General features: G+C 44.5%; 2 protein-coding genes across 3 annotated transcripts; both read left to right on the top strand.

Moving 5' to 3' along the window:
* Positions 1-16251: 16251 nt before the first annotated feature.
* Positions 16252-45130, top strand: RAP2C (RAP2C, member of RAS oncogene family). 2 transcript variants are annotated; one of them, XM_073543493.1, is made up of 4 exons: positions 16252-16409; positions 21688-22192; positions 24177-24494; positions 43978-45130. In XM_073543493.1, exons 2-3 carry the CDS (start codon positions 21920-21922, stop codon positions 24453-24455), a joined length of 552 nt encoding a protein of 183 aa, XP_073399594.1. In that variant the 5' UTR covers positions 16252-16409; positions 21688-21919; the 3' UTR covers positions 24456-24494; positions 43978-45130. The 2 variants fall into 2 exon arrangements, with proteins under 2 accessions (XP_073399594.1, XP_073399595.1); XM_073543494.1 differs by lacking the exon at positions 16252-16409 and adding an exon at positions 16477-16497.
* A 34449-nt stretch (positions 45131-79579) lies between these two features.
* Positions 79580-129494, top strand: FRMD7 (FERM domain containing 7). Its single transcript, XM_073543492.1, has 12 exons — positions 79580-79937; positions 95445-95549; positions 98253-98295; positions 101206-101284; positions 108371-108468; positions 108615-108729; positions 109353-109500; positions 124191-124286; positions 124857-125020; positions 126075-126143; positions 126226-126301; positions 126463-129494. The coding sequence occupies exons 1-12, from the start codon at positions 79881-79883 to the stop codon at positions 127555-127557; spliced, it is 2145 nt and encodes a 714-aa protein (XP_073399593.1). The 5' UTR covers positions 79580-79880; the 3' UTR covers positions 127558-129494.
* The last annotated feature ends 14685 nt before the right edge of the window (positions 129495-144179 follow it).

Raw genomic sequence — 144179 nt, 5'->3', positions numbered from 1 at the left:
GCCATTAGTGTCCATACTACCTCGGGGACTGGGCCCCGGCCTTGCGCTTAGAACTTCTAGGCAGGGTTCTTCCTCTAACCCACGTCCTCTGTTCCCTTTTACTCCTACGTTCCGTACTAGTCTTTCCTTCTTATGGAAGATCAGGTTTCTGTTCAACGTCTTTCTCCTTCTTTCCTTTCCTGTGCCAGCTGGCTCAGATCACTGAGGCAGCTGCAGCACTCCTTCCTCCATCCCTCTCTCAGGGATCTTCCTTCCTCACTCCTCTCTCAGTGACTCCTCGACTGACTGACTGACTGACTGACTAACTGACCGACCGACTGACTGACTTGAAATCCTAAACCTTCCCACTCTTTTATGTATTCTAAACTCCACCTGCCTCCCAGCACATTTCGTGTTCCAAGCAGGGAGCCACCAAAGGTGCTCTGCTACACTCCAAGCAGGGAGCCGCAATGTGGCTTTGCTGAACTACCATGTTGTGTGGGATGCGAGTGTTGGAGCGTGGTTAGGAGCCTCCAACTCACCTGGATGGTGGGGTACCACACCTCAGGAGGAGGTGCAGTACCTCTGTGGCAATTGAATCCTCAGGGGCGCCACATTCCCCCCGTTAAACACAACACATCTGCGGGCTGCAAGGTAAACAAAGTTGACAATACAGGAACAAACAAAATTTTGTAATGCTTAATAAACATGTCTTATACTAAACTTCCTAATATAGGAGGCATGGTTTCTTGAACGCTACAAACAAATTAATTGTCTAAATTTTAAATTATGCTACCTAATTTAAGGTACTATATAAGCAAACTCAATATCAATTCACATTTGCTAGCAACACATCTCCTTTCCACTATCTTTCACATTTTCCTCTTTCTATTGTCTCTTCTAGATGTAGGATGACAACCGTGGATACCTGGTTCGTCACCTGTACTTTTCAATTCTATATTCACATCCTCAACATCTTTATTCAAAGTTCGGTAAACATTCACTATGTCTTTTTCTCAAGATACTTCCATAAAATCTGTCATCATATACTAATACTTTCTAGTTTCTATTCAGGAAATAACATTAAGCATTATCATTAAGTGCAAAAGTAGACACTGGTCCGGCCATCGTGTCTGGAAATGTCCCTATAACGAGGTAGGTCTTCTTTTACGAAGAGAGTCCTATGTAAAACCAAGAGAGAGCACCTAAAGAGGTGCAAACTATGTACAATGACAGTTCTGGACCATTCAACGTTCATGATCTCCACAGTTCAAATGTGAAGGCTGCCAATACAACTGGGCAACACTGGAAAAAACAGAACTACAGCATGATAGCCAAAAAAAATAGAAAACTGGTACAAAAATAGGAAACAAAGCACAACTGTGCAAATACCCTCCTGGGTAATGAGAGTTAAAGTGAAGAGTGTTTTAACTAGTGATTGTCCCTTCCTGGGGTTTCTGGACTGGAACTGCTACAGGATGTGAAGCTTTGGGGGTCTTCATCTTGTTGCTGGTTGCTTGCCAAACGCATGTATTCTGCTTCCCAAAGGGAGAGATAAGGGCTGGTCGGGCTAATTGAAAGGGCCATGGAAATGTCAACTGCCTGCGGGGATGGCATATCCACTACCACAGGTGGCACTTCTGCTGCTGTTGATGACTCAGCCGGCGCTGTCGCTGGTTCCTCGGAATCCGATTCTTCAGTGTCCATCGGGACCTTGGCTGGCAGCACTGCAGTCGGGGGTCGCTGGCGGAGGTCAATTGGGCAATTCCTGTTCGTGGGTTCCGCTCCTAAAACTAGGGCCAGACCTGGAGTGGTAATCATGCCTGGCGCTCCCTGCTGCGGTCCCGGTACCTGGTAGTGGACGGCGGCAGCCGCAACTCCTGGAGTTGCCGATGGGGTGGATCGCAGCTGGATTCGGGCAGGGGCAAGGTCGGTTTCTGCCGGGGCCGTCGGTGGAGGTCAGTGCAACCGCGCCCGGTCCAGACGGGGACGCGGTCCCGGCGCCCCATTCTGCTCCAGAACCCTCATATACCTCCTCCGGACGGGGCTCATCCAATGGCAATATCTGCTCTGAGGTGGTGGCGGGCGCTGCAGGGGATGTATCAGCGGTCGTAGCCTCCGCAGGGGCGGCCTGGGGGCGAGTGACTTCTCCTCCCCCGTTCTTCCGACTTCTTTTCTCTTTCCATCATGGCGTTCTTCTTCCTGTCTCCGCTCTTTTCCCGCCACTGGCTTCCGCTCCTCCTTCTTGGGGCGGCGTCTTCTTCCAACTCCTCCATACCAAGCCAGTATACGAACCCCTCGGGGGGTGGGCCATGTAGCTATTGCATAGTAATTCAGGCAGGGGAGGCTCAGGACAGTTCACGGTCTTTTCTTAGGACCACCCATATGATCACACCCTTCTTCTCCAGGCTGTCGGCCATTTTTAGTATTCATTTCAGTCTATAAAATTGGGTCTTCTGCACATTCTCAAAAGTTTTAAGTCCAACAAATCTTAGGCACACAGAACCCGATGGCATCGGGTCTTGTCATCCTGTTCGTGATGGCAGAATGGGGCGCCCCGGCCAGGGTTATCGGGGTACTCGGCACCGGGCCCATTGATCTCAATGGGAGTTGTCACGGAAGCTGTGACCCGGTCCGTGGCCCTGGGGCTCCATGGCAAAAGGGGTGGAAGAACAATGAAGTAGAATTGATGAATAGTTTGTGACGCCACCTGTGGTGCTCGGCAAGGGAGATGTTAAGCCGACGCTGCATTCAGATCCTCTGGGACTGGTGGTGTGCTGCAGCCAAGATGGTGAAGCTCCCCACAGGTGGAGCTGTAGTCCCAGGGCAGTGTGGATGTAGGGGTAGCTGAGAGCTGCGGGAAGTGTAGAAGCTGGTACCCAGATGTAGCGGTACCAGGTGTGTTGGCGCAGGAATGAATGGAGGACACCGGCGCTTGTAGTTCCAAAGCTTTTCTCACAGTCTGTAGTACACACCGGTGCCTGCCTCCGTACTGTGTCCTCCGGGTCAGAGGCTCAATCAACCTCCAGGCCAGATGGAATGCTCCCTTCCAACGCTCCGCCAGCATGTACCTTTCTGAACGTCTCCTCTTATAGCGCCATTAAGTGTGAAGATCTCCTAGTACTGAGTTACACTGGAGTTCCTCCTGACAGATGTTCCCAAGAACTCTACTTGTACGACAGACAGCTGTAGCCTGCTTCGGGGACTCCTTACTCCTGAATCCCGGCTCACTATCAATGTTGCTGTTGTGCCCCCAAGTCTTAGATGGGAGTAGTGCATTTACAGCCCACTACTCCACCAGTGTCTGCTGCAGAACCATTAGTGTCCATACAACCTCGGGGACCGGGCCGCGGCCTTGCGCTTAGAACTTCTAGGCAGGGTTCTTCCTCTAACCCATGTCCTCTGTTCCCTTTTACTCCTACGTTCCGTACTAGTCTTTCCTTCTTATGGAAGATCAGGTTTCTGTTCAACGTCTTTTTCCTTCTTTCCTTTCCTGTGCCAGCTGGCTCAGATCACTGAGGCAGCTGAAGCACTCCTTCCTCCATCCCTCTCTCAGGGATCTTCCTTCCTCACTCCTCTCTGAGTGACTCCCCGACTGACTGACTGACTGACTTGAAATCCTAAACCTTCCCACTCTTTTATGTATTCTAAACTCCACCCGCCTCCCATCACGTTTCGTGTTCCAAGCAGGGAGCCACCAAAGGTGCTCTGCTACACTCCAAGCAGGGAGCTGCAATGTGGCTTTGCTGAACTACCGTGTTGTGTGGGATGCGAGTGTTGGAGCGTGGTTAGGAGCCTCCAACTCACCTGGATGGGGGGGTACCACACCTCAGGAGAAGGTTCAGTACCTCTGTAGCAACTGAACCCTCACTGGCGCCACAATTACATATTTTTTAAAACTTTTTTTTTTACTTTATTTTTTAGTCCCCTTAGGGGACTTGAGCCTCTAATGATCCGGATGCTTAGACTATATACTGAGATACCGTGGTATATTGCGCAACTTGCGGTCTCCTTTGAAACTCAGCAGGCAGCGGAACTAAAAAGGAGTACTAAGATTGTGGTGAAATGGGCCTTCAGCAGACCCCCAGTTGTCATATTAACCCATTGGCACCCTTTAATCACATCATGGGGTGGGTAGGTGAAGGGGAACAGAACATGATCGCTGGGATCCCCACAATTATTATGACAAGGATTCCAAGTTTACTAGTGGTAGAGCCAGCAATCATCCCTCTCTCCAATAGAGATGAATGTGATGGAAACAGTAAGACTCTGCACTTTGTTGTCTCTGTCATTCCTTCATACTTGGCACATCCATTCTTCACTGCCCACAACAATGTAATGAATGCTTTTTAATCACAGTTTGAATGAAACTTCAGGGATCTCAGTCTGTCCAGTCAGGAATGTGAATCAATTTCTCTGCTTTGATGCAAATGAAAAAGACAACAGCAAGGCAATCCCCAAAGATGGAATTGTTTAACAGTGATGGCTGCAGACCAGGGCTGAACTGGCCATCTGGAAAATGCCAGAAAGGCCTTTCTGATAGTGGGTCACCTTGTCTGTAACGTTGTTAGCAGAATCTGAGTTCTCAAGACACCCATACTGTTAAGAGTTGTGACCTAGCACAAAGTTGCTGACTCCGTCACTTACCCCAGCAGGCCACAGGTATCATTAGAAATATTGGTTTTGTAGTAAATCTTGCTTTCCTCCATCCAGGGTAATATTAGTAATATATCCCCATCTGGTGCTTGGGGATGGGGACAACATGTAACATAGTAAGATAGTTAGCAAGGCCGAAAAAAAGACATTTGTCCATCCAGTTCAGCTTATGTTCTGTCAGAATAAATCCCCAGATCTACGTCCTTCTAAAGAACCTAATAACTGTAAGATACTATATTGTTATGCTCCTGTGTGATTTCAAATGCCTGGGCTGAATTTAGCCCCAGTCCATACCTGCTGCAGACAATCACTCACTCTCCTTATTCTTCCAGTTCTTTTCTAGTTTTTTCTTTTGCACACATCTTTGTCACTACTGGTACCATGTGGCTATACCTGCAGCCATTAAAGGGAACCTGTCACCCCCCCAGGCGCTTTTAAGTAAAAGAGCCACCTTGTGCAGCACTAAAGCTGCATTCTGTCAAGGTGGCTCTTTTATTTGGCGTCCCTTCCACCGCAGAAATAAGCGTTTTTAAAATTTGTCTGACATACCAGAAGTTTGACCGGGGGGCAGGTCTTTCCCCCTCGGACACAGACGCCTCGCATCCATCAGTCATGTCCTCCTTTTGAATTTGGCGCCGCCTCCTCGACGTTCATTTCAATTCCTTGGGCCTGCGCTGTAATATCTTTTCTTGGGCATGCGCCGTTAGCGCTGCCCGTCCTCTGACATCACATGATGTCTGAGCTATCGCGTCAGGGTGGACGCGCGGCAAGAGATTCCGACCCGCAGTCTCTTCTGATTTATTCACACTGCGGTGCTGGGAATCTTGGGCATGCGCAGTAGTTCTCTGCGGCTCTCCCTCAAATCCCTCCGCCTCTTTCCTACTGTGCAGCGTCATAGAATGAATCGTCAGCTCATCCCTAATTGACGATTCCTCCTATGACGCTGCATAGTAGGAAAGAGGCGGAGGGATTTGAGGGAGAGTCGCAGAGAACTACTGCGCATGCCCAAGATTCCCAGCCCCGCAGTGTGAATAAATCAGAAGAGACTGTGGGGCGGGATCTCTAGCCACGCATCCACGCTGGCGCGATAGCTCAGACATCATGTGATGTCGGGACGGGCAGCGCTAACTGCGCATGTCCAAGAAAAGATCCGAGGGGGAAATACATGCCCCCGATCAAACTTCTGGTATGTCAGATAAATTTTAAAAACGCTTATTTCTGCAGCGGAAGGGACGCCAAATAAAAGAGCCACCTTGACAGAATGCAGCATTAGTGCTGCACAAGGTGGCTCTTTTACTTATAAACGCCTGGGGGGGGTGACAGGTTCCCTTTAACATTGTACAAATCGTCCCGCTTCTCCAGGATGGCTCATTACAAGGTAAATCTGTATCTCCTACCACAGTCTCAAGAACATAGAGCAGTTACCAGAACATAGACCATTACACAAGTAGAGCCGAACAGGGCCCTAGAAGGTCATCAATCCGACAGGGCAGGATCTGTGACAGGAGGAACAGGAGCAGCCAGAGCCCTACTAACTGACCTTCCCTGGGCTCCTGATGTGTCATACACAGGCTCCAAGGCTCGACATCCTTTATTGGGACCTTTGCTCACAGCCCAGCACTCGATTTACATTGCCCAGAAAATACCAAAATTGGCAAGTCTGAGCGGTGACTGAAAATCCACATTTCTGAGGTTTTTGTATGTGTCAGGAAAACCGCATTGCACTTGCTCACTGAGCCAGTGCGCATGTCCTAAGTACAAAAACAGTGCTCAAAGATACCTGTGGAGTGGGGCAGCAGCGGTAACGATGCGTGCTTCAGACTAACAGGACCTGAAGCATTGGACTGCTGGGGGCGTGGTCTAAGCTCCACAGAGCTAGGAGCTGAGGAAAACTCCTAGAAAGGTAACTACGGGACAAGTTACCGAGGGGCGTAGACAGGGACGTAAACCAGATCAAGCCGGGGTCAAAGCAAGAGATAGCACGACAGTACCAAAGGGTTAGACAGAGCGGATAGTCAGGACGTAGCAATAGATCAGAAAACCAGAACGGACAATAGACGGTACAATAGGAGCAAACGGTAACGGCGTAACGATAGCCAAGCCTGAAGGTCAGAATCGGAGAAGACAATAGTACCAAAACGTGAGACAGAGAACAGATTGAGGGGACAGACCGGGTCATACATGGCAATCAAACAAGCAATGCAGTATACAAGCACACCAGGGGTCAGACACACAGCCAGAATAACAGTATAGCTGACAGGGAATCCTAGTCTGGAGTGAGTATAAATACCCCTCCCAGATCCAAAGGGAGGCCAGCAAAACTAACCCTGAGAAAACAGGACATTAACCATGCCCTAACCATGACAGTACACCCCTCTTAATGGGGGGCCACTGGACCCCAAAGTTTCTCAGGGTATCTGGCATGAAAAGCCCGCACCAGTCGATCAGCGTGCACCGAACTGGCCGGAACACATGACCAATCCTCAACGGAATATCCCTTCCAATGAATAAGGTACTGAAGTCTCCGGCGCACCCACCGTGAATCAATGATGCGCCCTACCTCGTACTCCAGTTGACCCTCTACCAATACTGGTGGAGCCACGGATGAGGGATCTTCTCTAACTGTCCCCACAGGTTTTAATAGGGACCTGTGGAAGACGTTAGATATTTTGAAGGAGGTGGGCAACTGTAATCTGTATGCCACCGGGTTGATCACCTCTACAATCTTGTATGGGACAATAAATTTGGGGCCCAACTTCATAGAGGGTATCTTAAGTTTGATGTTACGGGTGGACAACCAGACTTTTTCCCCCACTGTTAACGCCGGACCCAACCCCCTCCTCCTGTCTGCAAAATGTTTGATCTTCTTCTGGGCTTTGGAGATGTTCCCCTGCACCTCCCTCCAGAGGGTTTTTAACTGTTGTACCATCCCCTCGGCACCAGGGCAATCTGAATCCATATGGGAAAACTCCCCAAACTGTGGAACAAACCCATAATTGACCTTAAAGGGAGACTTTCCAGTAGACTGATTAATACGACAGTTGAATGCAAATTCTGCCATGGGTAATACCTCACACCAGTCTTCCTGTCTGGAGGAGGCCAGGCATCTCAGAATCTGCTCCAACGACTGGTTCGTGCGTTCAGTCTGTCCGTTGGATTCCGGGTGATAGGCAGAGGAGAATGATAACGTGACCCCCAACTTCATACAAAACGCTCTCCAAAACCTGGCCACAAACTGCACACCCCTGTCCGACACCACGTTCACAGGCACTCCATGCAACCGAACTATGTGCTGTATAAACAAGTGGGCCAAGGTTTCAGCAGATGGTAACGCAGGTAATGGCACAAAGTGGGCTTGCTTAGAAAATCTATCAACCACTACCCATGCCACTGAGTTGCCCTTGGAAGATGGAAGATTAGTGATAAAGTCCATGGACAGGTATGTCCATGGTTTATCCGGAATTGGCAAAGGCACCAATTCCCCGGCCGGCCGGACCTGAGAGCTTTTAGAGCGAGCGCACACCCCACAAGTATTTACAAACCTTTTTATATCAGTACCCATAGAGGGCCACCAAAAACCCCTAGCTACTGCCCCCCAGGTAGCTGCAATACCAGGGTGTGCACTTAACACAGAATCATGAAATTCTTGAAGGAGTGTGAGACGGAATTGTTCGGGTACAAACCATTTACCCGGGGGTTTGATCCTGGGAGCCTGTGCTTGTGCTTTCAGAATCTCTTTCTGTAACTCAGAGGAGATTTTGGCTACAACCACTCCAAGTTGAAGAATGGAGGAAGGAGGTTCTGGAGGGGACACAGAATCTAAACTTCGGGATAAGGCATCCGCCTTTACGCTTTTAGACCCTGGTCGGAACGTGATGGTAAAATGAAATCGAGAAAAAAAAAGTGCCCACTGAGCCTGTCTGGGGGTCAATCTCTTAGCAGACTCGATATAGGTTTTTATGATCAGTGATGACCGTAATGGGATGAGAGGCCCCCTCCAAAAAATGCCTCCATTCTTCAAAGGCCAATTTAACCGCTAACAATTCCCTGTTACCGACATCATAGTTCCTCTCGGCCAAAGAGAACTTTTTAGAGAAAAAGGCACAGGGTTTGAGGTTAGTCAGGGTAGAGGGGCCCTCGAACAACACTGCCCCCACCCCCACCTCCGAAGCGTCGACCTCGACGATAAAAGGTCTTGACGAATCGGGTTGTACCAACACAGGGGCTGTGGTAAAACACTTCTTTAATTTAAGGAAGGAATTTTTTGCGGCCACGGACCAATTTTATACATCTGCTCCTTTAAGAGTGAGGTCCGTAAGGGTTTCACCACCTGCGAGAACCCTTTAATGAACTTCCTATAATAGTTAACGAAGCCCAGAAATCGCTGCAACCCCTTTAGGTCATGAGGCTGCACCCAATCGGTAATGGCCTGAACCTTACCTGGATCCATGCGGAATCCCTCTCCAGATACAATTACAACCAGAAAAGATAGTTCTTGCATAAAAAATGAGCACTTCTCCAGCTTAGCATACAAATGGTTCTCCCGGAGCCTCATAAGAACCGTACGTAGATGGTGTAAGTGTGACTGACTGTCCTCAGAGTATATCAAGATGTCATCCAGGTAAATGACTACATAACGCCCAATCAAGTCAGAGAAAACAACATTAATGAAGTTCTGAAACACAACAGGAGCGTTAGTGAGGCCGAAGGGCATAACCAGGTTTTCAAACAGCGCCTCAGTTGTCAGAAATGCTGTTTTCCATTCGTCCCCCTCCCGGATCCTTATAAGGTTATAAGCTCCTCGTAGATCAAGCTTAGAAAACTATTTAACTATTTGGCCCCCGTGAGTTGGTTGCATAGATCAGGAATCAATGGGAGAGGGTACGTGTTCTTAACAGTAATTTTGTTCAGTTCCCGAAAGTCGAGGCACTGTCGCAACCCACCATCTTTTTTCTTTACAAAGAAAAACCCCGCTGCCATGGGTGAGACCAAGGGCCGAATATGCCCTGTTGTGAGTTCATTAAGTTCTCCTTCCAGGCTCCCTCTGGTGGTAACAGGAGGTAGTGAGGCTGATTTAATCAGTAGAGATCTGCCACCTGATAATGAGGATGACGATTGGACCTCAGGAATCTCAGATTGGATTTAAGACAGCCGACACCCTACTCTGGTGCTGGTGATTCCTTCTGCTTGTCAGGACTTGGTTCTCAGCTCTGTTCCAGTCAGCTCAAGCTAAGTTTCTCTGCTAATGTTCACACTTGATTTTGTTGTTCTTTTCAGTTTTTTGTGTGATCAGCCAGCCCCAGCTGGGCTGTGCTGAATTTCCACTCTTATTTATTTGTATTTGCCAATTTGATTTTTGTCCCTTATTAGATTGGCCTCTTTTTGCTCTGTCTCAGAATATTTCAGAGTGCTGATATAGTGGGAGAAGTCTAGTGACTTCAGGGTTAATTTTGTTATCAGAAGTGTTGGACATTATTTTGCAGGGTTTTAGGCAGATTGCAGACAGTGTCTTTCCTTTCCTCTCCTTTCTAGTTAGTTTGGGCCCCATCGTTTGCTGAGCCTATTTTCCTGCCTGTGTTTGTGTTTTCATCTTGTTTCACCGTCAATACATGTGTGGGGGCTGTCTATTCCTTTGGGGTCTGCTGTGGGGCAGTTAGTTTTCCCCTTTTCTTGCTTTAGGCTTATTTAGTCCTCCGACCGTGACAAGGCGTCTAGGTTCATCGTAGGTACGCTCCACGGCTGCTGCTAGTTGTGTGGTTAGGATCAGGGATCTGCAATCTGCATAGTTACCAACCTCTCTGGTTTTTCTGGGCTTAGCATGTTTAGGTTTTTTCCTCCTCGGTGACCCATTCATAACAGAATCACAGCCTTACCGCAGATTCTTTGGTACTCAAAAGCAGGAAAAAGTTGTTAAAAAAAAAAAAAAGAAAAAAGAAAAGTGTCAGAATTTTTTTTTATATATATTTTTTCCTCTTTTTCTCTGGGGCCGTAGGAGGATTTTTTTTCCCTAATGGAGACTAAGCAATTGTCTGATCGTGTGGAGCAACTTGCTGCTGAAGTGCAGGGAATTTCCACCTACCTCATTCAGTCACATGCTGCTGAACTTAAAATCCCTACTCCTGATGTGTTTTCTGGGGATCGGTCTAAATTTCTGAATTTTAAGAATAATTGTAAATTATTTCTTGCCTTGAAGCCTAACCCATCGGGGAGCTCTGCGCAGCAGGTTAAAATTGTCATCTCCTTGCTGCGCGGCGATCCCCAGGATTGGGCTTTTCCTCTGACACCTGAAAATCCTATTCTGACTAATGTGGATGCATTTTTTCAAGCCTTGGGTTTGTTGTATCATGAACCTAATGCTGTTGATCAAGCTGAGAGAACCCTGTTGGCATTAAACCAAGGTCAGGATTCTGCAGAGTTATACTGTCAAAAATTCCGAAAGTGGGCGGTCCTTACTTCATGGAATGATAGTGCTTTGGCAGCTCTCTTTCGGAAGGGTTTATCAGAGACCGTAAAAGATGTTATGGTGGGATTTCCTGTTCCCTCTGGTCTGGATGATTCCATGTCATTAGCCATTCAAGTTGATCGGCGTTTACGTGAACGTAAAACTACACGGGAGGCGCTGCCACCTTTTGAACAAACGTCTGAACCTATGCAATGTGATGGGGTTTTGTCTAGGGCGCAACGTCAGGATCCAAAGGGAGGCCAGCAAAATTAACCCTGAGAAAACAGGACATTAACCATGTCCTAACCATGACCGTATCGGTTCATTTTTATATTTTGATAGATAAGACTTTTATTGTTGCTGCAATACCAAATATTTCTATTTTTTTTATATTTTTCGATCACTGCAAAGTGCCTTGGATGAAGCTGCACCTCCTACACATAGAACAACTTGCCACAGACGGCTGTAACCCTGGCACAGGCTGCAAACACGTCTTCTACAGTGGTGCTCCGAACGTCCAGGAGAAAATCCAATCTGGCCAAAGATTTCAATCATTGCAAGTTCATGCTTAAAGCATACAGCTCCACCCTATACTTCTACAAACAAGCCTACTTCAACACCTTTATCACCAACCTATCCAACAATCCCAAACGACTCTTTGTCTCTTTTCAATCCCTCCTCAGTCCAAGAGTGCAAGCCCCAACCACTAACTTCAGCGCTGATGATCTAGCCAATTATTTGAAAGAAAAAATGTACTAACATCATGCACTCTCTTCCCCACTGAACTGCTTCTAGCTCACTTTCTGTCTTTGAACGGGTCACAGAAGTTACCAGGCTCCTCGCATCTTCTCCCCCTACTACCTGAACCACTGACTCTATTCCCTCACATCTCCTTCAGCCCCTATTCCTGGATGTCACCACTCACCTAACTAAAATATTTATTCTCTATTTGTCATCTGATACCTTTCCATCCTCCTTCAAACAGCACACACCCATTAATAAAAAAAACATCCCTCTACCAGAACTGTGCTGCTAACTACAGACCGGTCTCTAATCTCCCTTTCATTCCTAAAGTCCTGAAAGGCTTAGTCCACTCCCGTCTAATACGCTATCTCTCAGATCACTCTCTTCTTGACCCTCTACAATCCGGTTTTCGCTCTTTACTGAAGGTGCCCTCATTAAAGTCTCTAATGATCTACCAGCAGCTAAAGCTAATGGTCACTACTCCATGGTGATTGTCATGGATCTCTCTGCAGCATTCGACACTGTGGATCATCAGCTCCTCCTCGCTAAGCTCTGCTCTATCAAACTCAAGTACACAGCCCTCTCCTGGTTCTCCTCCTACTTCTCTGACCGCTCTTTCACTGTATTTTTGCTGGCTCCTCCTCCTCTCATCCTCCCCTTACTGTCGGGGCTCCTCAAGGATCAGTCATAGGGCCCCTCCTCTTTTCCGTTTATAATGTCCCTATTGGACAAACATTCAGTAGATTCGGTTTTCAGTACCATCTCTATGCTGATGACAGCCAACTATGCACATTATCTCCTCACATCAGACCTGCATTATTACAAAATACGAGTGACGGTCTGTCCGCTGTCTCTACCATCATATCATCACTCTATCTAAAACTAAACCTGTCAAAAAGTGATTTTCCATTTCAACGTGTGGATCTACCATTACTCCTGCACATCTGTTATCTTGGCATTATATTTGACTCAGATCTTTCCTTCACTCCCTATATCCGATCACTCCCTCCCTCATGTCATCTACACCTCAAAAACATCTCTAGAATCTGACGTTTTCTTACTTTTAACTCTGCAAAATCTCTTACTGTTTCTCTTATTCATTCTTGTCTGGACTATTGTAACTTTCTACTAATCGGTCTCCCTCTCACTAAACTCTCCTTTCTTTTCGATCCATCCTGAAATGCTGCAGTCAGGATCATATTCCTCGTCAACCGTTACACTGATGCCTCTACCCTGCGCCAGTCATTGCACTGGTTCATCATATTCTACAGAATGCAATATAAGCTTATCACTCTCATCCACAAAGCGCTCCATGCTTTGTGAGCCTCACTACATATCCTCCATCGTCTCAGTCCACCCTTCCCGTGCCGTCTGTTCTGCTAATGACCTAAGACTATCATCCTCAATAACCCGAACCTTCCACTCTTGTCTGCTAGACTTCTCACATGCTGTGCCAATTCCCTGGAACGCACTACCCAGGACAAGTTGATTCATTCACAATATCCACAGTTTTAAGCATGGCCTAAAATCACATTTCTTTAGACTGGCCTACTGCCTCACCTCACTTATCTATCTCAGCTTTATCCTTAGAAAATTCTTCAAGTAGAACACCAGGAACTTAAGATGGCTGCCTTTGCCGACGACCTTCTATTTCTGACTTCAAACCCCAAAACAGCTTTCCCCAAACTCTTGTCTATGCTTGAAGATTTTGGGATTGTATCTAACTTTAAAATAAATATGGGCAAGTCGGAAGCTATGAATGTCTCGGCTTCTGACACAGAAGTCTTATCAATTAAATGCGAGACCCCCTTTAAGTGGCCCCGTGATAAACTTAAATACCTAGGGATCTTTTTAACCACAGACCCCTCTTCCCTATATAAACATAACTTCTTATCTCTGTTGGAGAAAATAAAAACTTTACTCAACAAATATAACCTCCCGTACTTATCTTGGTTAGGTAGAATAAAAGTGATAAAGTCTTACATATTCCCCATAATTTTCTATGTTATGAACATGGTCCCTATTCCTCTCCCCCAATTTGTTTTTTCTTACCGCGAATCAAGTAATCACAAACTTTGTATGGATGAATAGAAGGGGTAGACTTCCATTAAAAATTTTACTACTGCCAAAGAGAGTCAAAGGTCTGGGACTCCCTGACCTCAAAATGTGTTACAACGCCATACACCTTGCTCGTTGGATAAAACTGTTCAAAAGCAATTCAGAAAATTCAAGTTTTAACCTAGAATACATCTTATTAGGGAAAAAAGCAGAAATCTATTTATGGTCATCTGCAGCTCCCCCTCCTCAAATGTCGGATATAATTACTTTAAATACATTAGCCATCAGGCGCCCCCTTATCCCGAACTTAATTCCCAATTGTTTATTCTTAAACGATATACCACTAAAAATTATACCGTGGTTATTAGACCCTAATTATGTAGATGCTTATGGTCTCTGGGATGCTTTGCCCAACCTCTCAATCTCTCTCCTCATCGCAAATCAAGTGTCCTGTATTGATTCATGGCCAAGTGAGGCTAAAAAACGCCCCTCTGATTTTCTTCAAAAACATCATGTCAGTCATATTATGAAGAAGTTCAGGGCTGAATTAAAATCAAACTCGGAATGGCTCTGGTTGGAGTTCCTGGCTGGGCTTAAGTCATCAATTCCCAAACTTATCTAAAAAATATATGCAAATCTAATTAGGTCCCCCACCCTTTTCAAACTGCTCTACTTATCTTCTTGGGAAAAGGAACTAAAGGGCCCGTTACAGATAGCGATATTGCTAGCAATATTGCTATAACGTCACTGGTTTTGTGACGTAGCAGGGATATTGCTAGCGATATCGCTATGTGTGATACTTACCTCCGACCGGCTCCCCCGCTGGTTATCGCTGATCGCGCAAGAACGTCCTGGACTATTTCTTGTCGGGCACTTCCTGCTGGGCTTCCTGCTGTGGCGACGAGCGATGCATGGATGCTTGCGGGAGGACATCAGGATCGCCGCGTCTGACAGGTAAGTAGTGACCCCCGTCCCCAGCGATGTCGCTGGTGAGATCTGCCTGTGTGGCAGCTCACTAACGACCACTTAGCGATGCACCAGGGATCCATATTGTTGTCGGGATCGCTGGTGCATCACTTAGTGTATCGGTACCCTAAAGCTTTCATTTTTCTCTAAAGAAATTAAGTAAATATTGAGTAATTCTCATGGTGTATCCTGCTGCAGGAAAATGCTTTTAAAATTCTGGTATAGAACACCAGAGAGACTTTTTCACCTGGGTCTGACTCCCTGACTCCCCACTTTGTTGGAGATGTTCAAAATCAGTAGGATCCCTATTTCATATCTTTTGGCAGTGCCCAATCATCTCAAATTATTGGGCCGATTTAAACAATTATCTTCGTCGCTTACATTTAATAAAAAGAGACTTAACTCCTCAAGAAATTTTGCTCTCACTCCCCTGGAAAACATATCTTCCCAAAAAGCATGATCTGCTTCCCCTCCTGTTGGCTGTAGCCAAGTACTTGATCTCGACGCATTGGAGACAGAGGTCCCCACCTACACTGATTGAATGGGTATCTAAAGTGCAATACGTACGCCGCCCAGAGGAATTGACCAGTACGCACGAAAAATTTATAAAAATGTGGCTTCCCTGGATAAATAACGCTCATCCCCTCCCTTAGATCCATTATATAACAACTCAAAAAAACCCCTGTGCTTCCCAGATGGTCATTCTAACAATTCTTGCCTGCCTTGTTCTTGGCGCCGCAGTGGCGGAGCCCACCACCTCATTTAGAAGTTCAAGTCCATTTCTAGTTCTGACTTTTCATAATGAATCATATAGTTTTCCTTTTTTTATGCGGTATGTGGTGTCCCTTGGGGTCCGACCGTCTCAGGCTGTTCGGGAATCAGCTTTATCCTTTGGACCCTAGGGAAAGTGTTTGCTTGTACCTGAAAATGTTTGTGTTTGTATTACTATTGTTTCGTTACTTATAACACAGGATTCTCTTAACAGATATTCATTCCGTCTAAATTTACAAAAACAAAATTTGATTTCAGAGGCGCTTATAACAGATCTTACAGTATATTTGATATTTACTCTACCAGTTAGGCAATGTTTTAACCGTGATACGAGAATTCATACAAGTGTTGTCTTATTTTTCTCTTTAAAAATTAAATAAAGAATTACAAATAAAAAAATAGCATCAGTTGACATATCTCCGTGCACTTGCTAGCCCTCTGTACTGTGCAGATACTGGCTGGTGACCGGGCGCCCTGTGCATCAGTTACAGCACTGTTTCCCAAGCTGTGGCTCTCCAGTTGTAGCAAAACTACAGCTACCATCATGCCCCACCAGTCTGCTGTGAGGGAAGGCATGTTGGGAGTTGTAGTTTTGGAGCCCTCCTTCGCTGTTTGAATCTCCCTCTCCGCGCTCGCCGTCCCAGAACTGTGCTGACGTCATGATCATGTGATCCGTGACGTCAGCGCCTTCTGGAGGATAGGAACTAGCCGCTACCCTTCCACATCCGCTGGAGCAACACTTTGTACTTCCGGAGCTCCGGAGGATCCGGGACCCACCCTGAGCGGAGGAGAGGTGAGATGTGCAGGGTAGAGCTCCCTATACCTGGCGGTGCTGGGGACGTGTGGCCGAACCACTGCAGTGTGCATTAGAGGGGTGCACCGTGAGTGTTGTTAGCATCCCCCAACTGTTTGCTGCCATGTCCTGTGTATTACACCCCGAAGTAGCACTGTGCTGGTGGGGGGTGCAGCTCTGTTACACTACCCCCCATGTGTCCGAGCCCCTTGTAGGCATGACATGGGCCACCAGAGCTGCAGTGGTTTGGGGGGGGAGAGAGACCCACCAGTTAAGTGCTATTATCGTCCCTCATGCACGCCATGTTTTTTTTGTATAGGGGAACATGCACAGACTTTCAGCAAGGAGGTAGTGTATAATGGGCAGGGTGAGGCGGTATGGAGACCCCCTAGTGTAATGATGACCCCACATGTAGTTAACACCACTAATACCACCCTGGTTGTACTTTATTCTAGTGCTGACCCTCACGGGAGTGCACGGGGGGGGGATCCCACAAACCTACAGCAAAAATCAGTGCAGATTTTGCCCCACCCCCGGTGATCCATCGTGTCGCGTCTAAGAGCAAAATTTCTAGTGAATATCCGCGACGGCTGTGGGATATCAAATCCTGCAAGTTTCTATGCCAAAAAAAAAAAAAAAAGTCCAGCAGCGTCAGTGTCCAGATCACATGTACATGGCGAGCAGTGTGCGTGCTCACAGGAATTCTGCAGCGTTGGTGCTTAGCGGGCGCATCCCACAAAAGGGTTAAAACAGTCATGTCATGTGCGGAGGACTCGGACACTTCTGCAGTTTACGTATCTTAATGTTCCCATAATTTCAACTTTTGTGTGAACATGACCCAACAAGGCAGAATGGCCTCTGGGGGGGAGGCGGGAACCCTTGTGGCCTCTGGGGGGGAGGCGGGAACCCTTGTGGCCTCTGAAGGGGGGAGGCGGGAACCCTTGTGGCCTCTGAAGGGGGGAGGCGGGAACCCTTGTGGCCTCTGAAGGGGGGAGGCGGGAACCCTTGTGGCCTCTGAAGGGGGGAGGCGGGAACCCTTGTGGCCTCTGAAGGGGGGAGGCGGGAACCCTTGTGGCCTCTGAAGGGGGGAGGCGGGAACCCTTGTGGCCTCTGAAGGGGGGAGGCGGGAACCCTTGTGGCCTCTGAAGGGGGGAGGCGGGAACCCTTGTGGCCTCTGAAGGGGGGAGGCGGGAACCCTTGTGGCCTCTGAAGGGGGGAGGCGGGAACCCTCGTGGCCTCTGAAGGGGGGAGGCGGGAACCCTCGTGGCCTCTGAAGGGGGGAGGCGGGAACCCTCGTGGCCTCTGAAGGGGGGAGGCGGGAACCCTCGTGGCCTCTGAAGGGGGGAGGCGGGAACCCTCGTGGCCTCTGGGGGGGGGAGGCGGGAACCCTCGTGGCCTCTGGGGGGGGGGGGGGAGGCGGGAACCCTCGTGGCCTCTGAAGGGGGGAGGCGGGAACCCTCGTGGCCTCTGGGGGGGGGGGAGGCGGGAACCCTCGTGGCCTCTGGGGGGGGGGGGGAGGCGGGAACCCTCGTGGCCTCTGGGGGGGGGGGGGGGAGGCGGGAACCCTCGTGGCCTCTGGGGGGGGGGGGGGGAGGCGGGAACCCTCGTGGCCTCTGGGGGGGGGGGGAGGCGGGAACCCTCGTGGCCTCTGGGGGGGGGGGAAAGGCGGGAACCCTCGTGGCCTCTGGGGGGGGGGAAAGGCGGGAACCCTCGTGGCCTCTGGGGGGGGGGGGGAAAGGCGGGAACCCTCGTGGCCTCTGGGGGGGGGGGGAAAGGCGGGAACCCTCGTGGCCTCTGGGGGGGGGGAGGCGGGAACCCTCGTGGCCTCTGGGGGGGGGGAAAGGCGGGAACCCTCGTGGCCTCTGGGGGGGGGGAAAGGCGGGAACCCTCGTGGCCTCTGGAGGGGGGGGGAAGGCGGGAACCCTCGTGGCCTCTGGGGGGGGGGGGGGAAAGGCGGGAACCCTCGTGGCCTCTGGGGGGGGGGGGAAAGGCGGGAACCCTCGTGGCCTCTGGGGGGGGGGGGAAAGGCGGGAACCCTCGTGGCCTCTGGGGGGGGGGGGAAAGGCGGGAACCCTCGTGGCCTCTGGGGGGGGGGGGAAAGGCGGGAACCCTCGTGGCCTCTGGGGGGGGGGGGGAAGGCGGGAACCCTCGTGGCCTCTGGGGGGGGAGGCTGCGAGGTGGGAACCCTCGTGGTACCTGATTCTTGGCCAGGTGCATTCGTTGCTGATTGCAAATCTGCATCCATTTGCAGTATAATACAAATCCCATTCACACATTGCAGGAAAAAAATCTGCACAATGTAGGCACGGTACAGAGACCTTGTGCGGATTTTTATTGTGGATTTCACCCTGTTCAATGCTTAATGGAGTAGGGTCAAATGTGCAATGAAATCTGCAAGTAACACCTGCAGATCCGGCCTGTGGATTGGTGACCAAATCCACAGTGTGAGAACACGACCAAAGGATCTGACAGGTTTATAGGAAACCAATCCAGTGAGCTGCTTGTACGTTGCACATTGGGAGGTGAGGTCCCATTATACGATGCGTTGATTATGATGATTCCCTGCCGGTTGCATCCTGGCAGGGATCAGTAGATATGATGTTCCCTGACCCTGCTTATCTCTCCATCAGAGGTGAGCAGGACTACCCCTTTAGCAGGGGCCTCTATATGGGGGTGAAGATCTGACTCTTTACATAGTGATGAACGTTTCTCACATCTAGGATGAGCCTGTCGCACACCTGGACACCCGCTTCTGGAAAGACACAACTGACAAGGTGTCAATCTGCACGTTTTCCTGCATTTTGGGGTTCATTTTTCATGTCTCGCTATGTCTATCTTTTTTTCTGTGTCGCTTTTTTCTGCTGCAGCATTATAATCTACACTGAAAAATTTCAACCGTTGTTTTACATTCAGTTCTCCAGTGGTTTTTTTTTCCTCAGAAGTGTTACCGTGACCACTAATGTAGCATCTGGACACAGATATAGGTTAAAGGGAATACATCAGCAGGTTTTTGCTATGTAATTTGACAGCAGCATGATGTAGGGGCAGAGACCTTGATTGCAGCGATGAGTCACTTGCTGGGCTGCTTGCGGTCATTTTATTCCAAACACAGTTTTCTCTGTTGCAGATATAGCAGTGGTCAAATGCTCAGCCCTGTGTAAATCCATCCACACCACTGATTATTATCTTTGTGTACACTGTGCATAATAATAATCTTTATTTTTATATAGCACTAACATATTTCACAGGGCTTTACAGTTTGCACACACATTATCATCACTGTTCCCGATGGGGTTCACAATCTAAATTCCCTATCAGTATGTCTTTGAAATGTGGGAGGAAACCGGAGTGCCCGGAGGAAACCCACGCAAACACGGGGAGAACATACAAACTCCTTGCAGATGTCATAGGCAATAAGCTGCCAATCACTAGTGAGGGCGGAGTTATGCAGCAGTTGACTAGGAGGCACCAGACACCTAGTCCAGTAGTGACAACCTCTGGCTGATAAAACACTCGTTTTAATGAAAGAACAACACACAGCCTAGTAAGTGACACATCACTGGAATCAAGGTCTCCGTCCCTACATCATGTTGCTCTCAGATTACATGGCAAAAATCTGCTGGCAGGATTCTCTTCAAGATACAACATGTCCTGCACTCCTATAGTATTAGATTAATTTTCAGGAGCATGTATGCGGTGGCCGACATATATTATTTATCGCAATAGCACTCTACAATTAATGAATACATGAACGCCGCAATTGCTGCACACACAAATGACCTGGCGGCCTCCTGGGCCACGCATCCTTCTACATCAGGATTTGATTAACGCTAAGCCTGGATCCTCATTCTTGCTCAGCTCATTTGAGGCCTCTTAGGCACAATAGGTAAATTAAACAATGTAGGGTCCAATCCATGGAGTCATCTTGTCAGTGCTGGATGGCTTGTATCCTTTTAGGATTAAACATATTAGTAATCGGGAGCCCTGAGAACCACCTCTTGCCTGTGGGCACCCGCGGCTTTTCTTTAATGGCACCACATCCTGGTTGCAGAATTACGCACTTGTGACGTGTCGCCAGGTCAGATAATCAAAAGGAGGGCTTTGGATGTCGTCGGGTAAGAGGTGATTTTCATGGCTCCTGTCTAGCGGCCACAGATTGCAGACAGGGACCTAGGATCGGGTCCTGAGTGCTCCTTCCGAAATGCAGAGAGGGAGTTGTATGCACAGATCTTTTCCTTAATTCCTGTGAGTGTTCCAAAACGTACTAATAATGGTGAGCTCTGCCTGCGCGTGCACCCCTCTGCTCCTGACAACGCACCCCGGGGCCACAGATTTTGGCCTCCAGTTGTTTGATGACCACTGACTTATCTGCTGTTTTTGGTGCAGCTCACGGGTTCCTCTTTTTCTTTGCTGACTGTGCTCTGAAAATTTTATCTGTAGAGCTGTAATTGTTTTGCAACTTTCCCCTGGTCTGTTTGTCAGAGCTTTGGCTAAAGGTCACTCAGGTTAGGAGCCCTGCAGGCCCAGAATCTTTCCACAAGCCAAATCTGGCATTACAGAATACTTGTTATTGTCCAGTGTGCCTTGTCTGTGAGAGTACAAATATGTCCCGTTAATATTGGGATTTCTAGTACTGTGTCATGTACGTCCTCGCCGTGACCATCACTGCTATAAGACTAGCCTGAAAACGGCACCGTCATGACCAACACAAAGGAAACTTGGGGCCGGATACTTTCTCCTTTTTCCATTGTTATTTCACATCTGAACCAACCCTTTGTTTTGGAGGGTTTTTTTTCTTGTTTAATGAAGCAATTTATTGAGACTTTATGAAATTTGCTGACAATATGTTAACATAATAAAATAACTCGCATTGTAAATCCTCTTTGCTGGTCACCACTGATCATGCATCACTCACCAGTGATTGGCTGGTCCTGGCAGTTATCAGATCATTGGGGGATCTAGCACCTCTGCCGATCAGCTATGCTCAGCTCTAGAAGCAGCCCCACGTAAGCCAAAAATGGAACCAGAACATCCCAACTCCCTATGCTGAGTTAGTGGTCTTTGTTGAGAACTGAAAATCTGCTCCCATGCAAATATATAAAGAGAGGTCCTCAATATTACAGGGGTGGGCGATTCCGTTAGGTATTGATGCGCCCATAGAGTTCCACAGGTACCACATGAAGCCATTAAACGGGACTACAATGAGCCACCACAAATGTTGGTCGTGATCTGCATTGGTTTTCTAACTTTTTTTTTTTCTTTTTTTCTTTGCTTGAAGTGAGTACTGGAATCCAGAGGGACCCGGCGCTGTGCCTCTCCTGGTGCTACTTGACTGAACTTGGTACACGTGGGCAACGTCATCTCTTCTCTGGCCTAACATCCACCTCCGCAGGACACTTTATGGTACAGGAGGATATGACCACCTTTAATCTCGGTCCAGCACACTAGCGCCCTGGGCCCTCCTATTCCCGTTGTGACGTAGTGCATGAGTGGTTTGCTTCTCTGGGTCCATGAGGGAATATAAAGTGGTGGTGTTGGGCAGTGGAGGGGTCGGGAAATCGGCCCTGACTGTACAGTTTGTTACTGGCACCTTCATTGAAAAATATGACCCCACCATTGAGGATTTCTACCGCAAAGAGATTGAGGTGGACTCTTCTCCGTCTGTGCTGGAGATCCTGGACACGGCTGGCACAGAGCAGTTTGCCTCCATGAGGGATTTATACATTAAGAACGGGCAGGGTTTCATCTTGGTGTACAGCTTGGTGAATCAGCAGTCATTCCAGGTAAGTGCACCCTCCATACCAGACACATGCACATATATTACGAGTAAATCGTTAGGACTAGTTCAGACTCTGCAGAACCAGTACTGCAAAGAAACTGCACAAAAATCGCCTGCGCTGCCTAACCTCAATTTTATTTGGGATTTTTTCGACAGATTTCTGTACAGAAAATTTGTTGAAAAATTCAGCTACTAAATATGGCACAGATCTTGCAAAGTCCTCTAAGGGGTAAACTCGTATGCCCACCGCACAGGGACTTGATATTTTTAGCTGACTTGCAGCCATATAGGACTCCACACACCTGAGATATTGATCCGGTCACGATCCCTCTTGACTCCCCATCCACATGAACACTCTGTGAGAAAGTTGCTTCCAGAATCGGCAGTGACTTATGTACCTGCATAATAGAAAAGGGTTAGGTGGGAAAATGAATACCGCCCCATATACATTAGCTGGATATCCATCTTACAGAAGGTTTTCTTCTAGCAATCCATCATGAAATGTGATTACAGGAGCATGTCTCTGTGATCAGCGGCCGGACTCAAGTGGTGCTTTAATAATTAAAATGCTTTTCCGCATCCTCATGAAACCATGGACGTGACGTTCTCTTTAACACTGGGATCTGTGTTATGGATTTCTATGAATCATTATGTTGTGCAAACTCAATTCAAGGCAGAAAGTCAGTCATATGAGGAAAGCGGCTAAAGTTCAGTTTTGTTTTCAAAATCGAGAAGTTAAGGATAAAAAAAGCCTTAAACTGATGAAAAATGAGTTATCGTACAGTGAGTGTTCACTAGCGTTTTCATACCTCCGTTCTTTCTGCCGTCTCACTTGTTTTGCCAGAGTCGCACACTCAAGTTTCTACCTTTCACTATTACAGGTGACAAAAAAATGGTGATAAAATCCTGAGCGTCTCTGAGGTAAATTGTCCTGCTAGGCTGGTCCCAATAACCGGGGGTTGTGTAGCAGATTGTGTTTTGATGCGGCGTCGTAACCCTTTCATTTTTCTAATTTGCTGGGTTTGGTTGTGACACTCCTACAACCCTCAATAGATCAAATGCACATGGAGGCCTGAATAATGAGGCGTCTTTATGGAGTTAAAAGGAAAACCTCTCGGGAAATTCAGGAGATTCCGTACACTTTGTGTTCATGGCATCTTTGGGGTATGTTAACACAATGTTTTTTCTGTTGGAAAAGCCAACGGGTTGTTTTTTGTCATCCTGAAGTGTTATAGTTTCCTGAAAATTTTGGTCAACATTTTTCTATAAAAAAAAAAAATTAATTTTATGTTTTTAATTTATTTATTCAACATTCAGAACACTGAAATATGAGCAACAAAGTGGTTTTTCAGATGTCTTTTTGGGAGAGGACCGACTCCAAAAATGCCTGGGGAGTGAAAAAAAAAAACCCTGTGAACATAGTCTTATAGTTGGAGGGGTTCAATTTGTCCAAGTCATTTAGAAGACCCAGTTTCCTTTATGTCTTAAAAAAAAATAAATAAAGGGGAAAGTTTTTCTAAACCTTGCAAATGCCAAATGCTGGTTTCACCTAGAGCTTCTGACCCCACGCATGCAGACTTGGTGGAGCATTAGTGCGTTCTCAATCGGAGAACTTAGTAAGCCGTTGCCGGGAATCTCCAGTGGTGGCTTATCTCCCATGAAAACGATATCACAGGAGACTGCACACCCCATGTACATGGGACGGCTGATCGCCATGTTGTTGGTGGGTTCAGTTGATATTTGTCCACTGAGTATGGAAAAGTTGCATGCAAATAATGAGACACCATTCTGGCACTTGGTGGTCACCATGGTTCTTGAAATACTGTAAAATATTCCGTAGGGTCCATTTCATGGCTACCATACCTAGATGTCTGGTATTGTACTGACCCAAACTTGGATCATTATAGGAACTTCGATATTTTGCTTGTATATATCTTTATATACTGGTAATCCGTGTAACTTTTTTTATCTATTTTTCTTTTATCCAGGATATCAAACCGATGAGGGACCAAATAGTCAGAGTCAAGAGATATGAAAAAGTCCCTCTTATTTTAGTTGGGAACAAGGTCGATCTGGAATCCGAGCGAGAAGTTATGTCTACAGAAGGCCGCTCTCTGGCCCAGGAATGGGGCTGTCCATTCATGGAGACATCTGCCAAGAGCAAGACAATGGTGGACGAACTGTTTGCAGAGATCGTCAGGCAAATGAACTATGCCTCATTGCCTGAGAAACAGGATCAGTGTTGTACAACGTGCACAGTTCAATGAGAAACTCAGAGGGACCTCACACATGGCCATAAAGAGCAGGTTGGTCTGGAGAGCATTTCTTCTCATGGAATACTATAGGTAATCTTGGCAGTCAGTATGTGGCGGCTGAGAACCCTCCAGCGGGTGGCCACATATGTTTGTAACTTGCCCATCAATAGCCAAACGTGTGTAAAGGCCGCTCTTGCAGTATGTTCTGCTGTTGAAGCCATGTCTACTGAACTCAACCTAAGGTCTCGTTCACACATCCAATGTGGCTTTTTTTTTTTTTCCTGCATGTGAAAAAATCTAATTATTTTATCCCAGTTTTCACTCACTTCTGGAGTGTGTGGCATCATCCCCTGCTTCTCACTTCCTTCGGACCAATCTGACACGTGGAAGAAATAAGAGCTGCTTTTGCTTTCGGACTTTCTTTGAATGTCTGTTACATCTGAAGGAAGTGAGAGTGAAGCAGGCGCTGATTGACTGCAGTGCTCCCATGGCATAATGTCATGCGAGCCTTGGAAGACTGGGCACCGATGCTACTGGTAAGGCATTGGCACCGGAGGTGAGTATAGGCTATTTTTAGTTAATTTGGGGGACTGTAACTATTGAGAAGGGGATCTCTGAGTAGTGGGCAACCCCTTTAAGAATCTGAGTGGTCAACTGCACTTTGGTGTCTGCCTTAAATAGTCGGATACTCCTGAAAATTATGTCGGACTGAGCACAAAGTGACTCCGTCTGCACCACGGAGGTCAATGGCACCATCCACAAACTTCCGATTCCCGTTTTACAGGGTTTCAGACATGGGGGTAAAACGTGATGTGAACATAGCCTATATAGAAGCCAAGTGCTCTGTTACCGTCCACACACCCAAAACATGCAGACATTTTATTTGGCTTCTGTTGTCTTTCGTGTGTTTGTGGTTATTGTAAGGAAATTCAGCTGTGAGCACCAATGGGGACACAGGGACTGATGAGCGTGCGGGATATGTTGGCGATCCATGATCGGTGGTAGTAAAGATATTACTTGCTTAGTTTAGTTGTCAAAAATGAGTTGAGGAATACCATCAGATTTCCTTAATTGTGCCCAGTCTGCCACTTTCCCTACACCTCTGAATGAATAGAACTTTTATTATCGTCGCTTTTTTATCTGCCGTTCCTTCGCCCAATATGTCGTGTTAATATTGTTATCCTGTAATTAAAATCTTAATTTGGCTCAGACTCCTGAAACAATCGGATACTGTAATTAGTTGATCTGGCACAGAGTAGAAAAGATTTCATACCACTTCTACTTGTGAAGTTACCTGAAGAGTGGTCGCTGTGTGTGCTGAACCTTCTATTAAATATAGGGGATACGGTAATACTTTGTTCATGTCGCCCAACGAGACCCCCTCTGACTTTACCTTTATGGTTTATTACGGAGTCATTAACAATCCCTTGAGATTATCCACTCTTTAGGCCATTTATTTTTGTTAGAAGAGTCTCCCGACGGCAAGCTAACCGTAAGGTCCTGCCAAGACCTCCAGATCATGAAACGATCACTTTGGACCATGTGGTACAGTTGTTGTGAGTTGTGCTATCTCCAATGCTGCAAGCAAGAGGCAACTTTACCTCCTGCAACATTGGAGAAGCACAGGGATGTTGAAGCTGGGTGGATCCAGCAGTACAGACCAACTTCTGAGCAGCTCTTACAAACTATAGGAAAGGAATACTGTTGGAGAGATCAGCGCAAATGAGGTCTTATCCAACACAAAGTGTGTTGATATATTCAAATTCTACTCACCAGCATAAAAAGCATATTAAGTTATCCGCTGCGGCAGATCCACAGGTCAGCAAGTGACCATGGTGTAGATAAATGAATGAGTTAATATGATTAATCAGCAGCGCAGATTATATCCACATGTCCAAACGTATTTCACATAAAGCAAGGTGGTTTATTCAACGCGTTTCAAAGTCTAGGTGACTTCTTCATTAGGAAATACACTAAAGTCGTGTGGTATTTCCTGATGAAGTCACCTAAGCTTTGAAACGCGTTGAATAAACCACCTTGCTTTATGTTAATTACGTGTCGACATATGATTAATCAGCAGCGTAGATTATATCCACATTAAACTGTAGGAAAGGGCATGTAAGCGCTGCACTCCTTACTTACTATGACTAGCCACCACTGATGGGCTACAGAGGTGGCCAGTGAACTTGGCAATGAGCAATAAAGCATAGGATTAGAATTTGGTAACGGAGAGCATTTTTGATAAGGGGCAAATGGCAGATTTGTTTTTACAAGTTCTTAAACATTTTACTCATTTGAGGGGATTAGACAACGTTTTTATGTTTCCAAAAGTTAGTGTAATGTAAGGAAGTCATAATAAAAATATGATTTTGAAGAAGTGCGCAATCAACAGGAAACTGAAAGCCATTATTCTGAGTCCAGTAATTAGCAAGTGTTCATTCCCTCCCAATTTCATGAGGTATGCAGCCTAATAATCACTGTCAACTGCAAACTTTCCTGCGTAAATGGGATGTGCTGCCGAAAGTACGTGCACCAAACGTTGGTTAATGGTTGTTCCCATCGATTTTCCCCCCCCATCGGCTCTTGTATCTATAAATTTTACACAGATTGGTTTAAAAGGGAATTCTCTCCAAGATCCTATCCCAATGTGTAGTAGGTATAATAATATTAGCAAATAACTAAATAACTCTTCTTCTCTTGCTAGGGTGGAGCTGGTTCTGCATGGTTGTTGTGAAATATCTTGTCAGTAAAAAGATACTAAATGGTCCTTCATTTCAGGCTTGTTTCTTAATCTTGTCTGTAGTGAGATGAACCTGGATAAAGCCTGTTTTCAGTTGTTAGGAAGCTTGGGTCTTTCAGCCTTGGTGAGGGAGCCAACCCAGCGGTCAGATTCGTTCTTAAAGAACGAAAGTTCTTTAGTTTGATAAACTTTTGTCTACTATGGATAATGTCATTTTGTAATCTTGCGTTATGCAACAGAAACACTGTTCTGCTTAAGGAATCACTATAGGGAGTAGGAATGGTGTTGGGCTCTGGGATGAGGTTGGAGAACCTTTCTTTCACTTCGTAGTGATGCGACAATTTTGGAGCATATGGAGCATCATCTGGGCCATTGCATTGTTGATGCACCTTGTGCATTTTCAGAATGTTAGGTGCCTCAAGTGTTGATGATGAAGTGAGTCTAACAGAATGGGAATTTCTTCCGTTATCTGTCACATTGAAATAAGTTGGCAAGGGTATGTGCATGTCCCCTTGAGTGAAGAGACTATGTTGCCAGAAGTCTCAATCTGACCAGACCAGGTGTTGAGGGTGTATGGAGACACTTGTCCCTTTTGTATATTGATGATCTCAAAGAGTTTGGGCTTTGCAAGAGACCTGTTGGTTTGATCATCAGTTATGGCATGCATTTTGTAGGCCCTGTCGGATTGTCCTTCTGGATAGACCTTGACCAGACATACCTTGGCACAGCATTAAGGACCAGTCGTTTTTACACATACTTCAATACATGTGGAGGAAACAGCGGTTGCAGTTGGATCAGGAGTTTGTAGCTCCCCCGCCATACTTTTGCGCAGGGTTGGATACTACAGAAGGTTGTGAATTGTGTGGAGCTACTGTGGGATGCATAGACGTAACATGTACCGTATACCTTGCATAAGATGAAGTTGGTGGAGTAGGTGCAGTGAAGTCATTCTTCTGAGCTTGATCACTGATGAACCTGGAAAAGGGAGGAAGGACACATGCTGTTTTTTGTACCTTTAGGCAGAGTCTGCCCATTTTTCCTGCATCTGCTGTAAGGCAACTTGAACACTACTGGATTCACCCCCATGAACAGTGTCAAGGTAACTCAGTCCTGAAAAACGTGGGTCTAATTTTGCCAATTCTGTTTTCTTCTAGCAGGTCAATTTAGATCTTTTAAGTTTCTGGTTGTCTTTGTTAGTTCTCTTTGGGAAGGTTTGCAGCCTCTTAAATAAGGCACATTTTATGGCTTTTGACCTGCCATAGGTTCGTTCTAGTCTCTCTCATGCTGCAATAAAACCTGCATCTGAATGGTGCACATGAACTGTTCTTCTTGTCTTGACGTACTCTTCAGGGCCTAACCAGTTAATGAGCGAATCCATTTCCTTGGCGGTGAGGTTATTGTCTTGATTACCGCTTGAACGGTCGACTTCCAGGCTCTCTAGTTCTCGGCACGATCATCAAATTTTGAGACCGATGTTCATTAACATCCTGCAAATCATGTATCTGTAAAGGTCTGACATTTTTGATCCCCTGGTTATAGTTTCAGAATAAACTTGTGATATCACTGGGGAATGTAAGTTCTCTGGCTTATGACTGCGACGTATTCAGACAAAATGATGTGGGATGAGGTTTAATCTGTGGTGTAGTCCATCGAGGGTCTGTTGGCTGTGGCCTAAATTGTGAATTAGTGCTGGAAGTTACCTTGTCAGTAGTAGGTGGTAACATCTCCTGCCTTGTGAGTGCATCAATGTGGTATATTGAAGGTGTCACTGGTACAGATGGTAAATGTCTTAACACGTAGTCACTAGTATGATCAGCTGGATTTTCCACATCTCCTGGAATGAAGCAGTCCATGTCAGCATTTTGACCTAGTATTGATTCAACGACTTTCAATTTAGCGAGGGCTGTTGCTTCTTCCCTTTCTGCTTGGAGTATCATTAATTGGGTTTCCATCTCTGCTTCTAAGGCTAGCTTCCTCTGCAGTCACACGGATTTCCAGTAGCTTGTCAAACGTTGTTGGCTTCTTAGAGTGAGACAATCAGAATAATAGAGATGTGATTTAGGTCATTGTCATACGATGTGACCTAACCTCCTGATGGTGTGTGATGCGGAGTTCTGGCTTTTCCTCAGCATCTGGCACTAATGTAGTCTTTTCTTTCAGCTAGCTCTGCGGTGGCATCCTCCCCGTCACAGTTACATAGGAATGTGATGTATGTTGCAGACAGTCTCTGGTAGCGATCATAGGCGACAGATAAACGATTCGATATGGCGATGCTAAATAGTGATCAACTCTGCCCCATAAATCATCTAGGTTGTCACTTATCTCGTCTCTAGTTGTCTCAAAGTTCTCTCTGACCTTTGGTGTCTGATTGGTTACACGTTTGGGACGTACACCATGTTCTGCAGTAAGCATGCACTTGCCTCACAGAGGGATCCACAGAGCTTTTTGTTGGCATTCTTTACCTAAGATGGCAGACGATCATAGACTTGGTAGCAGACAATGCATTTGCACACAGACACTGTAGGCTTAGGCTTCCTGTTACTATTCTGCCACCGATGTACGTGAGTGAGATTTGTCTGGGGGATGTGAGCATGAGTCTCTGTACAAGCAATGGCAGATAATGTTACTCGCTACCCTTTCCTCCTATGCTTGATAAACTGCATGTTGTTGATCTGGGAAGGATTATACAGTGATGTAACCACTCTTATTCACAGTACCTTGGTGAGATGCGGTAGAATGTCAGGGAAGATGAAGATGAGGTAGAATATGGAGGATAGAGGTAACAGGAGAATCATCTCTTCGGTCCTGATGTACATTCTACCAAGATGGCACTGACCAGCAGTAAGAATGTGAGGAAGAAGATAGGAGGTGTTACAGAGAGAGATGCATTGTGGGACTTACAGCTTCAGAACTTGAAAACGTATAACAATGGCTAGTAGATGGCAGCAAAGTACAATAAACACAATAACCATAGTATCTTTATACAATAATGAATGAAGTAAACCATATAACATTAGGCTAATTTCCCTAAAATGGCTGAAAGCATTTCCAGTAGATTAGCTGAGCAGCACAACCTCCAGTTTGGAATGCAATAGAATTCTCCTGATTTACTGTGTATCTTACCCCATGTGCAGGGCGTTGCAGTAGCTTAGGTATCCATGGAAACCATCACTCACATAGTGACAGCTGCTTGTGATCTTAACCATGGAAACCTAAGCTATGGCAATGCCCTGCACATGGGGTAAGCGACATAGCGAACCAGGAGAATTATACTACATTTCTAATTGGAGGTGTTTGCTATTATTATTTATTATTATTAATATTCTTACTACATATATTGAGATGGGAATACCCCTTTAACTCTTCCATTGGTGTTCGTTGTCAGAAATCTGACGGTATATCTGTCTCTTCATGGGCCATAACCTCTGCTTTTACAAATACGCTTAGGCTACGTACCCACAAAGATCTTTTTGATGAATTTTTCATGTTGGAGATTTTCTGCACCCATTGTGTATCATCGATTACTTGTATTTTTGACAAATACGCAGCCTCAAAATCTCATTTTGGGAACGAAACCTTACTTATACTTCTCTCCTAATCTCTGTCCGTAAAGCTTAGAAATCCTTGGACAGCAAGTCATTCATCCACCAGTTTGCAACCTCGATCCCTATGTCAACACTCCTGGTCAGCCTGGTTTTATAAATGCATGTCACTATGGAGCGGGAAAAGTAGCTGCCAGAAATGGAACTGGCCAAGAAGATCCAGTGCTTCCAAGTCATGGTCACTTAGGGCAATAGAATCTCGGTGTCTGTGTTCAGTCTCGTTTTTAGCTTTGGGAATGTCTCTCTTGATCAGATTGGGAGGCTCTGATTTTGTGAGCTGCTGGTAAATTGCACATGACAGATATGTAAATATCACACAGAGAATGGAAGGTGTGGTTCTGATATATGTGGAGACGGTGTTCGCCCAGCTCTGAATTGCATAATGACTGTGGTATAACCAGTTTGTCTATGCCGTGCCCCGGGCTGCTGTTACTTGTGGCGTTCTTATATGCAAATTCAATATTGTAAGGTGATTATTGCTTTAAATGTATTAGACTTTTTCTTTTCTTGATTTTGTAAAGCATGGATAATAAAACTTTGAAAATCACGCTATTGGGGGGATGCAAAAAAAACATACGGTATGTGGCTTCCTATATTCCTGCTTTCCAGGACGTCCACCTGACAGCACTATGGAGGACGTCCTCCTCCTCCTTACAGGGACAGGAAAGCACACGAGAGGTTAAAAGGCCATGTCCCACCCCCTTTCCCTCAGTGTTTTTCCTGTCCCTGCACGGAGGGACACGCGAGAGCTTACCGGAGGGACCCAGGGGATCGTGCGGCCGGTCCAATCCTTCCCCTGTCAAGAGGTCCCGGGGCCGAAACTTCCCGGTGGGGAGTCCCTCGGCTCCAAAGGCCAGGAGCAGGACGGCGCTCCTGGAGGGAGCCGTTCCTCCCGGTGGGGGGGCTCTCGGCTCCAGGACGGGTCGGCTCCCCGCAGGCGGCTGGCCATGCGGGCACCGATAGAAGTGGGGCGGCGGGTCGAGTACCCGCAGGACGCTCTGACGCTGGGCAGTGGAGGCCGGAGCGTCATAGCAGGAAAGGCTCCCTGCTCGCGCCGAGCGCGGTCGCGCGCAGATGCCCAGCAGGAAGTGGAGGCGCGGCTTACCAGCGTCACATCCGGTGACGTCAGACGCCGGTTTCAAATCCAGGGCGCGCGCGCTCCTGGACCAGAGCGTTCTCCAGCGTCACAGGTGGTTCCAGACTGTGTGACTGCATCGGACGACAGGGGATGGAAGGCAACACTGCATCTGGTGGAGGGGTAAGTGCGCATAGCGCAGACCACCCTCCCCACCCGTCCCCACAGCCCAGATCTGATGAGGTGCCCCTTATATTATCAGGAAAAGGGAACCCCGGCTGAGTCCCCCTCGGGGAAGGACCCGGCGAAAGCCACCGCCAAATCAGTCAGATGTCCGGTGTGCAGAGTAAAGCTGCCAGACACCTATAGCAAGACCCTATGCGGTCCCTGTACCTCCAGGGTCATAGGCGAGGAACAGCCATCTCTGCTTTCCGAAATGAGGTCGCTGATAAGGGAAGAGATTCAGGCCTCTACGTCCCGGCGTCGATCCCCCAGCCCTGGGCCAGGTCGCAAGCGTCCAAGGTGGGAACCAGTCCCAGTATCAGAGGCGAGCCCTAGCGAGGAATCCGATTTCCGGAACTCAGATCAGGAGGAAGAAGGCGAGATCCTGGGGGACAGTCAGGAACAGAACAGAAAGTATCTCTTCAGACTGGAGGATACGAACGAGCTGGTACACGCGGTCAGAAATACCATGCAGATGGAAGAAGTCCCTAAGCCACAGTCCAGACAGGACTTAATGTTTGGAGGACTGGTGTCCCGCAAACAGGTGGTGTTCCCTGTGAGCGAGCACATCAAAGCAATGATCCAGGAGGAGTGGAAGGAAGCAGAGCGTCGGTTGACACTCTCCCGAATCTTTAAAAATAGACTGCCCTTCGATCCCGAGGAAACTCGGGCGTGGGAAGAAGTCCCTAAGATCGACGTCCCGGTGGCCAAGGTTACGAAGAAATCGGCTATCCCAGCCGAGGACTCATCCGGTCTTCGAGACCCAATGGATAGGAAGGCGGACGTCTTGTTAAAAAGAACATGGGAGACGTCGGCGGCCCTGATTAGAGCCAACATAGCAGCCACCTCGGTGGCCAGGTCTATGTTCCTGTGGTTGGGGCAGTTGGAGGAAAACCTAACCAACAAGACCCCGAGGTCAGAGATACTAGCATCTCTTCCTCTTTTGAAATCAGCCACGGCGTTCCTGTCGGATACGTCGGCGGAATCTGTTAGGTTTGCGGCCAGAAACAGCTCCCTCTCTAATGCGGCCCGGAGAGCAGTCTGGCTTAGATCCTGGTCGGGGGATAACCCTTCTAAGGCCAAGTTATGTGCCATCCCTTTCTCGGGTCTGAGGGTGTTTGGTCCAGCCCTGGATAATATCCTTGAGCTGGTGTCTGATAAAAATAAGGGATTCCCGGAAGAAAAACCCAGGCGGTCCCAGTCCTTTCGGAGAGGCTCCCTCTTCAGAGGACAGTCAGAGTTTAGGGGCCGGGCGAGTTCTAATAGAGGCTCCTACAGAGGCTCCTTCAGCCAAAGTGGGAAGAACAGAGGTCCCCCATTTGCATCGACATCTAGGTCGAGGAGACAATGACGCCATAGGCATTGGGGGGAGACTTCGCCACTTTGCAGCAAACTGGTCGCGAGTCACCAACAGTCAGTGGGTCCTCAGAACCATCAGAGAAGGTTACAGGATAGAGCTCTATTCTCCTCCCCCCGACAGATATATTGCCCCCACTGTCGTCCTGGAGGACTCCGCAATGTGGTCGGATCTTCAGGACATGTTAGACTCGGGGGTCATAATACCAGTTCCAGCATCAGAAAGAGGGAAAGGTCACTACTCTTCCCTGTTTGCAATTACAAAGAAATCCGGCGAGACCCGCACCATCATAAACCTGAAGCCACTAAATGCTTGGGTCAGATACAGGAGGTTCCGGATGGAATCTATCCGATCCGCGATTCCTCTGATAGACAGGGACGCAGTTATGTGCACCCTAGACCTAAAAAAGGCATATTATCAGGTTCCTATTCATCCCTCATCCCAAAGCCTACTAAGGTTCGCGATCAGTTCACCAGCCCGGACCTGCCATTTCCAGTTCCAAGGTCTTCCATTCGGGCTGGCCTCAGCTCCCAGAATCTTTACGAAACTGGTGGTAGAGGTGGTGGCCTACCTGAGAGATCAGGGTATTGTGATTGTGCCGTACCTGGACGACTTCTTACTGGTGGCAAGATCCAAAGAAGCGCTCATCCGAGACAGGATCCGAACAACTACTGTGATGGAGTTCCTGGGCTGGGTGATCAACTGGGAGAAGTCGGACCTCACACCAAACACCAGAAAGGTATTCCTGGGAGTCCTCCTAGACTCAGCCGACAGAATATCCTGGCTACCCGAGCAGAAGCAGAAGTCCATTCAGGCCAGAACCAGAGGTCTGTTGAAGCGTCAATGCTCCATAAGGGAAGCAATGGAGGTCCTGGGCCTCATGACGGCATGCATCCAGTGTGTCCGTTGGGCCCAATTCCACTCGCGGTTGTTACAAAGAGAAATTCTCGCGAGGTGGGACAGGAGTCAGGCGTCGCTAGACAAACCCCTAAGACTCTCAGGACGAGCAAATGAGTCCCTTCGCTGGTGGTTACAGGCCAGGAACCTTCAGGTGGGCGTGCATTGGACAACCTCTCCATACGTGGTAGTCACCACAGACGCAGGTGCGTGGGGATGGGGAGCCCACATAGAAGGGAAGATCTTCCAGGGGAAGTGGCCAGCAAGCATCAAGGCCAGATCCTCCAATTTCAAGGAACTCTTCGCGGTCTGGGAAGCGTTGCGGAGAAACCGGTCGGTACTAAAGAGTCGTCATGTTCGCATTCTATCCGACAATACAACGACAGTGGCATTCCTGAAACACCAAGGAGGAACCAGACATCAACCACTACAGGCACTGGCGGAAAAGATATTCACGTGGGCAGAACGGACAGTTCGATCCGTGACCGCGGTACATCTAGAGGGTTCCCAAAACGAAGTGGCGGACTACCTGAGCAGACAACAGATCCACCCGACAGAGTGGGAATTGAACATAGAGGTCTTCAACCAGCTTTGTCAGCGCTGGGGGAACCCCAGTATAGATCTCTTCGCAAGCCGCAAGAACTCGAAGGTTCCCAGATTCTACTCCCTAAATCCAATGGACCATCCAGAGGGCGTAGACGCCCTGAGTCAGACTTGGGGAGAATCCCTCTCTTATGCGTTCCCACCACTGGCCCTCATACCGGCAGTGCTCAGAAAGATACGCGAGGACCACGCAAGAGTGATATTGATAGTGCCATACTGGCCGAGGAGAAGCTGGTTTTCCCTTCTGGGAGCCATGGCAGTAGAAGATCCAGTCGAGCTGCCCTTGTGGGAGAACATCATCCACCAGGGCCCGATCCACCACCCGGACCCAGCAAGACTGCATCTATCGGCCTGGATCCTGAGAGGGACATCCTGAAGGCAAAAGGATTGTCGGAGCAGGTCATATCCACCCTACAGGCCAGCAGGAAGCCGGTGACGTCGGCAATTTATCGGAAGATATGGAGGAGATTTTGTCTGGAGGGTGGCAGGTCCGAGCTCGTGGCAGGTACCCCGGACCTCCCTAACATACTAGGGTTCCTGCAGGCAGGTTTTAATAAAGGCCTCAAGCCCAGCACTCTAAAAGTCCAGGTTTCAGCTTTGAGCGCCTTCTTTGATTATCAGTTAGCTGCACATCCCTGGGTGATAAGGTTTATAAAAGCCACACAGCGCCTGCGTCCCACGATTAGGCAGCTCACCCCGCCATGGGACCTGGGCCTGGTACTTCGGTTCCTCTGCTCGGACACTTTCGCCCTTAGTGAGAAGATAACCATCCCTGCTCTCACTTGTAAAACGGCCTTTCTAGTAGCCATTACCACGGCCAAAAGAATAGGGGAGATCCAGGCCCTATCCACTAAGGATCCATACCTCCAGATAAGAGAGGATAGTATAATCCTAAGGTTAGACCCGGCATTTACCCCGAAGGTAGCCTCTACAAGAAATCTGAATCAGGAGGTAGTGTTACCCTCTTTCTGTGATAATCCCCGAAATGAGAAGGAGCGGCGGCTCCACTCGCTAGACGTGAGGCGCGCAGTTATAGAGTACCTAGAGGCCACCAATAGTTGGCGTATCGACCCGAACCTGTTCGTTCTCTTTGGGGGTAGGAATAAAGGGAAGAGGGCCTCTAAGGCGTCCATAGCGCGTTGGATTACCTCAGTAATCTCGGACGCCTACCAGGCTGAAGGCGCCAGCCCGCCTGATTCCTTAAAAGCCCACTCTACAAGGGCGGTATCGGCCTCATGGGCCGAGCGGGCGGGGGCGTCAGTTGATCAAATTTGTCGAGCGGCAACCTGGGCTAGTCTTAATACATTCTGCAAACACTACAAACTAGATGTGTTAGCTGGCCAACAAACCGCATTCGGGAGAAAAGTTCTCCAAGCAGTAATCCCACCCTGAGGAGGTGCTTTGGTACTCTCCATAGTGCTGTCAGGTGGACGTCCTGGAAAATAGGTATTAGACCTACCGGTAATGATGTTTCCAGGAGTCCATCCTGACAGCACGGGTAGTTCCCTCCCTCTTATGTTATACTATGTTGTATTATGTTATGTCATATGCTGTAATATGATTGTTTCATTAAACCGTTACTAGCATCATCCACCTTGTGGTACTTGTCAAATCACTGAGGGAAAGGGGGTGGGACATGGCCTTTTAACCTCTCGTGTGCTTTCCTGTCCCTGTAAGGAGGAGGAGGACGTCCTCCATAGTGCTGTCAGGATGGACTCCTGGAAACATCATTACCGGTAGGTCTAATACCTATTTTTAGCTGCGTTGATATCACAGTACTGATTTGGAGTACAGATGATGGCAGTGATGGGTCAGCTACCTTGTGTGCCACTAACTCTGGGGATAATCTGCTGCAGCAGATTGGTCTTATAAGCAGACTACTCACTGCCATCATTTGTACTCCAAATGAGTACCTTCTAGTATCGCTGCGGCTGAAAGCAGGGAAATTGGGGAAACACAGAGGTTTGGAAGCCACTTGCATGCAATGTTTTTTTTTAGTTTACAGTGATGAAAACGGATCTGACTAAAAAAAGGTCAATATGACAGAAAATATCCAAAAGTGACACCATTCTAAAAACTGCACCCCTCAAGGTGCGCAAAACCACATTCAGGAAGTTTATTAACCCTTCAGGTGCTTCCTGAGAACTAAAGCAATGTGGAAGGAAAAAATGAACATTTCTCTAGTCACCTTCCACAACAGCCATATCGGAGGATGGCTCCCCGCCCTAATGGGGGACAGGAAAAGGTTAAATAACCCTCCCCTTCCTGCTATCTCCAGTGTTTTTCCTGTCCCCTATGGGGCATGAAGAGGTCCTGATAGTGCTGCCGTGGCCAGCGATCGGAGGCACTACAACATCAGATACCTGTAACGCCGAGCAGTCAACGGTCGGGGGCTCTGCTCTCTTCCGTAGGAAGGCTGCTCCCATCTCCACTTTGGTGGTACTCGGGACTCTTGCCTGCCCCTCCTGCGCCCCCTCAGCGGGGTAATGCGGGGCGATGCTGTGCGGCCGGGGACCTCCTGGAGCTCCCCGGCGTCCTCCTCCCCATGCGGCATGCGATCCGGGCGCGCACGTGCACACCAGAGGTGGCGTCGGGACTGGCGCCGAACTTCCGGTTTGCCTTCCACCTGCGTGCCAGGCGGGAACGCACGCGCGGCCTGCAGTTATCGGACTGCGGGCGTGGTCCGGGGCCCCAGCCACCAGCCCTTCTGGGCTGAGCGTGGCTGCTCTCGTCAGGCAACCAGGATGGAGCACCGCCGAGTGTGCAGGGGCAGCCGCTGAGTAGCTGGGGAATTCATCTGTGGGGAGGGGTGATTGAAATGACCCTCACCCGTGGACCGAGGGGAGGCGGAGCACACAACACGCTGAATGGACCTCGGTTATTCTAATCCTGGTCTGGGTGCGTCCAAGTAAGGCCATTATCTGTACAGTGACTGTGGCAGACTGACCATGGACTGCGGCAAACCCTTACTGCCTGCTACTGCGGAGCACAGCGTCACCCTCCTACTGTAAGTAGCGAGGTGGGTACCCCCTTTTCTGTCCAGAGTAGTCTCGGAGGTGGCTTAGTATGCCTTCTCTCTCTCGTAGGGAGACGAGGCCTCTGACCCTAAAAATTATAAGCCATGTGTGGTTCCAGGCCTCCCCCTTCATATAGGGGTAGCTTTGTCAGCCTTGCACGTATTACGTACAGAGCAGCCCTCCCTACTGGACAGTATAAAAACTCATCGGACAAGAAGTCCAATCTTCTATGACGACATTTTCCCAGCCACAGCCCCCTCCTGCTAGGAGGAAATCGGCACCTGTGGAATCTGATTGACTCGGGGGAATTTGATACCTCTAACTCGGAGGATGCTTGGGAAAATGTGGGTTTCACTTCCACCCTCAGATCTGGGAATACTATCTCTCTTGCGAAGGTGCCTCCGCCCATTCTAGGCTGAGCGTGACTACATTTGTCACGGCCGCTAAGCAGCTTGAGGCTGGGCTGGGACGGGAATGAGAGACCAGATTAGTACGTGAGGAGGAAGTGGAATTTTCTATATAAGATGAGATGTTTGGAGGGGCTGAAGCCTTCACGGCTGGTAATGGGCCCCCTCCCGAGAGGGACTTGGTGTCACCTCAGAATTGAGGAATCTGTTTTTCCCTTGGACGGAGGTGGCTCCTTATGGGAAGTCCCTAAAGTGGACTGCAGGAGAGCGGCTCTTCCATTTAAGGGCAACTCTCAATGGCAAACTTGCTCAGGAAATCCTGGGACGCCTGCACAACCCTGCTTAAGGCCAATATAGCCTCTATGTGTGTAGCCGGGTCCCTGTCTGCTGGTGGCGTACGCCGGAGGATCACCTCGCTCAGGGGACCTCCAGGGAAGAAACCCTTGGCTCTCTTTCCCTATTACAAAAGCGACAGGGTTCCTAGCGGATGCTTCCGCCAAGTCCGTCCGGGTAGCAACAAAATCTGCTGTGTCAACCGGCCCTTTTAGGTTCGGCAGGTGGCAGCTGCTTGAGCCTGGGCCGGGACCCGAATGGGAGACAAGCCTGCAATCGCAGGTCACGGGTCATGCATTTACCTCTCCAACTCAGCCAGGGGAACTCTGTGGCTGAAAGCTGGGGGAGGAGACTTTGTCAAACGTCTATACGTTTCCCTTTCGGGGAAATTATGTGGCCCAGCTCTGGATGATATCCTAGATTGTTGCAATCCATAACCTCAAACCAATGGGTTATTTGCACCTTTCACGATGGACTGAGATTGAGGTTTGAGAGTTTTCCCCCCAATGCCTAAGAGTGACGTCCTTGCAGGCTTACCTCCAAAAATCCTTGCTGTCAGACATAAAGACACTTCTGCAAGGTGATCTCCCCAGTTGCACGCTGTGCGTGACTGCTCCCGTCGGGTGTCAATTGCTAGGCGGCTTGGAGCAGGTCCAAGAATGGGAGACCAGTGGGCAAATTGACATGAGATAGGCAGAGGCCACTACTCTCGCCTCTTCATAATTGTAAAACCCTCAGGAAAGCAGGGTTATAATAAACTTAAAACCCTTGAACCAAGTGGTAAAGTACATATGATTCAGGATGGCGTTGGTTAAGTTGGCAATCCCCCTCATAGGACAAATTGTGTGTTGGCCACAATAGACCTGAGGGACGCTTACTATCATGTCCCGATTCATCCAGACCACAGGGAATTCCTCAGGTTTGCAGTTTTCCAGGGTCCCCGGGTCAACCACTACCAGTTCAATGTCCTGCCGTTTGGGGTGTTATCAGCCCCTCGAGTGTTTACCAAGATAATGGCAGAGGCAATGATCTTCATTTGCCAGCAGGGGATTTGCATTGTCCCATACCTAGACCTTCTAATAAGGGCTCCATCCATGTCTCACCTGAGCCAGGACGTAGGAAAGTCCCTGGAGATTTTACAGTCCTTGGGTTGGATCCCCAACCTGGAGAAATCAGACCACCTTCCTTCGTCAGGGAAGAAGTTCTTAGGGATACTCCTGGACTCAGGAAGGCGAACATCTTTCTTACCCAGGGAACGACAACTCGACCTTCTTCAGAGGTCCTCCAGGTTTGGAGACCAGAGAGCACCAACCCTGACACTCAATGTCCATCCTAGGTTCGCTTACAGCGTGCGTCCAAACTGTCTCCTGGGCTCAAGCCCATACTCGGTTCCTTTGGTCCTATGTACTCCGGTGTTCGAAGAAGTATCGGAATACTCTGACCAAGAGAACCCATCTTCCTAGTCATGTGAAGGCGTCTCTCCTATGGTGGCTGGACTACCAGAACCTCCAGAGGGGCGTCAGCTGGGATCAGCTCTCCCTGGAAATTGTCAACACAGACGCCAGTCGGGGAGTCTGGGGTGCTATAGTGGAGAAATCACACTTCCAGGGGGTATGGCCCCCAGACGTCAGCCAGCTCCTCAAATGTGAGAGAACTGAAAACTCTGGAGGAAGCGTTGAAAGCAGCATCAACCCTTGTCCAAATCATCATGTACGTGTCTGCCCAGACAATGCGACTACAGTGTCCTACATCCGACACCAAGGAGGCATGAAATTCTTCAAAAAAAATTCTAAAAAATTGGTAGCTGCAATAAATTTTTCTTGGGCGGAGAAACGTCTGTTGTCCATATCAGCAGGCGAACTTCCTCAGCAGGAAGGACGTTCATTCCGGGGAATGGAGCCTAGACCAAACAGTATTTTTGCCTCCGGTGTCAAGGTGGAGAAATCTTGATGTGGACCCTTTTTTCCAGCGGTCAAAACGCGAAGGTGGAAACTTTTTTCCCTCAGTCCCACCGACGGAGCGTGGGGAGTAGATGTCTTCTCCCATCCGTGGCAGTTCAATCTGGCTTACACCTTCCCTCCGATTCCCACGGTAGCGACATCCCTGCAGAAGATACGGGCAGAACAAGTCGCTACAATCCTAGTGGCTCCCTTGTGGCCAGGGAAAAGCTGGTACGGAGCCCTACGGAACATGGCTCAGGAAGGCCCAATACTTCTGCCCCTAGAGGGCCAGTCTCCTTTTCTAAGACCCTCTACTGCACCCAGACCCGCACAGACTGAACCTTGCGGCCTGGCTACTGAAGCCGTAATTCTAATGGCTTAAGGCTTTTTCGAGGAAGTGATCCAAACTCTACAGGGCCACTGGCCATTCTAGGCCGAGCATGACTAACGCCATTTACAGGAAGATTTGGAAGATGTTCTCATCTTGGTGTTCCCTAAGTGCCCTGGACCCCTTCCATCCTAATATCACACAGATCTTAGAATTTCTTCAAGACGGCTTAGTTCTAGGGCTCACTCCTAGTACACTAAAGGTACAGGTATCAGCTCTTAGTTCATTTTACAATCAAGATCTTGCAAGCCATCGCTGGATCAAGTGATTCATAACCTCAGCAACTAGCATCTGTCCCAGACTCCGTAGTCAGTTTCTCCATGGGACTTGAACCTAGTTCTCAAAGGCTTGACCAGGGAACCGTTGAGCCACTGTCTTCCACGGCTCTGGAAAACTTAACACTAAAAACTGTGTTTTTGGTAGCAATTACTACAGCAAGGAGCATAGAATTACAGGCTCTTTCAATACAGGAGCCATACTTGACCATCACGGAAGATGGCATCTTCCTAAGGTTAAATCCCTCCTTTATGCCTAAGGTAGTCTCAAACTTTCATAGGTTCCAGGACATTGTATTACCTTCCTTCTGTACAAACCCCTCCAACACGAAAGAAGCCTTTCACACCCTCGACGTCTGTAGAGTAGTTCTCTTCTACCTCCAGTAGACGGAGAGTTGGAGGATTGACCAGATTTTATTTATTCAAATCTCCGGTCGGAATAAAGGCAAAAAGGCGGCAAAAATTACAATCACGAATTGGATCAGGCAAGCTATCAGCCTCACCTACTCGTCACAGAACGTTCTTCCTCCTACATCTCTGAAAGCCCACTCTACTTGTCAGTATTAACATCATGGGCAGGAAGATTTATTAACATCATGGGCAGGAAGAGGGAACGCATCTTCTCAGCAGATATGCAGAGCCGTCACCTGGTTGTCTGTACATACATTCACCAGACACTATACACTAAATTTCAACAGGGATTTAACATTTGGCAGATATGTTCTGCAGGCTGTTGTCCCTCCCTAAGAAATTAGTTGTTGGTATTTCTCCGATATGGCTGTCGTGGAAGGTGACTAGAGAAAATAGAATTAGTCTTACCGGTAATTCGGTTTCTAGGAACCTTACACGACAGCACTAATTTCCCTCCCTATCTGATACTCTAATTGGATGACTCCTACACCTTGGTGGTAACTATACATGCTAGTGTGTCCAGAAAAAACACTGGAGATAGCAGGAAGGGGAGGGTTATTTAACCTCTTGTGCATTTCCTGTCCCCCATTAGGGCGGGGAGACATCCTCTGATATGGCTGTCGTGGAAGGTTCCTAGAAACCGAATTACCGCTAAGACTAATTCTATTTTTACTTTTTTTCACAAAAAATGTACTTTGGAGCCAATTTTTTTTAATTTTCACAAGGGTGTCAGGAGAAAGTGGACCACAAAATTTGTTGTACAATTTCTTCTGAATACGCCAATCCGCAATATGTGGGGGAAAGCCACTGTGTGGGCGCATGGCAGGGCTCAGAAGGGAGGGAGCACCGTTTGACTTTTTGAACGCAAAATTGGCTTGAATCAATGGCGACGCCATGTCACGTTTGGAGCCCCCTGATGTACCTAAACAGTGGAAACCCCCCAATTCTAACGCCAATCCCAACCCTAACCACAAACCTAACCCTAACTTTAGCCGAACCCTAACCCTAATGGAAATATATTTTTCTTATGTTATTACTTTTACCTAAGTAAGGGGGAGATAAAGGGGGGGTTTGATTCTTTTTTTTTTTTTTTTTTTTTTTTTATATTTATTTTGATCACTGTGTCTATCACAGTGATCAAAATGAACCAATAGGAAAACTTTCCTGTTGTTGCCTGGTGCCGGCCAGCAGATCTCGGCGGGCGCACTGCACATGTGCCCGCCATTTTCTTCCCGGAAGAAGATGCCGGCGGCAGGGGGACTTCACGGGTGGATGCAGGGACACCGGGTGAGGATCGGGAGACCCCATTTCTCTCCTGATGAGCGATCACATCAGAGGAGAAAAATTAAATGGGAAATCACTTTTTTTTTTTTTTTAGATCACCATTATTCCGTTAATAGCGGCGATTGCAACACTGTGGTCAGTAAAAACTAACCCAAATCATGTTCTCTGGTGTCTCAGCTATGGTACGTTGTACATCAAATGGCTTTCAGACACCGTTTTGGGCACCAATTCTTTTGTTTGAAACTTTCTTCTTCTGAAGAAGAATAAAATGAGCCGATACCGGAACCTCATGGGGAGGCCTATCTTCCCTAGCTATCGGCATCTGAATTCTTTTTGCCCACCCCCCTCATATTATTCAGGTTGATGTGGATTTGATGCCGATCAGCTGGCGTAAGCAAAGCTGGAAAACCATTGCTTTCTTCACCATGTACTTGGTTGTGCCTCGGTACTGCAGCTCAACTCCTCTTGAAGTGAATAAGAACTGAGCTGTATGACTATTTGGCACTCTTGTTTTCACCATTTTACAAAAATACCTGTACAATACAGCAAACAAAATTAAAGTAAGGGCCTATAGCTGTTGAGTACCATGTTACCGACATGTCCGGCGCTTTCATAATATGGCTACGTGTGTGTGAAGCCTTGCAGTTGGTTGGACAGCTGTAGCAGGAGGGAGGAAATTTAGTGAAATGTATTAATTGAAAATCGAGCTCTTCCAATACGTCTTTGCATTGGGAGTTTTTGGCTGAGATTGCATATTTGCATGTACCCATATAGTAAATAACTTATTTATATAGCGCCAACATATTCTGCAGCGCTTTACGGTTTGCAAACATTATCATCGCTGTCCCAGATTTGGGGCTTACAATCTAAATTGGTGAAATTACCAAAATCCAGTGATGGAGGTGACCACGATTGTGTATATTTAATTTTTCATCCAGTAACTGCTGGTTTTTTTTTTTTTTTTTTTTCCTGTTTCTCTACAGATAACTCAGAGGAAATTTGCACAGCTTCGGCTTTGAAGACTTTACAGCCCAGTTTGCAGTTCTGAGCCTTGATAAACCTGTCTGCACAACAGCACATTTGCCATACTTGTCACCGACCGCTCAGAGGCGGCGTGCAACCCGCACGCTCACTCACCATCAGCAGCAGTGCTTGCCACTTTTCCCATAAGTCTAAAGAAAAAAAACTTCTGTTCAGTCTCCTTTTCTATTCTCCTAAGTTCCCATTAACAGCTAATATGCAACAGTTCAGTCTTGTTTTTATTTTAATTTTTTTTAGCAGTATAGTTTAATCATTTTCTGACACTTGTATTTATTGAATACTTTAAACTCAGTATTACCTACTTAATGCCTTTAGGACGGTTTTAACAGAGGATAACTTTGAGCCTTAATCGAACGATTAATTTTTGTATGTTACCTCGACTCTGCTCCTAACCCCTTCAATGCCAGCCAGCCGGCAATAACATTGCTTAAGCTATCGTTGCCAGCCCCTCTTGCATTGAAGGTGCTCGTACACTTGATTTATTTTTTTTCTTGATTTATGGGTTGTATATTGTTTTGAGATTGTTTACGATTTTTTGGGGTATCAAGTGAAGCTGCTGAAAACTACATTGGACCTGATTCAATTTTTTAAATTTTTTTTTTGTTATTAAAAAATGCCTATAGGGTCCAGACCTTGTTAAAGCCGAGCTGGTAGGTGAACAAAGTCATTGTTCTAACATCATATATTACTGGAGTTTTTTTATTATTTAAAAAAATAAATTTTGAATTCTCCTGATGAAAAAAAAGTTCCAATTTGAACTGACAAAATTGGTGACCCTAGGGACAGATGGGCTTTTACGGCAGAACGTGGAAATCCAGTGGTTAGGACTCAAATGTATCCTATGTATTAATTTTTGCTGTTTTTTTCCTAAATGCCCCTTTTTTAAAATTCATTGATCACAGTTTTTTGTTTGTTTTTTTTTTTTTCACTTTTTTAATATATATTTACTATTACGTAGTTATGGGTTGTTACCTCTTGTGTGTCTATAATATCCAGCTTCAGATAACTTTTTTTTTTTTTTTGTTTCACCCCGTCTTCCCACATGTGCACATAAAAATCTAATACGAATAAACTGATTTTATGTTTTCTAGTTTATTATAGTTGTGTTTTTTAATGTACTCATTGAAACTATATTTTGTTTTTGTTGCTTTCTGCTGTCATTCACGCTTTCCTGCCCCAAGTTACAATGTGACTTGACCACTTTTCACTCCAGAGATTATTCGCCTTTTGTCCTTTTTATTTATTTATTTTTTTATATATATATATATATATATATATATATATATATATATATATATATTCTCCAAAGAAAGCCTTTCATGGTGTTTTAACTGAATTATTTTTTTTTTACATGTCGGATTACTTGAACATTAAAACTTACAATTCGATTTTGCAGAAATGTTTTTAATTTGGAAATAGCAGTTACAATTTATGCCTCTACCATGCGATTATATCTAGCTATTACTTTACAATGTTTTTGTTTCCCTCTTATGTCTAAAGCAAACCTTCCCCTGAAACAAAGGTCTTTCTAAATGTATCGTATTTTTCAGATTAGAAGATGCACTTTTTTTCCCAAAAAAAAATTTGTGAGAGAATGGGGGTGCATCTTATAATCCGATTTGTAGCTGTGGTGGAGCGAGATTCCATTGTTGCTGCTTCTGGTAGAGGCAGGAGTCGGGCGATGGCTGGGGGCCCCAGGCTGGTAAGACAAGGTGTTCAGTGGTGCGGGGGCTCCTGACATTTTGTGACAGCCCGGAGCCTTGCTTTTCTATGCAGTGGATCAGAGAAAATGGCCGCTGTAGTCGGCTCATGGAGATCTCGGCACAGAGATCTCCTCTCCGGAGATCTCGGCACAGAGATCTCCTCTCCAGAGATCTCAATTGCGCACGTGTGCCGCCTGCGGCAGCCATTTTCCCAGAGTCCACCACATTAGAAAGTATGGAAGGTGCAGGGTTCCAGGCTGTCACAAAATGTCAAAGGAGCCCCCGCACCACTGAACTCCTTGTCGTTCCAGCGTGGGGCCCGCAGATATGGCCTGACTTCTACTGCCACCGAACACCCCGTCCTACCAGCCTGGAGCTTGCAGCATCTCCTGCCTCCACTGCTGCCTGCCAGGTAAGCTACCACAAAAGTGGATTGTAACACGCACCATTTTATTAATAAAACATTTTTTCCTATTTTGCTCCCTAAAATTTGGTGTGCATCTTATAAACCACAAAATACGGTATTGTAAATTAAAAATCATCATGCTGACCTGCTTAATCTCTGTTCACACTAGTGTCATGGATTGTGCAAGAATACCAGCTATCCTAGGTTTATTTTTCATCGATATCAATTTTGTTTTTATTTGAGTTTTTTTGGGTTGTTGTATTTGATGACATGAAAACTGCTACAGACAACCAGATCTGTGCACTATATGCTGGAAATTGCCAGTGGGAACAGTCTTACCCTGCGCCGTCAATTGTTGCGCACGCATATGATAGTTACAAATTTGTGTCAATCTTTACTGGTATTGGTGGGAGATAAGATGCCGGTAATGAACCCGCTGGACATCTGATGTGTATGGGCGGACCTCCTGACTCTCCCTCGAAATGAGAATTATCATGTAGCAGCAATGCCTACACCTGATCCTATTGTTTTCAAGGGAGATGGACTCCTCTATTGTTCATTCCCACATTGAAAACGCATAATTGCTCATCCAGCCAAGCATTCGTGTATAGAAAAGTCTAGAATGGTGACAGGCATTTCTTTTTCCCATATAGAAGACTGCCCAGTATGGTGGGTTTTCCCTCCCTCCAGCATGGTCTTGAGGTGCTGGAGGAAAATGGCTATAGGGTCTGATCCCATAGGATTTTATAGGGCATCAGCTATTCTGCAGGATTGCTTGCTGGATCGGATCAGCGTTTTTTCATCCGACTTTGAACGCTGACCCGTTTCTCTGCTTTGCTATCAGTTTTATCCCAATCAGGCATAAGACAACTGACCGGAGATAACTGATTGTAAAGAAGCCCAGCCTAAGAGCTCGTCCAGACAAGCAAATTATACGTAGACTAGCTGCTGGCCCGATTCTAAAGCATCGGGTACTCTACAATAAGGCCAGCGGGAGATTAAAATAAAAAGTGATATACTCACCATCCGACGGCCCCCGGACTGTGTCCCTCCTCTCCACGCTCCCGGCATCTTCCGTTCCCAGTAATGCTTTGCGCCAAAGACCTCTGCTGACTTCACTCTCACGAGAGCGCGACGTCATCAGCGGTCTTTGGCGCAAAGCCTTACTGGGAACGGAAGATGCCGGGAGCGTGGAGAGGAGAGAAAAAGTCCGGAGGCCGTCGGAAGGTGAGTATATCACTTTTTATTATAATTCTATTTTTTTTTTTTACACGTTTATGGTACCCAGGGTCTGGAGGAGTCTCCTCTCTGGATCCTGGGTACCGCTAGCCGGTCATCTCCCGGCTGCGTCACCGCTGACGCCCGTGCGCCCGGAAATGACCTGCGTCAACCGTCGGGAGATCAGCGGCTAGCGCCACTGATCTCCCGATTGTAGCGGTGGCGTGCGTCCTCCTAATTGAGGACTGTGCACTGTGCTTGTCGCTGATTGGTGGCGGCCGCGACCAATCAGCAACACAGTATTTCGGTTACAGTCAGACACCATAAGACATATATAGATGTGCGGTCAGTATTACAGTGAGACAGACCAATATCATTGCATAGGGCTGTTCAGTTGACTATCATCTCATATGGACCAAGCGTTCAGGTGAAGAAAATTTGCTGGACCTGGACTAACTGATTTGCCCTCTTTTTGAATGAGTTCATTTTGCTAGAAAATATTAGCTGCCAGAAACGCTGATCTAGGGTGTCGTGCTGAATGAAATGACCTAAGTGACAGGCTGTGACCAAACGAGGATCGTCTATAGGATGACGTGTATTCATTCGCTAGTTGAATGCAAATGGTACGTATCTGAAAGAAGAAACCCGGACTTGGTAATGCATTAAAGGGGTTCTCTGCTTAGGAAAATAGATTTCTTTTATTGGGATTGTTTAGTGAAAAATGATTGCCGGGTGTTCTGCTGCCTGGAACCCAGTGATCAACTGTGAGAAAACCAGGGTTAAAATCCCCAGCACATGAAAAAAGAATCATTACACCATTCCTTTTATAACAGTGGGGTCTTATAATGCACGGGACTCTGTTGTCCTTCAAGAAAGTGATGGTCTTTGCACTATTCTCTGGTCTAGATAATAGAGAGTTTTTAATGGGGTACCTAATCTTGAAACCAAAATTATCTAATGGCGTATTTAAAAAAAAATACTTTTCCAAGCAAGAAACCTTTTATTAGTAGATTTTAAAATTAGTCGGCTAGCAAGACCCCTTTTTTTTTTTTTTTTTTTTTTTTTTTTTTTTTTTTTCTTCCATCCTTTACAATCCTATATAAAGTGAGATTAAAGGTGTTTTACACTTTAAGAAAAAGGAACATGATTTTTTTCTCTGGAAAATAATAAACGTTCCTGGGTCTAATTCCAGATCTCTTCTGCTTCTCCATTTCCAGTGTTTCGTTGATGTGCACAGCCCATACCTCTGAGCTCAGAGATTGGCTGCAGTGGTGATTTAGCCAAAACACTGAGATCAAGATGAGGGACGGGGTGGAGAAAAAAGCATAAATCCTGAAGTCTTGCCCAACTTTTTTTTTTCTTCTTGACTGCCACCTACCTCTAACAATCATGTAAATCTACTGGGTATAGGTTATAAATATATCAGTATTTTTCAATTGACTATATTCCTACTACATTGTAAGCTACAAAGTGGACTTTGCAAATCAATTTTGTTTGTAAAAATGGAAAAGGATCCCAAAAGAATTTACTTAAATTTTTTCCCCCCAGTTTTTATAGATGAGGAACAAAAAGCAGAAGGGCTCATTCTCTTGGGAGATCGATCCTCATTGTGCTTGATGGAGTAGCCTTAATATATATATATATTTTACTCTTCGCCACGACAGCACCCACTTGGAGAGAGGGATCCGCCTATAGGAACAGGAAACCTACAGAGATAAGAGGGCGGTCTGCCTCTCCTCAGTTGGTTTCCTGTTCTTATGGGAACCGCAGGATTTTCTACAGAAGACATTCTTGGGCCAAGGAACCGCCTGTGCAGTGTCTGCGCGAGCGGCAGGGGTTCCAGTCCAGAAGCAGCGACGGGGGAATGCTGGAGTCCGGCTCCCTCCTCGACTGAGACAGCAGCAGCGCGATGAGAAACACCGGTTCTGGGTGGGGCTGACCGGGGGTTTTCTAATAAAATACACGCCACCAGGATCTTGGAGGACAGCCATCCCGGTCCGTGTGGGAGTGCGGAGCCGAGAGAAAGCTGTAATCTCTGGCGTTCCCGGGACTTCAGCGTCCAGTAGGACGCATATGCAGCGCTGCCAGGAGGTAAGGGGGAACTTCTGGGTTACCGGAGGTTCCTCAGTGTACAGCGCATGTGCGGTCTGACAGCCGCGCGAGATTAGAGCTTGGAGCAACACTCCCCACCCCCTCCAGGAAGGAAAAAAAAAAGATTAATATGGCGGCGCCGGCGGCTGTATTTCCAGGCCGGTCGCATGCCAATTAGCCACACCGCAGGCAGGCGCACCTGGGGAGGGAGGTACCAGGTAATGAAAGGGGCTATAAAAAACCTGTGGGGATATGGATAGAGCGTGCAAGCATGTCTTCCCCAAGACAGGACACGCATCCCCAGGCAGGTGATACAACGGCAGCCAAAGATCACTCACGTCGAGGCTCCTCGGATAGAAGCCATGCCAACAGAACCCCTTCTCAGCCTTAGCCAGTACTTACAGCTTATCAAGCTGTTAAATATATTGTGTCTCTCTCTCTCCTCCACTATGTCCACTCTAGGCTGAGGAAGGAAAAATCAAAAAATAAGGAATGTGTCCTCTGTACAAGTCCTTTACCGGCTGTGCAAAAAATGTATTAATGAAACCGCAAAACAGGCTTCAACACCAGCCACAGATATAAGGGCTATAATAAGGGAGGAATTACAGGCCCTAACCCAGTCTAGCGGCTTACCTAAGAAAACTAAGACTAACAAGCCAGCTACAGTTAGCTTAGATACGGATGAGGATGAAGCAATAGTCTCTTGACAGTTCCGATACGTTGACATCATCATCTTCCTCTGATATGGAGGGGCGTTCATGTTTTCCGTTAGATAACCTGGACAACTTGGTGAAATCTGTTAGAAACACCCTGGGATGCACGGAGACTAAAGAACCGCAAACGACACAAGAGATTGTTTGCGGGATTAACAGATAGGAGGAGGAGAGCTTTTCCCGTTATACCAGCTATAAAATCCTTAGTGAAAAAGGAATGGGAGAAGCAGGAGGTTATCTTCCCTCGGCGTCAAAAAGAAGGTACCCCTTCAGCGACGAGGAGTTGTCAACGTGGTCGAAGGTCGATGTGGCAGTCGCCTCAGCCTCAAAACAGTCGGCCTTACCAGTGGAAGACGCAGGGATTCTAAAAGACCCACTGGACCGGAAAGCAGATGCCTCACTAAAGAGGGCATGGGAGGCAGCTACGGGCACATTTAAACCAGCAATAGCCAGTACATGCACAGCTCGCTCTGGATTGATCAACTAGACCAGCAAATAGAACAAAAAGTCTCCAGAGACAAGCTACGAGCTGCTATACCACTGATTCGTGGGGCAGCGGCATATAAAGCGGATGCTTCGGCCGATTCCCTACGCATGGCAGCCAGAACAGCAGGCTTGCTTAATAACGCCAGACGTAGCCTGTGGCTTAAGAGCTGGAAAAGTGACACCCAATCCAAGGCAAAGCTATGTGCCATACCTTGTGAGGGTGAGTTTTTGTTTGGGAAAACCTTAGATGAAATCCTTACAAAGGCAAAGAGAGGAAAAAAGGGTTCCCTAACCCCTCTCTGCCATTTTATAGGAGGGCGTTTAGGAGACGACCATTTGGCAGGGGAAGACCAGCAGAGAATCAAAATTGCTGGGCCACGAAGGAAGAAAAAGGCAAAGGTGCGGTTTAGAGGATCCTCCTTCCGCAGAGATCGGAACTAAGGAGCCAGTCCCTCCAGTAGGGGGAGACTAAAATTTTTTCTTCAGGAATGGGAGAAAATCACAGCCAGCCCTTGGGTCCTAGGCATTATTAGGGAAGGATTAAAATTAGAGTTTCATCACGTACCCCGCAATTCAGTCATTGTAACATCCCTCAGCTCACCAGTCCAACAGCGGGCCTTAGAGACTGAAATTGTCAGTCTGCTGGACAAAAAAGTTTTGGTCCAGGTGCCTAAAGGACAGGAAGGGAGAGGATTTTACTCCCCTCTTTTTCTGATACCTAAACCAGATGGCTCATTCAGGACGATAATTAACCTGAGGATAACCTATCGGGAGGAGTACCCATGGGTGATAACACCCTCCAGTATAATTACTACTGACGCCAGCCCCACAGGATGGGGAGCTCATATGGGAAGTACCTTCGCCCAAGGCCTATGGGATATAAGTGAGGATCAGGATTCATCAAACTTAAAAGAGCTAAAGGCAGTTAGTCATGCATTATATCATTTTCTTCCGCAGTTACAAGGAGAAAACGTGAGGATCCTGTTAGACAACTCCACAGTGGTCGCATATCTGAACAGGCAAGGCGGTACTCGATCAGTCGCAGTAATGTCTTCCGGAAGAAAGATCTTGTCTTTAGCCGAAAAACATTTTTTGTCTCTCTCAGCCCTCCACATAAGAGGGAGAGACAATTCGGAAGCAGACATTCTAAGCCGCCATACACTTCGGCAAGGAGAGTGGTGCCTGAGCCAACAAATATTCACACACATTGTGTCATTATGGGGTCTTCCCCAGATAGATTTCTTCGCCACCTGGGAGAACAGGCAGGTGCGAAGATTCACCTCTTTAAAAATGGCAGACAATCCGGAAATTCTGGATGCCCTCCAAGTCCCATGGCGGTTCAAACTGGCATATGCATTTACCCCAATCATACTACTACCACAGGTGATCAGGACAGAGGAAGCACGAATAATCTTAATAGTGCCATTCTGGAACAGGAGGCCATGGTTTTCATGCCTGCAAGCAATGTCAGTGACAGACCCTTGGGTGCTTCCTTCAACCCCCAAGCTCCTCTCTCAGGGGCCATTCTTCCATCCTCAAGTGGACAATCTCCACTTGACAGCTTGGAACTTGAAAGGGAAATTTTGAGAGCAAGAGGAATCTCGGAGGGGTTAGTCAATACTCTCTTGCAAAGTAGAAAATTGGCTACGACAAAAATTTACACCATGGTATGGAGAAAATTCCTGGAGTTTCACACAGCTCCTGATTCCAGAGAAATTCCTATAACAGCAATCCTAGAGTTTCTACAGAAAGGGAAAGATTTAGGACTATCTGTTAACACACTAAAAGTCCAGGTGTCTGCTCTAGGGGCCCTCTATAGTTATAACGTGGCAGGCAATAGATGGATAGCTAGATTCATCTCGGCCTGTGAGCGGAGCGAACCGGTACACATGCCCAGAGTTCCTCCTTGGGACTTGAATCTGGTGCTGGAGGCCCTAACACGTCCGCCTTTTGAACCGTTAGGTGCTTAAGGGATATTGAGTCTATCTCTTAAAACAGTACTGCTAGTTGCACTAACCTCGGCCAGAAGAGTTAGCGACATACAAGCACTTTCAATAGAACTCCCTTTTCTGTTGACATTCCAGGATCAGCTAATATTAAAACCAGACCCCTCATACTTACCAAAGGTAGCAGGGAAGTTTCATAGATCACAAGAGATCCACCTCCCTTCTTTTTTTAGTAACCCTTCTACTCCAGAGGAAGAAAAGTTCCATACACTAGACGTTAGAAGAGCAGTATTACAATACATTGAGAGGTCTAGCAGCTGGAGGAAGAGTAGGGCTCTAATTGTTTCCAGGGCCAAAAGAAGGGATGTGAGGTCACAAGGGGTACTCTGTCTTGGTGGATCAGAGACGTGATTGGTCTAGCATACTCCGAGAGCAATGAAGATCCTCCGGAGGGTATCGGGGCACATTCCGCCAGAGCTATGGCTTCCTCTTGGGCAGAGAGGGGAGACGTCGCAATCGAGTCTATATGTAAGGCTGCAACTTGGTCTACACCCTCTACTTTTATAACCACTATAGGCTTAATTTATCATGCTCATCTGACCTAGCCTTTGGTAGAGCGGTCCTCGGCACGGTGGTCCCTCCCAGGTGAAGGTCTCTAAAAGTCTCTCCAAGTGGGTGCTGTTGTGGCGAAGAGTAAAAAGCCGGATTACTTACCAGTAATGCTCTTTTAATGAGTCCACGACAGCACCCGTTCACTAACCCTCCCTAGAAGTTAACATAATGTATATACACCTTCTTAGTTGTAAAATTAATAAATTTAGAATATTGAATAATATAATGGCCTAATAATTGGCGGTCCTCTGGGTACTCTGAAATCCAACTGAGGAGGAGAGGCGGACCGCCCTCTTTTATTTCTGTAGGTTTCCTGTTCCTATGGGCGGATCCCTCTCTCCAAGTGGGTGCTGTCATGGACTCATTAAGAGCATTACCGGTAAGTAATCCGGCTTATCTCTAATATATAAAGCTCAAGTGTGTGTATGTATGTATGTGTGTGTGTATGTCCGGGATTGGCATCCGCACCGCCGCAGCTACAGCCACAAAATTTGGCACAGTCACACGTCTGGACCCCGAGAGTGTCCTAAGCTATGTTGTGAGGTGAAATTTTAACCCCGTGCATTCCAATTCACCAAACAATTTTGCCCATATCTACATAATGGGGAAAAAGTGTGTATAAAGCCCCGACCCTCATTATGATGTCATAATGGTTGCCATGGTGATGCTGATGTCATAGGTTGCAAGCCCCGCCGCTCATTATGATGTCATAATGGTTGACTATGGGATGGCGGATGTGTGAAGGGTATATGGGCACTGGACTATGGGATGGAGGATATCTATGATGGGTATATGGGCACGGGACTATGAGATGAAGGATGTGTGATGGGTATATGGGCACTCGACTATGGGGTGTCGAATATGTATGATGGGTATATGGGCATGGGATGGTGGATGGGTATATGGGCATGGGACTATGGGATGGAGGATGTGTGATGGGTATATGGGCACTCGACTATGGGATGGAGGATGTGTGATGGGTATATGGGCACTCGACTATGGGATGGAGGATATGTATGATGGGTATATGGGCATGGGACTATGGGATGGAGGATAATTAATTTGTTATAACTAACCACAGTTAGTTACTATGCCTGGGCAGAGCCGGGCTCTTCAGCTAGTGTGTGTGTGTGTATATATATATATATATATATATATATATATATATATATATATATATATATATATATATATATATATATATATATATATATATACATACACACACACACACACACACACACACACACACACACACACACACACACACACACACACTACAGACCAAAAGTTTGGACACACCTCATTCAAAGAGTTTTCTTTATTTTCATGACCTACGAAAATTGTAGATTCACTCTGAAGGCATCAAAACTATGAATTAACACGTGGAATTATATAATTAACAAAAAAGTGTGAAACAACTGAAAATGTTTTATATTATAGCTTCAAAGTAGCCACCTTTTGCTTTGATTGCTGCTTTGCACACTCTTGGCGAGCTTCAAGAGGTAGTCACCGGAAATGGTCTTCCAACAGTGTTGAAGGAGTTCCCAGAGATGCTTAGCACTTGTTGGCCCTTTTGCCTTTACTCTGCGGTCCAGCTCACCCAAAACCATCTTGATTGGGGTCTGGTGACTGTGGAGGCCAGGTCATCTGGCTTAGCACCACATCACTCTCCTTCTTGGTCAAATAACCCTTACGCAGCCTGGAGGTGTGTTTGTGGTCGTCCTGTTGAAAAATAAATGATGGTCCAACTAATCGCAAACCGGATGGAATAGCATGCCGCTGCAAGATGCTGTGGTAGCCATGCTGGTCCAGTATGCCTTCAATTTTGACTAAATCCCCAACAGTGTCACCAGTAAAGCACCTTCACACCTCCTCCATGCTTCACGGTGGGAACCAGGCATGTAGGGTCCATCCGTTCACCTTTTCTGCGTCGCACAAAGACGATGGTTGGAACCAAAGATCTCAAATTTGGACTCATCAGACCAAAGCACAGATTTCCACTGGTCTAATGTCCATTCCTTGTGTTCTTTAGCCCAAACAAGTCTCTTCTGCTTGCTGCCTGTCCTTAGCAGTGGTTTCCTAGCAGCTATTTTACCATGAAGGCCTGCTGCACAAAATCTCCTCTTAACAGTTGTAGAGATGTCTGCTGCTAGAACTCTGTGTGGCATTGACCTGGTCTCTAAACTGAGCTGCTGTTAACCTGCAATTTCTGAGGCTGGTGACTAGGATGAACTTATCCTCCTCAGTAGAGGTGACTCTTGGTCTTCCTTTCCTGGGGCGGTCCTCATGTGAGCCAGTTTCTTTGTAGCGCTTGATGGTTTTTGTCAATGCACTTGGGGACACTTTCAAAGTTTTCCCAATTTTTCGGACTGACTGACCTTCATTTCTTAAAGTAATGATGGCCACTCGTTTTTCTTTACTTAGCTGCTTTTTTCTTGCCATAAGACAAATTCTAACAGTCTATTCAGTAGGACTATCAGCTGTGTATCCACCAGACTTCTGCACAACACAACTGATGGTCCCAACCCCATTTATAAGGCAAGAAATCCCACTTATTAAACCTGACAGGGCACACCTGTGAAGAGAAAACCATTTCCGGTGACTACCTCTTGAAGCTCATCAAGAGAATGCCAAGAGTGTGCAAAGCAGTAATCAAAGCAAAAGGTGGCTACATTGAAGAACCTAGAATATAAGACATATTTTCAGTTGTTTCACACATTTTTGTTAATGATATTTCTCCACATGTGTTAATTCATAGTTTTGATGCCTTCAGAGTGGATCTACACTTTTCATAGTCATGAAAATAAAGAAAACTCTTTGAATGAGAAGGTGTGTCCAAGCTTTTGGTCTGTACTAATATATATATATATATATATATATATATATATATATATATATATATATATATATATAATTTGGGGAGGCGGGAAACATTTCACTTTTTAGCAATTTTTTTTTTTTTTTACTTACAAATTGAAATCCTTTAAGTAAAGATTTGTTTGTCTATGGCGGATTGATTACAAGCTCTGAAATATGTGATACAACTTGTATTTTTATACCCCAGAGAATCTATTTACATCCAAAATATAATTTAGAATATTTACCTTAAAAAAATATCTATAGCCACAGTGTTGGTTGTCTCTTAGGGATCCTACAGTGATCACATGCCATACTTGCATGTGGCCATCGATGGCCTCAAGTTACATGTTGTACATATAGGCTCCCTGCTGGGACTTGTGATTGACAGCATTCGCATATACTGTACAACATGTCATCACTGCAGAGAACTAGGCCCTGTGCACATGGTTTTAACTTTTTAGCAATTTTTTTTTAACTTAAAAATTGAAATCCCCTGAGTAAAGATTTGTTGGTCTATGGTGGATTATTGATTGGAAGCTTTGAAACACGGGATACGACCCATTTTTGGTTTTCATTGCAGACAGGAAATAACAGTTTATTCAGCACATTGAATGGGAGATTTGGACCAAATCTTCATGTTTCCAATCAGCTTGCATGTTAACATTAATATTACAAAGTCTTTTCTGCAGCAAATGTGTTGTCGTAACTGTGACACTGCGTTACTAATGAAAATTACTTGACTAAGGCCGGGGTCACATTTGCAAGAAACTCGCACAAGTCTCGCATCTCAATACTTGGCATTGCCGCCAGCACTTGGACCGGAGCGCTCCGCTGCATAGAAATACATTTAGCCGCACGATCCGGTCCCGAGTGCCGGGTATTGAGACGCGAGACTCTTGCGAGTTTCTCGCAAGTGTGACCCCGGCCTAAGGCTCAGACTCTGACATTGTATTGTGTTTCTTGTTGATCAGGTAGTCGGTGTAATGCAGATTAAGGTATTCGGAACATCTAGATAGTTTTAGAACATCAGAGAGATGCTCAGTTTTGTCATTTGGTAAGGCAACCGAACCATTCACCCGTTTGTAAATTGTATTTTTTTATATATATGAAATAAATACGTATTAATGACATTGAGTATATGATTGTGGTTTATTTATATTTTACTTTAAAAAAAAAAAAAAGATAATTACGGTCAATTGAAAAACAGCTACATGACTGACTACCCAGTCAGTCTATGGTTTGAAGGGGACCAGTCAACTTACTGAAGATATGAAAAGGGTAGAGATAGATGGAAACCAAGTAGATGGTAATGTGCACTTAAAGGGAACCTGTCACCAGGTTTGGCCGATATGAGATATAGCCATCCCCTTTCAGGGCTGAAATACAGCATTCTATAATGGTGTATATCTGCCCCCAATCCGACCAGGAAGAATTGAAAAATAACATACTCACCTGTGGAGCGGTCTGGTCCTAGTTGTGTCGTTCTTCTTGGTTCGGCGCCTCCCAACTTCTTGCAATGACATCCTCCTTCTTGGTTCGTGTGGATGACGTGTCCCTGCATCAATCCACACAGTCTCCTCAGAACCACGCTCCTGCACAGACGTACTTTATCTGCCCTGTTGAGGGCACAGCAAAGTACTGCAGTGCGCAGGTGCCAGGAAAGGTCAGAGGGGTCCAGCTCCTGCACACTGCAGGACTTTGCCCTCAACAAGGCAGGGAAGTACACCTGCGCAGGAGCGCGATGCCAGGAAGACTGTGTGGATGATGCAGGGACGCGTCATCCACATTAACCAAGAAGGAGGACTGCATCGCAAGAAGATGGGAGGTGCAGAACCAAGAAGAGCGACACCCCTCGGACCGGACCGAGTCGCAGGTGAGTATAAAAAAAAAAAAAAGTTATTTTTCCTCTCTAACAAGTCATGTGGGGGGCAGATATGAGTATTATAGAATTCTGTATATCAGCCCTGAAAGGTGGTGGCCAGAACTCGCATCGGCCAAACCTGGTGACAGGTTCTCTTTAAAGGTTTGGACCCGTCATGATGCACCGAGCACCTGTACTTAGATTGAACAGTCATCCTGTGATGACAGAGTCCCTTTATGTCAATGACACTGCTCTGGTTGCATGAAATTTTGGTTGCAAAGGAGGTCATCTCTTCTGGACCTATTACAGTAAGAGGAAGCTTGATCCACTTGAAAATTGAGACATCTTGGTCATGAGGGCAGCTAGTCGTCACCTGACATAAGATAAGTAGGTACTGATTACCAAAGGATTCTATACTTTGGAGATGTGCAGTAATCTAACTTTATAGATGTTAACTTTTTCTGTGTTTTTTATAACATATTGTACTTCATGATGGTGGTAAAATTTGTTCGATATGATTATTTCTGAAAATATTGGCAATTTTGGAAAAATTTAAAATTTCACAATTTTCCAACTTCATTTTTATGCCCTTAAACCAGAGAGTTATGGCATACAAAATAGTTAATAACGTTTACCACTTGTCTACTTTACATGAGCACAATGTTTGAGGGGGGCATTTGCTGAATTTCTTTTGAGGGGCGAGGAGCCATTTCACTTTTCCAGAGCCTTTGTACTACCAGTAATGTGGAAGCCCCCTATATCTCTGCTAAAAGATGATAAACCTGAGTGAGGTTTTGCTTTTCTTTTGTGGATTGAACTGAAGCTTTTATTGGGAACATTTTACATAACGTTTGGGATCACATTTACCTGGCGCTCTACGCTAAGCACTTTGGGGTTCCCATCTAAATTTCCAAGTGACGTGATTCAAATGAAACCCCTAAGGGATCCATTCACTATAAGGCTGTGTGCACCCGCTGTGGATTCTGCTGCGGATCCGCAGCGGATTTTGTCCTGCGGATCCGCAGCAGTTTCTGCTGTGGTGTACAGTACCATTATTCCCTATGGGAAATGGAAACTGCTGTGCAGATGCTGCGGAATTTTCCGCACAGTTTTTGATGTGGTTTCTAATCCGCAGAAAGAATTGCATGTCAATTCTTTCTGCGGATTCCACAGCGGTATACCAGCTCCTCCATTGTGGAGATGATAAACCACAGGGCAAAACCGCAGGCTAATCCGCAGATAAGCCGCAGGTCTTTTGACCTGCGGATTTTGCAAAATCCGAGCGGATCAATCCGCAGCAGATTCCGCAGCGTGTGCACACAGCCTAATGAGGCAGCAGAGTTAATCCATCTGGACTCTGTTCAATGTTGTCCTTATCAGAAGTGCACAAAACCATGGCCGATCACGCTTTTATGAACGCCTAAAAAGATGGAAACTGCCAGATTATAGGCCATACAGTGTGCCCAGTGCCTCCATATGCCTCATTATAGGGAATCTTCCTCCAGAGGTTCCATCTGAATCACGTATTTCAGAAATTTACACGGAAATACTGGTGTAAGCACTCAGCGCAGAGCACAGGATAAATGTGAGCTGAGCCTTACTGTGATCTTTGAGAGGCAGAATGAGCAATTCAACAGCAGGTGTATTGGTTTTATTTATTTTTTACACTGTTCCTCATGCGGTATAAGTGATTAGATGACTTTATTCTTTAGGTCAGTGCGATTACAGGGATACCAGATTTATATCTGGTTTTTATGTTTAGCTGCTGTCACATACTAAAAGATTCTTTGTTTTCGAAAGAAAACATTTTTTTGCATCACCATATTTTGAGAGCTATAATTTTTTCCAGATTTTGGTCGACAGTTATGTGAGGGCTTGTTTTTTTGCTGGACGAGTTGACTGTTTTATTGGTACCATTTTTGGGCACATGACAGTTTTTGATCGTTTTCTATTCCGATTTTTGGGAGGCAGAGTTAACAAACACCAGCAAATCAGGAATCATTTTTGTTTTTTGTTTTTTTAATGCTTTTCACCGTGTGGTAAAACTGATAATGCAGCTTTATTCTTCATGTTAGTACGATTACAGCAATACCACATTTATATAATTTTTATGTTTTGGCGCTTTTATAGAATAAAAACTAATTTTTAGAAAAAAGAATGGTGTTTTGCATTACTTTGAGAGCTATAACTTTTTTTTATTTCTCCGCTGACGGAGCTGTATTTCAGCAGTACTAGTTTTATTTCCATTTGTTTTGGGGTTTTTTCATGTTTTATATCACTTTTTCCAGTCGTATGATGAAAAGGCAGTTTTTTGCTTTTTTGCTAAATTTTATTTTTACTGTATTCACTGAAAGGGTTAACTAGTGTGACAGTTTCATGGATCAGGTCATTCTGGATGCAGCGATACCAAATGTGTGTTTTGTTGTTTTTTTTACATATACAAATTTATTGGTCTAATATTTTTTTTATTGTGATGTTTTTAAAACTATTTAAAAAAAAATAAAAATTTGTAACTTTTTTCCTCTTTACAAAGTTTATTGGAATCCCTAGAGGGGTCAAGGTAGAGGGTCTTCTAATAGACAGTGTTTTCATGTTGCATGCATCTGTGGCATGCATCGGGGGTGCGCACTAGGGTGACCGAATCTCATATGGGGGGGAAAAAATGTCAGAATCTTGTTTGTCTGGACCCAACAAAACGATTCCCCTGTCCAGATATTGAGAGAGCCAAAATTTGAGCACGATCAAACGACGTTAACCCGTGCCGCTCGTCGCTCAAAGTTTTAAAAAATCCAAATTGAGGTATTTTAAGATTTACAGTGGGGCAAAAAAGTATTTAGTCAGTCAGCAATAGTGCAAGTTCCACCACTTAAAAAGATGAGAGGCATCTGTAATTTACATCATAGGTAGACCTCAACTATGGGAGACAAACTGAGGAAAAAAAAACCCCAGAAAATCACATTGTCTGTTTTTTTTTTCATTTTATTTGCATATTATGGTGGAAAATAAGTATTTGGTCAGAAACAAGCAATCAAGATTTCTGGCTCTCACAGACCTGTAACTTCTTCTTTAAGAGTCTCCTCTTTCCTCCACTCATTACCTGTAGTAATGGCACCTGTTTAAACTTGTTATCAGTATAAAAAGACACCTGTGCACACCCTCAAACAGTCTGACTCCAAACTCCACTATGGTGAAGACCAAAGAGCTGTCAAAGGACACCAGAAACAAAATTGTAGCCCTGCACCAGGCTGGGAAGACTGAATCTGCAATAGCCAACCAGCTTGGAGTGAAGAAATCAACTGTGGGAGCAATAATTAGAAAATGGAAGACATACAAGACCACTGATAATCTCCCTCGATCTGGTGCTCCACGCAAAATCCCACCCCGTGGGGTCGGAATGATCACAAGAACGGTGAGCAAAAATCCCAGAACCACGCGGGAGGACCTAGTGAATGAACTGCAGAGAGCTGGGACCAATGTAACAAGGCCTACCATAAGTAACACACTACGCCACCATGGACTCAGATCCTGCAGTGCCAGACGTGTCCCACTGCTTAAGCCTGTACATGTCCGGGCCCGTCTGAAGTTTGCTAGAGAGCATTTGGATGATCCAGAGGAGTTTTCGGAGAAAGTCCTATGGTCTGATGAAACCAAACTGGAACTGTTTGGTAGAAACACAACTTGTCGTGTTTGGAGGAAAAAGAATACTGAGTTGCATCCATCAAACACCATACCTACTGTAAAGCATGGCGGTGGAAACATCATGCTTTGGGGCTGTTTCTCTGCAAAGGGGCCAGGACGACTGATCCGGGTACATGAAAGAATGAATGGGGCCATGTATCGTGAGATTTTGAGTGCAAACCTCCTTCCATCAGCAAGGGCATTGAAGATGAAACGTGGCTGGGTCTTTCTACATGACAATGATCCAAAGCACACCGCCAGGGCAACGAAGGAGTGGCTTCGTAAGAAGCATTTCAAGGTCCTGGAGTGGCCTAGCCAGTCTCCAGATCTCAACCCTATAGAAAACCTTTGGAGGGAGTCGAAAGTCCGTGTTGCCAAGCGAAAAGCCAAAAACATCACTGCTCTAGAGGAGATCTGCATGGAGGAATGGGCCAACATACCAACAACAGTGTGTGGCAACCTTGTGAAGACTTACAGAAAACGTTTGACCTCTGTCATTGCCAACAAAGGATATATCACAAAGTATTGAGATGAAATTTTGTTTCTGACCAAATACTTATTTTCCACCATAATATGCAAATAAAATGAAAAAAAAAAAAAACGGACAATGTGATTTTCTGGATTTTTTTTTTCTCAGTTTGTCTCCCATAGTTCAGGTCTACCTATGATGTAAATTACAGACGCCTCTCATCTTTTCAAGTGGTGGAACTTGCACTATTGCTGACTGACTAAATACTTTTTTGCCCCACTGTAGGTATTTCGCATAGTCTGTTAGACTATAAAGAATGTGACAACATTGCAGAAATAGCCCTGACCAAACTTTCGAACCATTTGTGGTATGTGAATGCAGAGTTGGTGGGATTATTGTTTTTTGATCCCACCATTACAGACAATGAAAAGTTGTTAATGGCTAATAAATTGCTCAGTAGCACAGATGAACCATCAGAGCACGCTAGGGTTGTAAATCCAAAAGTTAGGAAAGAAATATTAAAAGAGGTAGGAAGTAACCAACTTTAACGACCTTCTGACAAAAGATGAAGAACAAAAGCAATATGTCCTGCAAGTTGTAAGCAAATGCCGAGTATTATATTCTGACGTTTCAAAAACTACTTTAACAAAAGCTCTAGAATAGATAAGATAACTATGTAAAATTATCAACTCATGTAGGTTAGCGTGCTCTGATGGTTCATCTGTGCTACTGAGCAATTTATTAGCCATTAACAACTTTTCATTGTCTGTAATGGTGGGATCAAAAAACGATAATCCCACCAACTCTGCATTCAAATACCACAAATGGTTCGAAAATTTGGTCAGGGCTATTTCTGCAATGTTGTTGTCACATTCTTTATAGTCTAACAGACTATGCAAAATACCTAAATCTTAAAATACCTCAATTTGGATTTTTTCAAACTTTGAGCGACGAGCGACACGGGTTAACGTCGTTTGATCGAGCTCAAATTTTTTCTATCTCAATATCTGGAAAGGGGAATCGTTTTGTGGGGTCCAGACGGACAAAATTCCGACATCGATTTTTTTCGGTCACCCTAGTGCGCACAGCATGAAAACACTATCCAGGAGAGCCCCTCTACTTATACCCCTCCAGGGACTCCCAGCAATTTTGGACAAGCTCAGCACATTAAGAGCGACTCTGTGAACAAGACTCGGGAACAGGTCGAAAGGTCTAGGTCGCATTCACAACCTACCCTGCATGCCTAATCTGTACTTACCTTTTTTTTCGGACTATAAGACACAATTTTTTCCTCCAAAAGTGGAGGAAACTGAATATTCATTTAGCTTCAATGGCATCCTGGTATGATTGGTCCCACCCCCATTATGGTATGCATGGCCCCATCAGAAAACATTAAAAAAAAAAAAAAAAAACATTACACTTCCCTGTGTGCCCTCGCAGTGTCCTGCTTAGATGCCAGCAGCTGCTTAATGCTTGTAAGCAGCGCATGGTAGAGACTTGGGTATCAGCACACATGACCGCCGGCAGCAGCAGGAAGGCTCGGGCTGACACTCTGCTCGCTAGGGAGCAATGAATGCTCTCTGCGCACGCACTCCCGCAGCTGCCCTTCTTGTTGAGGGTGCCAACAATTTTGTCCGTCCCATTTTTTGGGGTTTTGTGTGGAATTGTCCAATTTGCCTTTTTTCCCTCTGCTTTTTTGGGCTGTTGCAATAAACACAAAGGAAATAAAAATGTGTATAACAAAATATGTAATTGCAATAACTTTCTAGGAGAAATACTTCGTTTTTTAGAATAATTTCACGGGTGCAACCCTTTTGCCATGACTGTATATATGTGTCATGGCAAAAGTCTTACGGCTGTAAAATACGAGGGATATAAGGTGATCTGGATTTTCCTGTTTTATGGACCTTGGGGAAAGAAAGAAGAGTGCAGGATCAGGATCATGCCAAGGTCAAGGAGCAATCTGGTCTTTTGCTACATAAAGAAATGTTTCACTGTTTAAGAAAAGCTTTAGATATCACTGAAGGTGCACTTATACCCGATATTCGTGGAGAATGAGTGTTTCTGGAAACGGTCATGTTCTGATAATCATGCAGTGGATTCGACTTTGTAATGCTCAATCATCTGGTCTGATTATTATATTTGCAGTTCCCCAAACCGTCGTTTTTTGGTAGAAGTTTGACCATTACAATGCTGAACATGCATGCTTATTATTAAAAAAATAAAATAAAAAAAGGGGGGAGCTTTCTGTCAAAATATAACAAGTAGACCAAGTTTATGCCCATCACTTTATACCCAAAAGTGATCAATTTATTAATGCCTAAAAATTAAAATAGTCTAACATATAGACACACAATACATGCACATATTCACATTCACTGGGATTTTTAATCTCAATTTATTAAAAAATTAACAAGAAAACATTATTGTAAAGGTGTGGACTCTATTGCCCTGTTCCTGAAGACAATAGAGTAATGTGAATAATGTCATGTCTCTATATACGTCTAGTATGTAATATGGTTTGGTGTAATGTAAGTATTGTTAATATGGTAATGTAATGCAGAATATGCATGAGGTGTAACAATGTATAATGTTGGTACGGTACAGCATAGGGTAAAACAAACTGCTCAAAAAAAATAACGGGAACACTTAAACAAGGATGTGATATTTAAGTGTTCCCTTTATTTTTTGAGCAGTATAGTTTAGGACCTAGGGCAGCATTAGATAAGGAAAATATGTTTATGATGTACTGATATAGCATAAGATATAGTTAATGTTTTGGGCTAGCCCACAGTGGGAGGGGTTAGTGAGGTTAGAAAAGGGATTCACTTCCTGGTAGTTGGGAGATAGGGAAGTACAGTAACAAGATCAAGTTCAAGTAGCAGTGGGCTGCTAAGGGCCAACATGTAATAGTTGTTCAATGCAATGGGAGGCCGTACTGATATCCCATTCAAACATTCCGGCTATGTCAGGAGCCCCAAAGCTCAGTGTGGAGGCTGATCGGCACATCAGGTCCTCTGGTGTACAGGGGAAAGACGGACCGTGTGAAGGGCAGATGGCTGATCCCAGGTGCACTGCAGAACTGGACAGAAAATCCCTGGGGCTGTTGGAATCAATGGGATTAGGGATAGTCTAGGACAGGGTTCCCCAACTCCAGTCCTCAAAGCACACCAACAGATCACGTTTTCAGGATTTTCTTTGTATTGCACAGGTGAAGCAATTATCACCTGAGCACTACTAAGGAAATCCTGAAAATGTGATCTGTTGGTGGGCCTTGAGGACTGGAGTTGGGGAACCCTGGTCTAGGAGGAATAAATGGTAGGGTTGAAGAGGTGTCTTTTTTAGGAAGTAAGAAATATGAAGTGTTGTGCCCTATTCCACATGTTACCACTTGATGAACTTGAACTGACGAGTAAACCTTTGCTTGTTGCAATGAACTTGGTGTCCCCTGAATTTTGCGTGGTGCCTCCTGAAGATGGAGGGCTGGAGAACAGTGGAGGCTTGCTGTATACAAGTGAGTGTGATGCACCCAGTGTCTGACTGGGGCACCTTGGGCCCACCAGAATAAATCATTCTGGGGGCCCACTATGTAGCTACATAGAAATAAATGCAAGACACCAATTGTGTGGTAACACACTCGAATATCAGGGTATAATATAAGGTAGTACACGTCTTAATTATGTAGCAGGAGTTGGGGTAGCCGCCTCATAGAATATAGTGCAGCCGTGGGGGGCGTGTCTGAAAGCTGGAGAGAGTGGAAGCATGGTGTGGAGCTCCTCACAATATCTTAGGCCTGTTTCACACTTCCGTTGCTGGTGGACAGTTGACATCTGCCAAAAATGAAAATTAACGGATCCGCCTCTGTTGTGACATATGGATGTCAGCGGACGCTAAAATGGACGGATCCGCCGAAGATGAAAAATTTAAAGCGACCGCGGTCTGGAAGGAGAGAGAGAGAGATTTTTCGCCGCTCCTGGAACCGCATTTCAGGGTTAAAATGCTTTCCGGAGTAAAGCTTACGGGCATGCGCACTTAAAATTGACGGACCGTCAAGGAATAAAAACGTTGCAGGGTCCGTCTCATCCGCCCGGGAGACGCTAAAATCTTGGCGGATCCGTCAAAAAACGGGTGGGACGGACGACCGTCAGTCAAGATCCGCCACTAATGTAAGTCTATGGGGAAAAAACGGATCCGCCCCTTTTTTGGCGGATCCGTTTTTTTCTAAAACTGGCAGATTTTGACTGACGTCAAAAAACGGAAGTGTGAAACTGGCCTTAGCCATTCGGCCATAAATTGCAGACCTGCCGATACAGATTGCTGGAGAGGGTGCCCTGAGCCCTACAGATCATCTTGGGCTCAGTCCCGGTGACCCAGGTACCGGGGAGAAGCTAGAGTGCAGACCTGAAGCTGTGGCCTTGCCAAATGTAGAATCCTTGCCCATTTATCCATCCCATTCCTCCTGTGCAGCTGTGACTCTTACTATTTGGAGCTGCTGCCACAGTGAGACCAGCGGATGTGGGCGGATTACGACCCTGACCTGGTGCGGGAGCTCCTGGAACAGCTGGCTGTAAGTGGAGGAGGGATGTGGGTGCAACAGGAGAGTGCAGCATCCATCTTCCCTGGGCTCATCCTCCCTGCATTCAGGAAAGGAGACATTGACTTACCTCTGGAATGGAGAGCTCCTGTGCCCCCCCTGGTCAGTTGCTATTTCAGGCAGCCTCTGCAGAGACACTATGGAGGGGGGCCCACGTTGTTAAGGGAGCCCCCAGTGAATACACAGGGCCAGATGAGAGAGAGGGATTGGACAAGTGTGTGATTCTCCCTCATCCCTTATAAAGACTATCATTTTGGGTGCTTGAGAGTGTGCCATTTTTCCACAAGAAAGACCTGATGAGCCACAAGGGAACACTTGACTTAAAGGGAACCTGTCACCCCCTCAGGGCGTTTTTAAGTAAAAGAGCCACCTTCAGCAGCACTAAGGCTGCGCTCTTATGTCTCCCTAGTAATGCTGAAATATTGACTTTTATAAATTGCTCCACATACCTGTATTGAGTCCCATAGGTATAGTGTGTCCCCCTGTATCAGCCAACTCCCAGCCATCCATCATCCCCTTGTGGCGTCTGTGCGCCGCCTCCTCCCGTGTTGCTGTTACATGCCGACACCTGCGCTGTGCCAACAGCACTGCGCATGCCCGGGAACTGACATCAGACTATCACGCCTGCGTGTTGCGGAGGCCCCAGATCCCACCCCGCAGTGTGTTATGATGTATTCACACTGAGGGGCTGGGAATTGGCACCTGCGCAGTGAGAATCTATAGCTGCGCCTGCCCCCTGCTATTGTGAACTGTGGGTGGGGAGCTCAGCTGGCAGGTCAGCTCATCAGACGCTACCGAGGGAAGAAATAATAATAATCTTTATATAGCGCCAATATATTCCGCAGCGCTTTATAGTTTAACAGTTTCAAAACACAAGTCATAAGTAACAACGTTAACAATACAACAATTAAAGCAAAATAAGACGACCCTGCTCATGAGAGCTTACAATGTACAATGAGGTGGGGGACATACAAAGTACAGGTGTGTATTTACAATGATGGTCCAGCCATCTTGAGGGAATGAGGGATGAATGGAGATAGTGAATGGGCTACACATGCACACTTACACATACTGTAGAATGACTTTGATTAGTGAATGTGATAGGCCGCTCTGAACAAATGTGTTTTGAGGGAGCGCCTGAAACTATGCAAATTGTGGATAGTCCTAATTTCTTGGGGGAGAGCATTCCAGAGGGTTGGCGCAGTGCGGGAGAAGTCTTGGAGTCGGGAGTGGGAGGTACGGATTAGTGCAGAGGTTAGTTGAAAGTCGTTTGCAGAGCGCAGAGGTCGGTTAGGCCGATAGACAGAAATGAGGGAGGTGATGTAGGGGGTTACTACACTGTGGAGAGCTTTGTGGGTGAGAACAAGTACTTTGAATTGGATCCTATAATGAATGGGCAGCCAATGTAAGGACTGGCAAAGAGCGGACGTGTCCAAGTACCGATTAGCCCAATAGAAGACCCTGGCTGCTGCATTAAGTATGGACTGGAGAGGGGATAGTCGAGTAATGGGGAGGCCAATTAATAGAGCGTTGCAGTAATCCAGGCGGGAATGGATCAATGCTACAGTGACGGTTTTTGTTGTTTCCATGGTGAGAAAAGGGCGGATTTTAGAGATGTTCTTTAGGTGTAAGTGGCAAGAGCGGGCAAGAGATTGTATATGGGATGTGAAGGAGAGATTGGTGTCAAACATAACACCCAGACAGAGCGCCTGCTGCCGGGGTGTTATTGTGGTGCCACCCATGGAGAGGGAAATGTCAAATTTAGGGAGGTTAGTAGACGGCAGGAGCAGAAGAAGTTCAGTTTTGGAGAGGTTGTGTTTCAGATAGAGAGCGGACATGATGTTGGAGACTGCGAACAGACAGTCACTGGTGTTCTGTAGTACAGTGGGGGTAAGATCGGGGAATGATGTACATAGTTGTGTGTAATCAGCATAAAGATGATACTGAAAGCCAAATCTGCTGATGGTCTGTCCAATTGGGGCTGTGTAGAGAGAGAAGAGAAGGGGTCAAGGACTGAGCCCTGAGGTACCCCAACAGCGAGAGGAAGAGGAGATGACGTGGAGCCAGAGGACAAAACACTGAAGGAGCGGTCAGAAAGATAGGAAGAGAACCAGGAGAGAGCAGTGCCCTTACTGCCTAGTGACTGGAGCCTAGAGAGTAGGAGATGGTGGTCAATAGTGTTGAAAGCTGCAGATAGGTCGAGAAGAATGAGCAGAGAGTGGAGATCATTACGTTTTGCTGTCAGAAGGTCATTGGTCACTTTGAGTGCAGTTTCAGTTGAATGTAGGAGGCGGAAGCCGAACTGTGAAGGGTCTAGAAGGGAGTGAGTGGAGGGGTAAGGCGGAAGTAAACTAGACACTCCAAAAGTTTAGAGATGAAGGGGACATTGGAGACTGCTCTGTAGTAATTTGTGCAGGATGGGTCGAGAGCGGGTTTCTTTAGTAATGGAGTAACGATGGCGTGTTTGAAGGAGGATGGGAAAATTCCCGAGGAGAGGGAGAGATTAAAGATTGCAGTTAGGTGAGTTGTGACGACTGGAGAGAGAGACTGGAGGAGATGTGAGGGAATGGGTCGGTAGTGCATGTGGTCGGAAGAGAGGAGTCTGGAGACTTCTTCTGTGATGGGATCAAATGTGGAAAGTGAGCCAGGGGAGATGCAGGCAGGGATGGGAGTCATAGCACTTGGTGGTTGGGAGCAGATTTCCTGACGGATATTATCTATTTTTTCTGTAAAGTGGGAGCCCAGGTCATCAGCACAAATGTCTGTGATAGGGGCTTGTGATTTCGGCCTGAGGAGGGAGTGAAGGTGTCAAAAAGTTTCTTGGGGTTGTTGGCTAGTGAGATCAGGGTGGTGAAGTAGGTCTGTTTGGTGAGGTGAAGGGCAGCGTTATAGGTTCTTAACATAAATTTGAAGTGGATGAAATCTTCTTGTGTGTGGATTTTTCTCCATAGGTGTTCAGCACTCCTAGAGCATCACTGGAAAAGTTGAGTTTGCGATGTGAGTCAGGGCTGTTTTACTTTGTGCTTGGAAGTTCTGAGGGTGAGTGGAGCTACTTGGTCAAGGGTGCTTCTAAGAGTGTTGTTGTAGTGATGAACAGCCAGATCAGGACAGGAAAAATAGGAGATTGGGGTCAGTGATGAGTGTAAGGAGTCTGAAAGTGTCTGAGGGTTAATGGCTTGCAGATTTCTGACTGTGTGGTAGGTAGGAGTGAGCTGGGGTTGGTGAGGATTTGTGAGCGTGAAGGAGAGAATGTTGTGGTCAGAGAGTGAAAGCGGTGAGTTATTTAGGTGGGAGATTGAACAGAGCCGGACAAAGACCAGATCAAGGGTGTTACCGTCCTTGTGTGTCTCAGAGGTTGAAAGCTGTGAGAGGCCTAGAGAGGTGGTTAGTGATAGAAGCTGTGATGCAGATGTTGAAGTAGGACTGTTAATGGGGATGTTGAAGTCTCCCAGGGTAAGGGTTGGTAGTTCTGAGGACATGAAGTGCGGTAGCCAGACCGAGAAATGGTCAAGGAAGTGGGTGGGTGAGCCTGGGGGCCGGTATATGACCGCTACTCTAAGGGAGAGGGGACGGAAGAGCCTGATGGTGTGGACCTCAAAAGAAGGGAATATGAGTGATGGAACTGGGGGGATGACCTGGATAGTGCATTGTGGGGAAAGGAGTATGCATACTCCACCACTATGTCTGTTTGTGGGTCTCGGGGAATGAAAGAATTGTAAGCCACCGTAGGAAATGGCAGGAGAGACAGTGGCAGAATCCTGAATCCAGGTTTCAGTGAGGCCAACAGATTAAGAGAGTTGTTCAGAAAGTAGTTGTGCAGGAAAGGAAGCTTGTTACAAACATACTGTGGATTCCAGATGGCACAATTAAAAGATGGAGATGAGGCAGTGCAAATAATATTAATAAGATTATTATGGTTTCGATATGAGGTAGGGTAGGGGTTGAGTTTGGGGGATGGTGGACCAGGGTTGGGGGAGATGTCCCTTGAAATCAGTATTAGTAGGAAGATAAAGAGCAAGTAGTTGTTGGAATTGTAAGTAGTTTTTTTTCTGCGATGTGTTTGGGCAAGATGGGCTGAGGTTTCTCAGGAAGGTGAGGAGTGCATGGGAGCTGTACATGGGAAAGGGAAGTATAGAGAAAAAAAGAGGAGGGAGATGGGGCAGGCGCGGCTATAGTTGTTAACTGCGCAGGCGCCAGATTCCCGACCCCGCAGTGTGAATACATCATAACGTAGGCAAATCAGCTACGTTGAGATGCCATGGCGATCTAACTGCGTTCTGCAAGACATGGGTCATCTCCGCCCCAGACGTCACAGACTGGGAACTTGAATTTCTGATACCTTCTCTGCCACCAGTTTGGCAGACAGCCACCAGGAAGAGAACGAACTGGAATTCTCCTCGGGCCACTACCCCTCCTCCATGAAGCTCCCAGTTACTTATACCACTATGTTCATTGAGTACACTATTTTGTTAGTGTGAGGGAGGGCCAGGGCAGTAGTCATGGCCTAGGACACCGGAGCATCTGTGCCCTGGCCTCCCATCATATGAAAACAATGTCAGCATACCTGTGACTTCAGGTCCAGCATCATTCTGATCCCTTCTGCGCCACTGAAGGCTGTCTGCAAATGTTTTTGCATGAATTGAGTCAGTCTATTTCAACTTTCAATAGGACAACTTTGCTGTATTCATTTCTCAGGACATCCAAGTATTTCACAGCATTAATCACATGTTCCCCATTACACATCTCTTCCTCTTTCCCTGTACTTCTCTCAATGTCACACAGCACGTTTCCGGGTCGGACCGCCTCATACGGTTCCTCAGCGTCCTCTCTTTTTTTTTTTTTTTTTAGCTCTGCCATGGTTAGACCCTCTTCTGCCTGTTTCGCCCCAGACATAAGATCATCTGTTCCCGAAGTCAGTTGCCACATGGCGAGTGACCTGTGCTTCTGTACTGTCTCCTGTGGTGACACAGAATTCTCCCTCTCCAAACTTACTGCATTTGGAAGTTCCCTCAGCTATTTTGCCCTGGATCTGAGGGCATCAGCCCATGCTATAAGCTGCCACATAATGGAGCCACCTGTGTCCCCATGTTGCCACGGTTTCTGCCTTAAGCTTCTGTTCTAAGCCTGCTGTGATCCACCACTGTTCTGGCTTATAGCAATGAATAGCTGGGCTTCTCTCTTAAATGTTGCGTGGTCACTGCTATGATTCTGGACACTTAAATCCATGCTATAATTCTGGCACTTAAGCCCGTGCAGGCAGTATGGGCACCGTGGCCCATCTGACTCCTATGAGGACGTTCTCCCTCTCATAGCTGCAGCTGACCCCTCATATGTTTAACTGCTCCTAACTGGATTCACAATCCTATAACACCCCCTAAAAATGGGTACTACGCTTTCCCTAATAAAACTGTACAAATATTCGCATTGGATACAATACACAGTATTAAGCAACACTATTTACATAGCAGCCATATAGATTAATTACAACAGTATCTACACAAATGAAGGGAGTGGAGTTTTACATGGTCCCAGTACACCCCCTTACATCAGTGCAGCCAGGGGTTATGATTCCTTGTAATATGTTTACTGCACGGCTAGTTCACATTTAAGGTCCCGTTACATTTAGCGATGCACCAGCGATGCCGACAACGATACGACCCGGTCAGGATCGCTGGTGCATCGCTAAATGGTCGCTAGTGAGCTGCTAAACAGGCAGATCTCACTCACGATGCAGCAGCATACTTACCTGTCACATGCAGCGAGGGTGACGTCTTCCGTCCACGTCCATGGAGTCGCTCGTTGGCGCCAGCAGGAAGCAGACGACAAGAAATGGACCATCCCATTCTCGCACGATCAGCGATATCCAGCGGGGAGCCGTGTCGGAAGTAAGTGTCACATGTAGCGAGATCGCTATTGATATCGCTGTTGCGTCACAAAATCGGTGACGCTTTAGCGATCTCGCTATGTGTGAAGGGGGCTTTAGTAGGGTCTGAAATATATGGTGGGATGCCTGAACCCGACCTTTGGACTATCTCCTGACCAATTTATAAGTTATCTTAAACTTTTTCTTCCCTTTTTCTACTTTGTAGGGGTGTTTTTCTCTTGACCCCAATAATCCTACGGAGGACCTGGGCCGGAGTTTTTTTTTCTCTTCTGCCCCGGGATCTTCTCAGGAGTCATGTGTCCTATAATTTTTGAGGACTCACAACAGGCAAAGATTGTTAAAACGCCTGTTAATCTTCATGTTTTTGTTCTATTTTATGTGGTGTCTCCCCCTCCCTTTTGTGTCATCCCTCCCTATCCCCAACTCCAGATCCAGCCACTTGGAAGGCTCTACAACACTTTCACAACCTCCAAGATATCAAATCTTCAAGCAGAATTGGGTGAGTGAACATCAGCAGTCGTTCTCTTTCACACGACTATCATGGGTTAAATGTGTATCTTTAAATGTCAAAGATCTTAATTCAAACACTAAAAGATGCCTAGCCCTGACCGAAATGAAGTCCGTAGGGGCAGACATAGTATTCTTCCTGGAGACTCACTTTAACAAATCAAGCTCCTTTAATTTTGCCCTTGGCCAGTTCCCTACAATTTCTCTGCTACACAGGATAGAAAAAAAGCGGGTGTAGCGATTCCTCTAGCTAAAAACTGTCCTATTCAGATAACTTCTACTAATCTAGATCCTGATGGTAGATATATAGTTTTACAAGGTAACCTTAGAGGCAATCCAATCACCCTCTGTAATATCTACGTCCCCAACCCAGCACAAATCAAATTTCTTAAAAAGGTATTACTCAAGATTTCACGCCTGCCACCCTCAGCTGTGATTCTGGGAGGTGACTTTAATATGATATTCTCAGAAAATATGGATAGGCTCTCACTTAACAACAGACCCCCAAATCTAGCTCATTCATACCTAGCGAAAGAATTCCGTAGACACTCTTTATACGACCTGTGGAGAATTACCCACCCAAGAGACAGATCTTTTTCCTTTTTCCCCACCTCATGGAACCCACACACATATAGACTATTTATTTGGAAACACCCCTCTTCTGCGTATTATGACAGGCGCCGAAATGAACCCCATAACATGGTCTGATCACGCTCCTCTAGAACTCACTATTAAAGACTCCCAACTGTTCACCCCTTCTTGTCATTAGAGACTCAATGAGACCTTCTTACACAAGCCAGTCCTTAGAGAGGAACTGTGCCCCACCTAAAACCCTATTTTTAACTGAATAAAAGATCAGTTTCCTCAGAGTCGATCCTCTGGGAGGCCCATAAGGCGGTCTTTCGGGGACACTGTATTGCTATGGGGTCTAGACTGAAAAAAGACAATAAATTAAAACTTGACATTCTACAAACCAAACTAAGCTCTTTAGAATCACATATGCTTTCTAACCCTACTAAAAATACTCTGAAAAAATTATAACGATTAGCGCCCAATTAAAAAGTATAGCCCTCACTCTGGTAGACAAGCTGCTCCTCTACACACGTCAACTCTACAGCGAAAAAGCTAATAAAACACACACTCTATTGGCCAAACAACTTAGGGATCATAGAGCGCAATTCATTGCTCATGCTTTGTGAAATCAACATAATCAGATAACGTATGACCCAAAAGAAATTGCTAATACCTTCCAACAATACTTTTCACAATTGTATTCTCTTCCTACTCCTGTGGCGCCCCTGAGGCTCAGTCGCCACAGGGGTACTGCACCTTCTACTAAGGTGTAGTGCCCCACCATCCAGGTAAGGTGGGAACTCCTCTCCACGCTCCAACACTCGCACCCCACACAACAGGGTATTTCTGCACAACCACATTGTGGCTCAGTGCTTAGAGAGTAGCAGAGCACCTCTGGTGGTTCCCTGCATGGAACACTGGATGTGCTGGGAGGTGGGTGGAGTTGAGATATATATAAAAGAGTGGGAAAGTGTAGGATTATGGGTTCAGTCTGGCAGAAGGTCAGGCGGGTAAGAAGTCACTCAGACAGGAGTGAGGATCCCTGGAAGAAGGGATGGAGGAAGGAGTGCTGCAGCTGCCTCAGTGATCTGAGCCAGCTGGCATGGGAAAGGAACAGAAGGAGAAAGACGTAGAACTGCAACCTAAGCTTCCATAAGAGAGAGAAGGATCAGTACGGAATGAAGGAGTAGGAGAACAGAGAGGAGACATGGGTTGGAAGAGGAACCCTGCCTATAGGTTCTCAGCACAAGGCCGGGGCCCGGTCCCTGAGGTTGTATGGACACTTATGGTTCTACAGCAGACACCGGTGGAGTAGTTGGCTGTAAATGCACTACTCCCAACTAAGACTTGGGGCACAACAGCAATTGAATAGAGAGCCAGGACTCCGGAGAAAGGGGTCCCCAAGAGAGGCTACAGCTGTCTGCCATACGAGTAGAATTGTTAGGAACATCTGACAGGAGGAACTCCAGAGTACTACAGTACTGGAGATCTTCACACCTTAAGGCGCAATATAGGAGTCGTTCAGGAAAGGTACATGTTGGCGGAGTGTTGGAGAGGAGCTTTCCATCTGGCCTGGAGGTTGGCTGAGTCTCTGACCCGGAGGACACGGCCCAGAGGCAGGCACCCTTGTGTACCGCAGACTGTGAGTAAAGCTTTGGAACTGCAAGCCTCGGTGTCCTCCATTCATTCTCGCGCCAACCCATTCAGCACCGCTACATCTGGGTACCATCTTTTACACTGCCTGCGCCTTTCCACAACCATTACAACTACACTTCCCTGGGACATCAGCCCTGCCTGTGGAGGGCTATACCATCATCGCTGCATCCTACCATCTGTCCCAGAGGATCTGTCTGCAGCGTCGGCTTAACACCTCCCTTGCCGAGCACCACAGGTGGCATCACAAACTATTCCATTCCACTTAATCTACATTACATTCCCTCCCATTACTTGGGCGTCCAGGGCCACGGACCGGGTCACCACTGCTGTGACACATCCCACTGACACCGGCCCGGAACCGAGTACCCCACAGCCCTGGGAGGGCGACCCACTCCACCCTCCCTTGGCCCTTCCTCAAGAGAAGATCTCATGGCTTCCTTCCTGGCTTCTTGCCGTTTGCCCTCTCTCACAGCCGAGGAAAGTGCATCCTTAAATTCTCCTATTTCACAAGAAGAGATTGCAGACATAATACAGTAACTGCTCCATATGAAATCCTCAGGACCAGATGGCCTATCCTATATATACTACAAAACTTTCCAAGATGAACTTCTCCCTACCCTTTCCACCCTCTTTAGCTCTTTCCTAAAAGGGGCTCCAATCCCTGACTCTATGCTGCATTCATACATAACTTTAATCCCCAAACCGGGTAGGGATGCACTAGACTGCAAGAACTACAGGCCAATTGCCCTGCTTAACTCAGATGTTAACATTTTTACCTGCCCTCTTTGGTCCATAAAGATCAGGTGAGCTTTGTTCCATGTAGACAGGGGGCAATAATACCAGGAGGGCTATTGACCTTGTGGACATAGTGAAGAAGTCGAAGGAACCCACCATTCTTTTAAGTTTAGACACCGAGAAGGTGCTTGATTACTTAGACTGGACCTTTATGCTTAAGACTTTAGAGACTTATGGTATAAGGGGCCCTTCTTAAACGCTATCAGAGGCCTATGCTCTAAACCGTCAGCAACAATTAGGTTACCTCATAACTCCCCTACAAAATTCAAAATAAAAAATGGTACCAGACAGGGATGTCCTCTATCCCCGTTGATCTTTGTCCTATGTAAAGAGCCTCTAGCCACGAGTATTAGAATGAATCCAGATATTTCTGGAATCCAGGTCAATAGTAAGGAAATTAAACTTTCCCTTTTCAGAGACGATATTTTATTAACCCTCACTAGCCCACACATATCGCTCCTTTTTGCAACCCTGTCTCAGTTTGGTACTCTGTCAGGATGCAAAACAAATATGAATAAAACAGAAGCCCTATCTATTAACATCCCAGACTCGCAATTGAGCCTACTTCGAACTAATTATAAATACCACTGGAAAGATCCCTTCCTTTTCAAACTTATATGACAAAAATTTCCTAGTGTTATATCGTGAAATCAGATCTATGCTAAAAAAGTTGATGTCTCTACCTCTGTCCCTCCTAGGTCACATTGCTGCAATTAAAATGTCTATCCTCCCAAAACTGAAATATCTATTTGAAACCCTCCCCATTCCAGTTCCTCTCGGAGATCATCGATCTATACAGGCAAGCATTGTGAGCTTTGTTTGGGCGGGAAAGCGTCACAGGATCCCAAAGTTAATTTTGTTAAACAGTAGGAATACTGGGGGACTTGGAGTCCCACACACTCGTTTTTCTTCTCTTTCAGGTTACATCGGGGGCTTATCTACAGCATTACAGAATGCTGTAGATAAGCCCCTGATGGCGGTGGCCGCAGCTTATAGTCGAAAAAATAGGTGACAGATTCCGTTTAATGTCCTGTCTTGTGTCTGTTTGGTGGGTCCTCCACTTTTGAGTATACCTATTCAAGTATACAATGGGTGAACATTCTGCTGGTATATCATTTGTTATAATGCCACCTAATATAATAATGGTAACATGCTACTAGCTCATTGATTTGGCACTTATCAATAAGAGACTGTCGATATTCATGTTATATAAGATAATCCTTTAATCGTCCCACAATGGGGGAATTCAGAGCATTACAGCAGCAAGGCAGGAACAAGTACAGATACAGATGCATAAAGGCATTACATTGACAGTAGGTAGGTACATATACGAAAAAAAAGATATAACCGGACTATCACAACTTTGGATCTATCAGTTCACTGTTTGGGTCGTTCTCCGTTTTGGACAGTGCTGGTTATACAGCCTAACTGCAGCAGGAAGGAAGGACTTTCGATAGCGCTCCCTCTCACATTTAGGATGAAGTAGCCGGTCACTGACAGTACTGCACATCTTTGTCACAGTCTCATGCATGGGATGGGAATCATTCTGCACCATGTAGCTCACCTTGGCCAGTATCCTCCTGTCGCCTACTTCCTGAACTGGATCAAGGGGGCATCCCAGGACAGAGCTGGCCCTTCTAATAAGTTTGTCCAGCCTATTCCTGTCCCTGGTTGATATGCCACTACCCCAGCACACCACACCAAAGAAGATGACTGATGCCACAACAGAGTTGAAGAAGGATGCAAGGAGTGCTCCCCTAACTCTGAAGGCTCTCAGCCTTCTGAGCAGATAAAGCCTACTGTGGCCCTTCCTGTACACTGCATCCAAGTGATGGGCCCAGTCAAGCTTATTATTGAGGATCACACCAAGGTACTTATAGGTGTCGACTATCTCAATGTCATTTCCCTGAATGTTCACCACTACTGGTGGATTTTTTCCCTTGCGAAAGTCCACCACCAATTCCTTGGTCTTCCCGGAATTAATCCTAAGGTGGTTCCTCTGACACCACTCCACAAAAGCTTGGTTAGTATCTCTGTACTCTCTTTCATCTCCTCCTGTGATGAGGCCTACTATTGCAGAGTCATCAGAATACTTCTGCAAGTAGCAGCTAGATGAGTTGCACTTAAAATCCGCAGTGTACAGTGTGAAGAGAAAAGGGGCAAGAACTGTACCTTGAGGTGCCCCTGTATTGCAGATCACCGTGTCTGACACACTGTCCCGAACTTTTACAAACTGAGGTCGGTTCGTGAGGTAGTTAAGGATCCAGGTGGAGAGTTGGAGGTCCATGCCAACAAGGCTAATCACTTTGGAAATAAAAATTAACAATTTAAAAAAAAAAAAGAATATAGTGCAGCCCCCCTCATAAGGTATAATGCAGCAACCCACAAAATGTAATGCAAACCCCTCATAAGGTATAATGCAGCCCCCCCATAGAATATAATGTAGCACCCTCATAGGGTATAATGCAGCCCCTCCACAGAATATAATGTAGCCCCCTTAGAGTGTAATGCAACCCCCTCATAAGGTATAATGCGGCCCCCATAGAATATGATGTAGCCCCCAGAATATAATGCAGCCCCCTGAGAGTATAATTCAGCCCCCACAGAATATAATGTAGCCCCCTCAAAGTATAACAGCCCCCTCAAAGGGTATAATGCAGCCCCCTCCACCTTCATCATTGCCTTCTCACCACCACCCCATCATTGCCCTGTCACCACCTCCATCATTGTCTCCTCCCCCACTACCACCATTGTCCTTTCCACCACAACCATCATTTCTTTCTCCCCCACCACCCCCATTATTGCACATTCCACCACCTCCATCACAAAATCCCCTTACAATATTTCACTTTTATTTGTTAAAGAAGCACTGCTATCAATTATCCTCTTAATATATTGCAGTCATCATATTATACAGCACTATCTACTTACAATTGATCATTTTGTCTTTCTAAACAGCTAATTCTTCTCTTTTCCATTGGGTCTATGACATCACATGATTAAAAACTGACTAGCTGAACCATTCAAAGCTCTATGTAGAAACAGGAGGTCTCTTTTGCCTGCATGAGTCATCACTGCAAAAGTCCCAGGCAGTGGGAGGAGCAGAGCAGCTGGGTCAGGAGTTGAAGAGGGGGATGATTCATGCTGGGAAAAAAGACTTCCTTTTTCTACATAAAGGAAAAAGAGGAATTAGCTGGTTAGAAAGGCAAAATGAGCAATTGTAAGTGCACAGTGCTGTATAATATGATGAATGCAATACATTATAATGATAAAAACTGATAGGAGGAGGGCTTCTTTAATAAACAAAATAATCCTTGTCTGGGATTAACACTTTCTATAGATGACCACCATAAGGTCGGTGGTAGTCCGGCACCCAACAGCCAACACCCCCCCCCCCCCCCCCCACAAGAATCAGTTCAATTTTGGTCCAGCAGTGGGGCCAATATGACCCCCAGGCCATTTACAGAACTACAAATCATGCCCTCAACATATAAAAAAAAGAAAAACACATAATGCCAGATCCAACAACAGCATCTCCTTAGTGGTTTCCGATTACAGATTACTTTCCTATACTGTATACAAAGATAATAATTGAAAAAATAAAAGGAAAAGTCTACATACAGTTCAGTGAAGTCATGTGTTACTTGCAAATGCTTTTCTATATGCAGGGAATGTGAAGCCCAAGCTATCAGCTTCAGTGGGAGCTGGGCTAGAAAAGCCTGAGACATTACAGATCCTTCCAGCTAGCTGCACTTCTTGGAAGCAGGTCACACTCTGTCTTACATCCGAGGATGCTGCACTTGAAAGTCCAATTTCTAGATGACTCTCAGAAGACCTTTGTTGTGGATGTAAGTACATTATTATATTGCATAGCTTATAGACTCAGATGAGGGGTGAGATTGGAGAACTCTGCGCTGCTCTGGGATCTGACATGTAGCATATAGACTATTGCTCTTATTACAGCAGAGATTCTAGGAACATTGCATCCAACGGAAACGCTTGTATTAATTAGTGAATTGTCTTTATAGTTCCAGTTTCTTTAACCTCTGACAGCTGGCTTATGAAGTGGAATATGCTGAAAATCCCAAACTGACCGAACCCAAATATCACCGGTCTCTACATAGAGATTTAGGTACTTCTTCAAGGAGACATGGGGTGTTCTGGATAAAGTAGAACATCATATATATTTGTGTGTGTAATATATAAATCCATAAATGTGTATGTAAATATATTTGTGTGTAACATATACTCGTGTGTGTATACATGTTTGTAATATATTCATGTGTGTATAAATATATATTTCTTTGAGTAAAATGTGTGTGTATGTATGTGTGTGTGTGTGTGTGTGTGTGTGTGTGTGTGTGTGTGTGTGTGTATATATGTGTATATATATATATATATATATATATATATATTATGTGTGTGTGTGTATATCTCTAAAATATATTTGTGTGTAATTTATATTTGTGTATTTATGCGTATATAAATATGTATTTGTGCGTTTAATATGTATATCCATGTATGTGTGTGTGTGTGTGTAAAATACAAATTTATGTGTATAAAGACCTGTATATACACACACTCAAAATCTATCACACATTCACTCCTATTTCTCTATGATACAGACCTATATTCAATTGTTTTGAAATCAAGTCCCACTAGCCATTGGTGAATGATGTTATTGCAGCTAATAGCTCCATTCGGGCTTTGTGCGTGCTGGTTATTCTTCCACACCGTGAACACATCTGACCCTTCACTTGCAGGCATTTGATCCATTTGGTGGAGGATACCGGACAGCATGAATGGAGCAAATGAGTTCATGGAAGATAAAAGGGAGACTAGCTCAGGGCACCATCAGCATGGGGAAGTCGCACCTGTGCACTCACTGTCTGATAGTACAAATGGAGGGATTCGGGGTATGATCAGTGGACCTAAGGAGTTAATGAGTGACATCAAGGTTTTTACATCTGACTCCTAGAGAATAAGTAGCACACCAGCTTTGCAGGATGCAGAGGAGCTTTCCTGCTATTTACACCTGTTCTCTTTTTGTTACTTTTTTGCTCATCACTGTATGATCATCCAATTGACTCTTAATAAATCAAGGATGGAAAATAGATCCTCATGGATCATAAAGACTTTCAATATCCATGATCTACCGAAAATCAGAACTGTGACTTACATTCAGTATGTAGGTGCAGATTTCTGGGGTATGCAATCACTTATTCATCTCTTTGTGTCTGACATATGTGAACCCTGCCTATGCGGAGTATGGCCTCTGGCCTCCTTGATGTGCAGGGAGCTGCTTTGGGCCCCATTCACCTTTAAGAGTCACATTGCAGCTTGTGATATTTGTCATATAGTTTGTAACTTTTATTACCTTCTATTATTTTTCAATAGTAGGGGTCAAGCCCTCTTGCTGACCAACAGATTTACAGTCATGTAGGCCAAAATGGGCATCTAATTAAAGGGAATCTATCACCAGGTTTTTGCATCTAACTTGAGAATATCATAATGTAGACGTAGAGACCCTGATTCCAGCGATGTGTCAATAACTGGGCTCCTTGTTGTAGTTTTGATAAGATCACAGTTATATCAGCAGTCGATTTTCACTAGAAGACTAGTAAACCTGCTGGTGTGTAGTCTTCCATATGCATGAGATGTGCTTCACATAAAACTGTGATTGCTGCAAGTAGCCAAGGAAGTGACACATTGCTGGAATCAGGGTCTCTGACCCTACTGCCCTCAGATGGGTTAGCAAAAACCTTGTGACAGATTTTCTGGGAGTATACAACTGCTTCAGGTTTAAACTGGGGAGGCTATCTTGAGAAAGCAGCTGATTATGGTGCTTTGTGAACTGTTAGTGCAGGTGCAGACAACCGGATTTTTGGTCCGAGTGTGATCCGATAAAACATGGGATTACACATGGACCAATGTTAGTTTATGGGGCCATGCACATGTCAGAATTTTTCCTTGGACAGAGTCTAAGAGGAAAAAAAATCGCAGTATGCATAATTTGCATCCGTAAGTTGGATCGCACTTGGCCATGCAAGTTAGTCGGTGTTTCAAAAGTATCGGATAACATCTGAGTGCAGTCCGATTTCCATGAAGTGACAGAATGGAGAGGATAGAAAAAAAAAGTTATCCATCTTCTCCATGTCCAAGAAAATTGGATCACACACTGATCAAATACCAACCTTACAGTTTGATAAGTTTCTACTTTTTGAACTCTCTTTTTTTTATTTGGTAATTTTTTTTTCTGTATCGCTCATATTGCTAATAACGAAGGTAATGATTCCTGTGTCTCATTCATTCCCCTGTGTTATGTAAGTGCTGCTGATGATTCTGCTGAAAGCTAAAACCTACAACAGAAAGGTGGCATTTATGTACACATTTCAGATTACTTCTAATTTTGTATAAAAAAATAAAATAAAATTAATAATTATAACATTCCTCTAATGGAACAGTGTAAATACATGACTGAGACCAAAGAGGATATATTGCAGATGAAAATTTCAAAAACCTAGGGCATTACAGATAATATATCACCAAGACGTTAGGCTGTAAACAAAGAAATATATTTTTGATGCAGTAGTATGCAGCAACATTGATTAAAGAGAAGCTGACAGCCTGATTTTGTAATGTAATGTAAAGACATGGCTGTAATGGCGCGGTAATACTGATTCCATTGATACCTTTGATGAAAGAAATCTGCTTTGTGGTTCTTCCATAATTACCATTTGAAGTTTCCTGCTGATTAGGTTTCGGTGCACAGGGGCCGGACTGTGCACTGGGTCTTCTCCTCCCTGTCTGTGATTTCCTATCCCTCCGCTTGCCTCCAGTTATTGATTCCAGAGCCCCTCTACTGTCTCTGGTCTGTGAATGACAGGTCACTGCTGAGATTTCAAACAAAGGAGGCAGGACAATCACAGACTATAGGCAGGCGGAGGGGCCAGTGCACAGTCCGACCCTGTGGCATTTAGTCAGATAAGACTGTTCCTTTCAAAAATTTTGGAGAACTTGATGATGTTTGCTTGCAGCAGGTAGATAAAATGTAATTTTCCGTGCTTCATAGTAGAAGAGGTAAACTAATCTCCTATAGAGGTAGAAAAAAACCCCAGCAAAGAACAAAGCAAAATGGGTCATGGGTCAAAATGACAGCGGTTTTTTGACCCACGACGATCCTATAGAGATACGTGCTTGTGGAATCATTGTACGGTGACTTCATTATTTTTTTGCAGCTCTTGGCAATGTTTTAGTTTTGCCGACATCTTCACAGAACGAAGCACATGAAATGTTTAATCGGAGAGCGTTTTAATTGCTTTAATTACACGAGTCCTCCTTAACTTAGACAGGAACCAGCAGGACTGCTCACTGCAAGCTACCATTAGACTGTCACCGAGAGAGGCTGTGAACACAGAGCATAGCAATTTTATCCAACAGCTCTTGATTTTTGGATACTTGCTATGCTCATTATTCCAACAAACAGCTCTGCTCCCCACCCCGATGTATCCCACCCTTTTTAGGAGACAATGGAATTAAAGCTTCATTCATCACATGTTCATTCCAGAATCATTCCAGATTAGCATTATACCAACTCTAATCCTTCTACCTCTTAATTTGACTATTAATGCTACCAAAAGGGTTCTGTGATATACTAAATATTGGAGTATATGAAATCAGATTTGTATGAGCCTCCAACATGTCAGGATAAAATGTAAATATTGGATAAATTCTATGTGTATAATATTGCAAGGTGCGAAGGGTAGTAATAATGGGCGAGGGGCTGCTGTTTCCTGCACCGTACCACCCTACAATTAGACAGTGTCCTGATTACCTTGTGGTGTGCATGTGGTGCAGTACACTCACGTTTCAACCGCAGATCTCCTGTCTTCACAATTCCTTTTCTAGGGACATCCGCACACAAATCAGGGGACACTCCCTTCTTTACAAACAGTACAACTTTACTAACATCTTAAGTACAATTGCAGTCACGGCACAATAAATTTCCACATTCTCTGTGTGCTCCTCCTGAGTTATCCCTTCGACTAATGGATCCCTCAGCACCTGAGATACTCCGTTTAGCTTCATTGTTTCCATGAGACCTGTCTTGTCTCCCTCATACATTTCCCCATCTGACTTTCACTATTGGAAGGGAATAAGGCAGGCTCCCCAGTGCCTAATTCTGGCCATAGGCTCAAAATGTTACAGGAATGTCCACTGAAGACTTGAACTCCTGCGAACACTTTATCTCAGATCTAATATCTAACTCTCATCTGTCTGAGTAAAATCAGGAAGTGCCAACACACAACTTCGTCCACACTTGAAGAGCTCACCGGGGGGATGCGGACTGATGGTGCTGGTGCAGCAATTTGCAAGTAAAATTCTGGTTACTGCTTAAAAATAAATCTAGTTTACTTATTTAAGCAATTTATGGACATTAAGTTGGCTGGCATAGAATATAGAGGGCTCCAAAACCAAAATAATTTTTTTTATCTCTTATGATTCAGGACAGAAAGTTCTGGTGTTTTCCCATCTATGCCACCACCTCATTGATAACAATGCAATATGTTTGCATAGTGCAGTCCTGTCCAGGTTCTCTCCACCAAATGGCACATATGATGTGGGCAGCGAGGACTGCTCCTCCACCTCTCCTGTGGTTCATGCAGCTGCATGTTTTGTCTGTATAGTGTTTACTTTTTCACACTTGGAGTCCAATTCATCATTTTTCATCAAAGTCACTTTTCGTTTATCTTCTTGTGGTATTCGCTGACATTTTTGTTTACCCAATTCTCCAAAATTACACATGGTGTTCATGAATTTGGCGGTAAATAAAAAATGTTTCTTATTTTAGTCTTTGACCAGTTTTTTCAACTTTTTAGTTAAAAAAAATCACATGTATAAAAAAAACAAAAAACACAAAAATACCTAAATTGAAAACTCCACCTCAAACCTTATTCCAGGTGGGGATTGGAATAAGATGCACCAAACAAAATGAGATCTTTAATAAAAGTCACAATTCATGAATCTGTCTAAAACATCTGGATGAGCAACATTGTCTAGGAAAAAAAACAAAAATGATTTTAAGAAAGAAAAACAACTTTAAAAGAGGTGCAAAATGACATAAAAATGAGCAAATTATTCCAGAAAAGTGGAGAAACAGCAATAATGGATAAGATATTTGGTATTTAAAGAAGCACTCCCATCAAAATGTGTATCCTCTTAATATATTGCAACAATCATATTATACAGTGGGTACGGAAAGTATTCAGACCCCTTTAAATTTTGGCAAATTCAAAAAAGTTATTTTTTTTCTCATTAATGTACACTCTGCACCCTTTCTTGACTGAAAAAAAGCAGAAATGTAGAAATATTTTCAGATTTATTAAAAAAGAAAAACTGAAATATCACATGGTCATAAGTATTCAGACCCTTTGCTCAGACACTCATATTTAAGGCACATGCTGTCCATTTCCTTGTGATCCTCCTTGAAATGGTTCTACTCCATTGGAGTCCAGCTGTGTTTAATTAAACTGATAGGACTTGATATGTAAAGGCACACACCTGTCTATATTAGAGTTGAGCGACTTTGGTCGGATCGGGTTTCGTGAAACCCGAATGAAACAAAATAAGTTTCAGATGAAACTCGTCCGACTAGAGCAAAACAAAGTCGGAGTTTCGTCCGAAACCCGACCCCAATGCAAGTCAATGGGAAATAAAAGTCGGACGAAACTCCGACTTTTTTTGCTCTAGTCGGACGAGTTTCATCTGAAACTTATTTTGTTTCATTCGGGTTTCACGAAACCCGATCCGACCAAAGTCGCTCAACTCTAGTCTATATAAGAGCTCACAGTGCATTTCAGACCAAATGAGAATCATGAGGTCAAAGGAACTGACCAAGGAGCTCAGAGACAGAATTGTGGCAAGGCACAGATCTGGCCAAGGTTACAAAAGAATTTCTGCTGTACTCAAGGTTTCTAAGAGCACGGTGGCCTCCATAATCCTTAAATGGAAGAAGTTTGGGACCACCAGAAGTCTTCCTAGACCTGGCCGTCCAGCCAAACTGGGCAATTGTGGAAGAAGAGCCTTTGTGAGAGAGGTAAAGAAGAACTCCAAGATCACTGTGGCTGAGCTCCACAGATGCAGAGGGGAGATGGGAGAAAGTTGCACAAAGTCAACTATTACTGTAGCCCTCCACCAGTCGGGCCTTTATGGCAGAGTGGCCTAACGGAAGCCTCTACTCAGTGCAAGACATATGAAAGCCTGCATAGAGTTTCCTAAAAATCACATGAAGAGTTCCCAGACTATGAGAAGCAAGATTCTCTGCTCTGATGAGACGAAGACAGAACTTTTTGGTGATAATTCTAAGTGGTTTTGTGTGGAGAAAACCAGGCATTGCTGATCACTTGCCCAATACAATCCCAGCTGTGAAACATGGTGGTGGCAGCATCATACTAAGGGGGTGTTTTTCAGCTGCAGTGACAGGACGACTGGTTGCAATTGAAGGAAACATGAATGCGGCCAAGTATAGAGATATCCTGGACAGGGGTGAACCTAGCCTCTCAGCTGCCTGAGGTGAACTGCAAAATGACAGCCCCCCATAGTAAAATTTAGTACAAATAAATCTGGCTTACTCTTTACTAGCCTATCCTGACACACATGTAAAATACATACACTTTTACAATTTGAAACATCGATCTTTACACTTTTTCAGGGACTCAATGCTGCCTGAGGCGATGTGATCAACTAGCTTCATTTTAGGTGTGCCCCTGGCAGGGGAACAGTGCTTACTGTAGCGCTTCTTCCCAGAGGACCGTCTGTGTGGTACTGATGCGGCACACAGTTGTCACACGTATTACACACACGGACACGGACACGGATATCTCCATTACCGGTTTTTCCTGTACCGGAAATATCAGGATGTGTGAAACCAGCTTAAAGCCACATTCACACGTTCAGTATTGGTCAGTATTTTACCTCAGTATTTGTAAGCCAAATCAGGAGGGGGTGATAAATCCAGAAGTGGTGACGTGTTTCTATTATACTTTTCCTCTGATTGTTCCACTCCTGGTTTTGGCCTACAAATACTGAGGTAAATGCTTAAGGTGTGAACGTGGCCTGATTGATAGCGTGTTTCTGTTACTTCTGACTTCCCGCAGACAGAATTTGCAGTCACAAGATGGTGCCGGTAAAAAGTGAAGACGGCAGCAGGGAGGTATAGGAGCAGGGCAGGGACCTTAGGTTAGAAGCACCACTCCAGGGCAGCCCCCCAAAAAAAACAGTGCTTAGAGTGCAAGAATCCCAGCATTAAATTTACGCCAAAAATACATACACTGGGAAACCTAAAAAAATACAGCAATGACCCAATAATCGGAACAGATTGTTAACAACAAAAAAATATATATATATTAACCCCTTTCTGACTTCTGAGGTACTATCCCTTCCAGGTACTCTGGGCCCGTATGCCCATGGATGGGATAGTACATCATAGCAATCAGCTGCGCTCACAGGGGGAGCGTTGATCCGAGGGCCTCCTTCCTGCAGGCCCCCGGATGCAAGATGGCTGCGGGGCCCATCCGGGTCCTGCAGGGAGGCGGCTTTCTCAGTTCCTGCTGAGAGCAGATCTGACACAGTGCTATGCAATATTGTAATGTCCCCCCCTGGGACAAAGTAATAAAGTAAAAAAAAAAAGTGTAAAAATAATTTTTTAAAAATTCCTAAATAAATAAATAGTAATAAAAAATTCCCTAATAAATTATTTTTTTGTAAATAAAAAAACAATAAAAGTACACATATTTAGTATCGCCGCATCAGTAATGACTCGCCCTATAAAACTGTCCCACTAGTTAACCCCTTTATTGAACCCCTTCAAAAAAAGGCAAAAAACAATGCTTTATCATAATACCGCCGATCAAAAAGTGCAATAACACGCGATCAAAAAACGGATATAAATAACCATGGTACCGCTGAAAACGTCATCTTGTCCCGCAAAAAACGAGCTGCCATACAGCTTCATCACCAAAAAAATATAAAAGTTATAGCTTGCAGAATAAAGCGATGCAAAAATATTTTTTATATAAAATTGTTTTTATTGTATAAAAGCGCCAAAACATAAAAAAATGGTAAATGAGGTATCGCTGTAATTGTACTGACCTGAATAATAAAACTGCTTTATCAATTTTACCACACGTGGAACAGTGTAAACGCACCCCCCAAAAGAAATTCATGAACTGCTGGTTTTTGTTCATTCTGTGTCCCAAAAATCGGAATACAAAGCGATAAAAAAAAGTCACGTGCCCGAAAATGCTACCAATAAAAATGTCAACTCGTCCCGCAAAAAATAAGACCTCACATGACTCTGTGGGTCAAAATATGGGAAAATTATAGCTCTCAAAATGTGGTGATGCAAAAACTATTATGTGCAATAAAAAGCGTCTTTTAGCGTGTGACAGCTGCGAAACATAAAAACCCGCTATAAAGAGTAAATCAAACCCCCCTTTATCACCCCCTTAGTTAGGGAAAAATAATAAAATTAAAAAAAGCATTTATTTCCATTTTCCCATTAGGGTTAATGTTAGGGCTAGGGTTAGGGTTAGGGTTGAGATTAGGGTTAGGGGTGTGTTAGAGTTAGGTTTGTGGTTAGGGTTATGGTTAGGGCTGGGATTAGGGTTAGGGGTGTGTTGGGGTTTGGGTTGGAGTTAGAATTGGGGGGTTTCCACTGTTTAGGTACATCAGGGGCTCGCCAAATGCGACATGGCATCCGATCTCAATTCCAGCCAATTCTGTGTTGAAAAAGTCAAACAGTGCTCCTTGCCTTTCAAGCTCTGCTGTGCGCCCAGTGATTTACCCCCACATGTAGGGTATTGGCATACTCGGGACAAATTGGACAAGTTTTGGGGTCTAATTTCTCCTGTTACCCTTGTGAAAATAAAAGATTGGGGGCGAAAAGTTCATTTTTGTGAAAAAAATATTATTTTTTATTTTTACAGCTCTACATTATAAACTTCTGTGAAGCACTTGGGAGTTCAAAATGCTCACCACACATCTAGAGAAGTTCCTTAGGGGGTCCAGTTTCTAAAATGGGGTCACTTGTGGGGGGTTTCCGCTGTTTAGGCACATTAGGGGCTCGCCAAGTGCGACATGGTGTCCGATGTCAATTCCAGCCAATTTTAGTTTGAAAAAGTCGAACGGCGCTCCATCCCTTTCCATGCTCTGCCATGCGCCCACACAGTGGTTCCCCTTACATATGGGGTATCAGCGTACTCAGGACAAATTGGACAACAACTTTTGGGGTCCAGATTCTCCTGTTACCCTTGGTAAAATAAAAAAATTGGATCTGAAGTACATTTTTTGTGAAAAAAGTTAAATCATTTTTTTTTAAACATTCCAATAATTCCTGTGAAGCACCTGATGGGTTAATAAACTTCTTGAATGTGGTTTTGAGCACCTTTAGGGGTGCAGTTTTTAGACTGGTGTCACTTTTGGATATTTTCTATCATATGGACCCCTCAAAGTGGCTTTAAATGTGATGTGGTCCCTAAGCAAAAATGGTGTTGTAAAAATGAGAAATCTCTGGTCAACTTTTAACTCTTATAACTCCCTAACAAAAAAAATTTGGTTCCAAAATTGTGCTGATGTAAAGTAAACATGTGGGAAATGTTACTTATTTAGTATGTTGTGTGACATATCTCTGTGATTTAAGGGCATGAAAATTCAAAGTTGGAAAATTGCGAAATTTTCGCCAAATTTCCGTTTTTTTTCACAAATAAATGCAAGTCATATCAAAGAAATTTTACATAAATGTGAAGTAAAATATGTCACGAGAAAACAATGTCAGAATCACAGGGATACATGGAAGCATTCCAGAGATATTACCTCATAAAGGGACAGTGGTCAGAATAGAATTGTAATAATTGGCCCGGTCATTAACATGCAAACCACCCTTGGGGATAAAGGGGTTACAGTGACCAGACCACATTCTACTCCAACCTATTAAAATTTCTTAAAAATACCCAACTCTCTTTTTAGATATGTTTTTATTTATTTTTCCTTAGGGGAATGTGTCACGTACATTTTTTAAATGACTAATAATACCACTTACAAGAGACAAATATTATTTAGTCACTATGTGGTGGTAATATGTGGTCTGGTCATGGTGTGACTGTATTTGTACCTTGTGTGTGGTATTATTCACTGACTGGTGGTAATACCACATAGAAGGGACAAATACCGTCACACCATAGTGACTGAATAATCCCACGTACAAGGGACAAATACTGTCACACCATGACAAGACCACATATTACCTCCACATAGTGACCAAATACTACTAATACTGATCGTCAATAAAAAAAAACAACACAATACAATTATTACCATAATTGACATTATATACAGAAGCTCTCTACATAATATGCAGTGTATGTTGTAAGTGTACAGATAACACAGTGATCATGAGTGATATAACACACATGAGCTCTGTATATAGTGTCCAAGTAATAAAGGGATCACCAGTGACAATATCCACAGGAGCCCTGTGTATAGTATACCGGTAATACAGTGAACAGCAGTTACATTCACAGGAGCTCTGTTTATAGTGTAAATGTAGAGCTAATACATTGATCACCAGTGACCTTATACACAGGAGCAGTGTATATTGTACAAGTAATACAGGGATCACCAGTGACATTATACACAGGACCTCTGTATATAGTGTCTGTGTACAGGTAATGCAGTGATCACTAGTGAAAATATACACAGAAGCTTTGTATATAGAGTCAGTGTACAGGTAATACAATGATCACCAGTGACATTATACACAGGAGCTCTGTATATAATATATAGTGAATAGTGTATAGGTAATACAGTGATTACAAGTGATAATATACACACGAGCTTTGTCTATAATGTATAGTGTACAAGTAATAGAGGGGTCACCAGTGACATTATACACAGGAGCCCTGTATATAATGTTCAGGTAATACAGGGCTCACCAGTGACATTATACACAGGAACCCTGCATATAGTGAAGTGTACAGGAAATACAGTGATCACCAGTGACATTATACACAGAAGCTCTGTATATACTAGAGTCAGTGTACAGGTAACACAGTGATCACCAGTGACATTATACCCAGGAGCTCTGAACATAGTGTCAGTGTACAAGAAATATAGTGGTCACGAGTGATAATATACACAGAAGCTTTGTATATAATGTATAGTGTACAAGTAACAGAGGGATCACCAGTGACATTATACACAGGAGCAGTGTATAGTGTACAGGTAATAAAGGGATCACCAGTAGCATTATACACAGGAGCCCTGTACATAGTGTCAGTGTACAGGTAATCCAGTGATTACCAGTGATGCTATACACAGGAGCTCTGTACATAGCAAATAGTGTAAGTGTACAGGTAACATAGACTCACCAGTGACGTCTCTAGTTAAAGATAATCATCTTCACTTTTCTTCTTCATCCAATGCAGACCACCATTACTTCTTCCAGACAGAACTCGTCTCTGCAAAAAATAATACAGTTTTCTAGAGCACATTTCCAAATTTCTCCCCAACTTCTACATTATGCCAAATGAACAAAAAAGTGACATAGTGCAGCCCTACACAGTAACAGCCCCCCTGAAACAGTATCTTCAAAAATAAAATGCATCACTGCAGTAATAATATCCCTACAGTAATAATGTCCCCCATCCTGTCCCCCATCCTGTCCCCCTTGTGTCTCATTCCTGCCCCCATATCCCATATATCTTCCCCTCCTGGCTCCATGCGTCTCCATCCGAAGTCAACTGCCGGCTTCTGATTTGCTGGAAGCTGTTAACTATTTTAACTATTGCTGTGCAGGAAGACAGTGGCAGTGCAATGCAGTAGATTTTAACTGAATGTGCTTCTGAGGATGCACATTCAGTTGCTGAATCGGCCAATCCTGCCCCTGGGGCCCAGTGAGCAGAACCAAAAAGAGGGGGTGCCCTCCTTGCTTCTGCTCACTGGGCCCCATGTGCCAGCCAGGGCCAGCGTTATGGGCAGGCAGACAGACCAGGCAGCTGCCTAGGGGCCCACGGCTGCTGCCTAGTTCTACAAATCCAAATAGCACAAGGCAGTGCTTCGCTTTGCAGAAGCGACAGATGTACGTCCATCTTGCAGCGATGACGTCCTTTTCATTCCTGCCCGTCGCGGCTCCGGCGCAGGCGCACTGCTCTGCCCTGTTGAGGGCAGAGCAGATTACTGCAGTGCGCAGGTGCCGGAAGAGATCCAGCGCCTGCGCACTGCAGGACTCTGCTCTGCCCTCAACAGGGCAGAGCAGTGCACCTGCGCTGGAGCCACAATGGGCAGGAATGAAGCGGACATCATCGCTGCAAGATGGGAGGCGCCGGACCAGACCAGGACCGCCCCTGGGTGAGTATAAGTCTTTTTTTCTTTCTCAGCTGATAGGCAAAAAATTGATGACAGACTCCCTTTAATGTACATCCAAACAATAATGAATGTGTATATATAAGTAAGCTGTACAGCATCCCCCAACATGAATTTTTGAGGGTACTAGTTTCTGCTGTGCTGAGGTGCAGACGCAGTTAAAAATAAACTCACCAGTGACCTGACCAGTCATGTAATAGTATAGGCATGTTGTCTATGGAAGCAGTGCGCAGGCGTCGGACCTCTTCCAGCACCTGCGCACTGCAGTAATCTGTTCTGCCCTCAAAAGGGCAGAGCAGTGCGCCTGCGCCGGAGCCACGATGGGCAGGAATAAAGAGGACATCATCGCTGCAAGATGGGAGGCACCGGATCGGACCGCGACTCCCTCCGGACCTGAACCAGACCAGGACCGCCCCTTGGTGAGAATAATGTAACTCTTTTTTCTTATCTTTCAGGTAACATCGGGGGCTTATCTACAGCATTACAGAATGCTGTAGATAAGCCCCTGATGGCGGCAGCCACAGTTAATAGGCAAAAAAATTGATGACAGATTCCCTTTAAAACGTTCCATCTAATAGGGACAATGTGGCAGAGTTCTTCCATGGTCTTAGAAATATTGCTGTACACTATACACATTTTTATTTTTAATATGGGTAATTATATCTCTGTCAATTGTTTTAGGATAATAGACATGATAATAACAACCACTAAGTTAAGTGCCATCTTTAAAGCATGCCATCTACTTACAAATTTTTGGTAGGTGTTATCCTCGGTACTTGATTGTGGTCTACCATGGTACTGTGCTATATACCATGTGGGGCTGTGCTATATCCCATGATACTGTGCTATATACCATGTGGGGCTGTGCCATATACCATGTGGGGCTGTGCTATATACCATATGGGGCTGTGCTACATACCATGTGCGGCTGTGCTATATGCCATTGGGGCTGTGCTATATACCATGTGGTACTGTGCTATATACTATGTGGGGCTGTGCTATATACCATGTGGGGCTGTGCTATATACCATGTGGTGCTGTGCTATATACCATGTGGTGCTATGCTATATACCATGTGGTGCTATGCTATATACTATGTGGCTGTGTTATTTACCATGGGGGGTACATTATACATTATTCTATGGGAGAGGCTGTGTTATATAATATGGGGGGGCAACATTATATTCTGGGGAGGTGGGCTGTATTATATTCTATTCGGGGCTACATTATATTCTATGGGGGGTGTTATATTATATTCTATGGGGGGTGATTGCATCATACTCTATGAGGGGGCTACATTATACTATATGAGGAGGCTACATTGTATTCTATGGGGGCTGCATTATATTCTATGGGGGCTAGATTATATTGTATGGGGGCTTCATTTTACTTTATGAGGGGACTATATTATATTTTATTGGGGCTGCATTATACTATATGAGGAGGGCTACATTGTATTTTATGGAGGGGCTACATTATACTATATAAGGGGCTGTGCATTATATTCTATGGGGGCAGCATTATACTCTGAGAGGGCTGCCATATATTCTATGGAGGGGCTGCATTATACTATAAGAGGGGGGCAGCATTATATTCTATGGGGGGGTTACATTATATTGTATGGCAGGGCTGCATTATACTCTGTGGTGGCTGCATTATACTCTGTGGGGTGGCTGCATTATGCTATATGGGGTGGCTGCATTATACTATATGTGGGCTGCATTATACTGTATCGAGGACTATGGGGAATACATTATACTATATGAAGAACTATGGGGTGCATTATACTATGGGAAGTGAATTGTGCTACATGGATTACTGGAGCCGCTGTCTATGATGACTGGTGGTGTATTATACTATATGGAGCACTATGAGGAGTGTATTATACTATATGGAGGACTGAGCAGTGTATTTTAATATATGGAGGACTATGAGGAGTGTATTATACTATATGGAGGGCTATGAGGAGTGTATTATACTATATGGAGGACTATGGGGAGTGTATTATACTATATGAAGGACTATGAGAAGTATGGGGCACATTATATTATATGGAGGACTATGGGGTGTAAACTGTAGATGTGCTGCTGATAACATGATACTGTATAATGATCTGCTAGTGATCCATTAGTGATCATTCTGTCCCCATCATTCTTTCTCAGACGGTGAAAAGAGGCCGGGAAACAAGTGTTGAACGAATTCAATATTGTCGATCACACTCATTTAGCGGCCTGAACTCAGGGCATGTAAATGCAACTGAAATGCTTCTATGTGATGGTGCAATATGTTAGCATTTGGGGCCCCATTTTAAACTTTGCCTAGGGTCCCACTTTGCTTAAAACCGGTCCTGGTGCCAGTAATGGTAGTAATTCACTGATCGCAGCCCTGATTACAATTGCTTATTTTGCCCTTCTGCCCAGTTAATGGATTTCCATTACATCTATGACATCACATGATTAAAAACTGACTAGCTGAATGCTTCTAAGCTCTCTGTAGAAATAAGCGGTCAATTTTCCCTGTATGAATGATTAATCACTGTAATAGTCCCTGGCAGGGGGAAGAAGGAGCAGCTGGGTCAGGAGTTGAAGAGGGAAATGATAAATTCAATAACAAGAGATTTCCTGTTTCTACATAGAGCAGAGAAAAGAGAAGAATTATCTGGGTAGAAAGGCAAAATGAGCAATTGAAAGTACACAGTGCAACATATTATGATGACTGCAATATATTACTAGGAGAAACACTTTGATGGAAGGAGGAGTACTTCTTTAATTGGACGTTCATATGCTAAGTCTAGAGACCAGGGAAGCACGAGATAGGCAAGTGTTTTGTATGGGTTTTATAAGAAGTGCTTTTATGGAACAGCCAAATGCAAAAGTAAAGCGCTGGACAAATCTAAAGGTATATAGTATATCTATACATTGTTTTATTATTCACAGCAAAAAGCTCCTGGAAAAGAATTGTTCAATATGAGTTGTAGCCATTTGAACCTGACTGAGAAAGAATACTTCGGTTTGGAGTTCAAGAATCACACAGGCTACCAAGTAAGTGACAGATCTTTTATGTTTTCCTCGTATAAGTATGTAGGAGAGATGAAAGAAAAGATACAATGTGACTCTTCCAGGAACCTTTACAAATTGCATTTAAAAAAGTTGTCAAATTGTGAACGATTATTTTCACAAATGCATCACCAAAAGGGACAGATTGTGCCCAGAGATCGATCAGATGAAAATGCATCAGACCCATTGGTGCAATGGAATATTAATTGGGGAATTATTTTGTAGAGTCTGTTTTCCAAGATGGATTCAATATTACTTTGAGGCTTGGCTTCTCGGAAAATAACACATTTTCATCTAGAGTCTTCTGCTGTCACCTCAAAGGATCCAGTGCAGGCCACTTCAGAGGTGTACACTGTCACTGAAAATTATGACATCACTGTTCCCCTGTTAAAAGACTGCTACAGTTTGTGATTGGCTGCAGTGGTCAGGTACCTTAAACAGCACATCATCAGAGAGCCCTAACATGACATGATGTTCAAGTCACCTGAACAACTACAGCCAATCTCGGGGTGCAGCAATCTTATGACGCGCAGTTTAAGACATCACTTTCACAGCCACTGGAGCAGTCTGCATTGTAGCCATAAGGGTGATAGCCGGTGAGTGTCGGAGAGTTTATTTTCAGAGAAGCCTTAATGTCTGTGCATATTAATATATTTCTCACATACAACCAACCATTGTGCAGCATTTCTTATGCCACTACAGGGTGGGCCATTTATATGGGTACACCTAAATAAAACGGGAATGGTTGGTGACCCAGATCGGCGCGCTGAATTTTCAGAACTGGCAAAGCAAAAATTGGAATAGGACCCTCAGTTTACACAGAACATATTATATTCAGTGATGAGGCAAACTCTTGGGTGGGCCATTTATATGGATACACCTAAATAAAATGGGAATGGTGACAGTTTTCTTGCGTAGGGTGTCTTGCATTGAAATCTGCTGCAATGACCAGGGTACTGCGTTCACCAGACATCAACACAATTTCTATCCGCTCCTCACGTGTTAACCTCTGCGACATGTCAATGGCTGTAAACAAAGAGAAACTTGTAAATAACTCATGAAACAATAAAGTTACGTTAAAACAAAGCACACCATTGTTTTTCTTGTGAAATTCTCAATAAGTTTGATGTGTCACATGACCCTCTTCCCACTAAAAAAAATAAAGTTAGATCAAAAATGGCTGTCATGGTCACCATCCATCTTGAAAAGTTTTCTCCCTCCCATATACTAATGTGCCACAAGCAGGAAGTTGATATCACCAACCATTCCCATTTTATTTAGGTGTATCCATATAAATGGCCCACTTTGTACATTGCACTGTTCCTCTTTCTCCTGAATTTGACTAGGCATTTGCATTCCCCTTGTTAGGCCTCATTCAGACGTCAGTTTTTCACATACAAGTTATCTCTGTATTTTCCTGTTAAAGTCCAAGTCCGTGTGTTTTTGCAGATTGAGTGGTCCACACAAAATCATGGAGACTTCTCCAGTTGTGATCCGAATCACAGATTAAACCCTACACACCAAGTCTAGGGGGCCATGAAAAAACAGATAGTTCTCGGATGCCATCTGTGTGCACTCTGTTTTTTCTTTGTTTGCTAGGAGCATTTTTTGCTTATGAGAAAAATCATTGACATGTGAATTAGCCCCTAGATGTGTCTATGTAAGGAGGTGACAGGGTCCATTAAGTGTCTTCCCACCTCTGAATACTGTACACCTATATCACGTATCACGTGCGGCACCATGTTGTTTGTTAGTGTATGTGAATGTCTTTGATATGTGTTTATGTATAGAATTAGGGATACTATAGAGGTTAGCCTAGGATAATAGTGGGGCTAAATAAGTGGGGCACATTACAGATAGAAGATAGGATTGCTATTTTAGGATTAGTTAGCATAGGGGTTTTCCGGTTGGAAGGGGCAACAGAGCAGGGCAACAGAAAGCAGTGAGATATAGGAGGGCAATTCTTGGTTAGGGCTCAGTGCAGTCAGCAGGCAGCAGTGAAGGATGAGAGTCTGCTAGCCATGGGGATAAGGCTACTATGGCAGGAAGGGGCCCCAGGATGGTGGCATGCGGGCAGTCACCAGCTAGAATAGAGAACATCCCAAGAGGATCTGGGGTCTATGACCGAGGCAGGTGAAGCTGAGACTGCAAACCTAGTTCCTTTTTCTATTAAAGCCGGACCAGGGAATTGTAGGAAGCTGGTGGGCCTGGAGCACGACTGGGACAATGATTGTCCAGGAGTAGGACAGAGATTGCCAGAAGGAGTAAGAGACTGCAAGAGAAACAGTGAAAGCTGAAGAAATGCCACTGTGTAGATTGTGCTGCATGTGTAATGGATACCCTACTGCTCAGTAAAGTTAAATAATTGAAAAAGGACGTTGAGTCTGAAGTGGTTTGGGAAGTCCATGCATGCAGAACGAGAGTGATTGCAGCCGAGGGACTCTGGCAGTGAATGTGAGTGTTCTGCTGCGCACGCTGCACATGCAGTGGGAAAGACATTATATTTCATCTGTGGGGCGCCAGGGTGTGGGAACAGAACAGCCAGTTGCCACGACTACCACCCTGGCCGCCTTACATTTGTACACAGTTGGACACCACTAGGGCTGACCTGATGCTTTGCTCCAAGGTATTAGAGGTTATATAAGTAAAATACATGTGTAAGTACAACTTGGCATTTTGATGTTGCAGGTTTGGCTGGGGCTTCTTAAACCAATAACCAAACAAGTGAAAAGTAAGTCCTAATACTGCAGTGTATAAATGTGGCTATAGTGTAACACAACTGCCTGTATAAGAAAAGTCAGTGATTATACCATTATCTTCAGTGACTGAAGATCCAGAGTAAAGTCCTGCCGCGTTCGGCGGTGGAGAATCCTCTTCTCGCGCCGACATTGTGGCTCCGCCTCCTTCCTCGAAGGTAGCAAACTCTTATCTGATCTAATCCGAGGGAGCGATATATAGTGCCTTGCGAAAGTATTCGGTCCCCTGGAACTTTTCAATCTTTTCCCACATATCATGCTTCAAACATAAGACACCAAATGTAAAGTTTTGGTGAAGATTCAACAACAAGTGGGACACAATTGTGAAATTGAACGAAATGTATTGGTTATTTTAAATTTTTGTGGAAATTCAAAAACTGAAAAGTGGGGCGTGCAATATTATTTGGCCCCTTTAACTTAATACTTTGTGGCGCCACCTTTTGCTGCGATTACAGCTGTTGCAAGTCGCTTGGGTATGTCTCTATCAGTTTTGTACATCGAGAGACTGAAATTCTTGCCCATTCTTCCTTGGCAAACAGTTCGTGCTCAGTGAGGTTTGATGGAGATCGTTTGTGAACAGCAGTTTTCAGCTCTTTCCACAGATTCTCGATTGGATTCAGGTCTGGACTTTGACTTGGCCATTCTAACACCTGGATACGTTTATTTGTGAACCATTCCATTGTAGATTTTGCTTTGTTTGGGATCATTGTCTTGTTGGAAGACAAATCTCCGTCCCAGTCTCATGTCTTTTGCAGACTCCAACAGGTTTTCTTCAAGAATGATCCTGTATTTGGCTCCATCCATCTTCCCATCAGTTTTAACCATCTTCCCTGTCCCTGCTGAAGAAAAGCAGGCCCAAACCATCTTGCTGCCACCACCATGTTTAACAGTGGGGATGGTGTGTTCAGGGTGATGAGCTGTGTTGCCTTTACGCCAAACATATCGTTTGGCATTATTGCCAAAAAGTTCAATTTTGGTTTCATCTGACCAGAGCACCTTCTTCCACATGTTTGGTGTGTCTCCCAGGTGGCTTGTTGCAAACTTTAAACAACACTTTTTATGGATATCTTTGAGAAATGGCTTTCTTCTTGCCACTCTTCCATAAAGGCCAGATTTGTGCATTGTATGACTGATTGTTGTCCTATGGACAGACTGTCCCACCTCAGCTGTAGATCTCTGCAGTTCATCCAGAGTGATCATGGGCCTCTTGGCTGCATCTCTGATCAGTCTTCTCCTTGATTGAGATGAAAGTTTAGAGGGATGGCTGGATCTTGGTAGATTTGCAGTGGTATGATACTCCTTCCATTTCAATATGATTGCTTGCACAGTGCTCCTTGGGATGTTTAAAGTTTTGGAAATCATTTTGTATCCAAATCCGGCTTTAAACTTCTCCACAACAGTATCACGGACCTGCCTGTTGTGTTCCTTGGTCTTCATGATGCTCTCTGTGCATCAAACAGAACCCTGAAACTATCACAGAGCAGGTGCATTTATACAGAGACTTGATTACACACAGGTGGATTATATTTATCATCATTAGTCATTTAGGACAACATTGGATCATTCAGAGATCCACAATGAACTTCTGAAGCGAGTTTGCTGCACTGAAAGTAAAGGGGTCGAATAATATTGCACGCCCCACTTTTCAGTTTTTGAATTTCCACAAAAATGTAAAATAGCCAATATATTTCGTTCAACTTCACAATTGTGTCTCACTTGTTGTTGATTCTTCACCAAAAATTTACATTTGGTATCTTTATGTTTGAAGCATGATATGTGGGAAAAGGTTGAAAAGTTCCATGGGGCCGAATACTTTCGCAAGGCACTGTAGCTGAAGAGGTAGCGCAGCGCACCTAGAAGCTTCTGTTGGGATCGCAGAAGGCAGCCGCATGCCATAAGCTAAGCATTAGGTAAGGTACTAAGGAAGTCTGGCTAGCCAGGTCAGTGGATGCTGACGCAGGTGCCATGACTCTGCCGCTCTGCGCCAGCCACTGAGTTGTGGGACCTTAGCCAGGTCCCTACACTTTCAATAGTTTGTCTTTTGTTAAATGTTCCTTATCATTAGAAACGGTTCACAGCAAAGAGAGACGTGTATTTTACATGTTTTGAGATATTTATCCCTATATTGGTGGGAGGCCCCGGGCCCCTTGGGCCCCCCTAAATACGGGCCTGGTAATCAGAGTCCCACAAATTGTTCTGCCCATCTCAACCTACATCCATAAAGATAAAAGGCCTGTATATGACTGAAGCAGTGATGACCTATTTGTAGGATAGGCTATCTATATGAGATTGTGGGGTCCAAAACCCAACATCCCAATCAATCAGCTGAAAAATGTTCTGACAGTGGCCAGAACAAAACGATGGATGTGACCAAGTGCAGCATTTCCATACATTGCTCAGTGGCTGCTACAATGTGCTATTGTAGTGCAGTACTCTTAAAAGTGTACCTACTGGCCCCCCACAATTCCTCAGTACTGCTGCCCATGCTCCGGTACAGTCTCTTTACTTTCTCTTCCAGTGGGGGGATTTCACATTGCTGCAATTGTCATAATCCATCCAAGCCGGAAGAAACGGTCTCCTAGCTCTCTCTCTTATGGCTCAGTTGTAACCAGTCTCTGCATGTCAGACAATTGACTGCAGCAGGAGCCTCTTCCCTCTGCTTTATCTGCCATAAATAATACTGAGAGCTCCTTTTTGGCTGAGTTCAACATATTTTCTATTTTCTAATTAAAAAAGCCATTATGAGGTTACAAATAGGTTGCAGTTTTGCAATTTAATTTGATAATTTAATTAAAAAATGTTTATTTTAGCTTCTATTGTACATATCATTTTTGTACGGATTTATACTGTATATAAATAATGTATTGTTTTCTTGATTTTTTGAGACCCTAAGGAATCTATCTTCAAATTCATGGTGAAATTCTTCCCTGTGGACCCCGGACAGCTGCGAGGAGAGCTCACAAGGTTATCACTCCTTCATTCTGTAAATTCCATCCAGTATATCAAGATATACAGTTGTGGCCAAAAGTCTTGACACCCCTGCAATTTTGTCAGATAATACTCAGCTTCTTCTCGAAAATGATTGCAAACACAAATTCTTTGTTATTATTATCTTCATTTAATTTGTCTTAAATGAAAAAACACAAAAAGAATTGTCCTAAAGCCAAATTGAATATAATCCCACACCAAACATAAAAAAGAGGGTGGACAAAAGTATTGGCACTGTTCGAAAAATCATGTGATGCTTCTCTAATTTGTGCAATTAACAGAACCTGTAACTTACCTGTGGCACCTAACAGGTGTTGGCAATAACTAAATCACACTTGCAGCCAGATGACAAGGATTAAAGTTGACTCAACCTCTGTCCTGGGTCCTTGTGTGTACCACATTGAGCATGGAGAAAAGAAAGAAGACCAAAGAACTGTCTGAGGACTTGAGAAACCAAATTGTGAGGAAGCATGAGCAATCTCAAGGCTACAAGTCCATCTCCAAAGACCTGAATGTTCCTATGTCTATCGTGTGCAGTGTCATCAAGAAGTTTAAAGCCCATGGCACTGCGGCTAACCTTCCTAGATGTGGATGGAAAAGAAAAATTGACAAGAGATTTCAACGCAAGATTGTGCGGAAGTTGGATAAAGGACCTCGACTAACATCCAAACAAGTTCAAGCTGCCCTGCAGTCCGAGGGTACAACAGTGTCAACCCGTACTATCCGTCGGCATCTGAATGAAAAGGGACTGTATGGTAGGAGACCCAGGAAGACCCCACTTCTTACCCCGAGACATAAAAAAGCCAGGCTGGAGTTTGCCAAAACTTAACTGAAAAAGCCTAAAACGTTTTGGAAGAATGTTCTCTGGTCAGATGAGACAAAAGTAGAGCTTTTTGGGCAAAGGCATCAACATAGAGTTTACAGGAGAAAAAAAAGAGGCATTCAAAGAAAAAAACACGGTCCCTACAGTCAAACATGGCGGAGGTTCCCTGATGTTCTGGGGTTGCTTTGCTGCCTCTGGCACTGGACTGCTTGACCGTGTGCATGGCATTATGAAGTCTGAAGACTACTAACAAATTTTGCAGCATAATGTAGGGCCCAGTGTGAGAAAGCTGGGTCTCCCTCAGAGGTCATGGGTCTTCCAGCAGGAAAATGACCCAAAACACACTTCAAAAAGCGCTAGAAAATGGTTTGAGAGAAAGCACTGGAGACTTCTAAGGTGGCCAGCAATGAGTACAGACCTGAATCCCATAGAACACCTGTGGAGAGATCTAAAAATGGCAGTTTGGAGAAGGCACCCTTCTAATATCAGGGACCTGGAGCAGTTTGCCAAAGAAGAATGGTCTAAAATTCCAGCAGAGCATTATAAGAAACTCATTGATGGTTACCAGAAGCGGTTGGTCGCAGTTATTTTGGCTAAAGGTTGTGCAACAAAGTATTAGGCTGAGGGTGCCAATACTTTTGTCTGGCCCATTTTTGGAGTTTTGTGTGAAATGATCAATGTTTTGCTTTTTGCTTCATTCTCTTTTGTGTTTTTTCATTTAAGACAAATTAAATGAAGAAAATAATACCAAAGAATTTGTGTTTGCAATCATTTTCAGGAAGAAACTGAGTATTATCTGTCAAAATTGCAGGGTTGTTAATACTTTTGGCCACAACTGTAAGTGATAGATATAATAGATTCCTAGGTTTTGAAAAGTTCAGCTCATGTTAAGCCCTTAAAGGATATAGAAACCTTCATTGACCTTCTTTTTTCTGCCTAAATGTATGTATTTTTGATAGTGATTGTCATGCTCGCGCCTTGGCTGAATGGCGCGAGCAGGGGGGGTTGTGGTCCCACTGTGCCACAAACCAGACTACCCTGGAAGGGGCGTAACTACGGTAGCTTCCTTGGTCTTCACTGGAGCCTCTGATGGTGAGGTCAGGCTTGTGCGGCAGGTAGCTGCCGGGTGCCACTCCAGGGTGGTGTCTGGCTGTGGCTGCTGATCCCACTCGGGAACAGGACACCTTGACAGAGGCTATAGACAGGCAGGCAGGTGGACACGACAGGCACGGCTGAGACACAGGGCAGGCGGGCACGGCTTGGAGACACCGGACAGGCGGGCACGGCTCAGAGACACCGGACAGGCGGGCACGGCTCGGAGACACCGGACAGGCGGGCACGGCTCGGAGACACCGGACAGGCGGGCACGGCTTGGAGACACAGGACAGGCGGGCACGGCTTGGAGACACAGGACAGATTGTCGTGGTATGAGGAGGAGCAGGTAGGGACCTGTTCACACAGCAGGTGTAGGCAGGAGGGAGTGGTGTATGCTGGAACAGGATCTGGACCTGTTCACACAGGAGGTACAGGTATGGATATAGGCAGGAAGGAATGGAGTATGAAGGAACAGGTTTGGACCTGTTCACACAGGAGGTGCAGGCAGGAGGGAGTGGTGTATGCTGGAACAGGATCTAGACCTGTTCACACAGGAGGTACAGGTATGTGTAAGAAAATGTTCTTATCGGGAGAGTTGGAAGAGCCGGATAAAACTGCAGACAATTCTTCTCGAAGCTGAGGTTGAAGTTTATTCGGAGATACACGGCAAAACAGATACAGAATAACAGAGGAGTTGGAATATGCGGGCAAAAACAGGAATTCAGACGGGCACAGATTTGCTAGGAGGTCTAGCGGTGATAAGGCTCTGTGCCCTGGCCATGGTGAGGCACAGTTGCATGATGGCGATGGAATGGCAACAAGCAACAGTAACAAGAGCTTCTTATACGTTATCAGAACAAAGAAAGCTGCATTTTGCCGCAGAAAGGCGTCCATAGTATAATTTTGAGGCATACATAAGGTAATCCACATAAATAGGTATTTTACGATATACTGATAAATAATATGACCCTTTCCATTTACTTTTCGTTACACGACATTAAAGATCCATATAAGTCAGGATTATGCATGGCTATTGCCTTCAATCTCATCATCGTCTCCAGTCTAGGTCCATAAATTCTTACATCCTGACATTTCAATGACTTTACTTTTCACTACCACACTATCACGTATAAGCATACTGACCATATATTTGGTGACCTGTTCCCCTATTGATCCAATCTTCCTCTATGCACATCTACTGAAGTTGGTAGGAGACATGATCTCATTTTTCATCCTCCATTTAGTACATTTTATTAGCTCTTTTGTAAAAGTTGAATCTTCTCTAACTTTCAACAAAATAGCTGTTAGAGACAACATGGCTGCTCAGTATATTATGGCTGACCATTCTCTTACAGTATGGATATAGGCAGGAAGGAATGGAGTATGAAGGAACAGGTTTGGGCCTGTTCACACAGGAGGTGCAGGTAGACAGAGCCGCAGGAGTGCGGAGCAGGCGGAGCCGCAGGAGTGCGGAGCAGGCGGAGTCGCAGGAGTGCGGTGCAGGCGGAGCCGCAGGAGTGCGGTGCAGGCAGAGCCGCAGGAGTGCGGAGCAGGCAGAGCCGCAGGAGTGCGGAGCAGGCAGAGCGGCTAGGGAGCTGTGCAGACAGAGCGGCTAGGGAGCCGTGCAGACAGAGCTGCAAGCGTGCAGATGCACAGATAAAGCTGCGAGCGTGCAGATGCACAGATAGAGGACACAAGGAAAGACACGGCAGGGAAGGAACCACAAACAAGGAGACTGACAGACAGAGGTAAGACTGAGTTCAGACAGAGGCACAGGGACAAAGACACAAGGACCAGGATATTCTGCCTCCTGGCAGGCAGACAGAGTACGGACAAGGTACAGGGAACAAGACTCAAGGGCCAGGATATTCAGCCTCCTGGCAGGCGGACAAGGTACAAAGCAAGACTAGAGTAATCCTCCAGAGAAGGAGACACACAGAACAGGGCCTGGCTTCCTCAGCAGCGAGATACTAACTGAGTATAGACATTGCACAGGCCATGTTTCAGTGGGAGTGGCGAAACTAAATAGTCAAGGGCTCCAGGTGATTGGTAAGGGACATATTACCCAGGTGCACCCTGACTGCATAAGAACCAGAGAGTTCAGGCACCGCCCCCCTATACACACAGTCATGAAACATGGAGAGCAAGCAGGAAAACAAGAGGCATAGCACATGGAGCTCAGGGCTGGCAACAGACAGATTTCACAGCATGGCTTGAAGCAGAAAGTAAGTTGGTGCGGGGGGGATGGGAGGCCATGCAGTGACGCCAGCAGGGTTGTTACAGTGATGAGCGAGCAGTAAAACTGCTTGGACGCTCAGTACTCGAAACGAGCACGTCGGACTGCTCGGGTGCTCGATAGGAGTACCAAGCAAAATGTAAGTTAATGAAACAGTCAAACATTTTTCTGGGAGACTTTTACTCCATGGCCAGGCAGGAGAGAAAGAGAAAGATGCTCCAGTCCCTGTGATGAGCTAGCCACAGCAACACAGAGGAACTCTGGAGACATCCTCTGTGCTGCTGTTGCTGGCTCTCCTGACATCCTCTGTGCTGCTGTTGCTCGCTCTCCTGACATCCTCTGTGCTGCTGCGGCTGGCTCTCCTGACATCCTCTGTGCTGCTGCAGCTGGCTCTCCTGACATCCTCTGTGCTGCTGTGGCAGGCTCTCTTGCCTTCCTCTGTGCTGCTGTAGTACATGTGCCGACTGGGGGGATGGTCCGTTTCGGCTGCGAACAGACGGGAGACAGACGCAGAAATCCATTCAATCAGGTCCAAACTTTATTGGGTGTCCTCTTGACATCCACAGCAGACACAACAGCTTCTGCTCCCTGGCCTGGGTACTTGCCACCTTCCTTCAGCTTCTGTTCGAGAAGACCCCTTGGTTCCTTCACTGAGACTGTGGCTGCCGTTATGCCCACGGCCACAGCACTTCCCCATCCGAGTCTGTCTGCTGCAACACCTAGTCACTCTTCAGTGTCCAGCTGTGCTGTACCCCAGACCTCCGTTAGTCACTGCCGTCCTATCCAGCAGCTCTCCTCTCAGGGCCACCCCCTTCTCCTAGTCACCGTCTCTTTCTCTTCTGTCTTTCTTGAGCTTCTCCATCCTCTTGTGAGCTCTTCCTGCTTCTCTCTTCCTCCTGGGTGTCTGCCCTTCCCCTGGGACTCTCCTTCCTTATATCTCCTCTTTCTGGAATCCCGTTCTCAGTCCCGTAACTCCGCCCACCATGACTATGCGGTTTCCCTAACCTAAGGCTTGCTGTTAAGTCCTTCTCTCACTACTCTATGTCCCCATCTTGTGGCCAAAATCCGGTACTACATCATCTTTCACTAATTCTAGCTGTTATCACCACACATATACATACAAGTCAGAATAAAGCATTATATACATCATCTCTTTCACATTCCCCTCTTTATCAGACAGGTCCATAGGTCAGTCCACCCCCTACATACTCCCTTCCTTTGACCATTGTCATTTCTGACAATCCCGTTGTCACGGTCACGTGTGTCTGGACGCAGCGAGTACCGCAAGGCGAACCCATATGACACACGTGACCCTGGATACACCGCCTCCAGTGGGGCGAATTTAAATAATAAGACGTGCAGCTGGATACGCTGCCTCCAACAGGCGAATTTAGGTATTACACGTAAATCTGGAAACCCCGCCTCCAGTAAGGCAAATTTAAATAATAAAGGGGGAACCTGGGTAACATTAACAATGGTGGGCCCTGCAATAGGGAATAGGGAAGTGGAGACCTCCTGAACTCCCCTGAGCCAGTGTCCCTGCACTCCTAACGTTCCCTATGCCGGTTCCGGACATCCTCTGTGCTGCTGTGGCAGGGACTCTGGAGGAGACTGTTGGCTGATGTAGATGAGAGCTCACAGAACCCAGCTGACAGAGGAGTCCCTGCGTTCCCAGTGGGGGAATTCCCAGCATCAGGGCAGCGCATGGCTCATATTCAAATGAGCTTCATACAGGGACCAGCGTACTCGAGCACCATGTGATACTCAGCACTATTTGGCACTTGATTGAGCACGCAAAAGCCTGATCGAGTATCAAGCAGTGCCGAGCACGCTCGCCTATCACTAAATTTTTAATAAAAATTATTCTTGCCATTAGGTTTAATTAAAAAAAAAATCTGCACTGTTTGCCTTCTATAGCCTCGGTCCGTGAGCTCTGATAAGAAAGTGGAACTTTGCAATTATAAATCAGCAGAGAGTAGCTCAAAAGAAGGAAGACAAGCACAAGCTCGCTGATGGGTTCTCAGCTAACTCATTTGGCATCCAACAATAAATGGTGCAACCTAGAGACTCTGGAGAGCAAACAGTGCTACATTTTGAATTAATCTCATTTGCAAAAATGATTTTTAGCTAAAAATAGACACATTCATAAAGGACTTGTCCCCAGATCAAAAGTGGCCAAATTAGGCAATTTTGCCCTCATTTTATTACAACTGGTCTTTTTACTTTTTTTTATTTATTGCTAACTTTTGTGATCTTTACCAACAGGATGATGCTCACAGGATTCTCTGGTGGTGCGTGTTTGGACTGCGCTGCATTATTACCTTGTGAGCACCGACCCTATGGAAAAGACCATAAAAATTAATATCTAAATAAAAAGGCCAATGCCTTTGGAACCTAATGGCAACTAATAATTAAAAAAAAAAATTAATAATAATCACGGGGCCACTGGGAATAAATTAAGAGTAAAAACTGGCTACTTTTGACCAAGTCCTCTCTAGGTTAAAAAAAACAACAACAATGCCCTGGAGTGTGTCCATATCTTTTGATGACCAAAGTGTTTTTGTGGTTTTGCCCACATATTTTTTTCTAATCGATAATGACACATAGGACTGTTTTTTGTTGTTGTTTTTTTAACCCTGTGTCTGATATATTTTTTAATATTATGGCTAATGTGTACAGATTAATAGATTTATTTTTTTTACATTTTTAATTTATTTTATTGGACATTTTAACAAATAAAACAAAGTATCCGTTCCCTATTTTGCTTCAGATAGAATATGTATAGTCCTGAGTTATGGGCTGGCTACAGTTTTTGCTGGTGTGGAAAGACATGGTTGTTTTTTTATTTATAGTTGTATTTTATCCAAACGCTAAAAACATATGTGTACTAATATTTCAACATTTTCAGGTATCTGTTTGCTCTACAAATAAAAAAGGATTTGGCCTCTGGGAAATTACCTTGTAATGATAACAGCGGTGCCTTAATGACGTCATATGTACTTCAGGGTAAGGAAAATACTTTGTCTTTGTAGATCCTATCCAAACATGAATGCTGCGTCTGTGTGTCAAATTAAAAAGTAAGACTTGTCAACAGTGGCCTTTCAATGACAATGAGACTTAAAAAGAGCTAGTTTTTTTTTCATATATTGTAGCGGAATTGGGCGATTACGAGGAAGAGACGGCCAGAAAACACGTGGAACAGAATCAGTACTTGCCAAATCAGGAATATCTGGACAACAAGATCCTCAAGTATTACCAGCGGCACGTGTAAGTAATTTTTTTAAAAGGTGCCGTCATCAGAAAATGATCTATTGTTTAAATTAGATGTTGCATTAGTTCTACACATATTTTTTGTATTTAACTGTTTTTATTGGTTTGGAAGTTTTAATAAGGGGAGGAGTGAGGAGGGAAATGTAAGGTTTTAGGAAAAGGGGGAGGGGGGTACATATATTTTTTAAACATTTGGCAAGGGGTTGTTTTTCCCTAAAATCCCAATCTCTATTAAAAATAAAAATTAGAATCGGAAATCTTGTCATTTTTACACTGGTTACTGGGGCGTTTTTAGACTCTTAACTTCCTGTTTCAGGAAACAATACATGTACATAGCCACAATGCACAGACTCTGACCCTATCTTTTGAAGTGTGTAATGTGCAAGTGCAAACGTCGTTGTAGAGGAAGAGGAACAGGGTCGGCTGTGATACGTCCAATTGTGAATGGTGTATCCTGTCTCATCAGCTGCGTATAGTACTATAACTTTTCATTGTAATCCTGGCTCTCTTAAAGGGGTTGACCATCAGATATTAAAGATGGTGTTGTGTCAACATCCACATACAGTCTCCTCTTCTATGCGGCATTATCACAGGCTGATTATGCAAACTCTGTATTACAGGGGGAAATCTCCTGCAGAATCAGATATGCAGCTGCTGGACATAGCTCGTAAGTTGGACATGTTTGGAATACGACCGCACCAGGCTATTGATGGAGAGAACTTGCAAATCAACCTGGCGGTGGCTCATATGGGTGTTCTGGTTTTACGGGTCAGTAATAAAAAATAAAAAGATTGAAAAAATAAATCAACTGCAAGTACCATGTTACACAGTAATGAAAAGGGACATGTCTGGGTTTTTCAGGTTTTTTTTTTTGTGGACTGAATTCCAAAAATTCCTGGGAAACACTGAGCCATTTCTACATGAGATTCCATACTGTTAATCTTTGTGTTTAGATTTCCCATTGTTTAGAGAGGAGAACCCTAGTCTGTTCGCTAATCTGGCACAAGCGACAACTTCATGTAAAAATGAAAAAAAAAAACACCAGGCGCACAGCAATCTAATATAACAAGGGGTGCAATAACGGTAGTGAAACAATAAGTGACACGGAACAAAAAGGCACTACTGTAAGAAAATGCACACCACAAATGATTTGATTAAAGCAATATAATAGTACAAGCTTTACTGGCACACAGAAATATTAAAACACAATTAAAACCAAAAACACATGTCTACTCAGAAACATAGCTATCAACCCAATAAGTTCCCCTGACGAAGCCCTGCTTTTCAGGGCGATACGCGTGGGGCCATGTTTCTTTTCTACTCAAAACTCTGATTCGGGGGGTTTTGGCCCTGCTGCATACACTGCATATGTGGTAACTTAACCTTTTATTTCTTTCAGGCTCTCATGGGGCCGTTGTCTCCACTATGTCATTAGCAATTCCAGTTATTGTGCTGGCTTGCGTTTTTTCTTGTGAGGGGGACTCCGCATCATGGGGGTTGTCCCCTCCTATTCATGTGGGTTAAACCAGGTTTCTATTTTCCTGGGTTCTATATGTATTATATGCCTCATGAGCCATTAGTTGTAGGGTTTGCATTTTTCCAGATATGTGCCATGCATCTTGAACTTATTGGGTTGATAACTATGTTTCTCAGTAGACATGTGTTTTTGTTTTTAATTGTGTTTTAACATTTCTGTGTGCCAATAAATCTTGTACTATTATATTGCTTTAATCAAATCATTTGTGGTGTGCATTTTCTTACAGTAGTGCCTTTTTTGCCAAGCGACAACTTCAGACGCAAAAAGAAAAAGATTGAAAGCTACCATATCCGCTGTGGGTTCAGATACTTCCACCTTCATTGTAAATGTTACAGTGGTTGTCCAACTTTTGGGACAAGATGGACAGTTTTGTTTTGTTTTTTTTGTTTCACTGAAATGCATGTACTTGGGGCTAGAAAGCAAATTTGCAATTGAGCTTTTAATTAAAAATGTTGCACTGTTTTGTCTTTTTTTCTGCACATTCAATATTGATGCGGTTTGAGGTCATAAATCAAGAAAAAAAAACAGATAGATAAGTCACCTATAAGACTGTCAGAAGAGCTCACCGATGACTTCTCCGTTAACTCATTCTGCAGCTAGGAACACAGAAGCTACAGAAGGAAAACGGTGCATGATTTTTAATGAAAACCAATTGTAAAAATAATAGAAGAAACTAAAAAAAAGAGAGAGAAAAAAAGTCCCGGTTGATCAACAAAATCACTGTGACTTGTTGGATAAAAAAAAATCCTGACTCTCGAGATCGGTTGCCTACAAATTGAATTGTTGGAAGACTTCCATGTACGCGGCTTGAATCACCTTACACAAAAAACAATTGGGCCTTCTCGCATTTCCGTGAATGAGTTAGATTGTACATGGACCTCCACTATCACAAGGTAATGTACAGTATGTTGGGCACATTGATACTGTGCAGAGGGCATCCATCAATCGACTGGCAGGGAAGGATATCAAGCCTTTCATTTCATTCTTTCCGGTAAAATGAATCCAAGCTCTGTACGGTCAGTAAAGGATAGGTAATGAGGAATGAGGTTTAGAAAAACTTCACAAATGTTATCACCCAAATTACATCAGTGTTTGTTTGTTAATTCCTGGAGAACACAAGCTCCTCAGTGTCTTAGAGACGACTTCAAGAATTTGTACATCCACAGCCCAACATGTCCATAAAATCAAAACTTTATTGTAGAGCAATCCTTTAAAATGTTAATACATAAAACAGTTGATTGGTGTGAAAGACAATCCAACATGCGGCGCGTTTCGGACCACATTGGTTCTTCGTATGTTACGCTTTAACCGATTGCATTCATACTATTTTGAAACCTTCTAACATCAACACTGAACCAAAGCACTTTGTGCAAGATGATATGGACCCTAATTAAGCCTTAATTCACAGAAAAAAATGGTTGGGATAAAAAACGAGCACAAAAATATGCTGCTAACCATCTAAATAAAAAACTCAAAAATACATAATAAGGGTAGGCATTATAGTAGCACCGTAAACACAAATATTGAAGTTACATACATGAATGTAACACAGGCACATTAAGTCGGGGCCTTGGAATAGCAAGAACACTAAGAGCTGTGCCATATACACGTTTGCCTGATGTTAGCCTATTTACAGCGGCAGACTGCGCTTCATATGGGCACTGAACGATCTGTAGCAGATGGCCATAGGATGCCATTGTTCTCAAAAGCATGAGTCCAGTCTTGATATGCTGCATAGAACGACGATCTGTTGTGAAAACTAAAAGATCATTTCACACGAACAAGTGTTATTCTCATTCATCAGGTGATCATGAAACGAGCATTCTTTAACCCCTTCACTACCAAGGGTGGTTTGCACGTTAATGACCGAGTCAATTTTTACAATTTTGACCACTGTCCCTTTATGAGGTAATAACTATGAAACGCTTCCATGAATCCCGGTGATTCTGACACTGTTTTCTCGTGACATATTGTACTTCATGTTAGTGGTAAAATTTCATTCAAATAACTTGCGTTTATTTGTGAAAAAAACGGAAATTTGGTGAAAATTTTTTAAATTTCGCAATATTCCAAATTTGAATTTTTATGCCCTTAAATCACAGAGATATGGCACACAAAAAACTTGATAAGTAACATTTCCCACATGTTTACTTTACATCAGCACAATTTTGGAACCAAAATTTTTTTGTTGTTAGGAAGTTATAAGGGTTAAAAATTGACCAGTGATTTCTCATTTTCGCAACACCATTTTATTTTTAGGACCACATCACATTTGAAGCCACTTTGCGGGATGTATATGATAGAAAATACCCAAAAGTGACACCATTCTAAAAACTGCACCCCTTAAGGTGCTCAAAACCACATACAAGAAGTTTATTAACCCTTTAGGTGCGTCACAGGAATTTTTTGAATATTTAAAAAAAAATTAACATTTAACTTTTTTTCACAAAAAAAATACTTCAGGTTCAATTTTTTTTATTTTACCAAGGGTAACAGGAGAAATTGGACTGCAACAGTTATTGTGCAATTTGTCTTGAGTACGCTGATACCCGATATGTGGGGGGAATCACTGTTTTGGCGCATGGCAGAGCTCAGAAGGGAAGGAGCGCCATTTGACTTTTTCAATGCAAAAGTGGCTGGAATTCAGATCGGACACCATGTCGCATTTGGAGAGCCCCTGATGTGCCTAAACAGTGGAAACCCCCCACAAGTGACCCCATTTTGGAAACTAGACCCCCCAAGGAACTTATCTAGATATGTGGTGAGAACTTTGAACCCACAAGGGCTTCACAGAAGTTTATAACGTACAGCGGTACAATTAAAAAATCATATTTTTTCCACAAAAATGATCTTTTCACCCCCAATTTTCATTTTACCAAGTGTAACAGGACCCTAAAAGTTATTGTGCAATTTGTCCTGAGTACGCTGATACCCCACATGTTGGGGTAAACCACTATTTGGGTGCAAGGCAGAGCTCGGAAGGGAAGGAGCGCCATTTGACGTTTTTGACTGGAATTGAGATCGGACACCATGTCGCGTTTGGAAAGCCCCTGATGTACCAAAACAGTGGAAACCCCACACAAATGACACCATTTTGGAAACTAGACCCCCCAAGGAACTTATCTAGATGTGTGGTGAGAACTTTGAACCCCCCCAGTGCTTCACAGAAGTTTATAATGCCTGGGCGTGAAAATAAAAAAATCTTATTTTTTCCACAAACATGATCTCTTAGTCACCAACTTTTTTATTTTCCCAATGGTACCAGGAGAAATTGGACCCCAAAAGTTGTTGTACAATTTGTCCTGAGTATGCTGACACCCCATATGTGGGAGAAAACTACTGTATGGGCACATGTCGGGGCTCGGAAGGGAAGTAGTGACGTTTTGGAATGCAGACTTTGATGGAATGGTCTGCTGGTGTCATGTTGCTTTTGGAGAGCCCCTGATGTACCTAAACAGTGGAAATGCCCCACAAGTGACCCTATTTTGTAAACTAGACCCCCTAAGGAACTTATCTAGATGTGTGGTGAGCACTTTGAACCCCCAAGGGCTTCACAGAAGTTTATAATGCCCGGGCATGAAAATAAAAAAATCGTATTTTTTCCACAAACATGATCAATTAGTCCCCAATTTTTTTATTTTCCCAAGGGTACCAGGAGAAACTGGACCCCAAAAGTTGTTGTCCAATTTGTCCTGAGTACGCTGATACCCCATATGTGGGAGAAAACTACTGTATGGGCACACGTCCAGGGGAAGAGTCTTGAGGAGATCATTTGCATATTCCCAGTGCCTTCTGGGATAAGTGAAGAGTCTCCGCGAGCTCAACGATCACTGGGTTTTGGCCGTTGCAGCTGAAAAGAGGAAATCGGAAAACCAGGGGAAGAGTCTTGAGGAGATCATTTGCATATTCCCAGTGCCTTCTGGGATAAGTGAAGAGTCTCCGCGAGCTCAACGATCACTGGGTTTTGGCCGTTGCAGCTGAAAAGAGGAAATCGGAAAACCAGGGGAAGAGTCTTGAGGAGATCATTTGCATATTCCCACTGCCTTCTGGGATAAGTGAAGAGTCTCCGCGAGCTCAACGATCACTGGGTTTTGGCCGTTGCAGCTGAAAAGAGGAAATCGGAAAACCAGGGGAAGAGTCTTGAGGAGATCATTTGCATATTCCCAGTGCCTTCTGGGATAAGTGAAGAGTCTCCGCGAGCTCAACGATCACTGGGTTTTGGCCGTTGCAGCTGAAAAGAGGAAATCGGAAAAACCGCGCGCCTATCGGCGTGCGAATGTTGGCTCATCTTTCATCGTTTTTAAGAAATCTCAAGATGGAAGAGGCCAGGAGCCATTTGGTGAGCTGCATTTCTTGCTACATGTTCACAGACTTACCAGTGGAAAAGCCAAACTTCACATGCCACAAATGCAAGCTTGTGTCCCTGTTGGAGGAAAAGTTGCAAAATCTCGAAGAGAGGTTGGCTACGTTGAAGATCATTAAGGAAGGTGAAGAGTTCTTGGACAGAGCAGAATTATCTCTTCATGTTACAGAAAGAGAAGAAATTCGAAGTGCACCTGAAGAAACAGAGGAATGGAGACATGTGACCCAGAGAAGCAGGAGGATCAGGAGGCAGTCAGCACCCATACTGCTCAGAAACCAGTACCAGGCTCTCACGCAGGAAAATGATGAAGAAATACATCAGGATAAGACTTTGCCAACAAACAGCAACCTTGTACGCCTTCAGAGTCCTCCTGGATGGAGAAAGAAAAATGTTGTGAAGAAGAAACGGAGAGTGGTGGTCATGGGGGATTCCCTGTTGAGAGGAACAGAGGCCGCTATCTGCAGACCGGATATAACTTCAAGAGAAATGTGCTGTCTTCCAGGTGCAAAAATTAAAGATGTGTCTGACAGGATATCAGGACTCTTCAGACCTACAGATGACTACCCATTCCTGCTACTACATGTGGGGACAAATGACACCGCAAGAAACGACCTGGAAACCATCTGCAGAGACTTTGAAGACTTAGGCAAGAAAGTGAAAGAACTGGGAGCGCAGGTGGTCTTCTCTTCCATCCTCCCAGTGGATGGCCATGGAACAAGGAGGTGGAATAAGATTCTGCAGGTGAACAACTGGCTACGTCGATGGTGCCGTCAGCAACGATTTGGATTTCTGGATCACGGAGTGAACTACTTATACGATGGACTACTTGCTAGAGATGGGGTGCACCTTACGAAGACTGGAAAGCATGTATTTGGAAGTCGCCTTGCTACACTTGTAAGGAGAGCTTTAAACTAGAACAACATGGGAAGGGAAGCAAAAGACCAGAAAAAGCCATACACCTGACAAATGCTATTGAGAACTCTGCTAATAGAAGTGGAAAGGAAGAACAAAGACGAAAGAATCTAATTAATAAAAATATTGGAGAAAGAGAAACCAATCACAAACTAAAATGTTTCTATACTAATGCACAAAGCATGGGCAACAAACAAGGAGAATTGGAACTACTAACACAGGAAAAGAAATATGATGTCATTGGAATCACTGAAACTTGGTGGGACGATACACATGATTGGAATACAAGACTAGAAGGATACAACTTATTTGCAAGAAACAGACTTGATAAACGAGGAGGGGGTGTTGCATTGTATGTTAGAAACGCGTATATCTGCACAGAGATTGAAGCTTCAGAGACTGGGAGTTCTGTGGAAACTGTTTGGATAAGAATACAAGGACAGAACAATGGAAAGGACACCATTGTAGGCATTTACTACAGGCCGCCTGTGCAAGCTGAAGATATGGATAAACTCTTTATGCATCAAATGGCCAAGTTCTCCAAAAAATATGACATAGTTGTCATGGGAGATTTCAACTATCCAGACATTTGTTGGGAATCTCTCTCAGGCAAAACTAACAGGTCAAGGAAATTCTTATCCTCTCTTGCTGACAACTTTATCTTCCAAAAGGTAGGGGAGAAAACAAGGGGAACTGCTACCTTGGATCTAATCCTTATAAACAGGGAGGAAATGGTTGAGGAGGTAAAAGTGGCTGGAACCCTAGGAGGTAGCGACCATGCTATTTTAGAATTTTGGATAACTAGAGGCGGAAGACCTGTGAAGACTCAGACGTCAAGGTTAGATTTCAGAAAGGCAGATTTTAAGGGATTCAGAAAGATAATTGGAGGGATCCAATGGCTGGATATCCTTAAAGACAAAAATGTCCAGGAAGGATGGGAAATCTTGAAAAATGAAATTCTCAAAGCACAGTTGTTAACAATTCCGAAAAGAGGGAAGAATAGGAAGCATTTAAGGAAACCAGGATGGGTGAACACAGAACTTAAGCACATGCTAAAAAGGAAGAAAAAAATGTTTATAAAATGGAAAGAGGGAGGCATATCTAAAGAAGAATATAATCCTGTCTGCAGAATCTGCAGGGCACAAATCAGATTAGCTAAAGCTGAAAATGAATTGAGGCTTGCAAGAGATGTCAAAAGCAATAATAAAGGATTTTGGGGATATGTCAAAAGTAAAAGAAAAGTCAAAGATGCTATAGGATTTTTACAGGATGAAAATGATGAAATGGTAAGACAGGATGTTGAGAAGGCTGAACTTTTAAATTCCTATTTTGCATCTGTTTTCTCTCAGAAAGGAAATGTAACATCAACTGTTATTCACTGTCCTATTAAGGGAATAGAAGAATCCAGGATATCTATAAACAGAAAGATAGTGAGGAAACACTTAGCTAACCTAAATGAATTCAAGTCTCCAGGTCCAGATGAATTACACCCCAGAGTACTGAAGGAGATAGCAGAAGAAATTTCTGAACCACTCTCCATAATCTTTGAAAATTCTTGGAGAACAGGAGAAGTGCCAGAAGACTGGAGAAGAGCAAATGTTGTTCCTATCTTCAAAAAGGGGAAGAAGGTGGACCCAGGCAACTATAGGCCGGTGAGTCTGACTTCTATACCAGGAAAGATCTTTGAACAAATTATTAAACAACATGCAAGTCAATACCTGGATAAGAATGAAGTGATCAAACAGAGTCAGCATGGGTTTGTAACTAATAAGTCATGTCAGACTAACTTAATTTCCTTCTATGACGGTATCACTGATTGGGTGGATCAAGGAAATGCTGTAGATATAGTATATCTTGACTTCAGCAAAGCATTTGACAAAGTCTCTCATACAATCCTTATTGAAAAAATGACTAAGTATGGAATGGACAAGGCAACTGTTAGGTGGATTCATAGCTGGCTTAGTGATCGGACCAAAAGAGTGGTCGTAAATGGCTGCACATCCAGTTGGAAGAATGTCTCAAGTGGGGTACCACAGGGCTCTGTCCTGGGCCCTGTATTGTTCAACATCTTTATCAACGATTTAGATGAAGGAATTGAGGGTAAACTGATTAAATTTGCTGATGACACAAAGCTAGGAGGGATAGCTAATACTAGAGAAGAGAGAGAGAGGATTCAGAAAGATTTAAATAAACTGGAGAAGTGGGCAGTAACTAACAGAATGGTTTTTAACAGGGAGAAATGCAAAGTACTACATCTGGGCAATAAAAATGAAAAAAGCATATATAGAATGGGAGGAATAGGGCTAAGTGACAGCACATGTGAAAAAGACTTGGGTATACTAATAGATCACAGACTGAATATGAGTCAACAGTGTGATGCAGCAGCAAAAAAGGCAAATGCAGTTCTAGGATGTATTAACAGAAGCATACAGTCTAGATCACGTGAAGTCATTATTTCCCTCTACTCCTCTTTGGTCAGACCTCATCTGGAATATTGTGTCCAGTTTTGGGCACCACATTTTAAAAAAGACATCAACAAACTGGAGCAAGTTCAGAAAAGAGCGACCAGAATGGTGACCGGTCTGCAAACCCTGTCTTATGAGGAAAGGTTGCAGGATTTGGGAATGTTTAGTTTGCAAAAGAGAAGACTGAGAGGAGACTTAATTGCTGTCTACAAATATCTAAAGGGCTGTCACATTGTAGAAGGATCAACTTTATTCTCATTTGCACAAGGAAAGACTAGAAGCAATGGGATGAAACTGAATGGGAGGAGACACAGATTAGATATTAGAAAAAACTTTTTGACAGTTAGAGTGATCAATGAGTGGAACAGGCTGCCACGAGAAGTGGTGAGTTCTCCTTCAATGGAAGTCTTCAAACAGAGGCTGGACAGACATCTGACTGGGATGATTTAGCGAATCCTGCTTTGAGCAGGGGGTTGGACCAGATGGCCCAGGAGGTCCCTTCCAACTCTACGATTCTATGATTCTATGATTCTACGTCGGGGTTTGGAAGGGAAGTAGTGACGTTTTGGAATGCAGACTTTGATGGAATGGTCTGCGGGTGTCGTGTGTGTTTGGAGAGCCCCTGATGTACCTAAAGTATTGAAACTCCCCACAAGTGACCCCATTTTGGAAACTAGACCCCCCATGGAACTTATCTAGATGTGTGGTGAGCACTTTGAACCCCCAAGTGCTTCACAGAAGTTTAAAACGCCCGGGCGTGAAAATAAAAAAATCATTTTTTTCCACAAAAATGATATTTTTGCCACCAATTTTTTATTTTCCTAAGGGTAACAGGAGAAATTGGACCCCAAAAGTTGTTTTGCAATTTGTCCTGAGTAGGCTGATACCCCATATGTGGGGGTAAAACACTGTTTGGGCGCATGGCAGAGTTTGGAATGAGCACCATTTGACTTTTTCAACGCAGAATTGGCCGGAATTGAGATCAGACGCCATGTTGCATTTGGAGAGCACCTGATGTGCCCAAACAGTGGAAACCCCTAATTCTAACTCCAACCCTAACCCCAACACACCCCTAACCCTAGCCCTAACCCTAGCCCTAACCCTAGCCCTTGCCCTAATGGGAAAATGGAAATAAATACATTTTCTTTTAATTTTATTATTTTTCCCTAACTAAGGGGTGATAACGGGGGGTTTGATTAACTATTTATGGCGGTTTTTATTTTTGGCAGCTGTCACACGCTAAAAGACACTTTTTATTATAAAAATAGTTTTTGCATCACCACATATTGAGAGCTATAATTTTTCCGTATTTTGACCCATCGAGTCATGTGAGGTCTTATTTTTTGCGGGACGAGTTGTCGTTTTTATTGGTACCATTTTCGGGCACATGACATTTTTTGATCGCTTTTTATTTTGTTTTTTGGGACGCAGAATATACAAAAACCAGCGTTTCATGAATTTCTTTTGGGTGGTGTGTTTACGCCGTTCCGGGTGCGGTAAAATTGATAAAGCGGTTTTATTCTTCGGGTCACTACGGTAACAGCGATACCTCATTTAGGTCTTTTTTATGTTTTGGCGCTTTTATGCTATGAAAACAATTTTATATAAAAAATAATTATTTTTGCATCGCTTTGTTCTGCGAGCTATAACCTTTTTATTTTTTCGCTGATGATGCTGTATGGCAGCTCGTTTTTTGCAGGACAAGATGACGTTTTCAGCGGTACCATGGATATTTATATGCGTCTTTTTGATCGCGCGTTATTGCACTTTTTGTTCAGCGGTATGATAATAAATCATTATTTTTTGCTTCGTTTTTTAATTTTTTAAGGGGTTCATTTAAGGGGTTAACTATTGGGACATTTTTATAGGGCGGGTCGTTACGGACCCGGCAATACCAAATATGTGTACTTTTATTGTTTTGGGGTTTTTTTATTTCCAAAAAATGAATTTATTGGGGAATATTTTTTTTTTTTTTTTTTAATTTATTTAGCGATTTTTTTAAAATTATTTTTACACTTTTTTTCTTTTTTTTTACTTTATTACAATGTCTCAGGGGGGACATAACTGTCCTGTGACAGATCGCTGATCTGTCACATCACAGATCACTGTGACAGATCAGCGATCTGTCACAGGCAGTCCAGAAGGCTTCCTCATGCCTGCGCTTTGCAGGCACTGAGGAAGTCAGCTCCCTGCAGGCCCCCGGAGGTCCCCGCCGCAATATTCGATCCGGGGACCTGCAGGGAAAGAGCCCCCCGCAGCAGTGCTGCACATTGCGCTGCCGTGGGGGGCTCAGGGAAGCACGGAGGGAGCCCCCTCCCTGCCGATGCTTCCCTTTAACCCCCGGTACACCGCGATCGTGTTTGATCGCGGTGTGCAAGGGGTTAACGTGTCGGGGGCGGTCCGTGACCACCCCTGTCACATTGTGCCGGGTGTCAGCTGTGATAATCAGCTGACACCCGGCCGCGATCAGCGGCGCTCACCACGTGGGTGCCGCTGATCGCTGTGACGGAATATTCTGTCCATGGTAATTAGGTCCAGGGTCACATGGACAGAATATTACGTCCATTGTAGGTAAGGGGTTAAGGAAACCTGAGAACAGGTTTTTGCTAGCTAATCTGAGTGCAGCACGATGTAGTTGAAGGAACCCTGATTTCAGCAATATGACACTTACTGACCTGCTAGGTGTAGTTTTTATGAAATCACTGTTTTATCAGCATGAGATTATCACAAGGAGACTACTAGGCTTGTTGACAGTTAGTCCAACCCCATCCACACCATTGCTTGTCAGCTTTCTGCCTATGCGCAGTATACACAAAAATCTGCCAATCAGTGGTGTGGGCGGGATTACACAGAGCTCAGCATTTAGAGAACTGCTAGATCTGCAGTGAAAAAAAAGTTGTTGTTTTTTTAAATCAAAACTACAGCAAGCATCCCAGAAAGTAGCACATCAATGAAATAAGGGTCTAATTTTCCCACTTCATTATGGAGTCAGGACTTTATTGTGGCTGATATATATGCAATTGGCATTACAAAAATGCAATTCACTCTGCAATTTGAGCTTATATGGGAGTTTCTGTGTTCGAGAACAGAGGCTGCCCCGCTTCTCATACAGAATTGTATCTCATGCTATGGTTAATGTTCTTGCTATTCACAGACTCTACTTATCGTGTCTTTTACATGTTTGTAACTTTGATATTTATGTGTCTGAGTGCTATTACAGTGCCGATTTTAATTATGTATTTAGGTTTTGTGTTTATATGGTTAGCCGCATATTTTTGTGCTTTTCTATCCCAACAGTTTTTCCTCTGTGAATTGAAGGCTTACCAGGGATTGTATTACCTTTCAACGGATGATTTTAAGTCACTATAGATGTTAGAAGGTTTGGAAATGGTAGGAATGCCATTTGTATGTCATGCCATGACAAAATGCTAGTGTGGTTCAAAACTCGTCACGTGTTGAATTTTTTTCCACCTCACTCAATGGCTCTGTGTAATAACTTAATGGACCGATCGACAATAAAATGTAGATTTTGCTGGAGATGAGCGGATCGGTCAGAATTCAAGTTCCCCTATTTGCACAGATTTTAATGAGAAATTCGACTGCAGAAATGTTATTCTCCCGGAATTAAATGTCCTTATTATATTCTGGAGCCTCTACAGACCCCAAAGTGCCCATGCCCATATTCCAATCATACAGACCCCACAGTATAATTAAAGTAAGATGTAAAAAATAATCTATACTTATACTCACCTGTCAGGTCCCTCCACTCCTCACTGTCACTTGTCCAGTGTTTGCCCATCTTCTGATCATCGCTATGAACGTTAAATCCCTGGACCTCCTCGCACAAGCCCGAGATGGTCTTGTGACACCGCACACAAGGTCATGACATTACTGCATGCACAGAACCATCCCATGCCTCATCAGAGCCAGAAGTGTTGGCTTAGCATGATGAGAAGAAGATGTGATGATGACTGGATGGGTGAAAGTGAAGAGCGGAGACCGGATGGGTGAAAGTGAAGAGCGGAGACCGGATGGGTGAAAGTAAAGAGCGGAGACTGGATGGGTGAAAGTGAAGAGTAGAGAACAGATGGGTGAAAGTGAAGACCGGATGGGTAAAGTGAACAGCGGAGACCAAATAGGTGAAAGTGAAGAACAAAGATTGGATGGGTGAAAGTGTAGAGCGGAGACCGGATGGATGAAAGTAAAGAGTGGATGGGTAAAGTGGGTAAAGAGTGGAGACCGGATGGGTGAAAGTGAAGAGCGGAGTGGTAGGAGAGGTTATCATAAGGATTATTTTTTTTGAACCATTCGATGGCCCTTTATGGTTCAGCAAAGTGTTGGCCAGCTGAAGCTGCGAGGAAACAAATTAGAAAAAAAAATGACATTTTGGCGAATGTGGATTTTTGTAATATTCAAGTAAAATTCAATTTCATTTGAATATATTTTGCTCATGTCTAGATTTTACGGTTGTGCAGGATTGTTGAGTGATGACTTGAGCATTATCATGTACAAACAATTCAAAGATTGTTTTTTTTTGTGTGGTCTTCCCAGGATGTAATTAAACAATTCCTGAAATACCTCATCACTTTTAGACCTCATTCAGATCAATGATTTTTCTAGTGCACAAAATGGACGATTTTCATCAGTGTTTTTCATCCAAGTGTCTCTTCAGTCTTTGGTCAGTTTTTCCGATCAGTGTTTCATCAGTGATTTTCTAAAATGAAAATAGACTTGAACAGTGTCGGACTGGGGTGCCAAGCACCCACCAGTAACCAACTCCACGGCCCCACTTTTCAGCTACATGCAAATTTGACATTATCGTCAATAACTTTATATAACAACTAGCTGAAAAGCCCGGTGTTGCCCGGGCATAGTAACTAACTGTGGTTAGTTATAACAAATTATAAATGATTATCCTCCATCCCATAGTCCCTTGCCCATATACCCATTATACATATCCTCCATCCCATAGTCCCTTGCCCATATACCCATTATACATATCCTCCATCCCATAGTCCACTGCCCATATACCCATCATACATCTTCCATCCCATAGTCCAGTGCCCATATACCCATCACACATCCTCCATCCCATAGTCCAGTGCCCATATACCCATCACACATCCACTATCCCATAGTCCAGTGCCCATATACCCATCACACATCCACTATCCCATAGTCCAGTGCCCATATACCCATCACACGTCCACTATCCCATAGTCCTGTGCCCAAATACCCATCATACATCCATCAAAATTAAAAAAACACACAAACAGTGCATTCAGACCTCAAATAATGCAAGGAAAACAAGTTCATAATCATTTAGAAACAACAATGCTAATGTTTTAAATCAGGAAGAGTTCAGAAATCAATATTTTGTGGAATAACCATGATTTTTAATCACATGTCCTGGCATGCTTGCCACCAGTCTTTCACACTGCTTTTGGGTGACCTTATGTCACTCCTGGTACAAAAATGTAAGCAGTTCTTGTTTGTTGATGGCTTGTGACTATCCATCTCCTCTTGATTACATTCCAGAGGTTTTCAGATCTGGAGAATGGGCTGCCCATGACAGGGTTATGATGTAGTGGTCTCTTAATTTTTGCCAGAGATGTATATTATATAATAGATTAGATATTTATTATATATGTCTATATTAGATATTTATTATACGGGGCTTTGTGTGTGGAGTGGGTCGGGCTATGTGGAGTGGGCGGTGCTTGACACACACACATGAACTCATTTTTATATATATATAGATGTACTGGGTAGATTGTTAAATTAATAAGATGATGCCTTTGTGCATATTGATTCATGTATATAATGTCAAGTACAGCTCATCTAAGAGGGGGTGACTCACTCTTGCACAGGGGCCCACCGGAGAATTCTCCTGTCTCCTGTCGGCCAGTCCAAGGCTGGAATTGAATGGGTAATATTGATGTGAAATCTTTGATCCAAAACGGACATGTCTCTGCAGTATGATTCTATGATTTTATAATGGACACGTCATCCTCAAAAAACCACAGACATCCATGAAAAATGCAGATAGAACATGTACATGAGAAACGGACGTTTTATTGAAGCCTAATAATTTTTTGTTCACTGCAGTATTTGGATGAATATAACACGGTGGATTGAGTATGCTAAAAAAAAATTTCAACCCATTACTTTTCTTTTACAGGGTAACACCAAGATTAATACCTTTAACTGGGCAACGATTAGAAAGCTGAGTTTCAAAAGAAAAAATTTCCTGATTAAACTTCATCCACATATTGATGTGAGTTAAGAAGAATGTTTGTCATTTTAGTTTCTTTAAAGGGATAGTCCCAGAATTGAAAGTTAAATTCTATCTACAAGATAAGGGCTTACTAACTCATTGTGAGGGAAAAGGATCTTCAAATATGGTTCATGTCATTGCTGGAGAAAACCAAGTGGAGCTCTGCTTTTCTTATGCTAATTACGTTTTTTGTCTAGTCCATGACATCTTTGACTAATGCCATCATCTGCACTTCCGGTCATGTGTAGTGTGTGTACACACCCGAAAAGGGTGTTCGGACATAAGCCCCGAGGGGACCAACGAACCAGTGCCAAAACGCAGTGTAAAAGCAAGTCAAGTTTGAACTCCACCTGCTCTTTCATCAGAGGTTCAGACTGATTGCTCCTTCTGTCCCTCATACTTTATCCTGCAGCTCAGTGAGGAAAATAAATTGGAAAAAATACAAATCATTTCATTCTGGTACAATAAAAATAGAAAGATTATATACTGCAAACATTTTCTTCATTAGCTTGTAGAGGATCAGATCACTTCTCTCTATGTTTGCATTTTCTTGTATCTTGTCTTTTATAGACCTTGTGCAAAGATACTTTAGAGTTCACTATGGTAAGTCGAGATGTCTGTAAAGCCTTTTGGAAGACTTGTGTGGAGTATCATGCCTTCTTCCGCCTATCTGAAGAACCCAAATGTAAGCCAAGACCGTTCCTCTGCAGCAAAGGCTCGAACTTCCGATACAGGTAAAAGACAATTAGTCTAGAGTTACTGGAAAATAATTTCCTTCTAGAATCATCATAATAAAACTTGAAATAAAGGAAAAAGTGAACATGTTGGCGGTCTGGTATAAATTGATGGTGGGTTTTCAAAGTAATATCCTTTACTAGGAGCAACATACCATAATCTGAGTAAATATTGTTTGTAAAAAAAAAAATTGCAAAGGCTCCATAAAGATCATTGTTGTACCACATAACTGTTTATGGACTCTATGCTTGAGAATTCTTAAAATATAATTCTCTGGTCCCTTAAGGGTTACAATTTGCAATTTACATATTAACAATCCACTACATTCTCAAGATTTTAGGGATTTTTACTTTTATTTACTGCTCCCTGCCGATGTTACTGGCCACTGCTGTGGTGACCAAACACATGCAGTGCACACAAGCTCTTTCTATAGAGCTTGTAAGTGCTGCTCTGAAGCTGGCTAAATCATTGGAGCGCACTATTAGCTCCTAATCTAGGCCAGATCCAGTCCTCTTATACAAAGTTGCCCGGAAGAGAGCACAGTTTGTCTGAACTATCAAAGTGGAGTACCCCCACCACCCAAGAGCAGGAAGCCAGGAGGCATGGGATCAGTGTACTCCAGAAGTCAAGATGGGACAACCCATTTTAAACATGAAACTAGTCAAGTGTCATGTGTGTAAATATCTATGTGTTGAATACTGAGCTAAACACCATGGCCTAGTCTCAAAATGTTTACACAACTCAGAGTTGTGCAAGAATTTTGTGACTTGCCGTTTTCACTACAGTTTCAGTCACATCTGCCAAAACTAGTGGAGCTTGGGAGGGACAGAGGCGCAACGACATCCGTTTGTCAAATTCATGCCCATCTGTGGCGTGAATTATGCCACAAATCTTACGTCAGTTCTTGAATGGAGTAAAATTTATGCCAAGGCATCTGATTTATTAAGAAGAATCTGTTTCACTACATGGCATGCGTTCTCTCATCAAGACCGGCGTGAATAATGCCCAGTCATTCTGAATTGGCCTCTATGTTTTCTTTTATTTCATCTTCAGTGGGAGAACCCAAAAGCAGTTGATTGATTCGTGGACTAAAGGAAAAGCAAAGAATCTTCCCTTTGAAAGGTAACGTGTTACATAACTAAGAGTCACATATCGGCTCACTGGTTAACTCACTTTACAACAGATGTGTCTATTGCAATTCCAGAAAACATTTACAAGCAAACATTCACGAAAGACAATGCAGATCTTCCCCCGACCTCCTGACCGAAGTGGCCAAACAGGTAACACATCCCTAAAATGTATGCAAATCTGCATCTACATCTATACTTCATCTTTAGACGCACTACCTCACCTATAGAATTAAGGAGCACTATGCCGAAAAAATAACAATATTTGGGAATCAATGAATTAATACTGACTATGTTTTCTGTCCATCCTCCAGCCCAATGACTTGCGCCTGCTATACACCAGTAGACCATGCTCTAGGAGCGTCAACAGCGTGGGCTGGGATCCACTTCTAGACAGGCATCGAAGAAACTCGGCCTTTGAAGTAATTTTTTCTTCAGAGGTGGAGCACTCAAAACCAGAGGTGCTGGAGCAAGCGTCTTTGCAGCCTTCAAAAAGCAGCTCTTCATTCCCTGGGTGCAGCTATGGTGACATAGTCAGTGGGTTGTCTCAAGAGCGTCCATACAGAAGACCATTGTCTTGTTATGAGGAAACTAATCATTTTTCTGGGAATCGTAAAAGTTCCTCTGAAGGCAGCATGAGGGAGACAGTTCCTGCATCACCAAGGACGTATATCGATATGGGTCCTACTGCGAGACACAAGTTATACAAAACCCCTCCAAGCATATACTGCTACACTGATGGTATATCGCCAATACCAGCTCAGGCAGCCGCAGTAGTTGAGGAAATTATAAGGCTTACTAGCCAATCTAAACTTTTTGCAGGACAACCAGCAGACAGAAGTCCAAGTGCCAGAAGATTAAAGGAATATCATCAACCAGTTTACCCTCGGACCAGTTGTAAAAGTAGTTCAGGTATGGGATTGCAGGTAGAAACACATATGACAAATGCAGAAGATGATCAAGAATCTTATCCCAAGAGATCTTGTAGTCATTCAGACATGAAATCTGAAGGTTTTCCCCATGCTTCAGAATTCAGACCTCTAGGGCCCTACCCAATACTTAGTAGAACATCTAGTGTTTCAAGGAACCCCCTACCTCATCAGCTTACTCCATTACCACTTCCACCACCACCATTACCACCCCGTCCTCCTCCTCCATCAAGCTCAAAGAAAGGTCCACAAGTCACAGAAAGATATGTATACAGTGGGACTGAATCGAGTGACTCAGAATCAGAGATTATAAATCCATATTATTATGCTGTATTTGGGAAAAATATTAGACATCCCATGGCGAGAGTCAGATTGTCCTCAGGCAGCCTTCAACTAGAAGAAGAGGAAGACCTCCCCTTTAATATCCATGCATTGGAAAGCAGGAAGCCCAAGCAAGAGTGGAAACACTTTCATACCTAAACTCTACATCCTCCTTTGACCATCATTTTTCACAGACATATATATATAAATAATCTATGTACAAAGTTGAGAAACTTGGTAAATACATTGCTTTACTCACATTTGCACACGTCAATATTACAGAGCTGCATTAGCAATTCTGCTGGTCTGGTCAGTTAACAACATTTCTAAATACACCACCAATGAGAAGGGCATCAAAGCATTGCTGAAGAAAGGCCATACTTACTAACACACATTTGCAAAGTTTTAACCAGAGATCTAAGGGAGAACATTTCTCCTTGCAGAGAGCGCTAAGCTGGTGTTAGGAGACTTATAGGCCATACAATACTTGTCTAGGAATTAAAATATGCAAAAGACGCTTTAAAAAGAAAAAATACCTGAGCTCTGGCATCACATATTGGAAGTAGTAATCCTAAAAATCAATATTGACCCTTTAATGAGTCTTACCACATGACATGGGCCTCATTCAGACAGCAGATTTTTGTATATGAGTGCTAGCCATGATTTTCACGGAGAGCACGTGTAACTATGATAATCTACGGAGCCATTCACATATCCGTGATATTTTGCGGATCATGTGGTCCGTGGAAAATCGATGGGGCAGGTCCAAAAGAGGGTTGGATCAAATTCAGCAATGCAAGTCTCTGGGTCTGTGAAAAAAAAATCAGACTGCACTCTGATATTATCTGAGTGTGGTCTGATTTTCTCGGATTGTCAAAATAAAGAAGGTGAAGGAAGTTTTTTGGAATGGAAAATGTGATCCAAAAGAAAATTGCTCCGCTTTTCTCGTATGTGAAAAATCGGACACCTGAATGAGGCCTAAGTATAAAACGTCAAACCAGAAACTCCATTTGCAAACACATGTTTCAGGGTGTTGCTGTTCTCCAGTGCAAAGCAGGAGATCTGAGTGGTCTGGGTGAGAGGCCTCTGATTAGGAGCCTAAGGGGAAACATTTCTCCTTTTGAAGAGCATCAAACAAATGTAAGGAGACTTATAGGCCATGTAATGTTCTACTGGGAATTTAAATATGCATGTAGCCTCTTCACAAGGAAAAGGACTTGATCTCTGGCACCATCTATTGGATGTAGCAATGCTAAAATTCAATATCTACCCTTGAATGAGCTTTGCTATGTGACTTGGAAGAAGAATCCAAACCAGAAAAAAGAACAAAACATTAGAAAAGCATTTGTAGAGAGCCTGGATCAGCAATGAATGCCAGGAGATTTCAACTCTGCAACTTGCAGAATTGTGAATGCAGCTCTGGACTATAATAAACACTAAGAATAAGCAATACCGTGGCATTAACCATGTTATTTTTGATGTACATCAATTCAATGTGTAAACCAAAAATGGGGTCCAAACATGGGCACATTTTAAAGGCGTGATGATATATCAAAGGAATCCAACCTCTAGAAACCCCAATGATGCTGAGAATGAAGGGGCGGAAGAGCCCTTATTATTACCCCTGCACAGAGGTTTCCAACATCAAGCTATGATGGGAAAGTCCGCTTGGATTGAGCCGGCGGCAGTTCCCTACACAGGTGGGTTGGCAGAAATGCCAGGAACACAGTTGTGGCCCCCGCTAGCTCAGGATCAGCGGAGTGATCTCAGGGTAGACCTCCACGGATCATAGTTACAGCATATCCTAGAAATACGAGATGAACATGACCCTGAAAAGTCTAATATGTTCAGAGTAGAAAATTATGTTTCTTAGAGAACTATATGTCCCTGAAAACTGATTGAATAGTTGATCTATGTAATTGCCACATGTAAATGGTAAATTCAGACAGGTCTTCTATGAAAAAAAAGGTTTTATTCTAGGCTAAAGTTTTGCCTTAACACTGTCAGTAAATAAAATGGTGTTTTGTATAACCACGGTTCCTACTTGAAGGGAAGGTGCCATAATAAAAAATGTTTTTGTGCAACAACTGAAAAAATGTTAAGTATTACGGTTTTAATTAGAAAAAAAATATCAAAAATGATTTTAAAAGGTTTGGTATTTCCACTTTTAAACACTAGGGGGAACAGCTGCTGAAATTTACCAAGAAAATCTAGTGTACAACTAGCTCATATTATGACTGCAGTAAATGTGGGCGAGGTCTGCTCACGTATGTGACAATTTTTCTCTCAGCCTTTTGCAAACGCCAAAAAGGGAAGAAGAAAAGATGAATCACAGTGAGGAGCCATTTTGTTGGTGACTGCAATGTGATATTGGCAAATATACAGTGTCACCGAGGACGGCCTGCATAGAAGTGGATGGAGCGGGGTCACGTATTATACCATTGCTCTCATATACGTGGACGGAGCAGGGTCACAAACATCAAAGGGAGCTGTAGTGTAATATGTGACCATGCTCTGACTACATCACTGCTTCCATAGCAGTTGTCGGAACGGGATCACACATAGTCACTGCTTTCTTAGAAATGTGTGGCCCTGCTCCGTCCACTTCTAAGGGAGCAGTGGGGTAATTCGTGACCACGCTCCATCCACTTGTGAGCAGTGGTGTAATGTGTGACCCCATTCCATCCACTTCTATGGGAGCAGTGTTTTAGTGTGCAACACAGCTCCTTCCACTTCTATGGGAACAGTGGTGTAATTTGTGACCCTGCTCTGTCTACTTCTATGGGAGTAGTAATGTAGTGGATGGAGTAGGGTCACACATTACACCACTGCTCCCACAGAAGTTGTGTGTGACCCTGCTGCGTCCACTACATTACTACTCCCATAGAAGTAGACAGAGCAGGTCACTCATTATTTGCCCCCACTCCCCTAAAAAAAAAAAAAAAAAAAAAAATGCGGGGGTCACAGAAGAGCATATCTCATAACTTTGCATCCATACAAAGTAATTTTCATCCCATTGAACCCACTAGGTTCCCTATATACTCCTCCGTATAGTATAATGAGTCCCACATAATGCTACACAGTATAATAACCCCTCAAATAAAGATAGAATAGATAAATAAAATAGCTAGGTAGATGTCCTGTAGATATATAATCTCACAAGTCCCCTGCATAAAATAAACTTATACCCTTATGTGCCTTTCATGTGGTACTAAAGGGTGTTTAGTGTTATTTAACTAATAAATTAAAAAAATGGGAATCCTCCCCTATTTTTGATAACCAGCCGAGGTAAAACAGATAGGTGTGGGCTTATATTATCAGGCTGGGAACATCCCTGGTTATTTGGCCGTAACTGCCCCAGAAGTGGCGCATCACATTAGATGTGCCAATTCTGGCACTTCACCCATCTCTTTCCGATTGCCCTGGTGCATTGGCAGTCAGGGTAATGGTATTTGGGATTGATGACAGCTACGATTTGTCAAAAATCACAACTGCCATCAACCCCAGGGGTTAGTAATGGAGAGGTGGCTATCAGACACCCTATTACTGACCAGTAATGGAGGGAAAAAAAGACAGAAAACTAAATTTTATTTGAAAAAACACTCCCCGACACTTTCCAAACATACTAATGACAGGTTGCAATCAACACTCGCTGGCCCCGATGCTCACCTCACCCCGCAGGCTCTTTTCTCCACTCAACTCGTGCAGAGCAATGGGAAGGTGAAGGTGCAGCGCGCAACATACACTATGGGGTATACAAAGATGGCGCTGATCTCCTCCCACAGCTGTGGGCTGGACAGCCCAGTTCCCAGCAGGAGGCACTACAATACAAGAGATGCGGTCACTTGGCGACCTCAGACTTTTATGCCCAGGGGCTGCCATATTTGTGATGTGTAACTGTCGTTACACACCAGCAAATGCTGTGGCTTAAAAAAAATAATTAAAAAAATATTAACGCTGTGAATTTAATTTTGCGTTAAAAATAATTGATTATATAATCAATTTTTTATATAAAAATCGCTGCACCGTCCAATAAACTTTAATGTCATCAGCTCTTAATACCTTACATTTTTCATTTTTTTTTTATTATTCCAAAAATCTTGGGTATGAATTTATTATTTTTTTAAATGTTGTACCTTTACTCTTCTATCAAGGTTTTGGCTATATGTGGCCTGATGCACAAGTGATTTGTAATTTTTTTTCTCTTTACACAAATTTCACACAAATAGGGTGGAAAAAAGCATGACAAAAGCAGCATGTGTAAATGCGAGTTTAATGTCCATCTTCAAAGTCTTACAGGCCCAAGAAATTTCTGAAGTGCTGAAATAGAATACCAACTAAAACTAAATGTGAACAAAGTCTAACTTTTTCTCATTCTATGGATATTGCATGACTGCATGCTTGAGTTTTACACACCTTATGTTAATAAATGTGGCCTAAATGGTAGGTAACCAAACTAGAAAGAGGCATTTACATACTTGGTGGTTTCAGAATTTGAGTTTGTTCACTAAACAATTGAAAGAATGAGAATCCTTTAACGATCTCAGTTGTCACGTGCAATTATGGTGGGAGTAAGAATTACACTGGAGGAATTGTCCCACTACTAGACACATGACACCAAGGTGATGCATAGAATTAGAATGCATACTTACCTCCTGGACCAGCGCTGCTCTGAGCCCTGTGACCCCCAGCACTTATATTATGTCATGAAAACCATAAGTCTAGTCTAAAACTGTATGGTATGAAAATGGTAATATAGAGAGGAATTGTGATGGGATCTCTGTTCAAATCTTTTTTTTTTTTCAGCCAAGGTGGAGTTTCCAAAGTGTCACTTAAGGTATAGGATCGCTGGTACATCGCTAAGTGGTCGCTAGTGAGCTGCCACACAGGCAGATCTCACCAGCGACATCGCAGGGGTCGGGGGTCGCTACTTACCTGTCAGACGAGGCGATCCAGACGTCCTCCCGCCCGCGTCCATGCGTCACTCGCTGTCACAGCAGGAAGCTGATGGCGAGAAACGGCCCAGGACGTTCTCGCGCGATCAGCGATAACCAGCGGGGGAGCGGTCGGAGGTAAGTATCAGACATAGCAATATCGCTATAACGTCACAAAAACCAGTGACGTTATAGCGATATTGCTAGCGATATCGCTTAGTGTGACAGGCCCTTTACTCTAGAAGACTTGTCCTGCCACGCATTACACACAGCACACAGTGATTTATATGGGCACTTTTTAATACCTTGTTTCACCTGTGGAGACCTGTGCAGGAAACCCAATCACTTACTACCAGGTTTCTCCACAGACCAGATTTTTTTATTTTCACGCCCGGGCGTTATAAACTTCTGTGAAGCACTTGGGGGTTCAAAGTGCTCACCTCACATCTAGATAAGTTCCGTGGGGGGTCTAGTTTCCAAAATGGGGTCATTTGTGGGGGTTTCAATAGTTTAGGTACATCAGGGGCTCTCCAAACGCACATGACACCCGCAGACCAATCCATCAAAGTCAGCATTTCAAAATGTCAATACTTCCCTTCCGAGACCCGACGTGTGCCCATACAGTAGTTTTCTCCCACATATGGGGTATCAGCGTACTCAGGACAAATTGGACAACAACTTTTGGGGTCCAATTTCTCCTGTTACCCTTGGGAAAATAAAAAAATTGGGGACTAATTGATCATGTTTGTGGAAAAAATACAATTTTTTTATTTTCATGCCCGGGCATTATAAACTTCTGTGAAGCCCTTGGGGGTTCAAAGTGCTCACCACACAACTAGATAAGTTCCTTAGGGGGTCTAGTTTCCAAAATGGGGTCACTTGTTGGGGGTTTCCACTGTTTAGGTACATTAGGGGCTCTCCAAAGGCAACATGCACCCGCAGACCATTTCATCAAAGTCTGCATTCCTAAACGTCACTACTTCCCTTCCGAGCCCCGACGTGTGCCCATACAGTAGTTTTCTCCCACATATGGGGTGTCAGCGTACTCAGGACAAATTGGACAACAACTTTTGGGGTCCAATTTCTCCTGGTACCCTTGGGTAAATAAAAAAATTGGTGACTAAAAGATAATGTTTGTGGAAAAAATACGATTTTTTATTTTCACGCCCGGGCGTTATAAACTTCTGTGAAGCACTGGAGGGGTCAAAGTGCTCACCACACATCTATATAAGTTCCTTGGGGGGTCTAGTTTCCAAAATGGTGTCATTTGTGGGGGGTTTCCACTGTTTTGGTACATCAGGGGCTCTCCAAACGTGACATGGTGTCCGATCTCAATTCCAGCCAAAAACGTCAAATGGCGCTGCTTCCCTTCCGAGCTCTGCCATGCGCCCAAATAGTCGTTCCCCCCCACATATGGGGTATCAGTATACTCAGGACAAATTGCAAAATAACTTTTAGGGTCCTGTTACCCTTGGAAAAATAAGAATTGAGGGTGAAAAGATAATTTTTGTGGAAAAAATATGATTTTTTAATTGTACCGCTGTACGTTATAAACTTCTGTGAAGACCTTGGGGGTTCAAAGTTCTCATCACACATCTAGATAAGTTCCTTGGGGGGGTCTAGTTTCCAAAATGGTGTCATTTGTGACATGGCGTCCAGTCTGAATTCCAGCCAATTTTGCATTGAAAAAGTCAAACGGCGCTCCTTCCCATCTGAGCTCAGCCATGCGCCGAAACAGTGGTTCCCCCCCACATATCAGGTATCAGCGTACTCAGGACAAATTGCAAAATAAATTTTGCAGTCCAATTTCTCCTGTTACCCTTGGTAAAATAAAAAAAATTGAACCTGAATTAATTAAATGTTCATTTTTTTTTTAAATATTCAAAAAATTCCTGTGACGCACCTAAAGGGTTAAGAAACTTCTTGAATGTGGTTTTGAGCACCTTAAGGGGTGCAGTTTTTAGAATGGTGTCACTTTTGGGTATTTTCTATCATATAGACCCCTTCAAATGTGATGTCCCTAAAAATAAAATGGTGTTGTAAAAATGAGAAATCACTGCTCAACTTTTAACCCTTATAACTTCCTAACAAAAAAAATTTTGGTTCCAAAATTGTGCTGATGTAAAGTAAACATGTGGGAAATGTTACTTATTAAGTTTTTTGTGTGCCGTATCTCTTTGATTTAAGGGCATAAAAATTCAAAGTTGGAAAATTGCGAAATTTTCAAAATTTTTGCCAAATTTCCGTTTTTTTTCCACAAATAAACGCAAGTTATTTGAATGAAATTTTACCACTAACATGAAATACAATATGTCACGAGAAAACAGTGTCAGAATCACTGGGATCCATGGAAGCGTTTCAGAGTTATTACCTCATAAAGGGACAGTGGTCAGAATTGTAAAAATTGGCCCGGTCATGAACGTTCAAACCACTCTTGGGGCTTAAGGGGTTAAATACTTTTCCCTTCGGGTGCTGTTCTTGGACACGTGCTGGTACAAGGCGGAGACACCACAACAGAAGAAATAGTGGCGACTGGGGACAGATTACCGAGGGACCAAATTTGTACTCCTGTAGTAGGACAAATTTTTTTTTTTCATTTCAAACCCATCGAAATTTCAGACAAACCAAGTTCTAGAGTATAACTGGCAATAGTCAATATTTTGTGAACTGTACCAGGCCAGGTGTTTTTTTTTTTTTTCTTAAATTTAACCTACGGTAATTTTACACAAAGCATGTTAAACTGTATGGATGACTAATTGAATCCAGAAATTTTTTTGGCAAATATTTTGAAAGTGTATTTTATGTACTCCAACATTCATAAACACTTTGCAGAATGTGCAAAGCCAGGAAAAAATTATGAGGGTAATATCAGTAATTCTCTTCAGGGTCCGCTTCTTCTTCTCGTTCCGCGGGAGGCTGGGGGGAGGGAGGACTGTCTCCACCTGCTTCCTGGAGACCCTAACATGTAGAAATTGTATGACAGCCCCGTGTCACCTGCACCATCGCCTGCTCCTGAATAGGAGGTGGGGAACCCCAAAGGACAGCAATCTCTTGTGGGTGGTAGTCCTGTCTCAAGCAGTCTCTCCTAGTCCTGTTCATTTATCATCCTGCTTCCTTCCTTCTTGGGTCACACCAACTTTATACCAGTGATGTCGACCCTCCAATTTGAGGAATGTGACCCTTGGTTCCAACCATCAGCTCTTGGTACTGTCCCAAACTCCTCTATGGATCCCGATCTACAATGCAGGTTGTACGTAACAACCCCCCGGGATGCCAACTGTCGGTACCTTGTGGCTAGCAAGCCAGCTAGTATTTCTCTAGCTCTGGTCCTAGCTCACCGCCTTCTCTCTTCCGGCCAACTTAGGCACTGCAATAAACTCCCCAGTTCCTGGCTAACCCATCTGCAAGAACCCCAGTGATGAAGGCTGCGGCATGGGTTTGTGCCTTTGCGGTTCCGGACCACAGCCTACTGCCATCAACGCTGTCGTACCAGCTTGGTCTGGCACTCATATTCCTCCTCCCCTCAGGAGTCTCGCAGGATTCTGCCCTCTTTGTCGCCTTGTCACACACTAGGCACATTACACTGTATGGATTTCCAATTCAATCCAAAAATATTTTTCAGTGCTTTTATTTGGAGTATTCTAGAACACAGAAATGTACTACAAAGCACTTAATACGGCTATGGATGAGTAATTGAATACAGAACTATTTTTCAATGTTTTTTTTTTATTTTACAAACCACCTTGTTATAACAATAACAGCGTTAAACTGTTTGGATGTTTAATAAAATCCAGAAAATTTTTAAAATGTAAATAAACTGCTCAAAAAATTAATGGGAACACTCAAATAACACATCCTAGCTCTGAATAAATGAAATATTCTCATTGAATACTTTGTTCTGTACAAAGTTGAATGTGCTGACAACAAAATCACGCAAAAATCATCAATGGAAATCAAATTTATTAACCAATGGAGGCCTGGATTTGGAGTCACACAAAATTAAAGTGGAATGTAATGTCCTTAAAACAAGTCAAAATGAGGCTCAGTATTGTGTGTGACCTCCCTACTGTACAACGCCTGGGCATGCTCCTGATGAGGCGGCGGATTGTCTCCTGAGGGATCTCCTCTCTGACCTGGACTAAAGCATCTGCCAACTCTTGGACTGTCTGTGGTGCAATGTAGATGGAGCGAGACATGATGTCCCAGATGTGCTCAATCGGATTCAGGTCTGGGGAATGGGCGGGCCAGTCCATAGCTTCAATGCCTTCATCTTGCAGGAACTGCTGACACACTCCAGCCACATGAGGTCTGGCATTGTCTTGCATTAGGAGGAACCCAGGGACAACCGCACCAGCATATGGTCTCACAAGGGGTCTGAGGATCTCATCTTGGTACCTAATGGCAGTCAGGCTACCTCTGGCGAGCACATGGAAGGTTGTGCGGCCCTCAAAAGAAATGCGAGCCCCACACCATTACTGACCCACTGCCAAACCAGTCATAATGAAGGATGTTGCAAGCAGCAGATCGCTCACCACAGCGTCTCCAGACTCTGTCACGTCTGTCACATGTGCTCAGTGTGAACCTGCTTTAATCTGTGAAGAGCACAGGGTGCCAGTGGCAAATTTGCCAATCCTGGTGTTCTGTAGCAAATACCAAGCGTCCTGCACGGTGTTGGGCTGTGAGCACAACCCCATCTGTGGACATCGGGCCCTCAGACCATCCTCATGGAGACGGTTTCTAACCGTTTGTGCAGACATGCACATTTGTGGCCTGCTGGAGGTCATTTTGCAGGGTTCTGGCAGTGCTTCTCCTGTTCCTCCGTGCACAAAGGCGGAGGTAGCAGTCCTGCTGCTGGGTTGTTGCCCTCCTATGGCTCCCTCCACGTCTCCTGGTAGCACCTCCAGCCTCTGGACACTACGCTGACAGACACAGCAAACCTTCTTGCCACAGCTCGCATTGATGTGCCATCCTAGATGAGCTGCACTACCTGAGCCACGTGTGGGTTGTAGAGTCCGTCTCATGCTACCATGATTGTGAAAGCACTACCAACATTCAAAAGTGACCAAAATATCAGCCAGAAAGCATTGGAACTATGATGTGGTCTGTGGTCCCCACCTACATAACCATTCCTTTATCGAGTGTGTCTTGATAATTGCCAATAATTGCCATCTGTTGTCTATTCCATTTGCACAACAGCATGTGAAATTGATGTTGCTTCCTAAGTGGACAGTTTGATTTCACAGAAGTTTGATTTGCTTGAAGTTATATTCTGTTTAAGTGTTCCCTTTTTTTTTTGAGCAGTGTATTTTGAAAATGTAGTCGATGTACTTCTACATAACTTTCGCAGAAAGTGCAAAGCCAGGCAAAATTTATAAGGAGGGTCATCCGTAGATCCCTTGAAGGCAACAACTGCCGGGCCTCAGTCAAATATTTTTAAAGTCTGGTGACTGTAAAAAATGCACAGCCAGGAAAAAATTATAATGAAGGTAATACAGTAATACTCTTCAGGTGTGGGCTTCTTCTCCTTCCTCGGGAGGCTGGGGGAAATGGCTGCACCGGCTTCCTGGACCTCGAATTGAAGGTTCCTGGGCTTTAAGCGACCCAACTTCGGGTAGTGCTGGAACTTCCAACAAGTGATGTTGCCCCTCTATTTTGAGGAACATCATTCTGGTTCCAGCCATCAGCTCTTGCATCCTTCAAAGCAAGTGTTCAGGCTCTTCTGCCCACTGGTTGAACAAGATGTGATGATGGGTCCCAAACTCTTCTATGGACCCCATCCCTCCTGACGATCATACGTAACAACCTGCCCCGGGAAGCCAACTGTCAGTACCATGCACCTAGCGGGCCTGCTTAAATTTCTCCAGCCCTGGCTCACCTCCTTTTCTCTTCCGACAAGTCTAGGCCCCGCTGTCCGCTCACCAGTTCCTAGCTCTCCCATCTGAGAGTGGTGCTAGGCTATTAAACCGTTCACACCACTACTATTTTGGTGCTTTATATACTGTATATATATATATATATATATATATATATATATATATACATACACACACACACACGCCAAATCGTCCTGCAAAAAAAAAAAAAACCCCTAATATGGCTCATTAGGCAAAAAAAATAAAAGGTACAGCTGTCAGAATCTGTAACATTCATTTTTGTAAAATATTGTTCTTAGGCTGGTTTCACATTTGCGTTTTTTTGCGCTGGAAAAAAACGCATACGTGCGCATGCGTTTTTTCCCCTATATTTAACATGGGTGCGCATACCTGCGTTTTTTTGGGGTGTGCGTTGGTATTTTCCAGACGCAGCATGTTGCATTTTTTGGCCCTTGAAAAAATCGCATGCGCACGTATGCGCACGTTTTGCGCTAAAAATGGCCATTATAGCCTATGGATGCGCATACGTGCGCACTGGCATGCGCAGGTATGCGTTTTTTTAGCGCTGCGTTTTTTTGGTGGTGTCCACTTGTTGTCCTAGTTATAATCTTCTAAAGTCAAAAAAAAAAAGTCTATATAAAGGAGGTGCCTGCCAAAACTCTGCCACTACTACACTGACAGATTGAAGAGCAGACAGTCAACCAAGAACCCATTATATCAGCGAAGAATGTGAGTATATTACATTATATGCCTGTCCTTTTAAATTATGTATGTACTAATGATTTTTATTATTTTTACATGCAGTATGTCTTCAGAATCAGAGTATTCCCCATCGCGGCAGGAATTGGCGCAAGCAGACCGTGAGGTGATTATTTTCGTGCATCTGGTAAGTATATCTGCTGCTTCTCCAAATCTCTTACTTTTTTTTCAACTTTTTTAAGACATCGTCATCATCATCTTCTGCGGACGGGACTAGTGAGGGCGAAGAGCAGGAGCAGCGAAGCCAAGTCCCGGTGGTGATACGGAATGTAAGTATCAAATGATTTGTAATGTTCTTTATTTTTTATCTTCTATTTTTACTCTTTTTTATGTTTCTTTTTTTGTAACTTTTTATTCAATTTAAATTTGATTATTCTAATGAATGTGTTTTGTCTAGGTTCCACAACGGGATGAAGACGTCTACCTGGATAATGAGCAGCTCATCAGCCTGGTCCAGGAGCGTTCGCCGTTGTGGGACAGCCGTGACCGGCTGCACAAGGACATTGTGGTGACCCGGCGGCTATGGAATGAGGTGGCCGCAGCGTTGATGGATGGCTGGGACAGCGCCACAGCATCCTCCAAAAAGGCGTTTAGTGAGTATTTCCCTGCTCTGTATTGTGCCTCAGTGACTGTTGTCCTTGACGGCACTGTTGGGTTTCGTGCTACGCGTATTCTAGCAGGAAACCCAACAGTGTCATCGGGGTCTACAGTGACTGCTTTGAGTATTGTATTGCTACATTGTGCCGCAGTTACTGTTGTCCTTGACGGTACTGTTGGGTTTCGTGCTAGGCGTATTCTAGCAGGAAACCCAACAGTGTCATCGGGGTCTACAGTGACTGCTTTGAGTATTGTATTGCTACATTGTGCCGCAGTGACTGTTGTCCTTGACGGCACTGTTGGGTTTCGTGCTAGGCGTATTCTAGCAGGAAACCCAACAGTGTCATCGGGGTCTACAGTGACTGCTTTGAGTATTGTATTGCTACATTGTGCCGCAGTGACTGTTGTCCTTGACGGCACTGTTGGGTTTCGTGCTAGGCGTATTCTAGCAGGAAACCCAACAGTGTCATCGGGGTCTACAGTGACTGCTTTGAGTATTGTATTGCTACATTGTGCCGCAGTGACTGTTGTCCTTGACGGCACTGTTGGGTTTCGTGCTAGGCGTATTCTAGCAGGAAACCCAACAGTGTCATCGGGGTCTACAGTGACTGCTTTGAGTATTGTATTGCTACATTGTGCCGCAGTGACTGTTGTCCTTGACGGCACTGTTGGGTTTCGTGCTAGGCGTATTCTAGCAGGAAACCCAACAGTGTCATCGGGGTCTACAGTGACTGCTTTGAGTATTGTATTGCTACATTGTGCCGCAGTGACTGTTGTCCTTGACGGCACTGTTGGGTTTCGTGCTAGGCGTATTCTAGCAGGAAACCCAACAGTGTCATCGGGGTCTACAGTGACTGCTTTGAGTATTGTATTGCTACATTGTGCCGCAGTGACTGTTGTCCTTGACGGCACTGTTGGGTTTCGTGCTAGGCGTATTCTAGCAGGAAACCCAACAGTGTCATCGGGGTCTACAGTGACTGCTTTGAGTATTGTATTGCTACATTGTGCCGCAGTGACTGTTGTCCTTGACGGCACTGTTGGGTTTCGTGCTAGGCGTATTCTAGCAGGAAACCCAACAGTGTCATCGGGGTCTACAGTGACTGCTTTGAGTATTGTATTGCTACATTGTGCCGCAGTGACTGTTGTCCTTGACGGCACTGTTGGGTTTCGTGCTAGGCGTATTCTAGCAGGAAACCCAACAGTGTCATCGGGGTCTACAGTGACTGCTTTGAGTATTGTATTGCTACATTGTGCCGCAGTGACTGTTGTCCTTGACGGCACTGTTGGGTTTCGTGCTAGGCGTATTCTAGCAGGAAACCCAACAGTGTCATCGGGGTCTACAGTGACTGCTTTGAGTATTGTATTGCTACATTGTGCCGCAGTGACTGTTGTCCTTGACGGCACTGTTGGGTTTCGTGCTAGGCGTATTCTAGCAGGAAACCCAACAGTGTCATCGGGGTCTACAGTGACTGCTTTGAGTATTGTATTGCTACATTGTGCCGCAGTGACTGTTGTCCTTGACGGCACTGTTGGGTTTCGTGCTAGGCGTATTCTAGCAGGAAACCCAACAGTGTCATCGGGGTCTACAGTGACTGCTTTGAGTATTGTATTGCTACATTGTGCCGCAGTGACTGTTGTCCTTGACGGCACTGTTGGGTTTCGTGCTAGGCGTATTCTAGCAGGAAACCCAACAGTGTCATCGGGGTCTACAGTGACTGCTTTGAGTATTGTATTGCTACATTGTGCCGCAGTGACTGTTGTCCTTGACGGCACTGTTGGGTTTCATGCTAGGCGTATTCTAGCAGGAAACCCAACAGTGTCATCGGGGTCTACAGTGACTGCTTTGAGTATTGTATTGCTACATTGTGCCGCAGTGACTGTTGTCCTTGACGGCACTGTTGGGTTTCGTGCTAGGCGTATTCTAGCAGGAAACCCAACAGTGTCATCGGGGTCTACAGTGACTGCTTTGAGTATTGTATTGCTACATTGTGCCGCAGTGACTGTTGTCCTTGACGGCACTGTTGGGTTTCGTGCTAGGCGTATTCTAGCAGGAAACCCAACAGTGTCATCGGGGTCTACAGTGACTGCTTTGAGTATTGTATTGCTACATTGTGCCGCAGTGACTGTTGTCCTTGACGGCACTGTTGGGTTTCGTGCTAGGCGTATTCTAGCAGGAAACCCAACAGTGTCATCGGGGTCTACAGTGACTGCTTTGAGTATTGTATTGCTACATTGTGCCGCAGTGACTGTTGTCCTTGACGGCACTGTTTTTTTTTATCAACAGTGGACAAAGTCCGAACACGTTGGCGTTCGATCAAGGACCGCTTCAACAGTGATGTTCGTGCTGAGGGCCAGGTTCGCAGTGGATCTGCGTCAAGGACCAGAACTAGATACCGTCACTATAACGCGTTGCAGTTCCTAAGACCGGTCCTTGCCACGAGATCGTAAGTATTATAAATTTTGGGTTTTTATTTTTATTAATCTGTGTTTTTCTAATCCACAGCTGATGCTTCTTGTAAAGGCATGGTAGTAATGATTTTCCTTTCTTCAACAGCACCTGGAGCAGCACCCTGCAACCTGGCCCTGGAGCGGTCCTTCCTCGGACGTCCTCTGACCCGTCCCAGCCATCCGACAGCCAGGAAGCACCTTGCAGGTCAACCACACACACAGCTGGTGACCAGAAAGCTGGGCCATCAGGTGTTCCCCTGTCCCAGGTCTCTGCCACTGGTTATGCGTGCACTACCCGCCAGCGGCAGAGGGCCTTGGACAGGAATGTCTTGCCCGAGTTTATGCATTTGAGCGAGACATTTAATTCCAGCCTCAAGTCACTGTCCGACAGAGTTGAAAGCGGTTTTGCACTCATGGAACGTGGTTTTAACCACTTTGAACACCGCTTCAATTCTGTAGAACAGCGCCTTGACCGTCTGGAGGCCGACCTCAACAGACCAGCACACCATTTTTTTAGTAAGATTGAAAAGGGCATGGCGGAACACCTTAGTCCTGATCAACAGCTGAATGTGCTGCAGGCCTGCAACAATGCTTTCTTGCAGGCTATGCAGCATAATCGGTACGGTCAGCAGTCAGTGGTGTCCTTTCCACCTGTGCCACCATTGACTCGCTTCACCTCACTACCGACTTGTGCTGCATACCACTGCACGGACACCTCTATTCAAAGCCAGGACACCCACCGTTACACCACCACAAGTCTGAGTGCAGCTGGTCACTTCACCGACACCACCATGGCAAGCGCTGCTCCTGTCTGGAGCACCACCGCCACTCCCATGCATGCGTGGAGCTCAGCCACCACTAGGCAAACATGGAACAGCCCTGCCGCTACAACAACGTGTAGTAGCCCTGCCACCACCACTCTGCAAACCTGGACCATCACTGCCGCCACCAGTCCTCCTGCAAGGACGAGCACTGACAACGAAGAGCAGCAGCAGCAGCCACCTCAGCAGCAGCTCCAGCCACCTCATCAGCAGCCACCTCAGCAGCAGCAGCCACCTCAGCAGCAGCCGCCACCTCAGCAGCAGCAGCCGCCACCTCAGCAGCAGCAGCAGCAGCCACACCTGCAGACGGGGGACCTACACTCAATATTTGCCCCTAGTTCAAGGCGAAATCCATCAAGGCGGGCATTGGGCCAAAGTCGGTCCAGGCACACAAGCCTACGGCGACATGCCATTACAACTAATGTACCTGAACAGATTTCCTCTCCTCCAAGTGTTCCTAGTTTGATTCCCTTAACTGGACTACCTTCCCCCACAAGTTTTGTTGCCCCTTCCCCTCAAACACCGTCTTCAACAGCAAGTGTTGCATATTCCCTGCACACCCCCAAATTGAAACCATCTGCCCCCAAACGCCGGAAAAAATATTTTTTTGGTTTATTTTTGTGATAAAAAATAAATTTACATTTGTGGTTCACCATTACTAAGTTTCATTAATGTTGTTTGCGCCGCTCACACACACTGATGGGTAAATACATGTTAAAAACCAACCCAAGGCCTAGTATAGTCATATGTGAAATAACACAGACTAGTATAGTCATACCAAGGCCTAGTGTAATAACTCGAGTTTTACCAACTTGGATCTGGTTTCATGAAAAACAAACTGTTGAAACTTGTCTTAAAAATAAGTTTCTTTCTAGTTTCACCAGTTTGTTTTTTGTGAAACAAGATGCTAGTTGTTAAAAATCGAGTTATTACAGTAGGCCTTGGTATGACTATACTAGGCCGTGGTATTTCACATATGACTATACTAGTAGGCCCAAGGCCTACTATACTCATATTTGAAATACCACGGCCTAGTATAGTCATTCCAAGGCCTAGTGTAATAACTTGTAAGTTGGAATGGAGCAGATTACATTCATCCACTCAATACGGACTTGTATTCCCCATGGACTTTCATTGGGGTTGGGTTTTGAGGGTTGTGTTTTGAGAAAATCACATACTTTGTTTTCAACTAGTTGCACAATTTTCTCTTGAAAAAAATGGTTTCCTGATTCATGGCCTGCAGCTTTGCTCGTTACAATATATTTCACGCAGACTAGCAATGCTGCATTTTAACTCATATGTGTATTTACCTGCCCAGGTGTGTGAACATCAAAAAATTCAGTTATACA

Source organism: Dendrobates tinctorius, unplaced genomic scaffold (genome assembly GCF_039654945.1).
Source record: "Dendrobates tinctorius isolate UK_male_01 unplaced genomic scaffold, ASM3965494v1 ptg000133l, whole genome shotgun sequence".
In the NCBI taxonomy this organism is placed as follows: Eukaryota; Metazoa; Chordata; class Amphibia; order Anura; family Dendrobatidae; genus Dendrobates; species Dendrobates tinctorius.
The sequence above is the reverse complement of the archived record's forward strand: the minus strand, read 5'-3'. Positions and strand labels throughout refer to the sequence as shown.

Coding starts and splice junctions, on each gene's coding strand:
- RAP2C (XM_073543493.1), top strand. CDS start 21,920: ATGAGGGAATATAAAGTGGTGGTGTTGGGCAGTGGAGGGGTCGGGAAA. Junction 22,193..24,176: donor TGAATCAGCAGTCATTCCAG/GTAAGTGCACCC, acceptor TCTTTTATCCAG/GATATCAAACCGATGAGGGA.
- FRMD7 (XM_073543492.1), top strand. CDS start 79,881: ATGCTGCACTTGAAAGTCCAATTTCTAGATGACTCTCAGAAGACCTTT. Junction 108,730..109,352: donor AAGTATTACCAGCGGCACGT/GTAAGTAATTTT, acceptor TCTGTATTACAG/GGGGAAATCTCCTGCAGAAT. Junction 109,501..124,190: donor TGGGTGTTCTGGTTTTACGG/GTCAGTAATAAA, acceptor TTTCTTTTACAG/GGTAACACCAAGATTAATAC.